Raw genomic sequence first — 144,179 nt, forward strand, 5'->3', positions numbered from 1 at the left:
CATGCCTCCAAAGCCAACTGACAGCAAGGAACAGAGAGATGACAAACTTGACCAGCAGCTGCATCTGCATTTCTCAGAGCCACCCTCTAGCACAAAGATTCTGAGTAACTCTGTTTTAAACTCGGTTTTAAAACTCGGTTTTAGGGGCACCTGTGTGGCTCAGTGCTCTCTGCTCAGCAGGGAAACTGCTTCCTCCTCCTCTCTCTCTCTCTCTCTCTGCCTACCTGTGATCTCTATCTGTCAAACAAATAAATTAATAAAAAAAATCTTTAAAACACAGTTTTAAAACTGGTTTTTTAACTCTGTTTTTAACTCTGCTTTAAACCATTCAAATTCTCCCTCTTACAACGATGTTTCTTTCTTTTTTTTTTTTTAAAGATTTAATTTATTTATTTGACAGACAGAGATCACAAGTAGGCAGAGAGGCAGGCAGAGAGAGGAAGGGAAACAGGCTCAGCAGAGAGCCCGATGTGGGGCTCGATCCCAGAACCCTGGGATCATGACCTGAGCCAAAGGCAGAGGCTTAACCCACTGAGCCACCCAGGCACCCCTACAACCATGTTTCTGATTAGAAGCACAAACCTCATCCTCATTCCTCCTCCAGACCTTCTCCCAATGTAAAGCCCAGTAAAGGGGCACTTTCTCCAACAAACATTTCATTTTTTTTTTTCAATTACAGTTCCACTATCATTAAGATAGAACACTCTAGCTCTCCATTCTGGTGGTAACATTAATCCCAATCATTCTATAGTTCTATTTTGTTACAATTTCTTTCCACAAAGATATATACAACTTCTTCCTGAATTTACCATAATTTAGCTCAGATTCACTTTTGCTAAGCTTCAAGTTCTTCCTTTGTCGATAATGTCAGTTAGATAAATACTTTCCACTCAAAAGGAATGAGAGAAATATTATTTAATTTTCATTTGATAAATAATGTTCTTTCTAATCAAAAGAAAAATAATGCAGTATGGTAAAAATAAAGGTAGAAGTCTCCCCCTTCCCCAATAAAAAAGAATGTGTTAAAATCTCCTATTAACTGCTGGGCTCACTGGATAACTGAAAACACCCCCCCACACACATTTTAGGCATAGATCTGCCTGACATATGCACATCCTCTGAAGCAGGGGGACCCAGACTCACTCATCATTTCAACCTGATTGCAATTAGAGTTCGGAAGTCAGACTGGCACACTTTATTCTCTGGGTATGCAGTAATGGATATCTAGAGAGAAGGTAAGAATATGCATGAACAGCTGAAGACAAAAATACTCCACTTCTGTTTTCCCTCTGAAGAACTATTCTGAAACATCAGGGGGTATTTTTTCTTGTACTAATGAGAAGTCACATTATTAGGAAGTGCTCAAAGAATGTGCTCTCTAGTGAAGTTCTCATAGAATAAGCTCTTTTCTTCATTCAGCCAATATTCTCTGGAGTCCTTTTTGTGTTAGGCACTATTCTAGGCTCTGAGAGTATCATGATGAACAAGGCAAAAATAGTGTTCCCATGAAGCTTTAATTTAGTCTGGGGGAATAAATAATAATAATGTAAATCGAAGAGATACATAAATGAACAAGAACTATACGCAGTAGTGATAACTGCCACTCTGAATTCAATAGAGTGATTAAATAAAAGAAAAATGGAGAAGGATGGGTTCTTATCTGATAAGATTGGTGGCCTTATATGAAGAGAAAGAAAGAGGGCGCCTGGGTGGCTCAGTTGGTTGGACGACTGCCTTCAGCTCAGGTCATGATCCTGGAGTCCCGGGATCGAGTCCCGCATCAGGCTCCCAGCTCCATGGGGAGTCTGCTTCTCTCTCTGACCTTCTCCTCGTTCATGCTCTCTCTCACTGTCTCTCTCTCAAGTAAATAAATAAAATCTTAAAAAAAAAAAAAAAGAGAGAGAGAGAAAGAAAGGTCTCTGTGTCTTCATTATCTATCTCCCATATCCACAAACTGAGGAAAAGCTCTATAGCCATGAGCTTGATCTTGGACTTCTAGCTTCCAGAGCAGAAAAATATTTAAGCCTCCTAAACTATGTTTTTTTTTCCCTAGTTTTATCAAAATATAATTGACATATAATACTGTGTAAGTTTCAGGTGCAGAATGTGCTGATTTGCTACACTTAGACATTGGGAAATGATGACCACCACAGTGTTAGCAAACAACTTCATCAAGTCCTATAATTACCATTTCTCTTTTGTGGGGAAAATATCAAAGATCTCTTCTTTAACAACTTTCAAGTGTGTAAATACAGTATTATTAGTTATAATCACTAAGCTGTACATTATATCCCCAGAACTTCTATATCTTTGTTACTTTTAAGTTTTTACCCTTTGACAAATATTCCCCATTTCTGACCTCCACCCCTGTGTCTGACCTCCACCATTCTACACTATTCTGTTTTTGCTTTTGTTTTTTCAGTTCAGCTTTATATGATGCAGCCTGTATTATTTTATCACAGCACCTCAAGAAGACTGAGGCAGGAGAAAAGCTCACACAATTTTAAGAATCTTTAGAAAATGTATTTTACATTTCCCCCTAACTTGGATAAAAAGATAGTAACTATTGAGGCTTGACAATTATTTTTACCATGAATTTCCAATTTTTAAATTGCTTTTTCTCCTGGCCCCTCACATGGGCACCAGGAGAGAATGAAATTTTGAATTCCTTATTTCTTCTCACTCCTGACCTAGAAATTTAATGTGGAAGCTACATGTCTGTACAGTGATGTACATATTCCCTGTTCATGTACACATTCCCAGTTCACGGTTCTGGTCTTTTCTGCTTCTTCTTACAGCATCTCTTCCCAACTCCCTCTGTCTCTCCCCCTGCCCGCCATCTCCAGGAAACCCCACAATGGATTCTGAAAAATCAACCACCCAGTATTTCTGTTCACTAGCTAGGAAGTTATTTAAACTGTACAAACCTTGGTTCCCTTATCTGTAAATTGGGGGAAGAACGGCTATATCACAGAGCTGTTGGGAAGATTAAATACAAAATAATACAAATCTAAGTGTCTTGTCCATGAAAAAAATGAGTGCTATTTACTTATATTTTCCTTTCCTTCTCTTAGTGGGATCCTTCTTGGAACTACTCACAACACAAGCAAAAAAATTCTAAGCTATTTCATGATGTTTTGGTGGTGTTTCTTTCCCTGGAATGTTCCATGATCTCCTCCATTCCTTAATTCCTCTTCCTGGTTAATTTTTCTTCTTCTTTGTGGTTTTTCAAATCTCACTTGACTCCTGGTTTTATGTTTTCTTTGTTTCTTTCTTTTTTAAAGATTTTATTTATTTGACAGTCCAAGATCACAAGTAGGCAGAGAGGCAGGCAGAGAGAATGGAGGAAGCAGGCTCCCTGCTGAGCAGAGATCCTGATGGGGCTCGATCCCAGGACCCTGAGATCATGACCTGAGCCGAAGGCAGAGGCTTTAACCCACTGAGCCACCCAGGCGCTCCCTGGTTTTATGTTTTCATAGCATCATGCATCCCTCACGTTTAAAACATTTCACAATTGTGTCTTTACACCCATTTGTATGATTGTTTGGTATCTTCCATACAATAGACCTCTAGAAGAGCAGGAATTGTATTTGTTTTGTTCTGCATTTTATCCCTACCAGCTGTCATAGTTCTTAGTGTAGAAAAGTTATGCAAATAATCTTAATAATTTTTCAACTTTCATTTTTAATCACTTCATTTGTTAGCAATTCCACTTAAAACATCCACAGCCTTCTCTACTTTACAATTTTCTGAGTCACCCCATCTATTTGTTTCAATAATTCCTACTGCTTTACCTCTAATAGTTGTCCACTTGTCCCCAATAGTTAAAGAACAGTGTGTTTCTTAATATTAGTTTGAGAGGCTAAACCTCTTCCTAACCACAGAGAGAACAAAGCAAGGAGGATCAATGCTAATTCTCCTGTACAATTTCAGATGTAAACTTCTCCCAGTTGGTGTGCTTGACCTCATTCAGGCTTCATTTCTAGGGACACAGTGTCCTCCCCCCACCCCAGATAAAACATCGTATACGCTTGACCACTTTTAAAAATAGGTCAGTCATCAAAGCCTAAAATTCAGATCTACTAAAACCGCCCCTATACTTATCTAAGTAAAAGAAAGTCATTTTAGAGGCCCACTTCATGTTCGGGACAGAATTGAAGAGCCTGAAGTAGAGTCTGTAAGAGCTGTTCTAAAAGGAATACAGATAGGAGAACAGCAGTGCAAATTCACTGATGCTCACACAAAAATGCAAGCAAAAAGTCAGGAGCACTGCCAGAACCCTGTTCAAATGGGTGTAGTTATAGGCTTTAGCGCTTTCCCTGAATGAGTCTTCCCTTTGCACTCGATTCTGAAAGCTCTCTCACAGCTACAATACCCAGTGACTCAATGCTGAATGCCATCTTTGAAAGGGAACAGACGCTGAGGTCCCTTCAAAGTTGTAATTAGGTTGTTTCCCTTATGAAATGACTGGAGGAAAGGCTTGTAAGCCAACTCTCTCTTCTTAGATAAAAATTACCTTTGAAGAGTCTTCAGGCAGCCAAGTGTGCTAGAACTATTAAACAGCATGTCACACCCAATGCCATGATTTAATGCTCTGGGACACCTCCATGTAACCTGGGTGCAATAGAAAATTCCTTTCTCCTTACAATGGCCACTGATTTTGATACACACTCCATGGCACCTTTATCTCACTTAGAAAGGTCTAAGAGTTACATCGAATACAGTAAGAGGAGAGGGAAGAGAAGGAAGCATTAGACTTTCACTTAGGAGTGTAACTTTTTTGAGCTAGAGACCTCTTAGTGATCGCCAGGTTATTTTTCCTGTTAGGTTCATTGGGAATAAGGAGGGTAGTGGGGCGCCTGGGTGGCTCGGTGGGTTAAGACTCTACCTTTGGCTCAAGTCGTGGTCTCAGGGTCCTGGGATCGAGTCCCGCATCGGGCTCTCTGCTCAACGGGGAGCTGCTTCCCCCTCTCTCTCTGCCTGCCTCTCTGCCTACTTGTGATTTCTCTCTGTCTGTCAAATAAATAAATAAAATCTTAAAAAAAAAAAAAGGAATAAGAAGGGTAGTGAGTAGTACAGAATGCAACATGGGCCTATTAGTTTCTGGCAATGTCTCAAAGGATGAAAATTGGTTAAGTGTTAAGCATCATTCTGAACTCTTTGTTGGATTTTCCCATTTAATAGATCAACCCTTTGAAGTAAATATTTTACCCATATTTTGGAGATGAGGACGCTAAGTCACAGCAAAATATAAAATGTGTGGAGGCTCACACTTGAAGATGAGCCTCAAAGCCATCCAGATCCATCTGAGATTTAAGTCTGTGCTCTGTCCTCTACTACAGGCTATTTTAAAATGGGGGACAAAAGAGGTTTAAGAATATGAATTTCTCTTTACAAGATCTTACTGGAAGTACAAAAATGGCTCTAGGGAACTTTTAACTGACCAGCTCTGTTTAATCCTGTTTGAGGAAGGGAATCATCAGAGTGAATGTTACTAGTTCACAGTAATTGTTCTTCTAATTACTCACTTATTCATATAGTATCTGCTATCCCTTTACTCAAGAAGTTATAATCTACTAGGATGGGGGAGATTGGAAAAAATAATTGTAGCACAATGGACGTAATTTAAAAAGGTAATATGTAAAAGGCTGCCATGTTAGTTGCTTAATGCAGTATACTCACACTTCATTTGTAGACTAGGAAAGAAAGCTGCAATGGAGACAAACAGAAATTTTTAGGAGCACATAAGGAGATGGGTAAATAATTTCTAGAGAAGTCCTTTTACGTGAAGAGGATATTTAAGCCACATCTTACAGGCTAAGTGTTAGTAAGATCAGGCTGATGATTAGAACAGTAACAAGAAATGGGAATGCCAAGAATAAGAATTGAACCTACTTGGGTGTGATGTAGTACATATAACAAAAACCTTAGTGGGTTTTTTTTTTCATCGGAATTGAATTATAAGCATAAATGTTGGTATAAGGAACAGAAAGCAGAGCTTCTAACAGTATAATAGCTCATGAGCTATCCAGTTTTGGGGGTGGCAAGTAGAAGGAACGTGCATATAAGGAATCAGAGAGCTCGACAGTGGGCATGATGATGTGATTTTTGAAAGGCTTAGCAACTGATATGTAATCTTCAAAGAACAATAGGGGGTAAATTCTAATTGCAGTACACCTACACAAGTGTATATACAATTGGTATTACTATAAAAGTTAACTATGTTTAATAAGGACCAATTATTTTGTGCTCATTTTTCTGAAGTCTATTAAAACGTCTCATCAGTTTAAGCCTAACATATGCAGAATACATCTAGCAGAGGACAAAATACAAATATACAGTAAATATAATTTAAGATAAAAATGGTCCTTAACATCTGGGATGTTAATTACAGAATAATTATCTTCTATTTAGTGACCTAAGGCAAAAAAAAAAAAAAAAAATCAGAAGTCTGTCACATTTTATATGGATCTTGAAGTGACATATTTATGGTGATGGTTCTAGAATTAATTATATAATTTGCCCTTGGTCCTTTAATTTTTACCATCCTGAGCACAAGAAAATCTCAGTTAAAACATTCTACCTTGGAAATAAAGTGAAAAGTAGCGGTTTTTTATTTGTTTGTTTTTGTTTTTAAGGAGGTTTCTTTCTTTTCTATACTAAGGGAAGAACACACCTTGAATACATTCTGTCAAAATCTGTGTCTTGAGGGGTGCCTGGGTGGCTCAGTGGGTTGGGCTGCTGCCTTCAGCTCGGGTCATGATCTCAGGGTCCTGGGATCGAGACCCACATCAGGCTCTTTGCTCAGCGGGGAGCCTGCTTCTCTCTCTCTCTTTCTGCCTGCCTCTCTGCCTACTTGTGATCTTTCTCTGTCAAATATATAAATAAAATCTTAAAAAAACCAAACTTAAAAAAAAAAAAAATCTGTGTCTTGAAAGGAACCACAGGTGTGTCAAATGTTTAAGCACTTAGGGCAGAAATCCCAAACACGATGATCCTTGTCAGGGTTCCTAATCTAGGACACAGAATCTTAGAAAGCTAGAATCAGAGGTTGTTGGAGATGAAAATGATGAGGGAGCAGAAGGCTGGCTGAGGACAAAGCAAAAGGCTGATCTCCCGCTCACGCCCACCACTCCTGTGTGGGACAAATGTGACATTCTTTAGGAATCTCCCAACAATCTTGATGTTGGCTTGCTGAAAGGGAAAGACAACCTTGATCTAGCCTCAAGACCTCAGGTATCCTGGCACCTTGTAGGCCCTCGTTAGCATATGAAAGCTCCGTTGAAACCTCCCTTTCCCTCACCTTCCCCCAGCTGCATGGTACCTAACCTGCCATCCCTCACGACCCCAGGCAGCAGCTCTTTCTACCCACCCGTCCTGTCCCCATGCTTTAATAAACCACCATTTTGCACCAAAGATGTCTCAAGAATTCTTTCTTGGTCATCGGCTCCGGACCTCACCCCACCAAACCTCACCTATGTTCTAGAACTTCATCAAAGAGGTAAGAAAACTTCTTTTTATGGATGAGAAAATAATAACAAAAGCTCACTCAGGTAGTTAGCAGAGATTGACTTAGCATCCACTTGTCCTTATTCCTGTAAGGACCTATTTAGCCAGAGCTTCCATCCAGGTTAAACAATAACCTTGTTCTTTAACCCTTAAACTGTCCCTGCCCACCTTCCCCCAGGGGACTTATTTAAAAACAAGTTGAGGAAACCAGTCCCAGGTAACAAATACAGGGGTGGGTCAGGCCAGGTGGAGACATCTGATGGGGGGGGTGGTGCATACTTTCTCCCTAGTTACCAAAGAGTACAAGCCCCACTTTTTGGGAGCTTTTTGAGCGCCAATTCTGACCAAGGTGGTAGGCTAATTCAAATATCTACTAGGGTAAATTATAATTCAATTGGTCACTTATGTATGACCTAACATGACTGTGCAGCTTTCTCTGTGTGTCACAATTTCATTGGGCACCCGTGCAAGGCCAGGCTCAACCACATGGCCTTTGCCCTTAAAAGCTAGTCTGTGAAACAGAGAGAGGTCGTCCTCTCTGTAAGAGGTGCGGCCCTGAACATTCAGTTTGATTCTTGATGCTTGGCATGAAATAAACCTTTGCTTGAGCTTCACTTTGCATCAGTCTTGCTCCTTTAATCACAAACCCATTATTGGGGGACCCTAACAATTCCCACTGTGGTTCCTTTCCCCTAATATTATTCTATGTCACTCAGTGCTCTAAGTCAACCCTTTGAATGCCAGAAACATATTTAGGCCACCTTGGTATACCCATAAGTCTCATACTTTGTACACATTAAGGTCTTATAAATCATTTATTGACTGAACAAATTTGAATTCCTAGGAATTCCTAGGAATGAATCGAATTCTTATGGGATAAAAAGGATTAATTAAAAATCCTACTGGATAGTCTCAGTTCCCAGTTTACTATCAGTTAGTCCACGTGGACCTATCTTGGAATTCCATTGTGCAGATATTAGCAAATGTCTGTATAAAATGTAGTTTTGTGTTGGCTCGGGTAATTAGAGAATCATGTTGAAAGTGGTTTAGAGGTTCAAGCTATACTCAAGTTGGTTCACATTAAAGATTCTTTTCATCTATGATCTACCATCACTAGTTGGTTTCATTCTCAAGAAAGAAAACTAGAAGGAATTTGACAGTTTCAGTGAAAAATATATCACTTCTTTACTAAAAAAACAAAACACACACTAAATTGTGGTATTTAGTCATAATTAGTTAAAGACATAGGTTCTGGAACTAGACTGCTTGCAACTGAATCATATGTAACCTTGTGTGGGTTCATATAATCTAAGTCTCTATTTCTTCATTTTAAAAATAATCATTATAATACATATACAATTCATATATTTATTCATATATAACTCATAATACATATATAATATCATCATCATAACACATATATAATTCAGGGATGCCTTAGGTGGCTCAGTTGGTTAAGCGTCTACTTTCAGCTTAGGTCATGATCCCAGTTCCTGGGATAGAGTCCTGCATCAGGGTTCTTTCTCAGCTGGGAGCCTGCTTCTCCCTCTGCCTGCCACTGTCCCTGCTTGTGCTCGCCCTCTCTCTCTCTGACAAATAAATAAAATCTTGGAAAAATACAGGAACAGTTCACAGAAATGGGCTAACTTAATAAAGTGATGATTAAATAAGGTATCTAAATAGAGTAGCATTGTGGCTACTCAATGAATTGTAACTTATTAATTACATCATATCTTGTGTTTGGTATCAAATTCTTCCTTTTGGGAAGATTTGTTATTTCCCCTGTGGATTTATTAATTTAAAGGACTGTTGATGTGTAGTCTCTTTTTGGCAAACATTATGCGAAACTTGATTAATTAAAAGTCTAAAATATATTTATCAATAGGTCTTTAGTAAAATTCAGAACCAATCGGCTCTATTATTTTTAGCTTTAGAAATATGGGTAAATGCACTGTTGGGAAAAAAAGAAAAATCCCTCAGGATCTCTAGTCAACTCTGCAACAATCGAACCTCAATTCACTAATTTCATGGGTCAGACCACAGGATAAAATGCTGTATTTTCTTTCTTCCCATGTACATATTGTGGGGAAGGTGGGGAAAAAAAAAATTGCATCTTCATTTTGAAAGCTCTGAGCTATACTTAACTTGCAGTTGGGAGTGGCTTCTTAAAAGGTAATGTGGCAACTTAGCAAGTAAATTTTCCCTAAAACAAACTGGAAAGAAATAGGATTGATGCAAATGGAAGTAAGGAGGGAACTGAATAGACTATAAAAGCCTAGGCTGCTATCCCCAACACAAAAAGATGTGGAAAACCAATCTAAGGTAATTTAGTTCATCACAAAAACACATTGTCCAATTGGAGGTACTGTGAATAATACCTTAGCGCCTGTCACAATAGATGGGGACAGTCTTTTTTTTATTCTTTTATTCTGAGGCAATCTCTTTGTGGAACTTTATTTGTATAGCTAACAATCTGAATGAGGGAGCTCTTGTGAAGACTTGTGCACTGCTATTGTTGCCAGGGAAACTGGGTCTTAATTTCTAGTGGCTGAATGCCAAAGAAAACAAGCCATGGTAGGGAAGTGGTGAGGAGGGGGGGGATAGTTGGTAGCACAGAATTTGTTGGAGATTTTCAATGTTAAAGGGTCTTCTTCTGGGGCCCACAATTTAAAGTTGAACTAGGAGTCTCCCTCCTGCTCTTCACTCTACTGGATGCAAGTGCTCTACCAAACAGCAGTTTGATTTTCAGTTAATGCAGCAATATAAGGATGATCATTTATAGCAATCCAAGATTCAAAATTTAAAAAATAATAGTGAGTATAGATCCTTGTTCAATTCCAATGAAAACAACACATAATAATCCTTCTGACTGCTCACACTAGCTTATGGGGAAAAGCCTACTGTTTCCATTTACAAGGTTCTTCTTGCCCAGACCAGACAGCTTTACGTATGTGCTTCTGTGATGTACTGTTTAATGGCTCACAATAGTTAGTATTTCACATGAAATATAAGATAATGTAAGAAACAAACCTGCCTGGATTAAAAAAAAAAAGAAGAAGAAGGAAGAAAGGAAGGAAAGAAAGAAGAAAAGAAAGAAAGACCCTGATACTATCCTACTCAAAAAGATCTGTTCTACATTGATTTACTTAGAATCTCTCTCACTTGGACATTTTATTTCTCTCAAAATTATATTTTAGATACATTGAGGATTTTTGGGCTTCCTGGCCAAAATAAAACCTGGACTAAATTCCTGAGGGGAAAAAAAATCCTGTAAAACCAGAAAGAACAAAGAATGAAAGGAAAGGAAAAGTGGAGAAGAATGATCCGAAGAAAGGGTGTATACACTACCTTTCAGTACAGAGGTACCAGCGTGTCTTTTTTGGCAGCATCCAGAATCTTTGATAAATTTACTTACCTGGAATAAAAGTCAAAGTAGCTTTTAAATACTGGGAAATGTTTCGGGTTTTATCTCACTTAGATAATGGGGCATAACCCAGACATGCTCTTTTAAGACTTTTTTCCCCCCTGCTCGGAAAAAGGAGTTTAGCCTCCTCGAATTTTCTATCCTTTGTCTTTCATTATCCTTATTTCCTTTTGCGTTCTTTTTTTCTTTTTTTGGTTGTACTTGGTAGTACTCCCATGAAACCTCCAGGAAAACAAAAGGACCTCTTCCTTTTTGTGCTTGGAGCTACTGCAGCCTGTAGATAGGCAATCTAAATGAAATCAGCTGGGTCTCTTGGCAGAAAGCCACAAAAGACAATAGGACAATAGAATCTAAAATGTGTCCCTTACAAGAATGTTCCTCAGAGAAATACTCAAAGACTTATAAAATCTATCTTTGAGAAGATTGTTTTATTTAAGGAGGGGAGGGAAGCTCTTCTAAAGACTAGTGAATAAAGAAAAACTGGGCACTTAAGAAATCCAATTTCTTATCATTACTCCACTAGAATATGAATCAGTGAAAATAAGCACAAAAACCCCAGAACTAAACTCTGTCTCTCTCTCTCACTCTCAATCTCCCTTTCTTTCTCTCTATCTCTATATATATACAGCAATTGTGCTATTAAAACTAAGTATCTTGTAAAAATATAATTTTAATGCTCCTTTAAATTCCTAAAAATTGAAAAAGTCCCAACACTGCCAAAAATAAATGCCATCATCTTCATTTTATATATGCAAAAGGATCCGCTAACAAATGAATTGGCTTATCTGAAAAAAATCAGAGCCAAGAGAAAACCTAATTCCTGCCCTGCGTGAAACTAGCAAATAACAATTGTCTTGACTTTATTTCCTAACCCCAAGATCTTCAAGTATTTGGAGATAGTATGTAAGGAAGTTGAAGACAAAACACACAGCAGCATATGTTTTTGCAGTGTCTAGCTTTTGGAATAAATAGCTTGAAAAGCCAATGAAAGTAGCTTTTGGAAATACAAACACAATCTGTATGATATTAAAATGTATTAGGAATTTGTAATGTAACAGAACTATATGTTCAAACACAGGAATTAGGAGAAGGAAAATAACTAGTGTTTGGTGTCCACTCTGTGCTTGACAAATACAAAATTTCACCAAAACCCACATATTGTGGTATTGATTTTAGATTATTTTATATATGAGAATGGAGAATTGGCAAGTTTTTCTAACCTGTCCAGAGTGACACAGGCCCAGATCCATTTAGAAAAGATATGTTTGGTTCCTAAAACTTATTTTCCCATGATACTACAGAAGGTAGCTCTCTGGGTTTCAGTGTGGACACTGTGCAAATATTTCTCCTTCTGCACTTCTCCCTGGGACTCAAAAGCAAGCCATCCCCAAATTATGCTGACTTAGCCTTTTCCATTCCAAACATCATGGCATTAGCAAAACCACATTGTTTTGTAATTTATGTATCTTGTTTCATGTACTTTTCAGTGTTCTAGTATACTTCTAGCTATTGTAATTCTTCTATGAAATTTGTTTGGAAGCAAGCATATAGAATGTATGCTCACCGGTACCTCTTTTCTGATGCTAGGATTAGAAATAATCAATTTGTCAGAATGTATGTATGGCATGTAAAGAATTTCTCTTATGTTCATTTTTTTAAATCTTTGGGCCAACCCCCCCCCCCACTTCTTTCATGAGGATACAAACGTTTTCCTGTTTTTCCCTTCTTTTCTTTTAAATTTAAATTCAGGTTAGTTAACATATAATGCTATTAGTTTCAGGGTAGAGTTTAGTGATTCATTTGGTCAAATTCTTAACATTTGAAAAATACTTGGTTACTTGTCGCTTTTTCTCTTTATGCTCTTTTACTTTTTGTTGGAACCCAAGTTGAACTAACTCATTGAAGAGGCTTTAATAATGTCAAATAGAGCAAAAGGACCACTTCACAATTCTTGTTTTTTCTTTTTTTTTTTTAAAGCTGAAACTAAGAATAGTAATGAATAGTAATAGTAAAAGTAATAGTTCTCCAAGTTTCAAGGAGGAAATCATCTCCAAGAATCACATTCAGGTTTCCACAAGGAAATCAATCTATACAGCAAAGTATGGAGAAGAAAACACCTTAGGGAAAAAAAATAAGGACCATAAACTTGGATTGGTTGATTGATGAGGGAGAGTGAGGAAGAAAGAGAGCACAAGCAGGGGGAAGAGCAGAAGGAGAGGGACAAGCCAATTCCAAGCTGAGCGTGAAGTCAGATGAGGGGCTTGATCTTATTGTGACCTGAGTTGAAATGAAGAGTTGGGCACTCAATGCAATCAGCCACCGAGGTATCCTATCATCTTAAATGTATATTGAAGCATTATTCACAGTAGCTGAGATATAGAAATAACCTAAGTGTCTATCAGTGGGTGAATGGATAAAGAAAATGTGGAACAGAATGGAATATTCTTTATAATGGAATATTATTCAGCCACTTAAAGAAGGAAATCCTGCCCTTATATGTATAATTGAAAAAAAAATGTAAAAGTCAGAGAAACAATAGACAAGTGATTGCCAGGGGTTGGGGGTGGACGAAATAAGGAAATGTTGGCCAAAGGGTAGAGATGTTCACATGTAAGATGAGTAAGGCCAGAGGCCTGAATGTAAAATATCATGATTATAGTTGACAGCATTGTTAAACAATACAGGGCTAAATGGTCTTACCAAGAAAAAATAAAGATAAATATGTGAGGTGATGGTTGTATTAACTAGACAGGGAGATCCTTTCATGATGTTTAAGTATGCCAAATCACCATGATATATACTTTAAACATCCTACAACTTTATTTTTTAATTGATCTCAAGGAAGCTGAAAACAAAACCAAAAATAAACCACCTTGATTTACTTGGCTATGTGAATGCACAGATAATCTGGATTTTAATGCCAGCACTGGTTCTGCTAATCTACCTGATCCTCAACGTCTACTTCCTCCTCTCTCTTTTCTCAGCTGTAGGTAGGTCCTTCCCAAAGCTGCATTCTCAGGAATTAAGGAGGCTTTTCCAAACAGAAGGAACATAACTTCATTCGAGACTACATTTCCCTAATGTAGTCCTCATGACAGAGTATGGTGTCTAGCACATACCTGGCACTCAAGTCACTTCTTTAATGGACCTTCTGGCAAACGAAACCAGAGCCCTTTTATAAAAGAGGGACAATTAACCATTGTTTCTCCAAAATTGACATTAGAATAAATCTAGTTGTTGGCATAGAGAAAGCACAATAATCTTTTGGGTTATCTTATGGGATAGACCTTGTCTTGGTCTATTTTGGAATAGAAATACAATTCCCACTATGATGGAGATGTTGTTTCTAGTGTGGAGTCTTTCAAGGTATGACTTTAAGGACAAGTGGCTTATTCATTAAAGCATTTTTTGTTAATCGTCTTGATGATCCCATATGGCTTAGCAGCCATTAATCTCGGTCACAATTGACAGTTCTAACCCCAACTGGATTCCAGAAATCTCATTCCATCCTTTTACTTTAAAAATTATGTTCAAATTAAACTGTTAACGTTATACACTAGGTATAACACCCAGTGTTCCTCATAGCACGTGCCCTTCTCAATACCCATCACCCTTATACTTAACTCATGAATCATTGAACACTACATCAAAAGCTAATTATGTACGATACAGTGGCTAACTGAACATAATAAAAAAATAAAATTATACACTAAAGTGTTTTTTTTTAAAGATTTTATTTATTTATTTGTCAGAGAGAGGGAGAGCGAGAAAGCGAGCACAGGCAGGCAGAGGCAGAGGGAGAAGCAGGCTCCCTGCTGAGCAAGGAGCCCCATGTGGGACTCGATCCCAGGACAATGGGATCATGACCTGAGCCGAAGGCAGCTGCTTAACCAACTGAGCCACCCAGGCGTCCCTACACTAAAGTTTAAGAACAAGATCTGGGTAGTACTTTGGGAGAACTAGTTTACTTCTTTTTATAAGCATAGAAGATTACACTTCAATTGTTTATCATCACTGGTAATCTCAAAAATCAAACTGTTGCAAAGAGAGGAAGATTTTCTTGAGCACAGACATATTACATTTATAATGCTGCTTATCATACCATCTGCACACTCCTATTAAGAGACAACAAGAAAGGACCTCAGGGAAAACCTGTATTTATCTTTTTCTTTCCTTCCTTTTTGAATAGTTTTCCACATATGGTCTAGATATGATTTTTTATTTACTTCTGGGTAAAGCAAAATCAAACTTCTTTCCCTGAGTGAGTGAAAATACCAGCCTCATTGGTAATACCCCCTGGGCTATCTGAGAAATGGGAGAACTAGTGAGGGAGCTGCTAATTCTCACTAACAATGTGCTGGAATAGCAAGCAGCTATTAGAAGGAGGCCCAGCAAATGCAGGGTAAGAAACAGGTATCTTTCTTCTATGGTACTCACCCGGGCTTTTCATTCAAGTCAAGCAGTTTATAGTGAATTAATATAAGTAATACCAGAAATACTATGAAGGATGACTGCTCAAAAGATGAGGGTGTCTTGTATCATAAGACAGAGGACTTGTGTATCATTCACACTAAATATATAGGAAGAGCTAGATAAATAAAATGAAAGTTGGCAGCTGGCAGTCTCCTGAGTGCCATTTCAAATCTTTAAGTGTTAGAAAGAGTTGTGCTTCTGGTAGAACATGACAACTTTGGACTCAGAAAATACAGTTATGTACATATATATTTTAAGCAAAAACCATTGGAGGAAGGATAAAGAGGAAGAAAAAGGTGTGTGGGCATGGGCTATTCGGCTATTCGAGCTTGTCAATACTAGAGAGAAGGTGAGGTAATACATTTCTTAGATCTTTCAAAAGCTTGGGAAACAAGACAATCCATTGGTTTAAAGGGAAATAAGGGGCATGCAGTTTATGAGAAAACCAAAAATAACTCTTGATTTGAGACATTCCTTCGTTTCAGCATTTCCTATTTACAAATGTGTTTCAGAGGGTACCATAGACAGAAAAGCTTAAATGCTAACATATACAAGAGCTTTTGGGATGACTGGGTAGCTCAGTTTGGGTCATGATCCCAGGGCCTTGGAACCGAGTCCTACATCAGGCTTCCTGTTCAGAGGGAAGTCAGTTTCTCCCTCTGCCTGCTCTGCCTACTGCTCCCCTGCCTGTGCTCTCTCTCTGACAAATAAATAAAATCTTAAATAAATAATAAATAAGTAAATAAATAAAGTAAATAAATACATAAGTAAATAAGTAAATAAATAAGTAAGTAAATAAGTAAATAAAATCTTAAAAAAAAAAAGGAACTTCTGTTCGCACATTTACTTGTTGAATGTTTTAGTGGTGCTCTGGAAACAATGTGGTACAGTGTCTGCCCAAATGCTGATAGTAGGTTATTACTGTTACTATTACTACTTTCTCATTGTCTCATCCCTGGGTTTCAGTTCCAGATCATTAAGGAGCACTTAGATTTTCAAGGAAATCTAAGAACTTGGGTGAAGTTAAGTCAAGAAATCAAGGGGAAGAAATCAAGTGACCTCTTTTGTGGAAACAAAGCGTGTGGTTTGAATCCCTGAAACTAAACGGTGACATTAATGAAAGACTATAATACTGCCTAAAGCTGGTCCATCCCGGAGAACAGAGCAGTTACTTCTAAATCTAATTCCAGAGGTTCAGATTTTACATTCTCCAAACGTCTCTAATTGGCAGCATACTTATACCACCATTTGTGATAAACACCCTTTAGTGAAAATTGAGTATGCACCAAACTGCCCCTGGACGCCATACTAATAGGATCTCAAATTCACGTCATTGAAGTTCACCGTAGCATGACCGACTGACAGGAAAAGGCTTAAATATTAGGCAGCTCTGTGGTGGCACAAAGAAAGTCGCCCTCCTCTTTAATGGTCGGTAGTGTTAATTCTTCCATGTCATTTTGTAGCCAAAGTATGTGACATTATCATATTGTGTTTTATTTTAGTAAAGCCTATTAAAATAAAAATTCATTTCTAAAGGTTCAAAAATACCAGAAACCTATATTTTATGGGCTATGGCCACCACAGAATAATGAAACCTAGAATAACTACTGAATAATCTCATCTGTCAGGGTATTTGGAAGAGGTTCAGTCAGAAGAATATAGCCAAAAATGAGAGCGCAAAGAATGAAAAATCATTCTAACTGTTCACTGGGACTGACAACGCATTAAGATCGGTTTATAGAACTCTACCATCTTATAGGAAATCTCTGTCCCTTTATTACCACACCCACGTGAAACCTCCTGCATGGTATTACCAAATAGGAATTACGTGTTTGAAATGGTTTAGGTTAAATTACAGGCTAGTTGTTAGCGATTAAGTTCACTTTGGGGTACTCTTCAGGCTCCTCCAAGAGGCAGTCACACAACAGTAGTGGCTTGTGAATCTGTTAGCAGAGACTGGCCATAGGCATTAACAAGCCATAGAACAAGCAAGCATCAGTTTTAAATTTAAGTGACCAACTCACGGTAGTGACACTATTTTCAAGTGTTGAATTTATTGGTTCAGGGCGCCTGGGTGGCTCAGTCGGTTAAGCATCTGGATCTTGGGATCCAGCCTGGTCTTGGGCTCCCCTGCACCCTGGCTCATGCGCTCTGTCTCTCTCGCTCTCTCAAATAAATAAATAAATAAATAAATAAAATCTTTTTAAAAATGTATTTGTTAATAGCTCTTCAACTGGACACTTACTCATGATAACAAGTATGATATTACCCTTCTTTATAGGAAAAAAAAAAACAGATTTATTCTTCAGGAGGCATTAAAGGAAAAGAAAAGTAAGTATATACTTAGCATTTTTTATGTATGAAGCATTATGTTGGACATTTACATGCATCTTTTATAGTGATCCCCATGGTCTTAAAATGAGCTCTTACATAATGAGGAAATTGGGACTCATAGAAGTCCCTTAGATATTTTTTTAAAAAATATTTTGTTTATTTGACAGAGCATAAGCAGGGGGAACAGGAGGTAGAGGGAGAAGCAGGCTCCCTGCTCAGCAGAGAGCCCGACATGGGCTCCATCCCAGGACCCTGGGATCATGACCCGAGCCAAAGGCAGCGGCTTAACCAACTGAGTCACCCAGGCATCCCCAGTTCTGTCTAATTCTGCCCCGCAGATGGCCACTAGCAATTCCTTCCTCCCTGTATGTATATACCACTGTTCCCACGTGGAAGTGGAGATTAATGACCTTTCCTTTGAATGTGGGATGCCTTTGTGAGTTTTGGCCAATAGAGAAAGTGTAAGTGATGTTCTAGAACTGTGGAGCCTGCCTAGGCTTTTACTCTTTGAAGAGAGCAACTGTGTTTTGTACCACTGTGTGCTGTTCCAACCAAGGTCCTGAAAGGTGAGAGCTGGAACCACCTCTAGTCACTTTGCCATAGCCAACACTAAATAAGGCAAAGATGAGCTATTCCCATTAAGTCCTGCCCAAATTGCTGAATTATGGGGAAAAAGCTGGATGGACACTGGTTTTCTAAGCCACTCAGTTTTTTAAGAGTTTATTTCATTTTATTTTTTCAATTAACATATAATGTATTTTAGCCGCAGGGGTATAGGTCTGTGTAAGCCACTCAGTTTTTAAGAGGTTTGTTATTCAACAGTAGGTAACTGAAGAAGATTCCCAAACCCTGGTTTTGTTTGACTGGCTTGCTGACTTCCACTGTTACTTCAACTTCCTTCACTATTAATTTGATGAAGAAACATTTGAGTAAAGGGGTGCTCAGCATGTGTCAGGGGAAAAGAACAATTTTAAATGTTGTTAATTTAAGCAAAAATGTATTGAGTAATTACATAGTTCCTGGAACTGTATTAGGACATTCATCCTCACTACAACCCTGTGAGCTAAGTGCTATTTTTAATCCCTGTTTTACAGGTGAGGAAAGTAAGGAACAGAGATAAGTACTTGGCAGCTAGGGAGTTGTAGATCCGGAATCATAACCATGCAGTCAGATTTCGGAGGCTAACTCTTAATTCCTGAGTTATATTGCCTGGATTTTCTTGTCACTGATATTTGAATCTACCACTTGAAAAAAGTAGCTGTGACAGGAGTCCCACTTTTATAACTGACAACTGCAATGCTTGATTTGCAAGTGCTGCACTGTCTACTACCCTAAAGAACTTGCCTTGGAGAGTCCATGTAAATAGGGCACAAAAGATTCTCTCCTGGTTTGAATGGCACAAATACAGTTAGAAGACAGGCACTTCATGTAGGATCAGAAAAGACTACCCAGACTAGAGAATGCAAAGTCTGGCTTAGAAGAGTCCTCTCTCTATGGTGAGCTGTCCCCAGGTTCTTTGCCAAATGTGAGAGCAATTACTTGGCATGGAAATAAAGCTAGCATCTACATATTTAATGCCACTTTTGCCGTGATTTTTCTACTTCAGTGCAGGGTTTGGTGTTGGCAAGACCTAGGTTGGAGTAGTGGCTGACCAGCGACTAACTCTGTGACCTTAAAAATTTCCTTTACCCCTCTGGTTTACATCGACAAAATGGGAACAGTGAGGTCTAACCCATGGAATTCTTTTGAAGATCAAGTGGCATTGTATATGAGTGTGTATGTGTGTGTGTGTACGAATACACTACCGTTACTATGTATTGCTCCTGCTGTTGCTACTAGCCACCACCAGGGGTGATAAATTTGGAGGCTAAAAGAACACTATGCTGGAAGAAAGTCAAGAAACCTGTATTAGACAATAAGGTAAAAGGAAATGAAGAAGGTATGATTCTTCAAAAGCCAAAAGAGAAATTTGGTCATCTCGCCTTTTCATTAAGGGTCTCCAGTTAGAAAAGTCTCATCATATTTCTATTACCCCAAATCTCCACAAGTAGAGTTCAATTAGACAGTGTACTAGTAAATGTTCTAGAAAGCTCTGGTCAGATGTCAAGCTTGCATAATAGAGTTGTAGGATGGTAGATGCAAAAACATCTTTGAGATTATCTAGCTCAGCCCCTTTATTTCATAGGAGAAGAAAGCTTCAGGAGGGAAAGTGATTTGTAAGAGGAGATCCCCCTTGTGAGTTACAGAACAGGCACTGGGAATAAGGTTTCCTGACTCCCCAGTGACAGCTCTATCAAAAACAGAAGCTGTTCTTGGATTAAGGAAACAGAACTTGAAAATAGTATTGGTATTGGTGATCACTTCTGTGCCCCATATAAAATTTGTCATAACACCACCAAACAGCTAAATCAAACTCCTTAGCATTCTCTTCCATGTATGGAAGGTAAATAATAACCTCACCAAACTTCTCTGGCCTCTTTTCATCTTAGTTCTCGATTTATTACAGCATATTGTTCTAAGACCAGACCTGACTTAAGAAGAAAGTTTTTATTAAGTCTCAGCCAGATTTGGGCAAGGGCTTTTTTTTTTTTTAATTATTTTATTTTATTTTAATTTTATTTATTTATTTGACAGAGATCATAAGTAGGCAGAGAGGCAGGCAGAGAGAGAGGGGGAAGCAGGCTCCCCGCCGAGCAGAGAGCCTGATGAGGGACTCCATCCCAAGACCCTGAGATCATGACCCGAGCCAAAGGCAGAGGCCCCAACCCACTGACGACCCAGGTGTCCCTGGTCAAGGGCTTTTTAACAGCAATTTATTCTTTCTGAGGTGTGGTGCTCCAGGACAGATTACTGGTCTCTTGGACTTGGCCTCTCCACTCTTAGGACCTGGCCTGAACCAGTGTTGACAAAGAACTCTGGTGAGGTATAGTTCTCTGTATCCACAAAACAAGCCAAATGAGAGTTCCTCTTGTTCCCCGTGTGTGGTCCTTATTCCATTATTTAACTGAGTACCCCTACAGCTCCCAACTATCTTGAAGTTCCTGAATTCTAGCATAATGTCTGGACATACATCACCTAACTAAAGATTCCTACATCCCTCATCACTGGAAAAGCCTATCCAACTACACCTTTTCAATCAGTCTCCACAACAGGCCAGATCCTCCCTAGGTGAATGGCTCTTGGACAATTTCTCTGACTCTTCCCAAATTTACCTCATTTGTCTTCTGTTAGGTAAATGGGTATGAGGACATGAACTATCCGAACTAGAACAATATGGGGAGGGGATCAGTAGTTTTTATTAGTGGTCCGGTGGCAAATTTGGAAATCTTCAGTGATTAGATCTACAATTATGTGGTATACAGATATCTTTGGTGATTGAAAAAATATAATAAAGACTCATGACTGGGTTATGAATTTTATTTTTGGTTTATAAAATTAAAAACATTCATAATATAATACCTGGAATAAAAGAAAAGCAGACAGGAGGAAAACATGCTTTTCTTTTTATAAAATTAGAAATAACTTTAAACAGGTCTTTGATTTGACCCAGGATGCATGAATCTTTGTAATGCAATAACTTATGCTTCAATGGACTTCTATTTTAGTTGGCTTTTTTCCCCCTAAAATATAAGAAACCACACGGTAAACTTTTCAGACTACTTCACAAGTTTCAGGGTCCCAAAAATACATTTATTGATCTTCCAGTAAACTCTAGGGGATTGTGTCAATTCTGACGTTGATTCCCATGTGCAATAGAGGACTTTTCCAGATTTAGAGTTGTGACTTGGTTTTAACCACGAGTGTGAACTCCAGACCCTCTAAAATAGAGCTTAAGACTCCTCATCACATTTTTGAAACCGGCTGCTTATTTTCTGATTCAACTGTATTTGTTCTGCTATGACTGTATTGCTTTTGGATTCAAGGTCAGCTACCAATAAGTCTGATATTCAATCCTCCCTCCAGCTGTTAGACTGTAGAATCTATTTAAACTTTCACGGGAAGGAGGGTATGTTGGGAAGGAGTGCCAGACTTGCTAAACTTTCAACTCTTTTTCTTCCAGATCTAAATTTTAGTCAAGTTTCTGACAATCTCTTATCATGTGCCCACTGACAACTATTTAACCTCAATTAGAAGAACCTGTAAAAATAGAACATATTCTTACCCCTACTAGGTACAGTGCAGCTGGAAAAACAGGCCATGTACACATGCCAATATAAACAATAGCATCAGAAATCACATCATAAAAAGCCTTCATAAATAGAAGAATAGTTTGTGCTACAGTATGGGAGAGTTACCTTAGGGCTAGTTTGGCCAGAATTGGGGATAATAGAACAAAACAAGACATTTTTCTTCGTGGCAGATACGCTTGGCCAAGTGTACAGAGATTTTGAAAAGAGTTTAGGTTTTGTGAAGCAGTCTAGTTTGGCTACAGAGCAAAGTTTATGCATACCTATTTTCAATGCAGCCATTCAGGGCCTCCCACAGGAGAGCTGCATGTCTGAGGTTCAGTTCTCTGTCTCCACATGTAGGCAATAGCCCCAACCTGATCTACGGGGATATCCCCAAACATGTCTATTCTTCCCTACTGCTGCTTTTGCTCATGTTTCTTCATCTTCTATCCTATCATCGGCACCCACTGTCCCCACAATAGGTTCTGATAATGAAGTTTGAAAATCAAGTTTGTTCTGTGGTCCACTCTGATAAACTGACAGGGTTTTTTGGGGGATAATATGTGGGAAAAGATTTTAAAGTCACTCTTAGCTTCGGGAAGAACAACAAAATGAGACCCTCCATAAATCATTAGTAATGTCAATCAACGTATGAATTTGGGAGTAGTAGAACAGAAGTCATGTATTTTGCCTGTACTGCTCAGGGCCTAGACAAAGTACCCTCATAGATCATAAAGTTTTGGGAACCGTCTTCATCAGATGGACATTTTTGTCCTTGAACGTCCACTGCATTTTCTATTTATTTTATGTCACTTAACTTATTCCAGTTTATATGCTCGTACTTGGCTTATCGCTGGCAATAGACTTAAGCTCCTTAGAAGTAAAGACTATCTAAATTATCTTTTTTATCTCCCCCAAATCCCTAGCATAGTAAGTATATACTTAATAAATATTTCATGAAGTGAATATAATGTGGGAAAGGAGGAAGATCTAGGGCTGAAAAAGTAAAATGTAGATGGATTATGGAAGCATAAATAATGGAGTTCAGCTGGTGATTGTTCTAAATGGTTTCATGTATATCATTTTCATCCCCATAATAATTAGATGCTGGAGGGCAAGGCCCTTATTACATTCTTCCTCACACATTCCAACAAGAGAGGTTGCTGACCCACCATCTATGGGTTGAGTCTTTCAGTCAGAAACAATCAAAGGCAACAAAATTTGTCTATACATTATACCTCCGAGGGGCTTTCAGGGAAATTTTCATATTGGAAGAAAAGGTGGGTTGAACAAAGAATGAAAGGTATACGTAGAATGAAAACCTGAGTTTAAAAACGGGTGGAACCTCCTCAGTACACTGTGATAGAGCATAGATTTAGGAGATTTAGTCTTAAAATCCAAGATCTGATCTTAGCTCTACTGCTTCACCATTGTGCCCTGGAGCATATTAAGTTACTTCTCTGAACCCAAAACCCTTCCATTGTGAAAGAAGTGTAATTCTACGGAGTGCCAAAGAAGTTCAGTTAAATATCTAGCATAATGTTAGTAACTTACTTTAGGAAATTCATTGGCATGTATAGCTTGCCTATGCACATATGATCTTTTTCCACATTATACCTCTCAGCCACAGACCCTGATTTTCTTTTACAGTTGAGTATATTGACTGAATTACTGAAAGCCACCTCTACATATTTACAGATCTAGATGGCCCATAGAAATATACATTGTATAATATATATAAAAATATAATATATTAAAATATATGTAAATATAAACTGTATAATAGATACAAATTATTTATAGAATAAAATTAAACAATGTCTTGAAAAAAACCTTTCACATAGCTTAATAAATGTGATTTCCCCCAATCACATTCTATCTTCCCATCGAAACCATGATAAAGAGAGTTTCTAAGGCAAGAAGGGAGATGCCAAGACGTCAGAGTTATAACCATTTCAGGTACTTCAAACTTGACAACTTTCATTTCGCTGGCCAGTACTGGATTTCCTGAGGTTACACGGTTTGGCAGAAAAATTTAAGTACAACTTAAAATAAGATTTTTAGTTAAGTTTGTACCTTTTTACTCATTTATGTCAAAGCCCATCATTTTAATAAATCTAGTTTTTCTCATGTAATGAAACTACAGATGCTTTTGGTTTTCATATCTCGATTCCTTGAAAAGACTGAATGTAACTCTGTTGCTCCATAAAGTGAAAGTACTTTGTGTCACTAAGGTCTCAGAGCTTTTCATGCCCTTCTTTTCAAGGAGAAAACAAAGCTGACCTTGACCTGTTTGCTTTCACTGAACACTTATGTGAATAGCAACAGCTGACTCTTGTTCCAAACTGGGACACTGCATCAATTTGAGCAGAAACTCCTATCTATCAAAAGATAATCTCCACATTTATGAAGAAAACACAGTGTACTGTGGGCAAGGCTTTCAGTCCATACATTTATATATACCACAAATACCCTAAGAATAAGCAACTTAAATGTCACAAAAGACAGAGAAAGGCAGAATTAGGTGTCTGCCTCATTATATCAAACCACACAGCAGTTGACACTTATTAAGAGGATTATTTGAATAAAACTGCTCAAGTAACCTTTGTAGAGATTATAAAGATAAACAGAAAGGATATAAAAGACTGCATTATGTTGAATTTTGAATATGTATATTAAGGAAGTACCAGATATGTTAATCATACACTATATATTTATTTTATAACTATGATATATCCTGCATTTACATTTGGGAAGGGACCTAGGTTGGTCATAAAATACTAAAAAATAATTACCTATTTTTAATATTATAAGTATGCTCTATTTTTATAATTATGGAAATATATGTTTGAAATCTATTACCCATTTCAGCAGGACTGTCAATTAGAAGGATGATATATGAGCTCTGAGAAAAGATCTGGACTAGATAAACGAAATTGAAATCAACAGCTTACAGATAGTTTTTACAATTAAATCAAAGATATTAGAAATATTACTAGCTAGGTAAACCTACACAGTAAATGATTTTTTGAAGTATTAATTATTTTGGATCACTGAGCTGAAGAGCAGTTTGTTCAGGGACAAGCTGAGGGAGAACTGATAGACAGCTTGGAGGCATGGGTCATAGAACTCAGATTCCTTTTAAGTGAACTATGGTTGTCTGTCCACCTAATGCCTCTCCTCTTCAATCTCCTTTGCCCGATGCTCTGCTTTCCTTTATTTTTAATGTTGGTGTTTTTTAAGGTTTAATATTGGGTCCTTTATATTCATTACTCTCTCCATCAAATTCCATATTTTAAATGCCATCTGTAATTCACTGATATGCAAATTTAAATCTCTAGTCCAGGACCATCACATTAGTTCCAGATTTGACATTTCTTTTCAGATGTATTATGATATCATCAACATATTAAATGGCATGTCTGAAAAGAACTCTAATATAAAGCATCACCATCCATCCTGTTCTACAAAATCCAAGTAGATCAGGCTCTTCCTCGATTACTTTTTCTCCCTTGCCAACACTTCCCACAAACAGGACTAAAGGAGACTGTCATCAGAGAACAGATGCCAAGATGATGTATCTAATAGCAGCAAAGAAATGCCACCCAAAACTCAGAGGATACATATAGAAAGGAAATAGTCTAAATCTAGGGAGAAGAAGGCAGAGCTCTTGAACTGTAGTCTGGAAGACCACCATACCACCAGCAGGAAACCTCCTGCAAATAGCTGATTCAGTGAAATCTTACCTATTCAAGCAGAAATAATACAGCAGTACTGAACATGGCATTGTTATAAAAATCCTTTGAAAAAGGTGGTAAGAAGCAGCAAAATATATCAATGGATGAAAAACAACTAAAAAAATCATGATAGAATATAAAAATGTAATCAAACATTTCACTATAGACTTAAATAAATATATGAAATGATTGCCATTAAAGATGGCCCTAAGGACAAGACATAAGAACTCAAGGAAGAAATGTTGGGACAATTAGAAACACCAGGTGATGGAATGCAAGAGAGCATTCAAGAAATTTTTCAAGATACAATTTTTCAAAATATAAAATCATTAAAGAAAGAAGATTCAAGGGAGCATGTAAGAGAACAATGGAAATGGACTCAGAAGACAGTAATAAGGAAAAGCAACAGTACAAAACCTTGTTCTATTGTTTTATTTATGAACTCTGTGACTGTATCATCTACTCAAAAATAAAATTCACAACAAAATGAAGGAAATCTTGTCAGGTCTCGACCATTCTTCAAACCCTCCAATGGCACTGATGGATCTTAGAATGAAATCTAAACTCTGTGTCATGATTGGTCTTAATTACTGGCACCCGCTCTCTTAGCAATCTCAAGTCTTACTCCTTTCTCATCAGCCACATTGATCTTGGTTGCTCCCTCAACTTCATACATGTTTCCCTAGACTTCCCACAGGTGAGGCTCAACATATTGTCCTAAGAAAGTCTTTCCTTTAGCCCTTCACTGACCTCTAAAATATTTATTAGTGACTCTCTCTTCCATCATCCTATTTCTTTCTTTGACCGCCCTTATCATAACCATAATAATCTCACTAATTATATTGTTCACTTAGATATTGTTGTTCTCCCTTTATAGAAATGTAAGGGTCCCAAGAACAGAGGTTTGTATAGTCCAGCATCTAGCAGACTGTCAGCACTTGATAAAGTTTGATGGTTAGAGAAAGGATAGATAACTTCTTTTTAGGACTTCCTCTAGTTCTAATGTGCTAGTGATAAGGGAGAAGAAGGCAAGCAGAAGACAAAGCATAAGCTGACATCCTCAACCTTGTTACGCCCCGCCCCAATCCAGGGTTGGATAGGTGTTACATCTTCCAGGAAACACTCTCCGTGTCTTAATGCTAATTCTTAATAATATTCTAAAGAGAAAAGCAACCTTAGCCTGACAATAGCAGGGCCCCCTGTATCCTGGGGGCCTTCTTTAGCATGTGAAGGTCTTTTTGGACCTTCCCCATTTCCTTACCTCCCCCAACTCTCAAGCGTATTATTAGCCATTCCTCATAGCCCCAGTGCAGCAGCTCTTTCTGCCCACAGGTCCGGTGCTTTAATAAAATCATATTTTTTGCACCAAAGACAGCTCAAGAATTCTGGCCCAGTGTGAATTCTTGACCACTGGCTCAGGACCTTGCTAACATTCATAAACTAGATCACTAGTACTTACATACACTACTTCACTTTCTAGAGGCTGACCAACCCTATCGAACTAATAATCACTAATTTCTTTTATCTGTGTATTTACCTATCCTATTGGTTCTGGTTATCTGGAAAGTTATGATGAAATAGATTTTGATTAGAGTGGTTCTAGAGGAACAGAATGTTAAAGATGAGTTTTTTGAATTGGTTTTTGGGTGCCTGGAATTGGCTCCCTAATCTGATTAAAGATGCTACTAGCTATTTATAGTAGTAACTGGAATTGTCATAATCCATGGCATGATCTGGAAATGGGGGTATACCAAATATTTTCACTTAATATTCCTAATCATATAAGAAGGGAGAAGATGAGTTGCTACATATATGATACTTCCGAACAGTTTTAGAAAATAAACAAATATAGGAACCAGATAAGTTAGTTGCACCTAGTATCACTTAAGATAAGTGGTTAAAAAAAAAAAAATCAGTTATTGCAACTTCCAGCTTAAGCACTGCATAAATGACCTGACATCCTTTGTGCCCTGAAGGAGACCCATATTCCTTGTAGCCATAGGATCTTAAAACTGGTTGAATTACAAAGCAACTTGAACTTTTTAATAGTAGACAGGGTATCTACTATTAAAATAAAGCATTGTCTGAAAAAGATGTGATTCTGTAAATTAGAGGGCATATGTGATGTAGCCCCTCATCAATCTTCCTTGTCAAAGAGGGCTGACTACCCCCATTGGAAGTAGGCTCCTCAACCCCAGGGGTAGCAATCTCTCCACTCCCATCTAATGTGATTAACTCTGAATTGCCTAAAGAAGCCATATTGGCATTCCTTAAGGCAGCTGCCATGCAGCACAATGCTGATTCCCCTCAAGACCCACATCAACCACCCAGTTTTGAATCTAGACTTATAACTAGATTCAAGTCTCATCAGGATTTTAAAGCTGATGTACATAGTGTGATTTATGAGTAGGTGCTTTATGCTCCAAAAGAACTATTAAGTTTTCCAATTAACTAAGACTAAAATCTGCGGAACATACATGGGAATGGATATTAAGACTGTGGGATAATGGTGGAAGGAACATGAAGTTGGATCAAACATAACTTACTGATTTGTGTTCATTAAGCAGAGATTCTGCATTTTATGTTGAAGCTCAAGGAATTAGGAAGGGCTCTTAATTTGATTAGTTAGCTAAAACAAGGACCAAAAAGGTGGCCCATGGTGAGCAAATTAGAAATGCAACAACTGCTTTGGTTTAATGTAGGGAAAGGCATTTAAAGGCTTAAGGAGAATGGAATGCTACAGTGTCTTTGTCATGAAGGAGTTACTCATCCCCACTGGGAAGGCCTAGAGGCCTACCTTTCACCACTACTTTGAGATACAATTTTTTTGAGTAGAGCCTTAACATTTTTCTTTATTAGTTTCAGAGGCAGAATTTATTGATTCATCAGTTGCATATAACATCCAGTGGTTATGACATCAAATGCCCTCCTTAATGCCCATCACCAATTATCCCTTCCCCCTACCCACCACCCTTCACCAACTCTGTTTGTTTTCTATTGATAGGAGTCTCTTATCATTTGCCTCCCTCTCAATTTTCATCTTATTTTATTTTTCCCTCCCTTCCCCTGTGTTCATTTGTTTAAGTTCCTCATGTAAGTGAAACGATATGGTATTTGTTTTTCTCGAACTTATTTCACTTAGCATGATACCCTCTAGTCCCATGTTGTTGCAAGTGGCAAGACTTCATTCTTTTTGATGGCTGAGCAATATTCCATTTTATATAAATACCACATCTTCTTTATCCATCTGTTGATGGACATCTGGGCCCTGTCCATATATTAGCTATTGTGGATATTGCTGCTATAAACATTGAGGTTCCGATACCCCCTTTGAATCACTATGTTTGTATCCTTTGCGTCCTGACATTTTTGAAGAGCTCTGTGATTGCTATTCTCTGTAGACCAAGTGAGAATACTGTGGGATTGGGAGGGAGACAAACCATAAGTGACTCTCAATCTTACAAAACAAACTGAGGGTTGCTGGGGGAAGGGTGTTTGGGAGAGGGGGTGGAGTTATGGACATTGGGGAGGGTATGTGCTATGGTGAGTGCTGTGAAGTGTGTAAACCTGGCGAATCACAGAGCTGTACCCCTGGGGATAAAAATACATTATATGTTTATTAAAAAAAATACTGAAAAGTCATCTACAGTGGAAACTATAGTCACTGATTTGGAAAATTTAAATGCAATGGTGGTAATTGGATCTGGGGAGGTAGAGGCCAAGTGATAGCACTCAACTACCCCAAACAAGGTGCAAATGACACTGCAGACAAAAGGCTGATATCCAAGATCTATAAAGAACTCCTGAAAGTCAACACACACAAAACAGATAATCACGTCAAAAAATGGGCAGAACACATGAACAGACACTCCTCCAATGAAGACATACAAATGACTAACAGATACATGAAAAAATGTTCATCATCATTAGCCATCAGGGAGAGTCAAATCAAAACCACATTGAGATACCACCTTATACCAGTTAGAATGGCCAAAATTAACAAGACAGTAAACAACAAGTGTTGGAGAGGATCTGGAGAAAGGGGAGCCCTCTTACACTGTTGGTGGGAATGCAAGCTGGTGCAGCCACTTTGGAAAACAGTGTGGAGATTCCTTAAGAGATTAAAAATAGAGCTTCCCTATGACCCTGCATTTGCACAACTGGGTATTTACCCCAAAGATACAGATGTAGTGAAAAGAAGGGCCTTCTGTACCCTGATGTTCATAGCAGCAATGGCCACAGTCACCAGACTGTGGAAAAACCAAGATGCCCTTCAACAGATGAATGGATGAAGATGATGTGGTCCATATATACAATGGAGTATTATACCTGCATCACAAAGGATGAATACCCAACTTTTTTATCAACATGGACAGGACTGAAGGAGATCATGCTGAGAGAAATAAGTCAAGCAGATAGAGTCAAGTATTATAAGGTTTTGCTTACTTGCAGAGCATAAGGAATAACATGGAGGACACTGGGAGATGGAGAGGAGAAGTGAGATGGGGGAAATCAGAAGAGGAGACAAACCATGAGAGACTACGGACTCAGAAACAGAGTTTTGGAGGTGAGGAAGCTGGGGGGGTTGGGTGATCCTGGTGGTGGGTATTATGGGGGGCACATATTGCATGGAGCACTGCGTGTGGTGCATGAACAATGAATTTTGGAACACTGAAAAGAAATAAAATTAAATTAAATTAAAAAAAAAAAAAGAATTACCTCTTCCTAGAAAAATGGTCAACTAAAATCAACATTGTACTTCCTGAAGGATTTCAGAGATCAATGCCACCATTAGGGATTTAAGGGATACAGGGGTGGTGATTTCTACTACATCCCCATTCAACTCTATTTGGTTTGTATAAAAGAGAGATGGATCTTTCAGAATGATAGTGGATTATTATAAATTTAACTGGGTGGTAATTAAAATTGCAGCTCTCAAAACCAAAAAACTGTAGCTCTGCTGTAACAGAAATGGTTTCACTGCTTGAGCAAATTAATATATGACCTAATACCTGGTATATAGCTATTGATCTGGAAAATGCTTTTCTCTTCATACTTGTCAATAGGGTCCATCAGAGGCAGTTTGGTTTCAGTTGGCAAGGCCAGCAATACAACTTTACATCACGTATATATCAACTCTTCAGGCCCAAGTCATAATTTAGCTTACAGTGATGGCTTCTATGAGGTATCATAGTGGTCCATTACATTGATGACATGCAGACAGGATCTAGTGAGTAAGTAGTAAGATACAAAGAGGGCAGAAATAAAGTTGAAAATTTCTAGAGGTCCACTGGTGTGAGGACATATTAAGATATCCCTTTTAAGCTGAAGAATAACTTATTGCATCTGGCTCTTCCAACAACACCCCTGATACAATGCCTGGTAGACCTCTTTGGATTTTGGAGCCCTAGTGGATGTCATACTCTGGCTCATTAAGCAAGTAACCCAAAAAACTGCTAGTTTTAAGCGGGCCTAGAATAAGACATAGCTCTGCAGCAGGTCCAGACTGCTGTGCAAACTGCTCTGCCACTTGGGCCATTTGACCCAGCCGATCCAATGGCACTTGAAGTAATATTGCCAGATGTGCATACTTTAGAGTCTTGACAGGTCCCTATAGGTAAATTACAGTTCAGGCCCTTAGCATTTTAGAACAAAGCCCTGATAATCTTTGCAGAAAATTATTCTCCTTTTGAGACATAGCTCTTGGACTGCTACTGGGCCATAATAGAAACTGATCACTTAACCACAGGCCACCAAGTTACCATGCAACCTGAGCTGCCCATCATGAACTGGGTGTTATCTCACCCACCAAGCCATGAGGTTGGACATTCATAAAAATGTTTCATCAAATGGAAATGGTATATACAAGTTAGGCCAAGAAAACCCTGAAGACACAAGTAAGTTACCTGAAGAAGTGGCCCACATGTCCATGATTCCCCCTTTTGCTATGTACTAGCAAAAGTATTTTTCTTTCTGCTAGCCTGTACCTATGGGCTCATGGTAAGTTTAAGATTGGCTGACAGAAGAACAGTTTTGGGCCTGGTTTATAGATGGCTCTACAGAATATAAAGGCATTCACCCCAAAGTGGACAGCTGAAGCATTATAGCCCCTTTCTGCAACATCCTCGAAGGGCACCGGTGAAGAGAAATCCTGCTAGTGAGCAGAACTCTGAGCCCTGACTGTTCATTTTGTTTGGAAGAAGAAATGGCAAGTTGAGCAATTATATACGGATTCATGGGCTGTGGCCCAGGCTTGGCTGGATGGTCAGGGATTTGAAAGGGACTTGGTTGAAAAAATGGTGACAATAGAATTTGGGGGAAAGGTATGGAAAGGCCACTCAATAAATGGGCACAAAACATGAAGATATTTGTGTCCCACATGTTTAAAGGTGAGTTCAGCAGAGGAACATTTTAATAGTCAAGTGGATAAGGCGACCTGTTCAGTTAATACCAGTCAGCCCCTTCCCTCAGCCATTACGGTCATTGCCCAAGTGGTCTCATAGACAATATGGCCACAGTGACAAAGATGCAGGTTATCAGCAGGCCTGACAACATGGGCTTCCACTCACAAAGGCTGACTTGGCTAAAGCTACTGCCGAGTGTTCAATCTACCAGCAGCAGAGACCAACAGTAAGTCTCCAGTATGGCACCATTTCCTGGGGGTAACCATCCAACTACCTGGTGGCAGGTTAATTACCACTTCACCATGAAAGAGTTAGTGTTTTGTTCATACTGGAATAGATACTGTGGATCAAATTTGCCTTCCCTGCACGCTATGTTTCTGCCAAAATTACCATCTGTAAGCATTAGAGAATGCCTTATCCACTATCATAATATTCCACATAGCATTGCTTCTGGTCAATGAATTTACTTTAAAGCAAAAGGAATGTAGCAACGTGATGGACTACATGGACTTCACTGGCCTTATAAAACTGACATTTTCTCCTTTACATAAAAAAAAATACATATATATATATGTATATGTATGTATGTCCTGGTGCATCTTGAGTTCCATGAAGTAAGAGAAAGGGTTTCTAGAAAAATTATGTAAAGTAAATCACTCAAACCTGGGTAATTAGACAAACTCAACAGAAGAAACTCACCATGAGACTACGTTTCTATTCATTTCATGTACTACCCACCTTAGGTGGGTAGTACATGAAAATAGGTATCTTAGAGGAATTTTATATTTACCATTAGCTACTGAATGACCAACTCTTTGTTGCTAAATGCTTTATATACATTATCAATTTATCCTTATAAGAACCCTGGAAAGTAGGTATCATCCTCATTTCATAGCAGAAAAAATAAGCCTCAGAAAAGTTAAGGTTGCTTGAGATCACTTGACACATAAAATCAAAGTAACCAGTGACCAAGGTCTGATCCCAGCCTCACCCGACTCAAGACCCTTGGTCTTTGCCATTTGACTTCTATCACTTTCCCCCAAGACCAAAGGCAAACCAATTATTGGTTAACATAGACCACTCCTCAGTATCTCTCCCTGAACTGTGAATTTTTCTTTTGCTTTTATTTCAAGAGCGTCTGTATTAAGTTAGAAATTCCTATCTTTATTAATGGACATGGCTGAAGATTATAAAATGTGGTCTATGTATATTCTACAGGAGAGGCAAAGAAAGATGCCTTTCCAATACAATCAGTCAGTGACAGAGCTGAGAATTTTAAAATTCTGTTCTTTTCATCAAATGGCAGAATTGATGCATTTTTTTCCATTAGGCCATTTTTCATATTTGAATCCAAGTTAAATGATGTAGTGAGATACCATAATCTTCTCTCATTGCCCCCAGTCTTTGATTAAAGAATTATAGCCTTGCTTTGAAAAGCAGGCATTTTTCAGTGACTCATTAAAACCATCATGAACTTTATTTCACTTCCTTTTGTAGGGGTACTCATGTCCTTGAGCCTCTTGTAAGATCATATAAAAGGTTAATGATGCTAATATTAACAAGCATATAAAATAAGTGTTATCATTATCAATCCTAAAGAATTTATATAAGCTAATACATTCATGGTCATTTCAATGAATATAAATCAATAAATCTGCAAAAGATTGGCATTCCAAAAGGCAAGATCTTTTCCTTTACTTCGCAAATGAAAAACCCAGGGACCAGAAAGGTGAGAAAGCTATCTCCCCATCTCCAATATGTAAGCACTGTTATTTGTCCAAGAAAAGGATCGGTTATTTCTCTCCTAATGGCCAATTTCACTGAAAGTTTATCCCTTTTCTATCAGTGATCCTTAAAAAGGCCTGGCTTCTAGGAGGGAGTGGTCTGTTCAATCATGCCTGAAGCTATTTTTCAGGTTAGTTAAGTATCAAAACAATTTAGAGCAGCCTTGCCAAGTGCATCATTTTCTACCACTGCAGAATCAGAGTCACACCTGTGCAACTCGGCAATACCGGGGCTGGACCTTATCAGTGACTATATTGGCCTCTCAGTTATTACTAAAAAAGTCACTAGAGTCATAACCTTAGCAGTGGCAATTTGCTCCTGGCAAAAGAGCACAGCTTCCAACAGCTTTCTGAAGCTGGTTTAAACACAGGATACATACACCTTTATTTATACAGTGTATATAGTACATATGCCTATGAAGTAAGAAATTCCATGAGTGGAATATATCATTTTAATCTTATTATCTTCTCCTAGTCATCCAATTACACCACAGGACTGGTAGATCAGCTACATTACTGCACATTCACAGGAGTACAAATGTAGAAAGCAAAACTGTTAAGAAAAATGTAGATTTTAATTAAAGGACAGAAAGTGAAGCATTTTCGATTGTTAACAATAGAAACGCTTAGATTCTTTCCTTGGCTCGTTTCATTGAATTCTTTTCTTCCTACTGTGAGATTTAATTTAAAATTTTACTGCAAGAAAGGTTTATAGAAGGGTGCCTGGGTGGCCCCCTCGGTTAAACGACGCACGGTCTTCTGCTCAGGGCAGGATCCCTGTGTCCTAGGACTGAGCCCTATATCCAGCTCCCTGCTCAGCTGGGAGCCTGCTTCTCCTTCTCCCCCTGCTATACTCTCTGGCTCTCTCTATCACTCTGTCAAATAAATAAATAAACAAACAAACAAACAAACAAACAAATAAATAAATGAAGTCTTAGAAACTACTTATAAAATATATTGAGATGTGCATATTGGAAATTAAGAAAGCCATCATTTTTTTTTTTTTAAGGGGAAATACAATGAACACTGAGTATAAACATAGAAAAATCTTTGTTCTTGTTCTTTGGGGGAAAAGGTCATATTGAGTCACTCCTGAGTCATCCCAAAGAACCACTGAACTCACTCATTAATGCCCTTGGGTAACTTTTGGTCCTGCAATTATTAAAAAGATTTATGGCAGTCCATTCAATTCACTTTACCAACACTTTCCTTAAATTTCCTGAGAGGTCTTTCAAGTAAAAATTACTTTTATATGAGATCGATGTGCATGCAGATATTTACAATTCTAAGGTAACCTCGGTGCTTTAAGCAAAACAAAATCGTATTGCTCCATCTAAGAAAATCTAAATCTTAAAGACCTAAAAAGTTAACTAGCCTACCTCACAAGACAAAATGAATAAACAAAAAATCTGGGTTAATGTGAAAAGCTCTTCAGTGTTCTCTGTAGACATTGAGACTAGGGTGGCAGGACAATCTGATCAGGGGCAATCAAAAACATTATTCTCCCTTTCAACTTCACAAAAACTGATAAGCCTAATGTGTAACACAAACTCAGAAGTGTTTACTGAGTCCATCAGAGATGTTCATGCACAGGATAAATGATTTAGGATTTGCAAACCATGTCACTTGTCACTGTCACCTTAAATTCCTCAGACTTCAAGTTTACCCAAGAAGAGAAGCCGTATTTACCATATATTCCCTTGAATCCATAGGGATCACTGAAGTCTCATTGCTTGCTATTTTTTCCCCATCCCATCCTCACTGGACTACTGCTATTTAATACTTCTTTGCCTCTGCTCACATATTTCTCTCTCACTACAAGCTATTTTCCATCTGGCAAACTTCTACTCGTATCTTAAAACCTTGCTCAAATTAATATCTTCTTGGAAGTGCTCATTAACCCTATAGACAGTTACTGTCATTCCCTGAATTTTGCCACAGCATTTTGTACATACATTTTCTGTATAAACCTAGAAAAATGTCTGGTAATTATTTAATAGCCGGCCTTCCATATGAAGTAGGCTCCACAAAAACAGAATGATTCTTACTCATGCCTGTATCTCTAAGGCCTAGGAAAAGAATTTCACACATGGTAGAAAAATTAAGATTAGTTTTTTAAATAAATTAAAAGTGCTCTTTGCTCATTTATTTTATTATGTACTTAATGAAGTCACTAAACATTAACAATATAAATCAGAGTTCATACAAGAAACATCAAATTATCTTGAGTCCAAGCCAGCAATGTTCAAATTACAATAGGTTGAGTATTCTAAAACAGAAAACTGCCTCATTTATTCAACCTGGATGGAAGAATGAAGTTTTCCTTAGCTGATTACAGAAATGTGAACTTATTTTGATCACGGTATTTGCTGGAAATGGAAAAGAGACTCTCATTTACTATTTGAGTTACAGGCGTAGCCTTCATTTCAGAGATTTTAGAAACATACCCTTGACCAAATATACTTCCTTCCAGTGGCTGTCAACGAGGGGCACACCTGTTCAGCACAGGTCGGGTATATGTCAGTGGTTGTCACAAGGTTGGAGATGCCAAGGGACACTGAGGAGCCAGGAGCTAGGGAAGAGCAGTCTGCTATAAGCTTAGGAAAATCACACATAAAAAAGAAGTGTTCACAGAAAACTATAATATTTCATTACGTAACACTTCAAGAGATCCCAGAGTCATTTTGTATTGATTTGTATTACTAGCCTTTGCAGACTTGACACCATGAAATAAAGTCCCAACTCCACATATTAGTATACATGCAATGTTATTTCATGGTCAAGCACAATCTTTAGCTACAATTGTTAACCAGGTAGTAGTCTTATTGGAAAATTCTAAGAGAAAAAATACATATATATTACACTTCAGCATGTTTCTTCATGACAGGAAGAAGAATTTTATGAATGAGTTACTAACAGAAAGTTATTTGTGCACCACTTTCTTCCTTTTCTTGCATATATCACAAAGACCAGTTGTTTTTTTTTTTTTTTTTCTTTTGAGACTGGCAGTTAAAGTTAAACCAGGGCACCATGGCAATTAAAGTTAAAAGCCATGCTTTAATAAAGTCTGGGGCTGATAAGGTGTTTCCAGAATTCCCTAAGACGTTTATCCCCTGTGTGTTAAAACAGCAAGGCCCACAACTGAAATTAAATATAGGTAGTGTTTCCCCTTAAATATTTTAAATAGAGAAAGAAATTTAGTGACAGGTGTTCAAACTGTGTCGCACTGGGTGACTTACTTGTCCTTTTGACCCTACCCTTCTCCAAAGGCCAAATAGGATTTTTTTCATTCATGATTAAAGGGTTTATTAACCTAACATATTTCATACATTTAGCAAGAGATCTAACTCAGTGAATGGCAGCCAAGATGATTAATGTCAAAGAAAACAGTTTACCAAAAGTATTTACGTATCCGAACAATGACTAGCTAATAAAACAGCGACCAGAATCTCAACTTCATCTGTGGCTAGAACGGACACCAGGAGAAGCTTCTCTGATCCTCCCATCCTAAGGATTTTTACTGAACTGATAGAAATATTCCAAATGTTCATGATTCCACTTGATAGGTTGGAGATACTAGCTCTTAAGATCACCAACAATTCCACAGATTTTTTCCCTGTTCACCAAATAAATGACTTCTTTTGCTTTTTCGTTTTGGTTTTCCTAGCTTGAATGAGTATGCTGAATGGAAGATGGAAGCCTTGTGGTTCTACTTGAAGTCTCTACTCTCATTACAGATGGATACCTTTCTATCTGGTTCACATGCAGTTTGGGTACTAAAAATCTATTCCTGTAGCTTTCAGTTGGATCATTCTGCATGTGCTGGCAAAAACTGAATCGCTGCAGCTGCAAAGCTAAAAGGAAGACTCTCAATGAACTGTTTGTCCAGATCCCAGCTGGGGAGGCCCTGAGGAGCAAGTGACTCCTGCTGAGAAATCACCCTCATGTTCTCTGATGATAACAAGCAGTGAATTTGAGAAAATCCCCAAATGGGTATTTCAGTTAGATCTGTTGGTGTTAGGTCAAAGTGGAATATTGAAAGCAACCCAAATTCAAAGTCCTAGGGAGTCAAAGAAAGCAAAACTGGTTGGCCAAATATAGATTCTAATGACTAGAAAATGAAGAGCCAGGCAAATACTTTAGATGGAGAAAGGTTAAGGGCTATATTGAATTTCACATCTTGAAGTAGATAATCCCTTTTGTATGGAAGACTAATAAAATCCATCTCTTCAGTTTCAAGTAGCGAAGGATCATAGCAATAAAATGTGAAATGAATAGGCCAATGAGCAAAAAGGCTTAAAATAGTTAAGGAAATACATGAACTAGTAAATCAAACTGCTCAATATTTTTCAATATAGATTGAGTAATGACCGTGAAGAAAAAAGTTTTCAGGTGAGTTTTACATATAATAGATAACTATCAAAAGAAAAGAGGAGGTATTTAACATAGACAAAAAAAATAGTAAGCCTGGTGATAAAAATGACAAAGCAAGGCTTTACATCAATAGCTATTAAATTTTTCTAATCAAAAGAACCATCTATTAGATTACTCATAAGAAAGGGAAAGACCTCAGATCTCCAAGATCTTTCGATCGTAAGGGAAAAACAGGTGTTCTGAAATTTAATCCTTAAACCTTTATGTTCAAATTAGTTTCTATAAAAATTTAGTTTGGGAATGCCTTAAATTAACAGGGTTCATAGTATATATACAGAAAGTAGATAAACAGATGAGCAGGTAGGTGAATAGGTAGCCAGATTAATGGATGGAGAATGATGTCTAGAAAGACAGATGGATTAGTTTACAGCCTTCTTTAACTGATCTTTGAAGTCCTTCAGTAATTGCATAAATGGTTTTGTGTCATAGAAATATCTGCTCTTTAAGGGGTACCTGGGTGGCTCAGTCAGTAAAGCGTCTGTCTTCTGCTCAGGTCATGATCCCAGGTCCTGGGATTGAGCCCTGCATCAGGCTTCCTACAGAGCTCAGTAGGGAGCCTGCTTCTCCCCCTCCCTTTACCCTTCCCCCTGCTCATGTGTGCTCTCTCTCAAACAAATAAAAACTTTAAAAAAAATCTGCTATTTCTTTTGAGCTTGAAGGTAAATGGTGATTATTTTAAATGAGAAAAATACTCTTTCAAGACTTCCCAGATGTAGGCTTATCTTGCCTTGTTCGGTGTTTCTCTAAATTGGCTCAAGCCAGACTGCCCTGGGATGCTTGCTGAAGATTAAATTGCCAGGCTCTATACCAACCCCTGAAACAGAAACTTCCAGAGGAGGAGTCTGGTAATAGGAAGTTTTAAAAAAGCACTACTGAGAGATCCTTCTGGTTCCAGGATTTAAAAGAAAGACCTCCATAATTGTGGGAATAAGTGTTCAATATGTAAATTATTTCAGAGTCCCTTTCAGTTTTGAGGGAAATTAAGATAATAAAAGGTAGACTTTATCTCTTCAGGTATATATTCAGTTCAGTTTCCCAAGAATGACCTCAAGTTTACTGACTACATTTAGGCCTCTGCTAAGTACTGGAGGATGGAGGTGGGTTAAGGAGGGGTAGTTATTACCAGACAACAGCAACAAGAAAAGATGAAACCCCTGCTCAGAGAGAGATCTTAGTCTGGCTTGGGAAACATGAATAGTAAGATAAACTGAAACTTATGCCAGACAGTATATGATCAAGCATTTAATGACTAAGGACATACAAATGTCAAATGGATTATCAGGTGGGCTTGAGTTGAAGCGGTTAAACCAGATGGATTCCTACAGCCAATTTTATCCAGTGGGAAGGGTATTTTTTCAATAGAAATCTTTGAAAGGTGAGATGTCAATATCCAGGCATACAACCATCTGAGATAAATGAACTCAGCAAGGAACAGAAGCAGGAGGGAAGATAGGGAGCTTTCAGGTCATGAAGAAGACCATCCAAAGAGAACAATTCAGCATCTCCTCTCTTCTTCCCCTAGTCTGTCCTTATATTGTTACAGTAGTCTCTGAACCAGGATTATCAGGATCTAGAAAGAAATGCTCCACTCTTAATGTAGTTTCAAAAAGAAAGGAACGGGAGAAATCAACAAAGTTGATTAGAAGCTGAGGGTTTTAGGAATGGGTGAGGAAGAAGGCAAGGATTGGTTGGGGGAATGCGGTGGAATGCAGTTATCTCTCAGTGATAACTACAGAGTGTTTTTTAATACATTAGATAATTCATAGTTCAAACTATGAGGTATTATGGATTTGCATACATAGGGCATTTTATGCAATTCTCTAATGCTTCAGAGTATGAAGTAGCTTATAGAATAGTAATATGTTTATATAGTATAAGAATATAAAAATGCTTTCTCAAGACTATTACATTATCATCTCTAAGGAGTGAATTTGGATTCATAAGAGTCAGGCCTGGATGTTTGTACTCTATTTCAGTTCTGAGATCTGCCTCTGACCTATTGCTGTGAACACTTGGAAAACATTTACTCTATCTGAGCATACCATTTGTTAGTTTTCTTTCTTCCTCCTTCCACAAAGAATTTCTCTTTTGCCTCACTAATATGCAATTTGAGCCGAGGGTCTTCAAGTTACCATTCTTAGGCATTCTTTAAACATTTTGTGTGCTGTTTAATTTAAAGAACATTTCTTTTATTCATGAATAGCTTTGGCAAAAATGGCAGAAACGACTGTATTTTCTCCCAAGCTCAGTACCCCAAACTTCCTTGATCAGAATTCTTCCCAATAAGGCTTTCTTTCTCCCAGATTATCTGGGTCTGGGGCCCTTTGGCTAATCTGCTCTATGCTAAGTTAGTCTTGATCTCCATGCCTTTGATGAGCAAGCAGATGGGAAGGGACAAATTTGTATGGCACTGTCAAAAATGAGTTAAATAAAGTTCCACTTTTTATTTTTAAATAGCGTTTTGAGAGAAAGTCTTCTCTCAGTCAGCCTTCTGTATGGCTCCAATCATGATAGGACCACATATCCCTTATGGGTTATGAACTAACAGCTCTACCACCATCTTCCCTCTTTAGTTGAACTGCCTACAGGTCAAGAGCAACCAGTCAGTCTTAAACTATCTGGATGGTCAGTGGAGTGGTTGCTATCTCCCACTTTTAGGAGGTACAGAATTGGAAAGGGGATGAGCCAACAACAATCTCTTTATCATCCTCCTACTCTACTACCAGCCAAAGTGATCTCAACGTTCTCTGACGAATGCATCAGTAGTGCTCACTCAGTGGTGAGATCCAACAGGCACTCTTCTAAGCACTTTAACAATACTAACTCCCTACCATTCACTCGATTCCATTACCTTAGAGGAAAGAAACTATCCCCAATTTACAGATGAGGAAACTGGTGTAAGGAGGTTAAGTGATTTGTGCAAGGTCACACAGGAAGACCGCTGGAAAAGAGAAATTAGGTCATCCCCACTAAATGACAGGGATATTTAGGACGTCATGAGAGTAAAAATCTAACATATTGCTGCGGATTCTTTGTGTTCTATGCTTATATTTTATTTACCCTTAAATAAACAAACTGAAAGAAGACAAGTAGGCAGAAGAACTGGTAAGAAGATGGGGTGGGGGACGGACTTCTGAAAGACATCTTTTTGGTGAGGCTGCAGTAGCCAAGAGAATCCTACTACTCTCTAGCAAACTGCCTCTAAAAACAGAGTTTGTACTTTAAAAGAAAGGAATAAAATAAACAGCCACTAGCTAGCTGGATCTAGCAAAGACTAAGAAAGTACAAATACTGATTGTGGTTTGATAAAGGGTTAAGAATCATAGTTATAGAGGAAATTAAATGTTTCAAAGTCTAAATAAAATGATTGATTTTCTAGGAAAACAAACTACCAACACTGACATAAGAAGTGATAAAAATCCTATACAGGTCAATAATCTTGGGAGGATATTAAGAATGTTGTCAAAGAGCCACTTCCTGAAATAGTGCCAAACTTAGTTACAACATTAAATTGCTTATTTTAAAAGGAGCACATCATTCTTTTGATATTTAAAGTATTTCGAAAACAATAAAGAAAGATTTATATTTCTTTTACAAAACTAGAGTAACACTTAGACCAGATCCTGAGAAAGTAAATGTGCTCAAATGAGAAAACCACACTAATTTTGCTTACTATGTTCAATAAAAAAAATTCCTAAATAGAATTCAGCAGTATATTCTGAGAATAATTCATTATGACAAAGTTTGAATCATTCTTGAAAAGCAATATTTCAGTATTACAGTATTAATACCTGTAACTAAATACCAGAATAGGTCCATAGAGAAAGACCATATAATCTCTTTTAACAGATGCTTAAGAGGCATTTGATGAAATTCAACATTCTTCCCTCATAAAAATCTTTAATAAATGATTATATAATTAACTGAATATGAATTTTTACTTATACAGACACACATACAGCCACATATATGCTAAATATCTATCTGTATTGATCTTTGGTATTTCATATAATGTTTAGACTCATGGCAAATAAAATCAAGAGGACTTGAGCATTCCTTTTATCACCATGGATATTCAATATTCCTCTGCATATTTTAACAAACATAGTTAGACAATAGTATTAGTAGGACTATTTAAGTAAATAGTCCTATTTAAATAGGACTATGTAATTATTTGAAATTGTTATTAATACACCTAGAAAATCCAAAACAATAAATTTTATTTAAATAGATTTTTTCATGTTGTAAATAATAACATGTAAGAAAATTTAATGAATACAACCCTACTTACCATGGCAATAAGACCATAAAAATTCTTGAGAATGAACTTAAGAAATGTAGAGTTTATAGAAATTACAAACTAATGCAGAATTGAATGGACAGACATTTTTTTTTCTTGGACTAGATGATGCAATGTTGTAAAGTTATCAATGTTTCCTACATTAATCTAGAAATGAAATGCTACCTTCCCATAAAAATACCTACAAAATTTTAGAATTGAAGAATAAATAATAATGCACAGATAAATCTTAAGTATAAGGAAGGTTAATTAACTCTACCAAAGAAAAGAGCTATCTTAATTAAGAGATTATGGAACTGGTCAAAGAATAGACTAATCAATGGAACTGGAGAGAAGAATCCAAAGTAAATACAAGTATATATGGGAATTTAATGTGTAATAAAAATCACATTTTAAATTAGTAGGAGAATAGCTATTAGGGAAGTGTCAGTAGGCCAAGTGGAAGCTATTGAAACCAGTAAAGCTGGTTTCTTTATTCCTTATTCAAAATTCAGAGTAGATCAAATGTTTAAATGTAAAAAATTTAAACACAGAGTGCTAGGAGAAAATCTAAGTGGATGTAACTTGGGGGTAGGAAATGCTTGAAATCTGACAAAATCTTGAAGTCATAAGAACACTGAAAAAGTTAAATAATACAAATCAAAAGCCACCGATTAGTTTACCTTAATCAATATAACTAGAAGCTAATAGATTAATATCCATAATAGAGAAAATGCCTAAATATCAATGAGAAAAAGATAAATAAGAGGCAATACTCAAAATTAATAAAGTTATAAAAATTTATAAAGAGAATTAACTGTTAACTTATCAGGAAAGCAAAATGTTTGTGTCACAAAATAAGGCATTTATTGTTTATGGGAATATAGATTAGCACAACATTGTAAAGGTAACTTGGCAATTTCTAGCAAAATAATGTTAATAAATTTGACCTACTAATTTCAACTTTGTGAACATTGGCATAAGTGCCAAAATATGTATATAATGAGAATTCCTCGTTACTTTCCTCCCCATAATTTTGAGGCATTAGAAACAGCCTGAATGTCTATTTATGAGGGTTGCATATACACATTAAGACGTATCCAAACATCTGGAAATAAATCTCATTGTGTGGAAGTGGTAAAAATTTTAATACACACACACACTCCCCACGCACACCCTGTTTAGATTATTTATTGCTATAACCCAGGGCCTCGAAAATTACCCATTATTTATTGATGTTCAATCAATGTTTCCATATCCAATGAACAAATATAGGATTATATGCCCAAAGTTAACTGTTAAATTGCATGCAACATAAAAGCATGGATCTAGAAAAAGCACATCTCCTTAAAAGTGGCCCAGTAGTCCTTACTTCACAAAGTATTTTCACTTTCTAATTTGTCAATTTTTATATTCGCATTTTTAATATGTAATTATTTGTGATTAAAATATTGAAATACCAATAGAACATTGCTCTATACTGGTGGTATGCTATTTGCTGTCACCTAAACTTAATTAATAATTAGGAAGTGGGATACTACAGTACACCGTGAGGTTATTATCAGGGGAAAAAAATGGAGAGAGCAGAAGTAAAGAGTTTTCACTGAAGAAAGCAAATATAATGGAAACAAGCAAGGATCCACAATTAGTGATGGGGAATCATGATTTGAATGTGCCTCAATTATTCCATTTTATTGCTAGTGCTATGACCAACATCACTATACAACAGGTCCTTCTGTTTGGAGATATAGTATCTTTTTGTATGGTGATGAACAAAGAGTGGACATGGGGAGTTCGATGGGAAAAATCCAAATTTCCATCTAAAACATGATTGTAGAGCTGGCTATTTATTACCATAATTATTTCTTTACTTGGGATATTTCTTTACTTATAAAGAAAAACTCAGACTTTGGGTCAGACTACTATGACCGTGTTTTTCTACTCAAAACAAAGCTCACTCCCTTCCCAGTGGGGCCAAATTTCAATTTGTAAAGGTTATAAATAAAATATGAACACATGCTGATCCAAATCTAAAGAAATTCCAAGAAAAAAATATGGTCTTCCCAATTCTGTATTGTTTGGTCTGTCTGGACATATGCATGTAGTGGGGTTTTATTTATAAAGACACAGTACAGATTGTATATCATTTTCCTGTTATAGGAGAAATGAGGCTTTATTCACAATGGATTGTATTTCTGGGCATCAAAATTACTTTCTACCTGCATCAAATCCCTGTGTTTCCATGATGAAGAGAAAGCCTTTGTGTGCTAATGAATGACACTGTACAATTTATAATCAAAGTTTATGAATTTCTAGTTTGCAACATTCCCTTTTCAAACACCTACAGACTTTCAATGTGTTTCCAACTGCATTTACAGAGATAACAATCTCATCCTAATAATGCTCTAATATTGGATTACAAGGAAGAACACAATATCAGGTTGGAATGAAAGACAGTTTTTTTCCAGTGAAGCAAATTGAAAACAAAACAAAACAAAAACTGAACTTGTTTCATTTCTTAGTTTTAGAAGTTTTAGAAATAATTTGCTTTATTTTCAATCACTAAATCCCTAAGCTGTTAAAAGGCAGAAGTGAAAAATACCGGTATATGGCAACTGCTTATTGGATTTTAATTCTCCCCTGTGAATTCCAGTCAGAAATTCCCATTATTAGTATTTTATTTATTGGTAGTTTATTTATTTGTAGACATTTTGTCTGAGAGCATTAAGATTCATTAGAGATATAAAAAAATATGTAAGCCATCGACAGATAATGGTTTCCAGCTTTGCGGAAACAGGTTTATCTTGATAATACAATAAATTTACTCTAAGAATTCAATTGCTCTATGCTTGGATTTCCGGCAAATTTAACAACATGGAACACAGCCAGGAATCTACAAGTAATGGGAAACAAGGTCTCTGAGAAGCCACATGCTAAATGAAAGGATCAGTCATGAAAAGTTGTGCCTACAAGAGGGGCCCATATGTTCTCAATGAAACTTTCAGTTTTCTGTTTGCACACAATCCTAACAAGTCCTATTTCCTCCTGTCCACTCTAACTTTCTTCTTCTAATGTAATGGTCAAAGTGGTCCTTTTATAACAGAAAATTGGTAATGCTACACCCTGCTTGAAAATTTCATACAAAGAACATGCCCAATATAGGTTTGTGGAAATCAACTTCTTAAAAATGTGCTCTACTGAAAGGGCAGAATATTAAATTAGATGCAGATGTATAGAACTGCCTACAATTATAAGACAAAAGTATATTCTGGGTTTGTGGAGATAGATGGCTTCAGGTTGTATAACTAGATGACTAATCCTTACTGATTGGAATCCTTTATTTCCAATTATTCACTATGAGAGGAAAAAAAAGGTCTTAACTACAACAAGTATCTAAGAAATTTTGGGGCTTATATCTTTGTTTTTTGGGTATAAAGAGTTTTTCCCTTTTTTTCTTATATAAGTCTTAATTATATACTAAGACACATATCAGACACATTAGCTTCAAAGTATAGAATATTCTTCAGAAACAAAGGATAGGCCAGGATACTACTCCCTTTAGCAGAAACTAACAGGAGTCAATATAATTCAGTGAGGGCAACCACTAGAAGGAATGGTTTTTAAATATGCAGTAACTTCAATTAGCAATTTAAGGATCTGACTACTCATCAGGCCATGTGCTAGGTATCTGAAAAATATATTCCCTCATTCAGTCACAAAATACTCACATGTGTCTTTGTGCAAATGAAGGTCAGAGAGACTCAACTTTTCTTAGTGAAAATAAGATGTCTGTCAAATCTCCGGTACATCAAAATATAATTAGCATAATTTTTCTGTGACATCATAAAGGAAATGAAATGCTAATTTGCATTGACTCTAGGAATATGAAAATCAGTCAGGTATAATTTATGAGTATTTAGCCAGTAATATCCAGAGAAGAGTCACTTCAGTATATACCTACTAAAAATGAACAAATGAACTTCTTGATGGAGCAAGACTTATCTTTAGACTGCTTGAATAAATTTAATACTAATGATAATGACAATGTTAGATGATATTGCAACCTATGGGCACTTTCATGAACATTGGCCATGTTTATATGTACAATCTGATTTAGGATGTTCCACTTTTACTGAAAAGGTATCTGACATTTATTCATGAAAAGACTGAAGCTCAATACCTTCAAATAATTTGTTAGAGGGACAGAAACTCTGGATGAAGTCTACTGTGATTGCAAACTCTTTATTCTTTTCTCTTAGCACTTAACTGGTTCATGACTATTTAACAATACCACATCTGTCCTTGCCATAATCATGCACTCACCCAGCCAACTCCTGATAATACATTTTGTTTCCCACACACTTGGTCAAGATATTGGCCTAGACAATGAACACTCGAGTTCTTTGTAGGTGGTTATCCTCATTGTAGATAAATGCATTGACTTTTTTAGTATACTTTTCTGGAGTAACCTCAATGGCTGACACTCAGTCCCTCAGTCTCACAACTCTGAGAGCAAGTGAAAAAATTAAGCTTCTGAGATTGAAAAGCACAGGAACAGAAAGACCTCACCCATGTGAACTCCCCAAATTCAGGTGTCTCTTATAGTTTATAATCAGTGGTTTTCTGACATTCTGCAGACAATGGAAGGTGTTCTAAGGAATGCCCCATACCTCCGCAAGTTTATCAACAGAAATTTCTCCAGAATAGATCTTTAGATCAGAAGCGCAAGTCTCTGATGTGCCAATGAAGAGTTTTCCGATAGGAGGAAAGAGACTCAAAGAAGGTTAGATTAAGGAGGGTTTGTAAAGTTGGTTGGGGAGTCTGGAAGACAAGAGTAGGAGGCTTCCATTCATTTCCTTCCTCAGCACTCAAAGGTCTTTTCTTTCAGTTTGGCTGTTTCTCTTTCAAAATTGGATTAAAAATACCTCAGAGCTCAACAGAGTGTGTCTAGTAGACAAGGTCATGGCGGTGGGCAGTGACTGTCTGTCTACGTCTTGGGCAGGAGTGGGTCCCCCTTGCACTTGCAATTTCTATTTACAGCTCAGCTGCAGGGGTAGACAGTAACTCCTGAAGAGCAGGATAGGAATCTGTGTAGTCGCCATTCAGCTAAAGAACTGTCCTTCACAAAGTATGCACTGCACTGAAGAGGAAGTGGCTAGTTCAAATTTCCACATCTATGGGCAATATTCATAAAGGACTAGTTTGAGAAACACACCTTTATTTAGATCCTTCTTCATTCCTTTATTTTGCTTCCAACACGTGTGTGTTTGTGTGTGTGTGTGTGTGTGTAATACATCAGTATACAGGTAAAAAAGTTAGAACCAAGAGAAAATAGAATAAAGCAGAACAGAATTAGAAGGTGCATGGACACGCACATGAGGATAGACTTTAATAATCAGTCAATTCTCAGGCAGTTCATCATTTTACTTCTTGATTTAAGGAGATAATGTCTTCATATCTGTATCAAATGATTATATATATAATATATATATATATATTATATATATATTACCTGGATTTTCAACTGGCATATTATCTAAATCATTTCAATTTTGTTCTATGAATTCTTTAAAGAAGTTGACTACACAGTATTTCCACACATTATAAATGAGGTAGATGCACAGAGAATTAAAATGTTGGAACTGTTACAGCAATAGTTTAAAGCTCAAATCCCCTTAGCTAAAAAAAGGTAATAAATTCTTTGTTTCAAACAAGTGTTAATGGGCATATGTGCAGATTTCCTTTTTTCTTAGATAACTGACATACGAGCCACTTTCTGCTACTACACATTGTTGACTTTCTTATCTGAACATTAAAAAAAAAAAAAGATTACTAAAAAACCATGAATGAACTTTTAAGTTTCGTGATAACCTTCTGGGATTTCCAAGGAGGATTTGGAAGTCTGATCAACAAGGACAAAAAATGGCATGTTTCCTGCTTTACTTGATTGCTTAGCTAAATAAAGACAGTAACATTTACTCCAAATAACCTTCAGGTAACTGAGAACATCTGCTAGAATTGAACAGAATTCCTTTGCCCTCTCCTCTAAGGTTACCTATTACTGTATAGGTAGGAGATAACTGAGATTTTTTTTTTTTTTGGTCAGCTATGAAAAGGTAACTGCTGTCTGTTCAACAGAGCTGACTGGAAGCTCCCAACCCAGACTCACTGAATGGGAGATGCTGGTTCATTTGATTGTTGACATGGTATTATGAGTGCTTAACAACTTCTTGGGAATGTGCTGCCTTATAAAAGGCAATCTGCAGCAGTTGTGAAAAGGAATTAGTTACTCTAGAACATTAAGGTTAATAAGATCATTGTCTAATGTTCTAAGAGGCAGGGAAGATCTGCTGAACTGAGCATGTCAGGATACTGTTTGCATTGACTGGAGTCTACTGGAGTCCAAGAGAAATACCTCATGTACCTTGAGAGAGGGCTCTGGCTTGCAGTGATATGCTGTGAAGTGGCCCACTCATTAACAGGAATGATGATCCTTTAGGCCTATTACATGAAAAATCAATTAAAAGGAAGGAAAAAAATAATTTCTGGCTACTAAATTATTTATTGCCTCACCTACGTTCAGTAATATGGAGGAAAATGTCGTCCTAATTATCTGCTACCTTTCTATTCCTTTTTATCAGGCTCTACTCATCAATTCACATGTCCAGCTTACCCCATAAAAGAGAAAAAAAGTCAGAATTTGTCTTTTCTTTTCTGCCACTTCTGCTCTGTCTGATTTGATACTCTACAAATGTGTATAAATTCATTCTTCTATAGCCATCCATTTATTTACTGAATATTTAATGTTAGCTCCTAAAGAGGCACAACCTAGCAATAATTACTGGATAAATTAATGAACTGAAAATTAAGCACCATACTGATTGCTACATTTGGCTCCATATCCCAGCTTATTAGCCTCCCTGATCCACAAGAATTTCACTATCCTTTGTTTCCCTTCCTAGCATTTTAGTCATCCATGTCCCTGAACAGTGTTTGATGTTACTCTATCTTCCAATTTTGATCTCTCCAGTGTTCTCAAAAGGGGACTTAAATCTGGCTCCCAGAATCTCATCCATTTCAGCAATACCTAGATCAATGTTCTCGCCAAAGGTTGAAGAACATGGATTCAGGTAACAAGATTCAGGTAACAAGATAAATGCATTCAGCAAGATTCAGGTAACAAGATAAATGCATCATACTTGTATGGAGTGAAATAATTTCTAACAGGCTTTAAGTTATATAAATACTACTTTGGTCTGTAAGGTTTCTCAAGGAAAGTCAGTTGTGCCCTCGGCTCCCTGGACCACTTGGCAGGGGTGGGGTGCAAAAAGGCACTTGTATATATAGTATGGGAAAAAGGCACTTGTATATATGATATTAAGTATATATTAAGTATATATGGTACTAAGAATATAATTAGGAGCAAAAAAACTGTTGGCAATGACCTTGATTATGGTTTTGCAGAGTTATTTTGCCATTAAAGTACAAAACATTTAAGTGTAACTGTAATGACTTTTCATTGAAAATGAGTCAAAGTACACATTTTAAATGCAAACTCATTAAAAACCATTCAGTACCAGTACTAACTAAAAGATAGTATTAGCCTCATTTGTTGCTGAAAAAGAAAGAGAAAAAATCAAGTAATCCTTCTACAACTAGAAAGGAAGTTAATTATTACAATTTCCCATCCTCATTTATAGTGCAAATCAAGTGAGAATGTTTCATGTATAATAGTCACCAGCTAGCAGAGAGCATAACTTTTTAGGATGCAGAATTCAGACATCAGTTATTTCCTATCTTAACGTAAATTCTGTGAGACTATTATCAAGTGATACTTCAGAACTTCTCACCATTCATTCCATCTCTGTAAAAACTTGCATTTTGTAATTTATTCAGTACTAACAGTCCATTCCTTCCAGTTAATCACTATCAAAAATTTCCCCGAAGTGTCTAAAAAAGTAATCCTCAAAATGTTTCACTAAAAGGTGTTAGAATGGCTATTATCAAAATGACAAAAGAGAACAAGTGTTAGCAACCTTCCTCAAAAGTTAGAAATAGAGCTGCCATATGATTCATCAATCTCACTTCTGGACAAATATCTAAAGGAGAAACTGTCAGTGTCTTGCAGAGATACCTGCACTCCTATATTCACTGTAGCCTCATTGACAACAGCCAAGATATGGACATAATGTCTATCATTGGATGAATGAATAAAAAATTAGTATATTTAGTACATACACATACAAACACACAGTGGAATACTATTCAGCCTTAAAAGAAATCTTGCCATTTGCAACAATATGAATAAAACTGGTGGACATTATGCCAAATGAAATAAGCCAGACACAGAAAGACAATACTGCAGGATCTCACTCACATGCAGAAGCTATAAAAATGTCAAGAACTCCTCAAACTCAACACACACAAAACAGACAAAAAAAATGGGCAGAAGATATGAACAGACGCTTCTCCAATGAAGACATACAAATGGCTATCAGACACATGAAAAAATGTTCATCATCACTAGCCACCAGGGAGATTCAAATTAAAACCACATTGAGAAACCACCTTACACCAGTTAGAATGGCCAAAATTAAACAACAAGTTTTGGAGAGGATGTGCAGAAAGGGGAACCCTCTTCCACTGTTGGTGGGAATGCAAGTTGGTACAGCCTCTTTGGAGAACAGTGTGGAGATTCCTCAAGAAATTAAAAATAGAGCTTCCCTATGACCCTGCAATTGCACTACTGGGTATTTACCCCAAAGATACAGATATAGTGAAAAGAAGGGCCATCTGTACCCCATTGTTTATAGCAACAGTGGCCCCAGTCATCAAACTGTGGAAAGAACCAAGATGCCCTTCAATGGACGAATGGATAAAGAAGATGTGGTCCATATACACTATGGAGCATGATGCCTCCATCAGAAAGGATGAATATCCAACTTTTGCAGCAACATGGATGGGACTGGAAGAGATTATGCTGAGTGAAATAAGTCAAGCAGAGAGAGTCAATTATCATATGGTTTCACTTATTTGTGGAGCAAAACAAATAGCATGGAAAACAAGGGGAGATGGAGAGGAGAAGGGAGTTGAGGGAAATTGGAAGGGGAGGTGAACCACGAGATATGGACTCTGAAAAACAATCTTAGGGTTTTGAAGGGGCAGGGTGTGGGAGGTTGGGGGAACCAGGTGGTGGGTATTAGAGAGGGCATGGATTGCATGGAGCACTGGGTGTGGTGCAAAAGCAATGAATACTGTTACACTGAAAAGAAATAAAAAATTAAAAAAAAATGTTGAACTCATAAAACCAAAGAGTAAAGTGGTGGTCATCAGGGGCTGGGAAGGCAGGGGAAATGAGTAGATATTCGTCAAAGTATACAAATTTCCAGCTGCAAGATGAATAAGCCCTTGGGATCTAATGTACAGTATGGTGATGACAGTGAATAATACTGTATTATATATCTGAAACTTTCTCAGAGAGTTGGTCTTAAGTGTTCTCACCACATATACATGCAAAAGAAACCATAACTACATGAGGTCATAGAGATAGTAATTGGTTTGGCAGCAGTAAAAATTTCACTATATATGTATATCAAAACATCACCTTGTATACCTTAAATACAAACAATTTACTCCTCCAAGGATACCGCAACAAAGCTGTCTAACCCCTCACACTTCATTTCAGCTGAGTTTAATAAAGTTTCAATCTCTTAACCTTGATTACTCCTGTAACTGCTAGGCTCCCTTATCTTTTTTTTTTTTAAAGATTTTTATCTATTTATTTGATAGAGAGAGATCACAAGTAGGCAGAGAGGCAGGCAGAGAGAGAGGGGAAAGCAGGCTCCCCGCTGAGCAGAGAGCCCGATGTGGGGCTCGATCCCAGGACCCTGAGATCATGACCTGAGCCGAAGGCAGTGGCTTAACCCACTGAACCACCCAGGCGCCCCCGCTAGGCTCCCTTATCTCACATCTTCTGTCTTTGGCATAACAAGGTCATCTTTCATACCAGAGTCTGGTTGAAAATTCATAGGAAAAGATTGATTCATGTGGTTTGGGTCACATATACAGTAGATCCACCAACTACAGCTCCTAAGGCAGAAAAATGGTGTAATATGGAAGCACTCTCAGAGCCACATGGCTTCAATCAAGGAGTAAGCCTTCCCCCACTGAAGGAAGAAATACTAGGGAGATCCAACAGCAGTAACAATTCTACTACATGGCTTATTTGAATATGAAATGTAATCATTCCTTTACTACAGACTGCAATCATCATTTGAGGGAGAAGTTTTATATTTCTTTCTCATTATTATTATCTACTTGTATATTACCCTCTACCCTGGAGATGACTGGATAGGGGCAGTCTGAGTGGGGTTCTAGGATCCCAGTGTGTGGCTGTAGAAGCTATTCCTTAAATGGGGGCTAAACTTAGCCATGAGGACGAGGTGGGAGGAGCTGCTTGAGGAAGGCCAAGTGTTGAAACACACTAAGCAACAGGTTGAGATATCTATATTTTATTCTTCTGGCAACAGAAATAATCAGAAACTTTAAAGCTGGAAGTTATATTTCTATTTGTGTTTTAGAAAACAACTCGAGCAAAAATGTGTATGGCTAAACAGAAGGAACAAGAAATCAGAGGCAGAAAATCATTTTAAGAGGTTTACTATAAGCATTCCACACGAAAGGATTAGCTTCTTCTGGATTTGAGAAACACTGAAAAGGAGGCAACAGTAGAATCTGGAGTTAAGTGGTAGCTGGGAAAAAGCACAATAGTGAAAAGCAAGGCAGATTTTGAGCTACTGGGGAGAACATCAGGCTAAGAGGCGGATAATTAGTAGATACTTAATGGTAAGCAGAAATTAATGTTGTAAATGGAAAGTGTTTCTGTCCTTTTAAAATAGACTAGAAAGATATTTAAATAATCCTGTAGTTTAAAAATTTCCAAAGGACAGAATATTCTAAAATGCACTCAAAATAACTTTTTGAATTCAGATGGTAAGATATGGGAGAAGTGAATCACAAGGCCTAAAAGTAACGTGTGATGGTACCATATGCTGCGGCTTTCAGTAACTTCACTTGTTCTTAAAGACAAAAATAAAAATAAAAATAAAAATACATGTTTAAAGATCCACCAACATTATCAAAAGTACAGATCATGGTGCATAGTTACTTTTCCTTGTGGACTACAGAGTCTGCCTAATTCAAAAATCACTACCACACACACTACATACCTACAGCCCAATTTTCTGCCTAAAGGAGCTTCAACGTGCCTATTTACAACTCACTGGACTTCATTAAAACTCTATTAACAATTGTTCAACTGATTGGACCTCTTGGTGTAAGCAACAACGATTCAACAACAGCCCAGAATTAAGATGTGTTTTGGCCCTCACTTGTAACATTGATCAAAATGCAAGCAGGCAGGTCAGCTTGCATTTGTTCAGGAAATGATTCTGCCTGTATTTTTATCTAAGTCAAAAATGTCAAATTAATCAGGAAAGAATCTCTAAATGTTGGGAGTTATTTTTTGTTTAAGCCCAATAAAAAATGAAGTCATATTCCACCGGTGTTATCATAGATAAAACTTATCAAAGAGGATAATTCTAAAGAAGTGGCTGGTGCATATCTAAATTTTTCATTTCCATCTGAAATACAAGTTAAGTCTTTTGACCACTACCAGTGCTTTACAAACTTAGGATTCATGATCTTTTGTTCACATGAATGAAATTCTAGTAAATATGTATTCACAGGATATTTATTAGACCACTGACAGGGTATCAGGCACTATGGAAAAAGATAAGATGATAATAATGAGTATATTAATAAAGCAATTTTTCATGTTACCATTTGCCAGAAAATTCCAAAAATTTCTCACATATTTATTCATTAACTTTCCTTCAAAATGTTATGAACATAAGCCTAAAAAGTGGTGAAACTGAGATTTAGAGCCAGATTCTCTGTTTCTAAATTCATTCCATGGTGAAAAATGAAAAATACTGAATTCCACTGGAGCATTACAAATAAATAGCTTGAGAGTACAAAAGCAAGCACCCTGACATCCAGCAATCTGGAGGTACATATGCAAAGTGTTTGGACTGCTTCATGCCTTGGAGGTGGCTGGGGCACGCCCATAGACATGGCTGACACCATACCAACAGGGTAAATCTCTTGGCAATTGGTCTAGCCCCAAATCTTGAGCAACTGTCTCAACTCTCCTGCCCCAGTTCCAAATCCCTTTTGCTCCCTGCCTCTTGCTTTATATATCCGTGGAGGACTTTCACTCATCATATTGAGTTATTGCAGACTGTTTCTCCTTCACAAACAACTGTGGCTTTTCAACTTGAGTATGACACTCATGGGGCCCTTGGCGAAGCTTTGTCTACAGTCATTTGGGTTCCTTTACAGTGAATCACTGACCTCATCTCTGAACAACTCTTCAGTTGGGACATTCTTCCTCCCAGTTAATCTCTAGGAGAGGAAAGCAGACATAGAGGCCCCTTACTTTCTCCTAGTTAGTTTTTCTAATTTTGACAAAGATATTTGCGCAAACCCAGATTTCTAAAATAAGAGCAAGTGAAGAATCATAAAATTTATAATTTCTCTAAAGAACAATTTTTTAAATATAGTTCATCGTACAACATTTGCTCAAAACAGAAGCAGACCAATAATGTTTTATTGGTCTCTTTCACGCTAAACCTCTGTTAAAGGTACACTAAATCTCGTTACTTTACTGCACTTCACTGCAGAGACCTTAGGACATGTGGTGGAAATCCAGGGTCCAAAGTTTGGGGTGAAGGAGTCTGACTGTGGAGAAAGGTGAAGTACAGAAAGGATGTGTGATAATTCGTGGCTCTCCTACTACTCCAGGTTTTACACAGAAGACGCTTAGTTTTGGTCATTCAAGTCATATAGTAGCTTCACCGAAAAAACTGGCAATCCCAAATTCATTATTACCATGCCACTCCCCATTCATTTTCGACTCTACAGGAAAGAAAAGCAAATGTAATAAAATGAATTCTGAAATAGAATCATTGATCCTGCAAAGCCTGTAGTTTTGCCTCTAATCATTTCCCACTTTTTCCTGATTCCTTTTGAACTGGCATTTTTCCTCTAGAGAAACTGAAGGAGGCTTCCTTTCAACGTCATTAGTTATTTTCCTCTCTCCATATACCAAATCTCACTCTACTAAAGGAATTTCATACTTAATGATTAGAATATTGATCACTAAATTTGCTGGCTCTGAAACCATCATCTATTTTTGTGTCAAAAAGCATATTTTGCTTCAAAAAAGCTAGCACAATGGGAACACAAAGCAAAAGGAAAAGTCTACAAGAAAAAAAATCAAAAGCAATTCAACAGAAGTATTATTTACCAAACACAAAACCAAACACACCAATAATGTGCCCCTTACCCTGTAGGTATCACTTATACCTGGGTGTGAGTCAAAACAGCACCACCTACCAAAACATAATTTTCACTCATGCATGCATTTATTCACTTAACAAATGTCCGCTGATAACCAACTATAAACAAAACACTATGCTAAGCACAGAGCATAGAGAAATGGAGAAGACAAAGTCTTTGTCTACAAGTAGCTTCTAATAAAAAAAAAAAAGAAACCAAGTACTCACAATATAGTGGAACCTTGTTTCATGGAGCCACACTGCTTACTTTCAACTCTTGGTTTTGCTACTTACTAGCTTTCCAAACCTCACCTTCCACACTGGAGGAAAGGATTTAAAAGGGTTCTCGTCACATGCGTTTGTTGTTAAGGTTAAATGAGATAAGGCACACATGTACTTTGTGCAGTAACTCTCTCACAGTCATCAAGACATAATTATTATTGTGAACATCTGCTACTTAATGATACTAAAACTTTCTCACATGTGCTCACAACGGTTCAGAAGTCATGGGACATTCAAACACAATGGTTCAGAGGAGAGATGATCTACTTTTATTTGGTGTTAAAAGGATGCTCAGGAAGAATTTAGGGCATTTGTGACAGACAGTAAAGAAAGAATATGATTATAGTTTACTGAGATGGTGCGGGGCACAGGAAATGGAGTATACAAATTGAATGTAGTTTTTTTTTTTTTAATTTTGAGAATGGAAGAATGGTCACTTTCCAGGACAGTAGAATTTCACACTGCACAAATACGTAATAGGTTTTTCTCTAAGTGATGGTATTATCAACATTTTACTTTTCTTCCCCAATTCTAAAGTTGGGTCCTTGTATCTTGGGGGAAAATAAATGGACTTCTGGCTTCTATCAAGTCCTGCCTAAATTAAGAACAACTGCTATTACTCCTCCCGCTACTAGTCTGTGTTAGTTTACCTACCAACTTGGATGTGGTGCTTTGGGGGTATCTACTGAATGTCAGAGATTATCAATGATTTCTAGTTGACTATTGGTGACAGAAAAGTCTGGTTCTAGCTCACACCATTACGGCTAAAGCAGAAATTGCTCAACTGGAACCTTATGTATTTAAAAGCATCCCAAGTGATTCTAACAGAAAGCCAAGTTTGCAAACAGTCAGGTTAGGCACAGTCGCCGTCTTCTTCCCTCTGCACTGGGAAGCTTCCTCATAGGAGTGAGGAGGTGACTCTGCCAGCCAACATCAGTGATCATATGATTAGCTGGGGCCAAGGGCTAAGGATCTGTGGGACTTAAATTGCACTAAAATAAACCAAGAAGAGCATTTATGCACCATACTTGCAACAATATAAATAATAAACAAAACTGTCCCTTCCATCTGCACAAGTGGGAAGTGTTTTCATAAAGGACGTTAGAATACCCATGTGTGGTTTTGCCACACAGAATTCCTTCAGACATTTTATCTTTGAGACTCACCTTAACCCATTTAAAAGTGAACTACATATCTGTATCCACGAATTTAATTCTTTCAGACTTGTACGACGCAAACACAACAAAATACCCCCTTCTAAGCAAAAACAAAAACCCACAAACTTCTCTGACTAATGTATGCATTAAACATTGTAGCCATTTTTAGAGGCCATTTAAAGAGCTTTATCATTTTCCTTATTTTTAACTGGTATATTTTGAAAATTCAATTCACTCTTCCATACAGTTCAGGCAGCAGCACACAGAACAAAAAAATACCTGATCAGACTGAAGCCATTATCCATACACTGATTTTTTTTTTTTTTGCTAACATTGGAATATTCTTCGAAATAAGTAAATTTGGTGAGAGATGGTAAAGAGCAATGTTTCCTGAAGAAAAGATTCATTTTCACTGTATTTGAAATATAATAGTCCAGAAGCCAAGAGGAGGCTTTCAGAAGTTAAGACTTCATGGAAACAAAATCAGAAGAAAATATATTTAATAATGACATATCAATAAGTATAGGGATTCTAATTCACTGATTATTTCAAAACATGTTATTCATTATTTTATCCATTCAAAAAATGTTAATCACAGGCCTCTGATGTATTCAGACACTATTCTAGATTCTGATGATGGAGTAATGAATAAAATGGAAAAAATCCCGGTCTCTAAGGATCTTGTAATTTACTAGGGGGACAGAAAAGAGGCAAATAAATAAACATATGTAATATATAATCTTGTAATTTACTAGGGGGACAGAAAAGAGGCAAATAAATAAACATATATAAAAAAGGGCATATATAAAAAATGGGAGCCAGAACGGGAAAATGAAATGGTAGCTAGAAAGGAGAGTGAAGCTTAAAAAAAAAAAAAGAGTTCTTTGGTTTATTCACTAAGTGAGAGAAATAACATCATGAACTTTGCTCTGGAATTCTTTCTGTCTGGATTGCCTTTTTTCCCAAATCCAAGTCTAATTCTCTTATATGCTCTGTTCAAATGTCATCTGTTCAATGAGGCCTTCACTGGTCACCTTATTTAAGATTGCATCCCTTTTCCACCCACCAGCGTTCCTTATCTGATCTCTATCTTCCGTATTTTCATTCTTGCTTGTGGTTATTTTCTGCCTCAGACGGCAAGAGCAACTTTCTGTTATGTTTACTGCTAAGTCCCCAGCACCTGGAATAGTATCAGAGACATACCTGTTATTCAATATGTATTTATAAATAAATGTTTGGATGAATTAATGAATAAGTGGGTCAGTAGAAGGTTTGACGTACCGTCGTTGAGGCACAGAAAGGACATTGTTTGGGGTGAACATAACGAACACTATGATGAACAATGAACAATAACTGGTTCCCACCATTAGCACCTACTCTCTAGTGACTGGAAGCAAAGAGACAATTCCATTTCAATATGATGAAAATTCTGGGTACTCTGGAAACACATAGGAGTTTCCTCCTCTGATGTGAAATAAAGGCAGGCTAATCTCGATGGGGTGACAGCTAAGTGGAGACCTGAATATAGGGCTATCCAGGTAAGAACAGAAGAGATAACAGCATGTACAAAGTAACTGGTGATGAGGGAGAGCTTGCCACTTTCTGGGAACTGTAAATATTTGTACAGGTGAAGCTGAACACAAAGGACTTGATGCAGAGTACAAGGAAGAGTCACTGAAGAGCTTTACATAGGAAACCACAAGATCATTATCTGCAATGTTGGAGAGAATGATTGGAATGTGGATACTAGAGACAGTTAACTTAGCATTAGATGATAGTGGACTCAACTTTCATAGTGGCATTCAGGGTGGGAGGAAGCATACGAAGTCTGATGTTAGGGCATGCCCTTCCCCAGGATGCAAGCAAGAATCTATAGTTCAAGAAAGTAAGAATAATGAATCCTTTAATGCCTTCCAGTAGCCAAGTATGTTATCTGCAAATTAAGATTTGCTCCTAGAGAAGTTCCATAGCTGAATCCTTCTCTCTGCTCTCCTTCAAGTACCCATGAGTCAACACTGCTTTTCCAATTATCATTGCCCACGCATGGGATTTCAAAGCTAAATAGAACTGCTGTGCCAACTATCCAAAGCACCAACAGGTGGAAGCATCTTTTGTAGAAACCAGAAAAGATATCAGGTGTTAGTCTAGGAAAGAAATTGTCTAAAAGAATAGAAGACTTTAAAAAGAATAGAAAGAATTTAAATAGAAGACTTCTAAAAGAATAGAAACTTTCTGGAACTTCCTTCTTTATCTCTTCTCTAAAACCCTTGTTTCCTTCTTTGCCTTTGCTTTACCCAAGAGCGTTGTGTTTTTCCCTTAGAATGATGTAAACAGATGCGTGCTCTTTAATCTCTTATGTTAATTCTGCCTCTTTCGTCACTTTTTTCGTTCTTCTTTGCTCATATATATGCATATATATATATATGTATATATATATGTACACACACACACACAGACATACACACAGACACACACACAGACACATACAAACATCCTATATTTTTATGCTGGAAGCTTCACCGTAATTCTTGGGGTCTGCCCTTCCTGATTCTGCACCTCTGTCATGCAACACAAGTTCTGCTCTCAAAAAATGTTGGAATAAATGCAGGTACGTTAGATATGAAATGAAGAACAGTATTTCTTATTTATAGACACACACATTGAAATACCTGGAGTTGGAAACAACAACAACAACAACCCAGAATAACTGTACCAAGATGAAGGAAGGAGATGCCACTGTGGCGTATGTGTCTTAGTCCAGTCAGGTAGCCATAACACAATAGCATGGACTGAGGGACTTAACTGCCAGAAGTTTATTTTCTCACAGTTCTGAATGCTGAGAAGTCCAAGATCAATGTGCAGGTTTATCTGGTTCCTGGTAAGAAGTCTCTTCCTGGTGTGTAGTCAGCTGCCTTTTCACTCTGCCCTCACATGGTGAACAGAGAGAGAGAGAACTCCAGTGTCTCTTCCTCTTCTTCTAAGGGCATAGGCCCTATCAAGTTAGGGTTCAACCCTTATGATCTCACTTAACCTTGATCACCTCCTCACAGGTCCTATCCCTAAAGATAGTCACCTTGGGAGCAGAGCTTCTGCACATGAATTTTAGGGAGACACAATTCAGTTCATAACAATATGCATACTTAATGAATGTCTGACAAACGTTCTCATACTCAGTACTTTTATGTTCCAGTGTTTCCCAGATTTTTCATACCCATTACCACTTTTTATTTTTTTTTTAAAGATTTTATTTATTTATTTGACAGACAGAGATCACAAGTAGGCAGAGAGGCAGGCAGAGAGAGAGAGAGAGAGAGAGGGAAGCAGGCTTCCTGCAGAGCAGGGAGCCCAATGCGGGGCTCGATCTCAGGACCCTGAGATCATGACCCGAGCCGAAGGCAGCAGCCCAAACCACTGAGCCACCCAGGCGCCCCCATTACCACTTTTTAAAATATCACACACTAGAAGTGTGTGCAGTGCTCTGGGACTAGTGGTTTGTTGGCAATGACCTCAGAAGAGGCTTGCTGTTAAGCCAGACGACCGACATTTGAATTCTAGCTTTTACATTCCTGCTTCTGAACAAGTTATTTACATTCTCTGGGACTCCATTCTCATCTATAAGATGGAGATAATACATCCCACCATGTTGCTGTGAAGCCTGAATGAATGATACATGTGGAGATAGCCGAGCTCGGGAAAATGCACAGCAAGTACACAGCCTTCAGACTTCATTCAGTCTAGTCTTTTGTCTCCGTGACCCCCATCAACACTTAATTTCTTACTGGTACTGTTCAGATAACTGGCATTTATTCTGTGCCGGACATTGTTATAAGTAACTGTTCATAGTTGTGACATCTAAATTAATACCCACAAACATGAAGTAGCTAGTACTATTACTCTCAGGAAACAAAGACAGTTTCTACTGACATAGAAGAACCTAGTGACAGTTCCTCAGCCTCCTCAGAGACTGAGAAAAAGCTAGGAAAGGTAAGGCAAGAAGTCCCTAAACTTTGAGACAGGGCTTTTGATTTCTCTGAGGTCCTGAGACGATAGAGGGTGACTGGCATTAACAACCTCTAGCAACTGTCCCTGCTTCTGAAAGGGGTGGCATATTAGCTTCCTGTTGCTACTATAACAAATTACCACCAATTTAGGGGTTTAATACAACCCAAATTTATTCTCTTACAGTTCTGGGTATCAAAAGTCTGAAATGGGTCTCAGGGCTGTGTTCCAAGGTGGTAGGGGTGATTGTGTTTCCCTGACTTTTCCAACTTTGAGCAGATTCCTCCCTTCCTGGACTCATAGCCCTGCATCTCTCCAAACTGCTTTCATCATCAAAACCCCTTCCCTGATGCTGACTCTCCTGCCTTCCTCTTCCCCTAATAAGCACTCTTGTGGTTATACAAATCCAACCTAGGCAATCCAGGGTAATGGTTACATCTGAAGATCATCACGACATCCGCGAAGTCCCTTTTGTTATATGAGGTAACATATTCAGAGACTCTGGGCTTTAGGACAAGGAATTCTTTGGGGAGCCATTTTCCTGCTGACTACAGGTGACTCTGGGCACCATTACTTCCATCCCACAACAGCTTCTGGACAAATAGGTAGATACTCAGTGTAAGGTGGGCCAATCAGCTTTATCTTCCCCCAGTTTTATATTTGCTGATTCAGGCACTGATGTAGGCTGTAAGATATTATGTTGGCAATTCTTATGAAGGCCAGGCCAGGATCACCTCAGTGAACCAAAATCAAGCACAATGTGAAACTGGAGAGAGGGTGGGGCAGAAACTATGAGGAAGCAAACACTAAGTCGACAAGGAAGTGAACGGAACAAATACGCAGAAAGAAGCAGAGTTTCGGGACATCTTTCATTAACAATCTCTATATTCCTTATTAGATCTAGTTTTAAAACTCCTCTCCTTGCAACCTAAACAATTTTCATTAGTGCCATGCTTGAGCAGGGTGGAGGCCATCCTGTAAAGTCCTCTACCTACTCTAAAAACCCATGAAAATGCAGAATGGGGTTGTTGCAGGTATCACAGAGAATGGGAGGTTTGGGGGGCTCCCAGGCATACTGAAAAAATAAAGAGCTCATAGGATGAACAGAAGTCCTAAAATCCAGGATTGCAGGTTTTGCATATCTACCCAAATATGTACGGAGCTTTCCCTACTCAATAATTTGTTGTCATTTTTCTCCCTTCCCAATTCTACATTGTACTGTGACCAAAGATACAGAGCTCTGGTTCCTGAGAAACACTCACAAGCTGAAATACAGCTCAAACAGCATCTACTCCCTTGGCATCAGCTGTATTGTTCTATCTGACAGAATGGGGGACTCACCAAGTACTGTGCTAGGCACTTTCCCTGCATTATCTTACCAAGTCCATCCTACAAAGTAGGAAATGGTCTTATTTCATTTTAAACATTTTAACTGGGGTAAACTTTTTAAAAAGATTTTATTTAGTTATTTGTCAGAGAGCAAGAGAGAGAGCACAAGCAGGGGGAACAGAAGGCAGAGGGAGAAGCAGCTCCCCGCTGAGCAGGGAGCCTGATGCTGGGCTGGATCCCTGGACTCCAGGATTGTGGAAGGCAGATGCTTGACCAGCTGAGCCACCAGCCACAACACTGGGGTAATCTTTTTTTTTTTTTTTTTTTTTTTTAAGATTTTATTTATTTGAGAGAGCAAGATCACAAGTAGGCAGAGGAAGAGGGGGAAGCAGGCTCCCTGCTGAGCAGAAAGTCCAATTCAGGGCTTGATCCCAGGACCCTAGGATCATGACATGAGCCAAAGGCAGAGGCTTAAGCCACCGAGCCACCCAGGCATCCCAGCACTGGGGTAATCTTAACCTACTGTTGAATATTCCCTTATTAAAAATATATTAATCCTGGAAATGTAAATCCATAAACAAACCCATAAATTTATATGTGGAAAAGGAGCTTTGAAGAGAAACTTTCAAGGAAGGATGAGAAAGGGGTTCCAAGTGGTCACAATGATGAGAATGTCTAGTCTGGTTTCAGTTCATTGTCTTTCTTAATTTCATGAATTTCTTAAATTTTTTTTTTCCCCTGAAGCACTTTCTTCTAGCTCCAAGTCCTTTTTTATTTTTTAGTCTTTGACAGAAATCGCTTGCTTTTTCATCTTCTACAACTGATTGATAAGGAAAAGAATACTGGCTGAAACACTGCCTTTTGCCTTTGGCCTATTGTTAACCTGCATTCCCAAACTGCAGAAGCAGAGTTTGGGGGGATGCCCAGTCCTGGAGTCCAGCATGTACCTTTACAAACTTGAAATTCTTCTCTTTGACTGTGGTGATTAGATTCAGCCTCTGGGTATTCATCTGTTTTAAAGTTGTGTAGTCTCTAATTCAGCAGAGGAAGTTTCCTCTTCAAAGTACTCTCTCTTTATTAAACACACACACACACACACACATGCACGCACACACAAACCCATTTATTTATTTATTTGAGAGAGAAAGAGAGAGGGAGAGAGTTGGGGGAAGGGCAGAGGAAGAGAATCTTCAAGAAGAGTGCCCCCTGAGGCTGGAGCCTGACTCGGCTTGATCCCATGACCCATGACATCATGACCTGAGTTGAAACCAAGTTGAAACCAAGAATGGGATCTTGAAATGACTGAGCCACCCAGGTGCCTCTCAAAGTACGCTCTTTGATTGTAGTTTTAAAGACAGTCCAAAGATTTCAAGTGTCTTTTTTATTTACATAAAAATGAGATGCTTTAGAATCACTGGAGCTTCTAAGTGAATTAGAGGTGGAAGATAATCAAGCTTCTCATAACCCTTTACTGAAACCCACATTCTTCACCTTCAGTCCTAAAAGCCTTGGCAGATTGCTCCCCTTAAAATGCATTCATCTCTGCTATTTTCTCGTATAATGTAGGACTTAATACTCTGGAGCCAGTAGCTGAATTCTAGAGGGTGGAAAATTGGGGAGTTAGATTTAACAGGAGAAAAAAATTCAAAACCCCTCTTCTTTTCATTGAGGCTTATCACCAGCTTTCTGGGTTACAATTCATCTACTGTCAGGTAAAAAGAAGGTGTATTTCCAAGGAAAAGGCTGTCACAACGGGGACAGGACCACCACTCACTTGAACTTTCGGAGTATTCTCTGGAAAAAAACCCGTGAACCACCAGTCCAATCTAGAAATGCCATACAATGCAAGTATTCTACCACATGGGCCTTTTAACTACAGAATGATTATTAGAATGTTTTAGTTTTACCATGTGTATAATTAGCGAGGAAATACTTTTCATTTATTTATTTAGTTTAGTATGTATATATTAAGAATCTGCTCTCTACTGTGCCTGGTATGTTTTATCTTGATTAGCCACTGGTAATTTAAATTATTCATTTGAAGCCAGAAAATCTTAACTTCTCTATCCACCTACTTTTTTCAATGGCTAAAATATAGTATGAGAAGTAGCTGGTTTCTGCAAACTGTGCTTAAAGATTTTATTAAAGCTTTGTAGTCTACCAAGCTAAGGGAAATTATATCCAAATTGAAGAAATCTATACTATAAAAAGTTGAGCTCTTTTTGTTTAAAGACAATAAAATAAGCACTTGCTAAGATATCAATGCGGATGAACTAATCAAGGGCTTACCACAGCTAGCCTTTTGTAGGCGAACAGAACAATTAAAAAATGCACATACCATGTTTCTGTTAAGCTATGCCAAAGGCTGTTTGCTTGGTAGAGGATTTGGCTTAATAAGGGTGACAGCTGCTTGGTATGAGCAGCGACATTTCTAAAACGAGAACCCACTCAGAAATATAAGGCTTCATTCCTGCATTAATTGTAAACATGCAACAAAAGAAATGTTCCCTTCTTAAAGACGGAGAAGTAAAGTATGAAGTCGACACATAAGGGGTCATAACAACACTATGTGAAATTACTTGCTTTCAGTTTACAAAATGCCACTTGTGCATGAGACTTTGTACATGCTATTCCTTCTTCTCAAATCTCTCGCTCACTCACTCTGTCACGTGTGCATGACACACACACACTCCCAACTAGTTACTATACAACTCTCACTTTTCAGTTCAGATGTAACCTCATATACGGAGGTGAGTCCAACTCAAGCCTATCATTATAGCTTCTCTCACTGCATCCTCCACTTCCATCACAACACACATCATATTGTAGGTGATTGCCTGAGCACATGTTTGTATCTTTCAGTAGGGCATAAATTCCAAGAGGATAGGAACCACATCTACTACACACCTAGTCCAGTCTCCGCTTCATAGAGGGAACTCAATAAATGCTTATGAAATTTGTGCTTCCATGAAGGAACTTTAAAGAATGGCTTGTAGGCTATAATGAAGTTTCCGTTATGGATGAACATATTTAATGACAAGGTATGTCAGTCCATTGAGGTGAGGGGAGGGGAAGGGAGGCTTATTGATGACAGAAACAGAAAAATGACTGGCAGGAGGCAAACAACCCTTCCAAACTGCCTCTAGGAGAAGGGGAACCCTCAGCAAAGCTTCATCCTTCTTGCTGTGCCAGTAGATGTGTGTTCATCATTGAAATTAGTGAGTTGGACTTACTAAGCCTGGTATCACTGGACATTTGAATCTTAAAACAAACTCTTTGGGATCTGGTTCCAGGTGCTCCAAAGCAAATTTAAGATTATAAATTAACTATTGGGTGTTATGATGAGAGACTATTCTACATATGACAGAGAGAGAGAGAACCCCTATGCTCTAGACACTTATGAATCATATTCCTGGGCCTGCAAAATAGAAAGTAAGACCCTAGACTATGGCATTTCATCAAATTAATGCCTAGAATGGTCTGTCCATCTGCATGGCCAACTGGGAATTGTGACAAAGCAATCCTGTCTTCTCATGTCTTTCAAACTTCCATCAACCACTAAGCAAAGAAGAAACCTTCTAAATAGTAGCTTTTGAAATAGAAAACCAAACAGAAACCTATGAATTTGCCAATTTCTCTGTATTTCCTGTTATTGTTAGCAATTTAAAAGATTTTGTTGTGCATACAGTATGCCCAATTCCTAATTATGCCACAAGGTATATAGATAATGTATTAAGTAATGTTTTTCAAATTCAGGATTTAATGAAAAAATTGTCATGCAATCTGAGCTAACTTAAATTATATCAATTTATACTATTACTTGGCCAGATGGAATTATTAATGCTTAAAGCCCTTACACAACTTTAAAACAAAAATACATTTAAAAATTGAATGCAAATAAGACAAAATCCAATAAATTTTAAATTAACAAAACAAATATAATCAATGATAATGTTTTTTTGAAAGCAAAACTACCATTCCATAAAATATGAAAGTCATTGCTAAGAAATTTTTTTTTCTTTTTTGACATGCACATATTTTTATGTTTCTGTAATGAAAGCTCAGGGTGAAAGAGAGATACTGAGAATAAGAGAGAAGGGGAGAAGAAGGAGAGAGAGATACCTTGTCTATTTTGTGAATTGTTCTATCCTTGATGTAAGATGCCTGCACATGGTAAGTGTTTGATTAAAGACTTGTATGATTAATAAATACATTTCCTGACTGCTTTTCACCATTTAAAATTCTTTGCAACCATTGTTGAGGCAGTGACATCATTTACTTTGTTTAATGCTTTATTTTCCTATCCATTAACTTTCTGTCCTTTATTCATTAGTCCGGGGCAATAAAATTGTTACTTGGCATTATTGTAAATTCAAACATGGTCATCAAAACCAAGCAGCAATACTTTATTATAATGTGGTCATCAAGAGGATCCAAGGCATAGGTATATTCTTGTTTTCAAACCATGAACGGCAAAAACATAATTCTGGATTTGATGTTGGAACAGAAAAGAGCATTAATGAAAAAAACCGGTGGAAGACAGGCCAGAGTTTAGTTAATAGTAATGAACCAATATTTGATCTTAGTTTTGGCCATGGTAAGACAAGATGCTAATATTAGGGGACACAAATTGCTTGAGGAGCATCTGGGACATTTCTGTGCTATCTTTGCAACTTTTTGGCTAGTTTACACGTACCCCAACATTTTAAATGTTATTTTTAAAAATAAAGACAGAATTAAAAAAATATCTTTGGTATTCTCCAGTGTCCTCAGAGTCTTATGTAAATCATGGCTCTTCCACAGAGGAGTCTATAATCCAGTTAAGACAAAGTAGACACAAACCAACCTGAGAACAATTAAGTGATATTGAACATAGATACAGTAAAATACCAGAGAAAAAGGGATGTGAATATAAACTATGATCATCACTTAAGAGATCATGGACCTCTTGAGGCAGAAATTGATTTTGTTGATACATCGATGTTTCAGGTGGGTGTGGGGCAGAGAGGATTTTAGGGGACCATGATGAGGGAGACTATTGAAGCCGATGTAAGGATAGTGAACGAAAGGACTAGAATTGGACAGGGAGTGAGGGGGACTGTAAAAAAGTGGGATGTGAGATTGGATAAGGTAGTTGGGGGTTTGACAGTTGTGGGTGCCAAAGCTAAATGACTGATTAGCCTTGAAGAGGAGTAAATTACATTTGACTGGTCTTTGAGTTCCATGAAGGCAGCAAACGAGTATATTCATCTCTTTGTCTCCAGAGACTATCACAGCACGGAACCCAAGAGTATTCCATTTTTTATCCATCTGTATATTTGAGGGGTTGGGGGAAGCGGGGGGAGGCAGAAGGACAAGCAGATTCTTCTCTGAACTCAGAACCCACTCAGGGCTGGATCCCAGGACCCTGAGATCATGACTTAAGCTGAAATCAAGAGTTGGATACTTAACTGACTGAGCCAACCAGGTGCTCTACAATGAGTATTTCTTAATGTGGAGGAAATAACTTTGCACATACATCTTTACACACATTCCTAGAAGTAGAATTTCTTTGATATATATCATCTCTGACATATACTGGCAGATGGTTTCCCACTAGCCAAGTATTATGTAAGGTGATTGGCCACACCCTGTACAGTGAGTGTATTGAGAACAATTCAATTCGTTCTATGCATTCTATTTATAGCAGGTTTTAACATAGGGACCCAGAGGCTTACGTAATAATTGGAAGGACTTACAGAGAAAATTTGACTGTCACCCAAAATCTCAGCCTGCAGCAACAAAGTCTGTGGTTCTCAGTAGTTCACCTAGAAGCTACTATGAGCCTCAAAAACCTCTGAAGATACCCACCAACTATTTCAATCTGCAGTCAAATGCAGATGATCAAGATGCTCACCCTGAAGTCACTTCAAACTCTAGACCCGCCCTGTATCTAACTGCAACTGCCTCTAGAGAAAATTGGCCCCTCTTTCTCTTCTTCCTTCCAAAGCTCTTACAAATTCCTTTCATTGGCAGATATTGACATGGAACCACAGGAGAGGGAGGTTCTGAGAAAGTAGTTTTACTCTCTCTATGATTGAGACAAGCTCATACATCTTCAGTGAAACCCTGGTAACCTCATTACTGTAGGAATTTTATTATCATTCATGTAATATAAATGATATGCCAAATCTGACATAGAGCTCTGTTCTATAATATAATCAGTACGAGACATGATCCTTGTTCAGGGACAGTCTAAGTGGGACTCTGGTCCGGAAATACTTCTGGACCATGTGTTAAGTCATTAGGTCAAACACTGAGTTAGTTATACTTAGTCTAAAAGATAAGGAGGATTCCAGGACTAGTTAACTCTTATTAAGATGTTTATTTAGATCCTTTCTGCCTTAGATCTTTGATCTGTAGATGACTTGTATTGGCTTCGATAACTCCTCAGTAAGTCCAAACTATCCTGGTTGAAGCTCCTGCTTTAGTCTCAACCTAGGTTCTGCTCCTGATGGTGAGGGTTAAGGAGCCAACATGGCTGTGTATATATCGATAGGACCTCCTCAGTCCAAAGACAGACAGACAGAAAGAAAGAAAGAAGAAAGAAAGAAAGAAGGAAAGAAAGAAAAGGGAAAAGAAAAAAGGAAAAAAAAAAGAATCTATGTATCACACTTTCTGGCTGCAAATATTTTTCCACAGAATCTCCCAGTATTAGAGATCAAGTGCTGACTCTTCAGGATTAAAGTCTTCACACACAGCCTTCAAATCTGTCTTTTAAACTCATCTCCTACTAATTCCTCATGCATCTTCCACAGTCCGACTAGTCATGGAGACTAGTTTGTTGTGCTTCCACCTACGATGCTCTTTCCTGGAAGGTTTTCTCCATAAACTTCCATCACAGCTTTCAGAGAAATCTCATTATACCACTCTTACCTGAACCTTTTCCAGAAAAAACCTCTTTTCCCTGAATTAATTGTAACCCTTATTTCTACAGCACCAGAACGCTTTGTCTCTATATCTGTGGTAGCAGTTTTCACACCAAATTTTAATTGTTTAGATAAGATGCCTATCTTCTCTATTAGATAGCTATATCCTTAAGGGGAAAATAACCTACATTTTACTCTTAGGATTGCTATCACCAAGCAGATTATGCTCAATAAAGTTTTAATTGCCTGAATTTAATACAATAGCTGACATTCATATAATACTTTAGAGTTTACAAAATGCTTTCACATGCATTCTTCCACTTAATCCTTACAACAATCCAATGAGGCAGATATTTTTATTATTTCTATATCGCAGATGAGGAAATTAAAGCTCAAGAATATTTAGGATCCACTCTGCACACCAAAAACTCACCATAAGTGCTTCCAGATTGATGGCTTGATGTAGACAATTGCTCACTGCTCTCTGTGCTTTTATAAAAAACAAAAACACGCTATCTTGCTGATCTTTCCTTTAAAATTAGCATCATAATATCCACCTTCCAAATCTCCCGAATTCTGATTTGATTGAGGCAGCATTTACAAAGTCCTAAGGATCCTTTAAAATTTCAGGGTCATATAAATGCAAATGTTATTTTGGAAAGATGGAGACGGAGTTGTAGAATGTACATTTCTCATTTCAACATGAAAGTCTCCTTCTGTTATCTTCTGATAATATTTTCCTACTGTGCTATGTATTTAGGTATAATTAGAGACAACCTTTGTAAGGATGGAGACTTTGAGTAAAACATGAATAGGAACAGAAAACTTTGAATATAACTAGCTCACTGAAATGGGGCTTACGAAAAATGTTCTGATTTAGAACTGGCCAAATTTCTAAGAGATTTTTCACTCTGCAGCCCAGCCACTCCCAGGACTCCTAGGAAATTAATTTATGCCTTCTGGTTTCCTAAAGTCAGATGCTTCAGAAACCTTTGGGTTAACAGATTTGTGCCCAGATTTCCAATCCATTGCTAACTTCTTTATTTTTGAAGGTTTTATCTATTTGTGTGTGTGTGAGAGAGAGAGAGAGAGAGAGTGAGAGAGCCAGAGGAGGAGCAAAGGGAGAGGGACAAGCAGACTGACTCTGTGCTGAGCAGGGAGCTGAGGCAGGGCTTGATCTCAGAACCCTGAGATCATGATCTGAGCCAAAACCAAGAGTCAGATGCTTAACCAACTTAGCCATCCAGGTGCCCCCATTGCTAGCTTCCAAGCACCTCTCTGAGCCCCAGCATCTCTCTGTTAAGTGGAAATAAAAGAAGTAGGTACCTACCTCATAGGACATTGTGTGTGTGTGTGTGTGTGTGTGTGTATTACATGTGATGATGAATGTGAAGCTTGGCATAATGCCTGAAATATATTAAATGTCCCATAAATATTATGATTTACTGGATGAAATAAAAGAATAGGAGCAATAAAAAGAATGGCTTCAGAACTGTCTAAGGAATCAGGTGCTCTGCTGGGCATTTCAACACATCTTTACAAGAGCTCTATGAAGTAAGTTTCAGTACCATCCTCATTTTAGAGACAAGGAAACTCCAGCCCAAACAGTTGGTGATTTGAAGGTCTCACTCATGCACTATTTCCTATCAAAGGTGACACTGCTGATATAAATGGTCCCTGACTTATGATGGTTCGACTTCATGTTTTGACTTTATGATGGTGTGAAAGCAATAGCATTGAGTAGAGACCATACCTTGAATTTTGAATTTTGATCTTTTCCTAGGCTAGTGATATGCCATAGGATCCTCTCTCACAATGTTGGGCAGTGACAATGAGCCACAGCTCCCAGGCAGCCATGAGATCACGAGGATCAACACCATACACTTACACCCATTCTGTACCCATTCTGTACCCGTTTTTCACTTTCACTACAATATTCAATAAATTCCATGAAATATCCCGTACTTTACTATAAAGTAGGCTTTGTGTTAGATGGTTCTGCCCAACTGTGGGCTATGTTAAGTGTTCTGAGCACTTAAAAGGTAGGTGAGGCTAAACTATGATGTTCAGTAGGTTAGCTGTATTAAATGCATTCTTGACTTGGTATATTTTCAACATATGATGGGTTTATTGGGACATACCCCAGCGTAAGTCAAGGAAGATCTGCTACTCATTATTCTACAGCCAACCACTTTTTGCTTTTTCATTTTTTTCTTTTTTAAAAGGGGTATCTCTTTTAGACTCCCTAATCTCCACCAAGTGTTTTGAAGTCATACAAAATTTAGACAAATGGAGATTTTTCTTCTTTTTACTGCCTTATGGACAGATCCTGAAGTCCTGGGGGCTGTGAAGCCTACTTGTAAATCATCATCAACTATCAGCCTTCCATCACTTTATCTTTGCCTTGCTCCCTGAGCTTTAACAGGCTGAAACTGCTTGGCACAGCGTTGTCTATCTGCCTGACTCTTCAGGGCATAAACCATGGGGTGAAATCAAGCTCCAGACACTAGAAGATCCCGCGGTGTTGTGATAAAACTTAAATTACAACTCAGAGAAGACAGTGTATACGTGATATTAAAATGTCTGAGCTCTTACAAATAGTGAAGGAAACCTGAAACCACAACTTACAGTCTCACTGAACTTGGAGGATGAAATGTTAAATATGAATAGAATATGCACTCACAATACGTAACAAAACTGTCACAGATGCTTCTGCAAAAAAAAAAAAAAATCACTAAATATTAAATACAGATACCTCAGTTAATTTAGACACCAGAGGTGTTTTGGTTTTAAAGTGCTATAAGCATTAATATTCATCACAGACATAAGATTTGATAAGCACTGAAGGACCATACACAAAGCTTTGGTGATAACAGGAAATTGTCTTCTCAATGTTTAGAGAATACTTTGCTCTCCATCTTCACAAGTTAAAGTTGACACTGAAAGTTATGTTCCCTTTAGACTGTGGATTTTCTTATATAAATGTGCTCTTTTCATAGCTGGATTCTTGTGTTTTTATTCTAGTGATGACAATATAATTGATTCTGGTCGAATGTATATCATGGATACTATTATTGATAGCTAGAGGGTTTCCAACCCAAGAAACGTTCCAGTGGGAAAGAGGAGTCAAATGAATAGTCTACTGCAGCAAAATAACTTCTATTAGCTTCTTTCTAAGTTGGAAATGATACACACTCCACTTTCAATTTTTCTGAATCCATGCTCCATTGAGCTATATCAGTTTTCACCTTTAACATCAGCCAAATAGATTTGAAAGGAGATGAATTGAGATTCAAAGGATAATATAGTTTTTGAAGGTATAATAGAGTCAACTAAAATGAATTGAATAGTAGCTTGGAGCAAGTGTTAATTTTTTTTTAAATAAATGGAATTGGTGTCTGCTAGAACCACTTATTTAAAGGTCTTCCCATATTTTATTGGAAACTGATACTTCAAAAAATGTCTAGCATGGCCAATAGATTCTCTTAGGGCTGGACTACTGTGTGAGCAGAATCATTCCATTTTAACACATTTTCTTTTATATCATAGTATTTCCACTTAAATGATTACTTATGGAAATATACAGAATCCCAGGTTTATAATGACTTTGTCATTTTGCTTTATTTCTTATTTCTTTCTTCACTAGAAAAAAATGTGGTTTCTAAGACTGCCTTAGGTATTTGTGGCTAGAACTCTTTTGTATGGTAAATGAGAAAAAATAAAATCAAATAACTGATAAAATTAAATACTTGAAGTGAATCATCTTTTCTCTTTTTAAAATATATTATTATAAGCACATCTTGAGTGATCACAGGCTCAAAAGTCTATAGCAACATTAGCCCCCATATCTGTTCTGATCATTGATCTGCTGCTCATGATATGACCTTGGGTGAGTAGCCGTCTTCTGGTCCTCCAGTGTGGATTAGAGAAGGAAAAACATGTAACTTTTCTATAAACCAAAGACAGCTCTCCAAGGTTGGGTAAGCAGGGGAGAGTCTGTTTTATCAGCTGCTATTGGTTTACCTCCACCCCAGGCACTGACTCTCTTGGGTGAACTGTCTTTCAGTGACTATGTGGCCAGACCTTTGCTGGGGCATCTGTCTGTCCTACTAATTAGTATGAAGTTTTCTATTTTTTAGATTTTTAAAAGAAATTTCCAGGTAACTATTGTGTATGTGTGAATAAAGCTACACGTGTGTGAAAAGCATTTGCAAATTCTCCCCCCTGTTAGTATTAGCATACTTGCCCCTTGGGTTATTCTCAGGCAAGAGGCAGAAAAACCAGTTCCTAAGCATCGCTTCCCTATTCTGTTTCCTTCAGCTCCCTTTACTGTGTTTTCCCTCCCATTTCATCTTCTCTTTAGTTTCACTCAGGTATAAATGATTGCTAATAGCATAAAGGTCAGCTCTTCCTAGACAAAACAACACGGCTCAAAAGGTAGTATTCAAGGAATAGCTAGTGAGTAGATTTTCAGAGGAAACAGGATGGTTGCCAATTTGACTTATTCAATGAATATCATTTTTTTTCTTTCCTCTCCCAAGGAGACCTCCAAGAGGGTCTCTCTCTTTCTTTCTCTCTCTCTCTCTCTCTCTCTTTCTCTCTCTCTCACACACACACACACACACACACATGTGGTCAAACAGGCAGCTATACACCAATGGAGTCTCTTATATATTTTCATGGCAACAAATCCACACAGGAAATTTAGAATGTGTTAATTGTGAGGAAATCTGTTTGGTTTTTGTTAGATTCAGGTAGACTCATTTCCCTAAACTTCTGCAGTAGAGACTAAAATAAGTTGCCAACACAGATGGATGGACCTGGAGAAAGACAGCAAGCATAGGAAGCCTAGGGCTGGCTCTCTTCGGAGCTGTAGCTCTTACCACGAACCAGCACATCCACCAATTTCAGATTATACTTTTTGGCTGTCTGCTATAGGCATCTCAATTCCCAACAGTTTACCAAGCAGAAACATTATATAAGAAATTTTCTATGAGCAAGGTTTGGAGGATTAACTAATTCCATTCACTGTTGCTTGAATAGTGTCTCTCATTCTTGAGCACTTCAGATTTTCTAGGCAAAGGGGATGGCTTAGGTCAGTTGCTCCCAAGTGCAGTCACCAGACCAGCAGCAACCACATCCCTTGGAAAGTTGTTAGTATAAGTTCTCAAGCCCCACTCCAGACCCACTGAATGGTGGGCCAGCCATCTGAGTGTTAGTAAGATCATTCTGATGTACTCTCCAGTTTGAGAACCACAGGTACAGGCAATTATGTGAAGCCCAGGGCAATGTTTTCAAACTCATGGCAAGGAGCAAGCCCTGCTTACAGCTCATTGAAACTCACAGAACACAAGGCCTCTTCAGATTTCTCTGATAATGTCAGCAGCAGGGTCAGTTCTTAGGTCTCAGCATCCAGAATCAGAATCAAAATCACTTAGTGAGGACAGAATGTAGCTTTCACACAGCGGTCAGCAACTCTGATGCACGGGTGAAATCTAGCTCATTGCATATTTTTGTAAATAAAGTTTTATTGAAACACAGCCACACTCATTTATGTACTTAGTATCTATGACTGCATTCACACAGCAATGGCAGAGTTGAGTACTCACAGCAGAGACCTTATAGCAAGGGATGAGTGTTCCCGTACTGTGACTAGAGAAAACTGTTGCAAGGACATAGCATGACCTTCTACCATGAGATCCAGATCCAGCCTGTAAATACGTAGGTGTTCCTGCAGGGAAGTATACAAGGTACCAGCAGCCCAAACTATCTTCCTGGGAATGAGCTTATGTAAAAATATGCTATTTTGGAAGGCCACTGTAAGAGCCCAAGAAGACAGGGGTCATCATAGTAAAATCTGGGAAAGGAAAGGAAAAAGAAGAAAAAGGGTTGGAGTAGGATTGGCAAATTCCTATGTTCCAGCTTCCTTCTCATGCAAAAGACAGACATTACCCACCAGTCATGACACTCTTGTTCTCAGAGCCCTATCTGGACTCATGACCTTTCTCAATACAACCGTCCAGGCAGCCATTATGAATCTTCTGGAGTTGGTGCTGTAGAGGAAACTTATTCACCATCATGTTTCTGAATTAAAGAACAAGGCCAGCAAAGGTTACCATGAAGGGGTTCTCTGCAACCTATGTGGGGAAGTTCTGGAGGGCTCAGGAGGGTAATGAGGAATGAGAGGTTCCCTAAGGAAGTATGAATGAAAAAATCCAGGTACTTCCATATAGGCTGTTTTAATAATCTTCTCTATACCCCCACAAAGTAGATACCACCCTCTTATGGTACCTGTAGCTCTTAATTTACTTGCTGGAGGTAACAGCCTACAAGTGGTCTGATGAGGCACATCTGGTCTGACACCAAAGCCCCTATTTTTCTACTATCGCTTCTACCACTACACTGTTTCACCAAAGGCTGCACTATTCCTAAATCTTAGTTTTGAAATTGAACTTGATGGTATGTTTATCTAAATGGATGACAAAGAGGGAGGGGAGAAGGGGGAGGGACATGAGAAAGGAAGTGGGGGTGGAGACTCAGGTGGATGGAGACACAGAGAAAGGTAGGGAGAGATAGGGTAGAGACAGAACTCAGAAAGGATATGGAGATTTCTTCTAAAAGAAGAAAACACGAAACTTCCGCATCAAACTTTCAAGAAGGAAGCTAAGAGGAAAAGACCTAAAATAACAACCTGTACATATATAGGACCAGAAAACATCTGCTGCTTTGTCTGTCCCAGGAGGCAAATATGTACGTATAAAGTCTTCCTTCTCTGGAGAGCATACTAACGGTGTGATGGCTGATCAAAGACAAGACAAGAGGGATTAAAAAAAATTAAACTCTTTCCAAAACTTTGGAGAGATAAGAGCAGAGCTGGATTTATGGGTAGGTGAAGTAGACGATTAGTCTGAAAACTGTCAGGAAAGCCGATACTATGAACTTGCATCCAGCTTAGGAATATGTTTTCCCCAAAGAGCACTTTTTGAAAATTATTCCTTTGATCTAAGCATTACCCTCTTCTGGATCTCCTTTTAAGGGTAAATAAATTCGGTAACGATAACACATTCAATCAGACAGAGTTCACCAGCGTGCAAAAAACAAAAAGTAAGGGATTAGATCTTGAATGTACGTTTTAGTTTTTTTTCAATGTTAAACACGGTGCAAAATGTTTGAAGCATTCTTACACGAATTTACAATTGTAATAAAAATCTATCTTGTAAATCCCATAACAGGGTGGAAAAGTGTTGCCTATTTTATTCCCTTTATGGTATATCACAATTTGTACAAGTCCTAAGTGGCTCTGAGAAGCCCAACAGTCATGGCCTTTAACCAATTTTTGCCCCAATGTATTTGCCCAAGAGAGTCTTCACTTCCCACTCTTCACTGCTAACATCCATTAGCCATAAGAGAATTTCCAGGACTTTTTTCTATTCACAGGTTTTTTTTTTTATTTTTTTTCTTTTCCTTAGTTATATCTGAAGCTTTGATGACTAAAGACACGCTTATGACTTCATCATCCATAGATAATAAGAATTATCTAAAGGACCTCTAAAAACAGTTTTTAGACATTGTTCTAAATCAGTTATTTTACATAGTGGTCAGGAAATCTGTCCTTGTATATCTTATAGGCTGACAACTTACTGAGGAGTCATTTATAAAAGTATATTTTGAGATAGAAGGGGGATAAAAGAGTATCTTAGGAAGCCTCCGTTTTAATCACTAAATGACCGTATCTATGTGGATTTGACAAAATTAGAGAAGAGTCATAATTATCCTCACAGTTGTTGGATTCCTTGGGACTTGTCCTCACCCACCCATCTTCTTCCATTTCCATTGATCTGGCTAAAACCTCTTTTCATCCTCCAATTCTTTCCACCACCTCATATGATTCTGGATCCAGCTTCACGCCCTTGACTTCCTGACTTTATTGTATGATGAGACCTTTGACCGAAGCACATCGGATACTCCTCTATCCATCCCTCTGGGGCTCACAAACACATCTCTTTCTTTCCAAGAAGTCTCTGGGGACCAGATTCTTTCTCAGGTGCGATCCATGGGGCCCAATACACAAACATGAACAAGTTTGAGTTTCTTCTGTGCCTCTTGCAGAGGGACAGAAGGGATAAAAATGGCATTGCTGCATCCAAGGTGTTGGATCAGAGAATAGGAACTACCCGGAGAGAGTCTGAGAATGCTTCAGTTTATCTGTCTTTCACCCAGTCATTCACATCTCTCAGGTCTTGGCGCTTGCCTTGACCTCATCTAACAGAGGGACTAGAACAGTCTGGTGAGAGGGAGACTCCTCTGTAAGCTAGTATTTCTTAAATAAAAAGAGGCTCCTACGATACGTAGGGCAAGTCCCATAGAGGATCTTATCTTAATGTCTGGCACTGTGAGGTACAACAAGTGAAGCAATGGCTCTGGTGTCTGTGTACGGTAATGTAGTCACAAATGGGAGACATATTGCTTTAAGTATATGTTTGAAGTCCTGCTGGAGGCCACTTATTGCCCTAGGTCTTGGGGATTCAACAATGAAAGAAAGAAGGGGGAAAAAAATCCATGTTCCCATAAAGAACTATCTATGTTCTAGATAGATGAGACAGACAATGAACAAAATAAACAAGAAAAATATATATTAGGTTATATAGAGATAGGTTCTATGGAGAAAAATAAAAATTAAACATGTTGGTGGTAGTGGGGAGGCACAGAACTATAATTTTATTTAGGGTGCTCCAGGAAGATTTAAGTGAGTAAAGAATTGAAAAGGAGCCATGCAGATAATCTGGGGGAAAATAGTCCCAGGTAGAGGACACATAGGTGGAAATGACCTGACAGGGGAGCAGCCATGGCATGTGGGACAAACAGAAAAGGGGCCAGAACGCTGGAGCAGGGGCAAGTGTAATAGCTCATGAGATCAGAGAACCTGAGACAAAATCCCCAGGACTTTCCAGGTTATTGTGATTTGTTTTTTTTAATCTTTTATTTTGGGTGAGATATGAAGTTATTGAAAGTTTAGAACAGAGGTGTGACATGATCTCATATATATATATATATATATATATATATATATATATATATATATATTCAAGGAGATCCCTCTTGCTGCTGGGTTGAGAACAGGTGGAAGGAGTCAGTGGTAGGAACAACAGACCGGTTGGGAGACTACAGCAATCTTCCAGGAAATATAAAGAGGCAACTGAGATCAGGATAGACACAGGGAAGAAAGATGTGGGTATATTTTAAAGAAAGAACCATCAGAATTTCCTGATGGATAGAAAATAGAGAGTTCAGAGATGACTCCAGAGTTCTGGGAAAGTACTATTGGATGAAGAGCATTGCCATTAACCAAAAAGGGAAACACTTGTAGGAGGAGTAAATTTGAGGGTGAAGATGAGAATGATTTCTGACATTTTCAGTTTGCAATGCTTATTTCAAATTCAGAGTTCATAGCAAAGCTCTGGGGCAGGCATGAACTCTTTAAAATTAAAGAGAGAAGGAAGGAGTTACAAATCTTGTGTGTTGGGCAAACACATGCCTATCAACGAACTTAAACAAGGGTGCACAATCGATTACTTCTTAACACATATATGATAGCATGATCTCTAAGGTTTTTCCATGGTCTTGACTTCTGATTTAATTTTATGCTAAAACTAGAAAAAGAATTTAAAGCGCTGAAACTCCTAAGTACTGGGTAATTGCCTTATAATTCCCAACGATGATTTGCTTCTTTATCTTTCTCCCTTATACTAGTCACCTCAGACACTTTCATAGCTTCTGGTCTCAGCTATCCAAGCTTGTAATTAGTTGCTCTTTAGAATAGGTTCATTAATCCCTTTTCATTTTTCTCTGCTATTTGCTTTGGATTCTCAATGTTTCTACTTGGCCCCTCTTTAGGCCAAATCATTTTCTTCTGCTGTCCAAGTTTCAAAACCTTTGTGTGGAACTAAATGGCTGACGGGTTTTTCAAATGAGCTGCCCCCAGGCTAACTCACAGTTAATTTTTTCTTATTCACTCAGGGCTTCTTTTTCTGTGTGGGTGAACATTACATTGCTCTACCTGTTTCTTTACTAGTTCAGGTAATTCCTCTTGATACATAAAATACAGTATTTTTTAAGATTTAATTTTATTTTTTCAGTGTTCCAGAATTCCTCGTTTATGTACCACACCCAGTGCTCCATGCAGTATGTGCCCTGCTTATTACCCACCACCAGGCTCACCCAACCTCCCACCCCTCTCCACTCTAAAACCCTCAATGTGTTTCTCAGAGTCCACAGTCTCTCATGGTTCGTCTCCCCTTCTGATTTCCCCCAATTCCCTTCTCCTCTCCATCTCCCAATGTCCTCCATGTTATTCCTTATGCTCCACAAGTAAGTGGAACCATATGATAACTGACTTTCTCTGCTTGACTTCTTTCACTCAGCATAATCTCCTCCAGTCCCATCCATGTTGATACAAAAGTTGGGTATTTGTCCTTTCTGATGGAGCCATAATATTCCAGTATTTTGTTTTTAAAGCTAAATTGTTTCCTTCTCTCAGGTGCAGCATCTTGATTTGCTGACATTAAATTATAAGCAGCCCCTTATTAATGGCCAGACACTTTTATCATCACCTCCTAAAGTAGAGGTAAGGCAAGGGCAGGGTTGATGGGACCAGAGGGGAGAGATCTGAGTCTATCTTGTCCTGAACTTTGCTAGGAAAGGCTCTGTTTTAGGAAAGGAAAATTTAAGATTATCTTCTCTACAACCAAAACTTGGGATGACTGATTTTCTTTCTACCACTTTTGGGTATAAGAAATAGTCAGAAAGATAAGAGGACACATTCTGAAGGTTTCTAAGGACAATGTTTGCAAAATGGAGATTAGACAAGGAAAATGCAGATATGGTGACGGTGTCTACAGCACATGCTTCCCTGTTCCCAGAATCAAGAAATAATGTTACTCCCACTGTGTCAGGTCAAAGAGGCCTTTAAGGCTGGGATGGCACCACCACAATTTAGGTCTGATTACCACGCCACGCTGTGCTCCAATTTCAAAACAAAGGACTTCTGAATTAATTTTTAGAACACCATCATCCTTAACTGCATATAAGGAGAAAGTAAATACTGAGCAATTGCTTAAGACTGGAAAGGGGGGGGCAAGAAAAGGAAAGAAAAAACAGAAGAGGGTCTAAAAGTTTGTATCAGTTACTAAGAGAATTGTGGCAAAGATTGGAGGCTTTGTGGTGGAAAGTTCACATTCTGAGGTCATTTTCTGCGTTAGGTTCATTTCAGTCTGTCCTGCAGATTCAGAACAAAGATCCTAAAGTAACTCCTAGAGACACCTCAAGCCACTCAGAAATGAAGGATAGCCAAAGCAGTAATCATTTTTCTAATATTAATTAGGAGGGAAAGAAGCAAGATTGAAGAGATGATTACATTTTCAGTGCTTCAACCAGTGCCCAATACTCCGTGGAGAACAGAGAGCTTGAGGCATCTGTGATCAAGACAGCACCGTGTGTGTGTGTGTGTGTGTGTGTGTGTGTGTGCGCATGCGCGCGCACGCGCACACTTCTATGTTTGCAAGCTGGTGAGTAGTATGGAGGACCAGTGAAGAGATGAGGAAAAGGAATGAAGTGACAGCATTTCTACTGGTTAGAACAGGTCTACTTAGAGAGGGTGCAGGTAATTAAGACCGCTTAATCCAGAATCCATGAGCCCCTCTGTTACTCAGATGGCAGCATTTTTTTTTTTTTAAAGATTTTACTTATTTACCTGAAAAGGAGAAAGAGAGACAGAGAGGGAGTGTGCACAGAGGGAGAAGCAAACTCCCAACAAACCGAGGAGCCCAACTTGGGGCTCAATTCCAGGACCCTGGGACCGTGGCCTGAGCGGAAGGCAGACACTTCACTGACTGAGCCATCCATGCACTCTCAGAATGCACTATTATGAAATTTTCAAACCTTTACTAAATGTAGAAATTCTGATTCAGTACGGCCAAGGAAGCCTTATTTTCAACAGTCTCCTCAAGTCCACCCTGATATGGATTGTCTTCTCCACGCCTTCAGAATTTTCTAGGCTGATCTGTTCATAAATGGGGTTGATAAACTCCCCAAACTATACAATTTGGGATGTACCTGCCTTTTTCCTAGGGAGGAAAATATCCATAGCTTATGCAGAGTCTCACAGGGTTCTGTAAGTAGAAGCTGTCCTGTCCCAATATGCTAAAAAACGGAAACAAAACCAAAGAAGGACTGTGTCAGTGGAAGGCAAATTTGCTGGTATCTGAAATTTTTCTATTCATTGGATCGGCAGGTGCAAAGTAAGCTATTCCTCAGGAGTAGGGGCAGGGCACACCACAACCAGACCAGATTAACTGATGACATACACTTGTGCTGAAGAAACACTAAATAAAAATAGAATTACATTAAAGAATGATGAGAATTAACTAATGTAGCAACAGATGTCTGCACTCTTGCGGTTTTGTACGGCAATGGCCAAACGACCCGCACTTGTGTCAGTAAAGTCATCTTGCTCTTTACCAGCCAGGTACCAAGGAGGATTTTGAAGGCACCCTGTCTTAAGCACCAAAGCAGCTGCTCAGTCTCTGTTTCTTAATTTCCTTAAAATAAATGGCCAATCTGAAATCATAGGCCCCTGAACAGAGTTTAAGAGAAAGCATGAAAAAGGTCCACGGCTAAGCTCGCTCTAGGCATGCAAGGCTGGGCTTGCTGCCAAGGAGGCATCTCTGTGTAAAAATGGATACATGAATGAAATAACTCCTGGTCATAGTGGTCAATGGAGGAGGTATTTTACAATCAAGTCTGCGGACTTTCACTTTTTCCTGAATTTTGATTTCATTCCCTAAACAACATCTCACAAAAAGGATGGCAGGTAGGGGATCGAGACCCAGAGAAATTGATTGGAAAGTAGCCAGTGAGTCAGAAAAAATCAGGTCATTGTAATTTTATGAGAGTCTGGGGGAGATAATGTTTCAAAAAAGATGAAGTGGTTAGACCTTCAGATGCTGCTGAGAGGTCCAGGAAGACGAGGATAGAGATGTGAACATTGGATTTATCACTGAGGTTATTGGTAACATTTATTCATACAGTAGTTTTCCTGAGCTTATATCATGTTCCTGACATTGAGCTGCACACAGTCAATGCTCATTAAACATTCGTGGAGAGAAAGGAAGAAAAAAAGGAAGGGAAAGAGGGAACCAAGAAAGGAAGAAGAGAAGGAGGGAAGAAGGAGAAAAAGGAGGAAGGGAAGCCTGGATAGATAACCTAATAATGACAAATTGCATTTTTCCTGCCTGGACAAAAACTGATACTTGCTTTTGTGAGTTACCTTCTCTAGTCCCTTGGATATACAAACTATGTGCTGATGGCTCCTAAGTCGTCATATCCATCCTGAACCTTCCACTGACACTAGAGGGGTATATCTGACTTCTTACTTGATATTTAAATCTCTCATCTTTGATTATGCCCACAATACCTTTGGCCCAGTTCTGGTGGTGTCAAGTCTCTGCTTAGTGTAGATGATTTAATCCAAAGCCAATCTGTTCCTATGTGTTTTTAAATGCTACCACTGCAAAAATTTATGAGTCATCTTTTTTTTTTTTTTAACACTAGGAGTTCATGCTCACTACTGGTTTTATTTTTGATTAATCAGTTTATCAGAGTGGCCAAACTGTGTTCTCTTTTGACTCAGCATAGACACAAATACACAACATCTGATATTTGCTTTAGGCTGCATATTTTTGAAAATACCTTTATCTATGTTAAAATTTTGTCTTTGAAGCTGCTCCTTCCTTCCCAGGGGGCATAAGAAAAAACAATTTTAACAGTACCCAGTGAGTCACATACTAAAAACATTAAAGGCAAGAGATAATTGCGGAGTTGTAGAAGGCTCTAACTAGTATGTCATAATATATACTGCTGAATGGTTCACATTTAATGGTTATTGGCATAGCAGAAATTTAATTTATTCCTAGAGGAATCAAGATGCAAAGATAGATTACCCTGATGCTCTCAAAAATTTATGCTGGGATTTCAAATGTTTTGTGAAATATTTTTCATGCTATGACCAATGGTATTACTATAAATATGGTTTCAACCCCAAGGCTTTTCCTCAGCATAGTTCCATTTATTCTTCAATATAACAACTAAACTCACATTTATCAAGGCTGCCTTCCATTTACTGTGCTATTTTAATGCAAGATATGATTAATTAGGAATTTGTGTTTCAATCTCACGTGCTGCGCTTTAATTTTCTTAAATAATTTGCAATGTATGAAAAATGAAACTAATGTCTCCTATGATTTCTTAAATATTAAATACATATGGAGATAAAAGATAAGATTGCTTGAATAACAGATACTCAAAATGCATTTTAAAAAGATACTGCTGTGTCATTAATGTTGACTGCTGTCAGCAGAAATATTCTTTTGAAACACTACTGACGGGATCTCTGCTTTTCAACTATTTTCAGCAGCAAGATCATGTATTAAGACATACATACACAGTAAGCAGTTGCTAAAAATCCATGGTTTAGCAAGAAAAGTTTGCTTCATACCCTTGTAAGTGGTATAATTAGGGTCAAGGGATATTCAAAGAAACAGCAAATAAAAATTTAAGGAGTCTGGAAGGTATAAAAGTAAGTTTTTAGTAAAAATATATATTATAATTGGATATAATATATATAAGTATATATTACAATTATAATATGTTATATTACATATATTATAATTCTATATTATATATGAAAAAATATATAATTTGATATATATTATAATTAGTAAAAATCTATTTTAATTGACAAAAGTATATAATTGAAAGGTATAAAAGTGAGTACTTAGTAAGAATATATATTATAATTGGACATATAAATCTGTAATAAAGGGGAAAGTGGAAATATATTAATTACATCAAGACTCATAAGGAGCCAACAGGTAATTTTTCAAAAAATTGAAAATATATAGAAAAGTATTATATAAAGTTAATGATACAAAGGTAACCAGAGGAACCAAAATACAAATTGTTCATTCTGTTCAGCCACTGTCATATAACAAATCTCAAAACTCATTGGCTTACGACAGCAACAAATATTTTACTATCTCTCATCTGATCTGCGGGTGAGGTGTTTGGAAATGAGGTATTTGACTAGAGCTGGAACAGCCAAAAGTCCCAGCAACTAGGAAGCAGCCATCCGGGCATCTCATACCCTCTGCCTCATCTCCATAAACTGGTCTGGTCTTCGTGACAGCAGGGCAGTCTCAGTGCAATCAGATTGCTTATGTGGAAGGTGCTTCTCCCGCAGTGAACAGCCTGAGAAAGTAAAGTGGCAGTGCATGGAATTTTTGTGACATCGGTTTGTAAATCATACACCTTATTTATCTCATGTGCCACTCCAGGTTCCAAGGAAGGAGAAAGACCCCGTCTTTCTAAAAGGGGATTGTCCAAGTCAAATTGCCAGAATATATGGAATGGGAGATATTGCTGGGGTCATTTTTGGAACGTATGATCTGCCAAACCTTCCCTATTACCAGAAGAAACACATAACAAAAGAAACTTAACAAGGACTGTGGATTATGCAATAAAACATAGTAACAGTAGCAAACAGCACACACCAAGTGCTTTTCTAAATCCTTTACAAATAATGACTTAATACTTACAATAATTCTGTGAAAGATACCAGTAGGATTCTCATTTTATACATGAGGAAATTGTGGCAAAAAAAAGTAAAATAAATTGCCAAAGGCTCTGCAGCTAATTGATTGTTGAGCGGGAGTTGGAAGACAGAACTCTGACTCCAGGGTTCATTCCCTCAATTCCTCTGAGCATCCTAACAAAAAGTGGCCAAATTCCTTAGTTAGAAGGAAAAGCCCTTAAATTCAATAAAAATACTCCCAGTGAATGCTACCTGAGAAATATATGTAAAACAAGGTGACACAGAAATTATAGAAAGAAAAGAAGGGGTAAAACATTCCTGACAATGCAAGCAACTACAAAAAGATGAGAAATGCTCAAAATCAGCATGCTGGAATAAACTGACGATACATGTACACAAACCATAGCCAGAGGAAACCATAATCAAAGGAAAAGACTCAATTTAAATGGAAACAAAAATGTGTCATGCTAGGAAAGAGCTTGACAAAAGTAGAAAGAATTTAAATGAATTAAATTCTTAACTTTGACAAGGATACAAAAAAAATTTAAACTTGTGAAATTGTGCCATTTTCTTAGGAAGATTCAACATTATAGGGATGTCAGCTCTCTTAAGCTAATATGAAAAACTGATGAAATATCCCTAGATTTCTCAGGGCACCCTGCTGGCTCAACTGGAAGAGCATATGACTCTTGATCCCTGAGTCATGAGTTCGAGCACTGCACAGGGTACAGAGATTACCAAGAAAATGAATAAAAAAACTAAACTTAAAAAAGTACCCCTAGATTTTTTTTTTCTAAATCTGGACAAGTTAAATCTAAAATTTATATGGAAGAATATAAGCAAGGCTATCTGGGAAAATACATACACAGTAAGCAGTGAGAGACAAGAAATGAAATATAGCTTATAATAGATGTAGTAAGGAAGACATGGCAAATCAATAGGAATAGCATGGATTATTCAATAAAATGCTATTAGTCAATAGTAATCTGGAAAAATAATAGAGTTGGAGTATACCTCATAGTTTTAACAAGATGAACTCTAAATCGATCCTAGATTTTAAAAGCAGTAAAAACTGGAAGGAAACCTGGGTGCCTATTCTTTAGGAATCTCAGATCTGAGAAGGTTTCTCTAAATATTATATAACACTTTGAAACTATTAAAAGAAAGAAATGTATAAATTCAATGTGTAAATTTTCAGGAGAATTTGCATGGCATAAAAATTATCAAGTCAAAAGATAAATAACAAACCAGAAAAAATTGAATTCATATTGAAATTGAAATTCATACCACAAAGGGCTAATTACCTTAAAAAGCTTTCCAAAACCAGTAAGAAATAGATAATTTGCATAAAAGAAAACACAAAAGGCTATTGCTCATCCCCAGTGATTAGAAGAGAATGCAAAATAACACTACAAGTGAGATTTTTTAATGTTTTTTGCCTAACATATTGGGGAAAATGGGATAAGTTTGATAATGCGCCATGCTGATAAAAGTGTTGGTGGACACACTGAATATTTGGTTAAAACTTTAGGATGATAATGTGGTATAAGTATCGAAATCACATGCACATACAATTTGACTCAAGTATTTTACTTCTAGGTATGTAATCCACAGATATATATTTGAGGAATGACATAGAAAAACAGAGTAATACTATCTAAATATCCATCAGTAGTGGTCTTTCAAGGTGAATTAGAATGCCTTATTAAAAATCATGTGATGGGGACGCCTGGGTGGCTCAGTTGGTTAAGCAGCTGCCTTCGGCTCAGGTCATGATCCCAGCGTCCTGGGATCGAGTCCCACATCGGGCTCCTTGCTCAGCAGGGAGCCTGCTTCTCCCTCTGCCTCTGCCTGCCATTCTGTCTGCCTATGCTCGCTCTCTCCCTCTCTCTCTGACAAATAAATAAAATTAAAAAAAATAATAATAATAGGGGCGCCTGGGTGGCTCAGTGGGTTAAGCCGCTGCCTTCGGCTCAGGTCATGATCTCGGGGTCCTGGGATCAAGTCCCGCATCGGGCTCTCTGCTCAGCAGGGAGCCTGCTTCCCTCTCTCTCTCTGCCTGCCTCTCCGACTACTTGTGATTTCTCTCTGTCAAATAAATAAATAAAATCTTTAAAAAAATAATAATAATAATAATAAAAATCATGTGATGGGGCCTGGGTTGCTCAGTGGGTTAAAGCCTCTGCCTTCGGCTCAGGTCATGATCTCAGGGTCCTGGGATCGAGCCCCACATCCGGCTCTTTGCTCAGCAGGGAGCCTGCTTCCTCCCTCTCTTTCTCTCTGACTGCCTCTCTGCCTGTCACATAAATAAATAAAATCTTTAAAAAAAATCATTTGAGTTCTATTTGCACAAATATGAAAGGATTGCTGAAAGCATGTTACAGATTGGAATGCATAGAACTTTGTATTATGTGTAAATGTGCATATATTTACTTATACTACATGCTCAAGTATACATAAATTATCTTTGCATGGGTACATACAAGAAACATCAGAGGTTGCTTCTAGGCAGAGGGGGAATGAAGACAGAGGTGAATTTATTTTATATCAACCACGTATGTTTGCTTTTCAAAGCAAATTATTAATATGCATACCTATGCAAAAAGAGTAAAATTTTGCCATTTGTTCCTTTACTTTTTTAATATGTTAAAAGTGTTTATAAGATGCAACTGTCTTGAGGAGCTTCCTGCTGCTGAGAGGTCTTAACTACCATTAAAAATCATCATTATTGAGGCGCCTGGGTGGCTCAGTGGGTTAAAGCCTCTGCCTTCAGCTCAGGTCATGATCCCAGTACCCTGGGATCAAGACCTGCATTGGGCTCTCTGCTCAGCGGGGAGCCTGCTTCCTCTTTCCCCGCCTCTCTGCCTACTTGTGATCTCTGTCTGTTGGATAAATAAATAAAATCGTTAAAGAAAAAAATCATGATTATTAAAAAAATAATCATCATTATTTTTTCCCCCTTATACTCTTATACTCTTTTTTTCTTTTTTTCTTAGGAAAACTGTCAAGGAGACACTATAACAGTGGCTGAGAGAAAGATGTACATTTCCACCATCTAGTTTGGTAAATTTCAGGAGAAGTGTACCATTATTTCCATATACAATCTCATGGAATCATAGGATCTCAGAGTCAAAATTGACTTTAAATGTCCCATCTATGTTTTTGCTATGTTTCTAATCATTTCCTGACAAGGACTCTAGCTCAATCTCTGTTGAAAGATGCCAATGTTTGACAATTCCCATCACTGTAATAAAGTAAAAACTTAAAAAAGATTTATTTACTTATGAGAGAGAGAAACTGTGCATAAGCAGGTGAGGGGCAGAGATAGCCAAGCGGACTCCCACTGAGCATGGAGCCTGATCTGGGGTTCGATCTCATGATCCATGAGATCAGGATCTGAGCAGAAACCAGAAATTGGATGCTTAACCAACTGAGCCAACCAGGTACCTCATTAAAGTAAAAAACTTTATTGAAATATTTGCTCAGAATATTACGAAGTTTTCCTAGATAATTTCTTTTCCATGTATTTTTTTAAGAAGTCACCACCTACAATCCTGTTTTTCTGTGAAGCCCTGTTTTTTCAGAACACTAGCCTTGTGCCTACATATATCATAGTCTTATTACACAGCACTGCAGCCTTTTACTTATTTACCACACTTTCCTCTGGTTTGTTACTTACCTTTATTACCACTGCCTACTTAGCACATTGCTTGGCACATTATAAATAATCAATAAATGCTTTGTAATGAAGACATGGCTTTCATTAAATCCCAGGCTTATTTTTTTCCAATACCCTCCATAGTTTGGAAGAATTGGGGCTACCTTCTTCATTGAGGTAATTCAGCTTGATTCTTACATTTCAAATGAATGTGTCTCTCTCAGTCAATATCTGTTTCTGCTAATCTGAATTGACAAATGCCTAATAAGTTTCCTATCTTCAGACTGACATTATACCAATAATAGAGAGATATATGGTATGTCATCCCACTGAATCCAATCCCAGAAAATACATGAAAATATAAGTTCCCCCAAATGATTAGCATAAGATAATCATAACAGTAATCATAATAATTTGAAGTATTACTTCAGGACTCCAAAACCACAAGTCATAAAGATAACCAAATAAAGACCTTCATGGTTACTTTGTCTGAGCCAAAATTCAATTTCAAATATCAGTTAAACTTAATTTAGGAAGAAAGGAGAACTTCCTGTGTAAAATGAAGTCTGATTAGAGAACAAACAAGCAAACACGCAAAACAAAAACAACAAAACCCTCTCTACAACAGGGAATCTTTAAAAGGAGAAAGGAGTTCTATGGTCAGAAGAAATCCAGTGCGATAAGCATTTAAGTTAGTATAGTTCCTGCTACTAGGATGATACACTAAAAAATTATGACTAAGATTGTCAACTTTCCCTTTGGGGTTATTTTAAGCAAAAAGAATGGTGTCTAGGTTTGAGTTGCTTTTAATGACTTCTCAAGCTTCCTTCAAGTGTTACCATTTTATTCCTTTAAGAAATGGAAAAAAAAAAAAGACCTCCATATTTGGGGGAAGAAATAAGACTTCACATTTCTAAGGTGAATCACACAGGCTTTATCTAGTGTAACATTCTCATTGTATAAAAGAGAACTAGGTCATGTAGGTTAGAGCAATAATTTTCCCAAAGCAGAGAGAGTTTTCTTGAGGAAAGACCAAACATTTTCATAGGTCTTCAAAAATACAATTACTTCTAAAATTTCAGTATTTAGTCACAATATACTTTCTCCAAAGGCCTCTTTTGGTGCAAAATGTTCTTGGTAAAAATCTGCATGGAACTTTAGTTGTTAATTGGCATAGATCTGTTTACTTTAGAAAAAAGTGATACAAAAGTAACTACCCTCCAAGCATCTCTTTTGATTATAAATTTCTCTGTGCAGAACAACGTCAGCATTTTAATATTTCTGTGATAAAATGTTAGAAAATAAAATGAAGTTTTTCTTTGGTTTCGATGCATTTAAATACTAAGGTGATTCTACAGAAAAATAATTCTTAACATTAAATAAATAAATCACTGCACCAGAAACTTGACCTGGTTACTAGCTTTAGCTACTGGGCTGGAAGATTCAGGGTTTTGTTTGTTTGTTTGTTTGTTTGTTTCCCATTACCTCCTTGATTCTAATTCACATTGCTATCTTTAAGATTCCAATGTCTCTGGGTTTTGGTTTTTTTCCCCTCCATTCCCATGGAAGAGATCCTGTCACTTAAGTCAGATCGCCCTCTGATGCTGAGCTTCTCCTCTGCCTACACTCCTCTTTCCCCTCCTCCCTTCTTCTCATCCTTCTTTTCCTCTTCCTGTTTCTCCTTCTTAAATTCCCCAGCTACCTTTAAATTCTTAAAAGAAATGTTCCACTGTTTGGCACTTGCTGTTCTCCTCTCTATCAAATAAGCTGATTCTAGTTCATTGGTTCACAGACTTGAGCATTTATCAGAATCACCTGGGATACTTGCTTTATAAGGCTCGTTCTCTGATACATTAGTTTGCTAGGCGGACAGTAACAAAGTAGCACCAATGTGAATGACTTAAACAAACTGACATTTATTGTTTAACAGTTTCAGAGGCTAGAAGTCCAAAATCAACGGCGGACGGGGAGAATTTATACTTTGCCTCTCTCTACTTGTGCAGCTTTGCTGGCAATCTGGCATTGCTTGGTTTGTGAGATACCATTTTCAGTGACATTTTCGTATGTGGGGTGTGTGTGTGTGTGTGTGTGGTGTGTTCATGTTTCCCTATTTTATAAGGACACCACCCGTATATTAGATTGGAGACCAACCTTACTCCAGTATGACATCATATTGGCCTGATAATTAAATCTGCAATGACCCTATTTCTAAGTACGATCACATTCTGAGATCCTGGGGACTAGGACCTACAACATAGGACATCTGGAGGGTACCCAACTGAGTATATAACACCCTTTTTGAAAGTTGGAATCAGGGGGTGCCTGGGTGGCTCAGTGGGTTAAAGCCTCTGCCTTCACCTCAGGTCATGATCCCAGGGTTCTGGGATTGAGCCCCACATCCAGTTCTCTGCTCAGCAGGGAGCCTGCTTCCTCTTCTCTTTCTGCCTACTTGTGATCTCTGTCTGTTAAATAAATAAAATCTTCTAAAAAAATTATTAAAAAAAAAAAAGTTGGATCAGCATGTCCAAGATGGCAAACAGTGAACTGTATTTTTAGTGAATACAACTGGCACTTTTGATGCGGAGGTTATCAGCTAATAACTCTTTGAAAACCACTTAAAAAACAGCAAACAAACAAACAAAAAGCCCTGGAAGTGAGAGCTCATTTATTACTTTTTAGAGTGGTGATTCTCTCCTAGAGGTGGCTGCAAAGCTTTTTCTGGCTTTTCCACCAGAAACACTAACATTTCCTTCAGAGTCATATATGCTTAGGAAAAAACAAAACAAAGAAAACAGGGACTTTCAATGCAGAAAACCCTGGTTCAAATCCTGCTCCAGTGATTTCATCTTTCAGTAGTGTATAATCTTGGCCAAGTAACCTAGCTTTGTGAATCTCTATTTTCACAAATGTAAAATAGGAATAATATGAGCTATGAGAAGCATAGGGAAAATGCCTGGGACAATGTAAATGCTCAATAAATAATACTTATATCTCTATCCTAAGCTTGGGTCATGGCACAAAATAATTTTCTTGGAGTGTCTGCAGTAAGGGGTCCTGCTCAGACATACATTCTCTACCTAAATTTATGTAAACAAATAGGGAGTGGGAAAACTCACTACATTTCTTAGCTATTTTTTATTGTGCAAAACAATGAATGTTTATTGTGTACTAGAATGTAAACTCTTTAAGGCAGGGCTTTGTTTTGGTCACTTTGTAACCCTAGTACATATTGCATAACTTGGGACGTAGTAGGTGCTCCATAAATAATTAAACATTAAACAAATTTTCAGATACTTAGAGGAACAAAAAGCAGGGATTAGCCTTCCAGATATAATGACTGCAGCTCTATTTTACACAATGATATGCAGTGAAAAAATTATGTGATATTAAGTATTCCTACAAAAGATGATTTTAAGTGATAGCATAGTATTTCAATCTGTTCATATACCATAATTCATGTAACCATTTTGGAGAGACTTAGTTTATTTCTGAGCCAGGTGAAGAGTGAGGAGCCTATAATGATACATGGAAGGATTCTGAAAATCAAAGTCATCGTTGCATTGGGATAAGCACTGCTTAATTAGTTAATGTCTTGTCAAAGATCTTCGAAAAGAAGGTGAATGGGTCCACAAGAAATATATACTATAAAACAAGACAAAAATAAAATGATGGATAAATAGAGTCAAGAAAAATGCCCTACCATACAAAATGCTAGCACCAATGGAATAAATTAGATAGATCGGCTTCACCAAATGTTATCATTAGCATGCAGCCCTTGTTATAAACTTCCTTAATGCAAATAGCACTGAACTCTGGATGCCGGTGTTCATGATTTCAGGGGTATATAATGGGTATAAAAAGAAGCCAACAAATAAAATGGATTACATGGTCAATATGTTTGGGAAACAATGGGCTAAAAAACACATTTTTCTCCTTGTGGTTCATCAGAGCACTTATTATTCTGGAGTGTACTTTGAGTCTCCAAAAAGGATCACAGAGTGTATACAGCCTTTTCAAAGTTATTTGACACTGAGCACTTTTATTTACTGAATGTTACCAGGGGCTAGTGTTCCATGGAATGCCCTTTAATATTGGTTTTCAGGATATTCAAAGCCAGGTTTACAGTGTCACGGTAGCAACTATTTTCACTTAGTTGTGTCTTTCTTAGACCTCATTCATATCCATATATATATCTCTATAATTATGCCTGCATCTTCAGGCATAATTATATCTCCTACACACACACACACACACACACACACACACACACACACACCATCTTTTTTTTTATTGTGTGTATTCCCTGTGAGTCAGTTTGAACCTTTTGTGGAACTGTTTGTATAAAGGATTAATTGCTGGTTATCTAATTAAGTAATACTTACTACTTTTACGTTTGTTTCATAAGAAGAGGACCTACCCAGACAGACTGTAAAATAGTGATGTTCTTTCCCCAACCCTATTAGTATTCTTTTCCTTTGTTTTGTATCATCCTTTCCACTGTATTTCCACGGTTAATACGCTGGTTATTCTCTTAGTTAGTTGTGAGCTGCACTTATCCTCACATAATCATATGTCAAAGCCACCTCCTGGGCACATATCACATGTGGCTGATTTATGGGAGTAACATTTGAATGGTCATCCCTCAGTTCCAGAACCTGCACTGAGGTTTTCTTCGTCAGAGTGTTGTTGGAAGAGATAATAATTACTTGTTAAATATTTATTTATTTATTTATTTATGAGAGAAAGAGAGAGAGAGAATGCCTGCAAGTAGCAGAGGGAGAGGAAGAGGGAGAGAATCTCAAGCAGACTCCCTGCTGATTGTGGAGCCTCACCCTGGGCAGGGGTGGGGGGGACTTAATCTCACAGCCCTGAGATCATGACCTAAGCTGAGAGCAAGAGTCTGAACATTCAACCGACTGAGCCACCCATATCTCCCAGAAGAGATTACTGATGGGCTATGACCACTGGTTGACCTAAGAGCCAGACTCAGGCAATTAAAAGCTCCTCACTCTCTCTCTTGTTCTTGGAATATATACTCCACCCAATGTTCCCATAGCTGGAGCCACTTCAACCACATAATCTTGCGATAGTAATGTGTTGTTGAGACCACCTGGATGGTAAACACGACTGAGCCCCTGAACCCCAGTAAGGCCTCTATATAAACTTTTAAGAATTAGGTGGGTGGGAGGTGGGGAGCTACTCATTTTGCAGCCAACTAAGACAAGCCTTGTAAGTAAGTTTCCTTGATTATTAAAACTGCCACTCACCAATGCAGAGTGGCCTGCCTCGTTCTTTGGTCTCTCCTTGCTCCCCATTTTCAGGGCCTGATTAGAATTTTATCCTGGGGAACTCCCTAGGTTTCCAACCAAAAAGTCTTATTTAGCTTAAATGGTTATTCAATGTTATTATATATATTTATTATACTATATATAATATTAAAATATAAAATATAAATAAACAATAAATTAAATTAAAATGAAATAAAAATAAAAATATGTTATAAAAATAATATATATATAAATAAATTTAATGTTATTTAGCTTAAAGTGGAAGCCTCCTGAGGAGAATTTTGTATTTTATGGTAACTTTTTAAATATAAATATATAAATGGTCTTAATTGACACCTCTGTAAATGATACAATAAGAACTGCCTGTTTCACCTGAAAACAGAAAAGAAACCAATGAAATTGTGAAAAGGTGGGTCTTTAGAAAGTTTTGAGAACTGTATTAAGGAGAAATGGGCACTGGCTTCCATTAGCTGTCTGACTACTTGGGTTCATTTGAATAATGGGGACTTTCCACCTGAGTTTAAGGAGCATGTATCAGTGTTAGAATCAAAAATCAGTCATGCATAAAATGTGCCCAATAGATTGGCCCCTTGTGTAATTTTGTAAAAGGATTTAAAAAAAAAATTATTCATTTATTGCAGTGAGAGAGAGGAAGAAAGCGTAAGAAGGAAGGGCAAAGAGGGAGGGAGAGAGAATCTTAAGCAAACTCCATGCTAAGCGTGCAACCCAATGTGGGGCTTGATCTCATGACCCTGAGATTACCACTTGCCCTGAAACCAAGGGTCAGATGCTTAACCGACTGTGCCACCCAGGTGCCCCCTTTGTGAAAGGGTACTGCCACTGAATTACAAGGAGTGACTTTGATATGCCACTGTTCGTGTCACTTCAAAAACATGTCTTAAGCTTCAAATCCCAAATCCATAGTAGATTCTGTTCTAGGGACTGGGGGAGACTCTGTCTTTCAGGGATTATACCTGGCTTAACTCATAAACAGGCAGTCAGAAATATCTGTGTTGACATAACTGAATGATCACATTTGGAGAGTCAGGAATGAATGAATATTTCTCACCTGAATGTTTCCTTTTCTGACATGCACCTGTATTTTGTTGTTCCTTTCCTTTGGAATTCCTTTCCCCAGATATTCACATCTGTATCCTCCTATGTTCAAGATCTCAGCCCTAAGGGCACATCTGCAGAGATGTCTTCCCTGCCCTATTGCAATCCATTATTCTTGGTTATATCATCATCATCATCATATTTACTCCTATATAATGCTCATCACTACCTGGTAATTACCCATTACCTCTTTGGTTTTCTGTGCTCTCTAACTACTATGTAAAGACAACAGCCTTGTCTACCTTGGGCATCACATTTTAGGTCACTTAGTTATTGAATTTAATTCTTTTGAATTTAACTCATTGAATTAAACATTTAACTAGTTTTTAAATGAATATTGTTCAACCAGAAGGAAAAGGAAGAGAAAGAGATGGCAGTATTTACCCGTTTTGATCAGGTAGGGAATCATTTATTTTGGTGGAAGAACTATTCTTGTCACTTAGAGAGTCATTCTCTATGATGAAATGTAGATGATTCATTAGTCCTCTTCATTATCCAGAGGAAATAAGCCTTAAACCTATCTCACTTCATTTCCAGTCCAAGCTCAGCAAACAAGTGCAGTCTAAAATGTTAACTTCTCAGATACCCTGATTTCAAGTGAAACAGACACTACAGCTCAGGTCACCAGAAAGCATTTATAAATAAATACATGGAATTTGGTTTAATCATCCATATCTTGTGAATTCGAGCATATCAAGTCAGACTTCTTGCACTGGGTAACCTTTGAACATAACTGCAATTGATTGCTTGATCTATAAAGCTGAAAGTAAGCTATCTAAGAGCAGTGATCACAAAGAAAGAAGTTACTCTAGAAAGCCTTCTCTGAGTAATCAGCAGAATTTTTAGAAAACATATCCAAGAGTGGTATGGGTCCTATAAATTTAATAACATTCAAATAAAACATATTAAGATATAAAAATGGGGAGTGGCTGGTGGCTCAGTCGGTTAAGTGTCTGCCTTTGACTCAGGTCATGGTCCTGGAGTGCCAGGATCGCGGCATTTATCAGGCTTCCCACTTAGTGGGGACTCTGCTTCTCCCTCTGATGCTCCTCCTTCTCTGCTTTCTCTCTCTCACTCTCAAAAAAATAAAATCTTTTAAAAAATATGGAAATGCCTAGTTTGATGCTAAATATAATGCTTTTTTAAAAAAATTATTTATTTGAGATTGAGAGTGAGAGAGAGAATGCATGGCATGCGGTGGGGTGGGGGAAGGGGAAGGGAGAAAGAATCTCAAGCAGACCCCTCACTGAGTGTGGAGCCCAATGTGGGGCTCAATTCCACAACTCTGAGCTCATGACTTGAGCCAAAATCAGGAGTCGGATGCTTAATTGGCTGAACTACCCTAGAGTCCCCTAAATAGAATGCTTTTAAACAGTGCTATTTATTTGATGAAAATGGCTAGTCGTTTTCAGAAACATTTGTTTCTACCATGCAAGTTTTCAAAAGAAATCATTGCTAAAAGCAATTTGTCTGGGGATAAAGATCACCATCTGATATTAATTACTATTTTTTTTTTTTACCTCTTTGGTTTTCTGTAATATCTAATTAGAAAGTTTCTGGAATGCCAAATTGATTTGCATACTTAACCAGCAAGTATATTTCCAGAGATAAGCAAAATAGAATCTCTTCAAAATACTAAGTCACAAGAATTTTGTATTTTGAGAAACTTGAAGTCAAGAACAAACCAGTATTTATAATATGAAATGTTAATACATGAAGACCAGAAGGATGAAATGCACTGTCTTTCATAAATTGCTTACAAGGACTCTTCTATTAACTAGTTTAAATGAATTATTGAAATACCTTATAGATTACTGACCAATTCAATGGCAATTTACTCACTGCTGCCAACTGCTCATGCAAACCCAACTATTTTTGCACACTTTGATGGTTTTTTTTCATGAAAGATCCAACCATGTGATTTTACTTTACACCAGGAATATTAATCAAAGTCAGACACAGTAGGTGTACCTTTTCTGGTGTAGGTAAATAATATTTCTCTATCATATTTTTACTGATAAGATAAGAAACTCTCAAAAGCTACACCATAGAAAATTAAAAGTTAAATCACAGGGTCTGATTTAAGTCCCATGCATTATGTATTTGTCATTACTGAGAACACTTCTATGATAATTTTTTACTCGATATAAACACAGTTCTTTTTAATATGATCACCTGTAAATAATTGCTATTCAAAGAAAGGCGCTTTTAGGTTACTACTGAAATTCATGTCAAATGCAATATAGTTCCCATATCCCACTGTAAACTAGTCGATTGAAATAATCACAGCCTGGTAAAAAGATTAAGACTATTTAATATCATTTAGGATATTTAAAATACCAACTCCTTAATTTTTAGTTACTTTACATAAATTATACAGAATTTATAAAGATCTCAGACAGGCTAATTATTGCCTCTATAAATCTTTCCTCATGTTTTAGTCCTTTGTTAAAGACCTGCATGATTTCTTATGATTAGGAGGCATTTGTCACAAAAATAAAATATAAAACTGACCAATGAATTTCTCATTAGGAGAAAAAAAAACTCCGTTCTCACATCCAACCTAACGTCAAAAAAAGGGTCTCCATTCTAAATTATCATTCTTTTTCTCAATCCTCATCCTGATTCATTAAAAAGCTAAAAGAGATTTGCATATTTTAAGTTTATATATGTATCTCAGCTCTGGAATATGAGCTATAGGGGCCCAAGAGAAAAGCCCATAAACCAATTTTGGAAACTGCTGAATCTGAAGACATGAGCTTTTGGTTCCATGCCTAAAAATAATTATCTATATTTAATTCCAAAAATAGACTTTCAGTGTCTGCCAATATTTAGGAACTGAAGGGGGAACTTGAGGGGTTGTTTTTTTTTTTCCCCAAATGAAACTTGGCTGTTGCTTATGTCCTCACGGGGCCCAGGTAATATTTCTATGCATGTGTGAATAAGTAGATTGTAAATTCAAGGTCTGCTTTTTGGCTTAAGTGGATGTTACCAGTTAGACCTACTTTCTAATTCCATCTCCAAATGCAGCTCCTTCTATACCAATATTGGACCAGCATCCATTATTTTGTGGCCGATTTACCTTTTGTTAAAACTAATGTCAGAATGTTTGCAGTTCTGCTGAAGAAAGTTTCAAGGTTATAAATATGCAATTTAGAGAATTTTATGTTTGGAATTTTCAGTTTTGACTTTAAAAATCACTAAAAGCCTTAGGACCAAAAATAATTGTGCAACCCTTAATATCTTGATATAAATCAGAATATTTTTAAACCCATTTGAAGTATTTTATAGTGATACATCTTGTGGTGGCTTCATTGTACCCATTTCTCTAGAGAATAATTCTCCAGTCTCTGATTTGAGAAGATAGGAGGAGATTGAAATTATAAACCTTATTGCAAAGTTCTGGCAGGGGACTGCCTAAGGGCAACGTGTGGCGGGGGGCAGAGTGGGCTGCAGGGGAGATTCACACTCAGTTCTCAAGATGGTCCCTTCCTTTTGTTGCATCTGGTTTCTTGGACTACAGAATCTTCCTAATTTCATTTCTATAGAGAGTAAAGCTCCTATCACTGTTTCAAATGGGTAAACAGATCTGGGCTTCGATGTACTTTTTTTGTTTGCTTGTTTCAAGTTTTTGTTTAAATTCTACTTAGCTAACATACAGTGTAATACTGGTTTCTGGGGCACCTGGGTGGCTCAGTGGGTTAAGCCGCTGCCTTCGGCTCAGGTCATGATCTCAGGGTCCTGAGATCGAGTCCCACATCAGGCTCTCTGCTCAGCAGGGAGCCTGCTTCCTCCTCTCTCTGTCTGTCTGCCTCTCTGCCTACTTGTGATCTCTCTCTGTCAAATAAATAAATAAAAATCTTTAAAAAAAATACTGGTTTCTGGAGTAGAATTTAGTGATTCATCACTTACATATAATCTAATTACTTTTGTATGGACTTTGAAACAATACTCCATCTTCAATGTCAGCATTCGCCAGCATTCACAGCCACATCAATCTCAGCATTCGCCAGCATTCACAGCCACATGAGGTCTGTAACCTCTGAGCATGTGGGGGATCCGGAGCTTTCACCAGCTCACTTCACACCTGCTTCACTCTCTGTTAGCATTTAGTACTTAGCCCACAATTATTTAATTTTCATTTCCTGTCGTTTTATCAATGCCACTCTTCCACTGTGATCTCTCCTTTCCTGCTTACTGTGTTCTGGGTGTATTCATATATAGCCAAATTAATAAAGTTTTAGGAGGGTGAAGAGATAATGCATGTGTTCCATATGCCATATTTGTTCCTCATTCATTTACCACAGAGAGCAAAGATCTCTGTAATAAGCACATGCAATCTTAAAACAGTTATGAAACTGTGCTTCCTATCTCCCATGCTCCATCCTGACCTTTGGAAAGCACACTCTCATGGATTTTATTGATCTATACATTTCGTGATGATATTGGCTTTAGTTTTTTTTTTTTTTTTTTAAAGATTTTATTTATTTATTTGACAAAGATCACAAGTAGGCAGACAGGCGGGCAGAGAGAAAGAAACGGGAAGCAGGCTCCCTGCTGAGCAGAGAACCGGATGCGGGGCTCCATCCCAGGGCCCTGAGATCATGACCTTAGCCGAAGGCAGGGGCTTTAACCCACTGAGCCACCCAGGCGCCCCTGGCTTTACTTTTAACACATTACAGATTTTCATACATTTAACATATGTTGAACATCTGATGTATGTGATGCCTGGGTTTGGTGGTGGAAAATTCTGTTAGATTCATGGTACATGTCACTTTTTCTGTCTTACTCTATTGGTTGAATTTATCTATCCTGAACACAAAAATTTTAAGGACACTTTCCAATAGCTCCTAGCTTTAGTTTTCTCTGAGAACTTTGTTCACGCTGCAATTGGTCTCATAACTCTTTTGGTATTCTCTGGTTATAGTGGCCATACTTTCTGAAACACAAATCAGGATCTTTTGTCCATTGGTCTTAAAAAGAACTATTTTTCCTGACTTGTGGGTTTATCTTCATAGAAGTATAAAAATCAAATCATCTTTAGTAATAGTTCATTTTAATAAAAACATTTTGAACTATGGGTTAACATTAAACTAGGCTGAAAAGATAAATATATCTCTTAAAGGAAGTTAAAGAGTAAGTATATAGTTAATAAATCTCCCATTTTGAAAGAATGAGTCTATAGGAAATCAGAATTGTTGCAGAAGATCTCAGGAGTGTGGTAAATGAAGTAATTATACAGTGTGGTTAACCAGGAACTGGTAATATTTCAGGAAATGAACACCTTTCTCAGTTTATTTCATATTTTACTTAAACAGATAAGAAAACGGATTCACCCTTCTAGGCTTATAAACATGGGAAGACAAGCTGTGAAACTACTCACACAAAAATAAAATATTCTAACAACTTATCTTCTTAGCTTTAGGGCTAAAAGCATAAAAAATTTAAAAGAACTTCCAGTCTGCTCACTCTAAAGCCATTTTAATGCAAACAAACAAACAAAAATCCTGAATGAATTTCTTTCACCCTTTCAAGACAAAAACCAATCCATATTCTTTATGGCATGAATAAATCACATTGACTTGGTTTAAACTCAGAGCCTAGTTATTTCAATGTTTGCCCAATTTCTAATGGCTGTGAGTTCTTGGTAGTGGCTATAGCTCTAGCTGTTTCTCAGTGACCTAGGGCACTGAATCAGTAGATTTTATTTTATTTACTTTTATTTTTTTTATCTGAGTATAGTTGACACACAATGTTACATTAGTTGCAAGTGTACAACATAGTGAAACAATTTCTCTATATATTATGTATAGAGAATACAAATATATACATATATGTATATGTATATTCTCTCTCTATAGAGAGAGAATACTAGAGAATAGTGAAAAAATTTTTCTCTATATTATGTATGCTCACCATAAGCATATAATGCTATTACAATACCACTGACCATATTCTCTATGCTTAGGCTTTTATTCCCCTGACTTATTCAATCCATAACTGGAAGCCTGTATCTCTCACTCCCTGTCACCCATTTTGTCCATCTTCCCTCCCCCATTTCTCTGGCATCCAGCTTGTTCTCATTTACAGGTTGGATTCTCCTTTTTGTTCATTTGTTTTGTTCTGTTTTTAGATTCCACATATGAGTGAAATAATACGGTATTTGTCTTTCTCAGTCTGACCTATTTCACTTGGCATAATACCTTCTAGGTGTAACCACTTTGTCTCAACCTTTTCATGGCTGCATAATATTCCCGTGTGTGTGTGCACGCATGTAGCATCTTCTTTTCCCATTCATTTTTTGATGGACACTTAGGTTACTTTCTTTTATTTTTTAAGATTTTATTTATTTATTTGACAGAGAGAAATCACAAGTAGATGGAGAGGCAGGCAGAGAGAGAGAGGGAAGCAGGCTCTCCGCTGAGCAGGGAGCCCGATGTGGGACTCGATCCCAGGACTCTGAGATCATGACCCGAGCCGAAGGCAGCGGCTTAACCCACTGAGCCACCCAGGCGCCCTAGGTTACTTTCTTGACTATTGTAAATAATGATAAAATAAACATAGGATGCATGTATCTCTCTGAATTAGGATTATTGTTTTCTTTGGGTAAATGCTCTATTAGGAGTTATTGGAGTATATGGTATTTCTATTTTTATTTTTTTGAGGAACTTCCATACTGTTTTCCACAATGGCTGCATCAATTTACACTCCTACCCACAGTCCACAAAGGTTCCTTTTTCTCCACATCCTCACCAACACTTGTTATTGCTTGTCTTTTTGGTCATAGCCATTCTAACAGGTGTGAGGTGATATCTCATTATGGTTTTGATTTGATGTTTAATGATCTTGAACATCTTTTCATGTGCTTATTGGCAATCTGTATATCTTCTTTAGAATAATTTCTATTCAGGTCCTCTACCAATTTTTAAATAAGACTTGTGTGTGTGTGTGTGTGTTGAGTTGTAGAAGTGCTGTATATGTTTTGGTTATAACACCCTATCAAGTATATCATTTGCAAAATATCATTTGCAAGCATCCTCTCCCATTCAGTAGGTTGCTTTTATGATTCATATATGGTTTCCTTCACTGTCCAAAAGCTTTTTATTCTGATATAATCCCAAAAGTAATCCTAAGAGTTTATTCATACTTTTGCTTCCCTTGCCTAAGAAGACAGATCTAGAAAAACATTGCGGCTAATGTCAGAGAAACTACTGCCTGAGCTCTCTCTTTTAGGATTTTTATTATTTCTCACATTTAGGTCTTTAATCCATTTTTTTTTTTAATGTATGGTGCGATAAAGTGGTCCAATTTCATTCTTTTGCATGTAGCTGTGTAGTTTTTCCAGGACCATTTATTGACAAGATGCTCTTGTCTTCATTGTATATTCTTGTCTCCTTTCTCATAGATTAATTGCCATGTAAATGTGGTTTCACCTCTGGGTTCTCTATTACATTCCACTGATCTATGTATCATTTCTGTGTCAGTACCTGACTGTTTTAACTACCACAGCTTTGTAGTAGAACTTGAAATCTGGAATTTTAATACCTCCAGCTTTGTTCCTTTCTCAAGATTGCTTTGGCTATCTGAGGTCTTTTGTGTTCCCATACAAATTTTAGTATTATCTGTTTTAGTTCTATGAAAAATTCTGATGACATTTTGACAGAGATTGCATTAAATCTGAAGACTGCTTTGGGTAGTATGGACATATCAACATTAATTTTTCCAATCTATGAGCATGAGACATCTTTCCATTTGTGTCATCTTCAATTTCTTTCATTAATATTTTCTAGTTCAGAGTACCTTTCTTTTATTAGATTTTTATAATTAATTAAATTAATTAAATTTAAAATTATTTTTTCATTTAACTTATATCCACTTAGGCAGGAAGTCTAAATGTAAGAGTAAAGATCATAAAACCAAGAAAGGAGCATCATCCCCAGAAAGCTGTCAGGAAGGTCATAATAGTCAAGAACTGAGCTCCACCCCGGAAGTCTACTATTCACACCAAATTATGAATGATGAGGATTCCCTCATGATGCTGTTGTTAGTACTTCTCACATAAGTTAATTGAGAAAATGTATAATTCTGTAACATTCTGAATTCTTGTTTTAGATCCATATCTATTTTCCTAATAAAGCCACATCTCTAAGCTTTTAAAAAATATTCTAACAAATATGTGCAGGATACAAAATATTTATTTCTTCAGTCTTCCAATCATGGACTACACAAATATAGATTTTTCAAGCTCTTGTAATTAATTACTATAGCCCATCAGGGGCCAGTTCTTTATTGGTTAGGGATCATGACATAGGTATCTCAGATTTACCCAGAAAAATGTCAATAGCATCTCTATTTTTTGGAGTTTGGAGGCAACTTTATTTCCTGCAACTGAATTATAACATAAATCACTTTCATCTCTAGAGAGCACCTGTCAAAGGGTTAACCACTCAGGCAGAAGAATATATACAATAATTTTTAAGGTGTATTTTCAAGGTCTTTCTAGCATTGTCAAGTGTAGAAGTGACTTGGTCCATCTTGTAGGCAGACTTTTGTCTCCCTATTCCCATTCCAAGGAAGAAGGAGTTGCTAATTTTTTTTTTTTTTTTTTTTTTTTTTTTTTTAAAGATTTTATTTATTTATTTGACACAGAGAGAACACAAGTAGGCAGAGAGGCAGGCAGAGAGAGAGAGAGGAGGAAGCAGGCTCCCTGCTGAGCAGAGAGCCCGATGCGGGACTCGATCCCAGGACCCTGAGATCATGACCTGAGCCGAAGGCAGCGGCTTAACCACTGAGCCACCCAGGCGCCCAGGAGTTGCTAATTTGATTAGTCTATGCCTGATATATGTATCAGGTGGCAATATATGTATATATTGGTGGCATGGATATAATGGTGGCAATGAAAAGACATGGAAGAGTTGTTGCATTTCCTGCTTGAAAAAGATAAGCAGAGCCAGGCAGGGCTTGAACCCTCAAGACAATTCATGGGTCCATATATGGCCCCATCTCTCTCTTACCCACTTCCTCTTCCTTCTTTCAGAAATGAGCAAGTGTATATTCCTCTAATACAGATTCTGGAAGAGCTACTTTGCTTTTTTTCTTCCTCCTTCCTTCTTCTTTGCTTCCTTCCTCCCTCCCTTCCTTCATTCCTTTTAAAGGTCCAACTTAGGATGCACATGCATAAATATGACTCAAATGTCACCTTCAAAGTGACACACTTGTAGTCGAGAATGAGTAGTTAAGACTTTTAACTGCAAGTCTAATTGGTTCTACCAAAGAGGCAATGTGGCAAGATGAAAAGAAGAGACCTTTAACTAGACTTATTCAAATTTTGGATTGGTTAAGTGATCTTGAAAATAACTTTGAGCTTCAGTTTTCCCACCTGGGAAATGGAGCTAGTATTTTTAACAGATGTAATTTGAGGGTTTTAATGAGCTTGAATGTATGAAGCTCACACCATCATAACCAGGATCCTCATTACTATTATTATTTCTCTGTGTTGAGTGATAAGCCTGTTACACACACAAGTTCATTACTGATAGCCCCAAGTACAACTTAGAAAATAAGGACTCAAAGAAATTAAAATATTTTCTCTCAGGTAACAATGCAAATGAGGATCAGAGGCAGGATTTAAATCTGTCCTATTCTAACGTCTAAGCTCTGAACTAGAATGGTTTTCTATGTGTACCTTTTATTAATAATACTGGTTTCTCTCAAGGAAAGAATCTTATATCCTCTTTTACCTCTGGGTCTCTGAAGATACTCAGCTATATTATACACTGAACAAAATAATGGTTTTTATCATGTCATATTGCATTTATATATCAACTAGATTTATGTTATTCAGTATACTAGCCACCAGTTATGAGTGACTATTTTAATAGAAGTTAATGAGAACTAAAGGAAATCTGAAAATTCAGATCCTTAGTCACACTAACCACATCTGAAGTACTCAAAAGCTATGTGAAGCTGTTACTATATTGATCAGCACAGATATAGAATGCATGAAGTTTTATTAGATAGCCCTGAGCTAAATTACTTTCAATGGGGATGTGAAGAAATTTGCTTATCAAGGAGTTATGTTTATAACAAATCCTTTGTCACATAAGAGAAAGCACCTAATTAGAAAATTCTTGTATTAGATCTTAACACAGACATACACACTTACAAATATGCAAACAAAATACAGAGACCAAACATTCATTCTGTAATATTTTTCCTTTATGGTCACCCTGAATATGACGTTGTATACAAAGCTTTATTCTGCACAATGACATTCTTAAGCAAAGCATAGCAGATATATTGCTATGTTAATACTTATCCACGTCAACAGATTCTAATCTTGGATACTCTGAAATACATGCAGGTCTGTAAAACTGCATAAACATTAGTCATCCTCATTATTTGTAAGTTCCTAGAGAGTTCAATTCGTTGGAGAAGCTTCAATAAAGGAGGAAGGGAGTATAGTTATTTAAGAACCACTGTGTTTTTCTAGAGGAAATTTAACAAGGCAGGAAAGATGGCATTCTGATATATTGAACCAATCTTCAGAAATAGTCCATACAGCCACAAAGATATGGAAAATGAAAAGTCAGAGTGATCAAACAATTTCAGGAAAGTAAACAGATAAGCACAAAAATGAAATGAATCAGCATAGCTTTGTTTTGCCTGGCTTCCCGAGGCTCTACATAGCAACTACTGGTAGAATAGAGACTTCTTTAAGATTTTATTTATTTATTTGACAGGCAGAGATCACAAGTGGGCAGAGAGAGAGGAGGAAGTAGGCTCCCTGCTGATCAGAGAGACTGATGTGGGGCTCGATCCCACGACCCTGGGATCATGACCTGAGCTGAAGGCAGAGGCTTTAACCCACTGAGCCACCCAGGCGCCCCAGAATAGAGACTTATTAAGAAACACATACATTTTTTTTTGTTCTTGAGTCCTGTTTTTTATGTTTTGTTTTGTTTTTGTTTCTACCACCCTCCTTCCCATTTTTTTTTTTAAAGAACTCATGACCCTGAGATCAAGACCTGCATTGAGATCAAGAGACACTTAACCAATTGAGCTAACCATGTGCCCTTGACTTTTTTTTTTTTTTAACTTTTTAAAGGAAACAGAAGCCATTTGAGTAACATTCATTTATCTTCCTGGTTTTTTTTTTCTGTTGGTCAAGAAAGGTAAAATTATTACCTAACTCAGTTTTTAAGTAGTCACTTACAAATACTTAATGAAAATATTATCTATAAGAGTCACTGGACTGTATAAATATTGTCTAGAGTTATACACATATTTTCAATGTTGTATATTACTAGATTCTGGAAAATGGCTTTTAAAACTTACCATCAGAATAGTAGGATAAATTGCTTAACAGGAAAAAAATCTACCCTGAAGCTTACATTTTGCAATTATCAATCACATTCTAAGTATGAATGTGATTCCATGTCCATATTTTGAAAGAATGGACACAAATTTACTATTATGACTATGAGCGGTAGACTATGTTTGACATTTACACTCAGAAGATATAAGGAAATTGAACAAGAGGAAAAATTATCTTTCCTAATTTCAGTAGAACTCTGAGATATCAGACAGGAGGATGCAATTTTAGCATTAGCAAGGGGACAACAAGAGCTAAAGACAGACCTTTTCCAAGTATGTTGGCATCTTTAGTAGTAAATAAAATAAACGCTTTTTGATTAAGGATTCCTTTATATTTGCCTGTATAAAGCCAATGTAACAAAAATTGCTCATGGACTGTGACAATTCCTTTGTCTAAATTAATCTACTCCCCTGACAGCTGACGTTGTTGAAATCTTGCAGGTAAAGTATTCAATCATTTGTGAACACTTATCCAAGAATGCTACATTAATCTGTAGAAGGTTTTGTCTACGCTTGAAAATATTCTAAGGGATTCTGCCACCTCCCTGAAGAAATGCATTTCAGCCCAATTATTGAGTTCCATTTTCTCCAGAGAAAATGTTAGCATGTGTCCCCATGGGGACTTTTCCTACTCTGCCTGAATGACAATGTGAAGGTGGTACCATAGGTGTGCTTGGTTGATTTCTTCATATTCTTTTCATCAGCCCATATTGGGAGCCCACAGGGGGTAGCCCTAAAATAGATCCTTTGGGAACACTAAGAACTTGATGGAAAGTACTAAAATAACTATCAAATATGTAAAATAATCAGACAAGCTGTAGCTCATAATTATCTACATGAAGTGAAAAATTCATTCTCTGAGAGTAGGAGCAATGGTTGTGCATACAGTCCACGCTCTTTTGGTAATCTGATGCTACACGAGAAATAGCACTAATCTCAAAATGGAGAGGAATAAGCTTCTTTCCCCAACTTGTCTGCAAAATGTAATTTAAGTATAATCACACAGTAAGGATACATTCTGAGGCTCTAAAAACCAGAGTTTAAATGTGAGCACCAGAGGGATTTGATGGCATGTTCTACACATCCCTACTGTGCTTTTAATGATATGGAGAATTTTTAAAGCAGACATTCTCTTGCTTCTCCAGGAAGTGCCTTAATTCTCTTCATGGTTGCTTGGCTATAAGCAAGGCAGGGATATCCTAAATGTAGCTGCTACTGCTGCTCTTCCCCCACCAGGATGCTAGCCAATGAAGATACTACCAAAAGCTGAAAGACAATATCAGAGGTGGGTTGTCTGGCTCTAGCATCCAGCATCCTCCTTTAGAATCCATGTACATATTTCTTACAAGAAAATAAGACCCAGAGAGGTCATCATTCCTCTTCACTCCACCACTGCAAGATTTCAAAAAGTCTGTGCTTGAGGAATCAGAACACGGTAGAAGAACAAAGTGCTAGCGACGTTTACCTAATGAATGAGCACAGGAAAATATGGGCAGTCGATGATGAGGATGATGGCCACGAAGCTTTCAAGAGTCAAAAATGAGGAAAAGTCCACAGGCAATAATATTCTGCAAGTAGCAGTCATAAGTTGAAATGTATGCTCATTTGCACATGTAAATTAGAAACTTTAAAGTTATAGCAAAAAACTTTTTCATGGTAATGCTTAAATCACATTTTTGACTTGAGAGAACAAATGAATCTCTTTTTTATGTATCTAATGATATGAACAACTGAGAGTTCAAAGAGCTAAACAATAAATTTAGTATAAAAGAAATGTGAGTCAATGTTTCACATGCCTGCGTGGGTGTGCGTGTGAACTGAATTGATGAAAGTGTCTAATGAATTACATCAATGTGATTATGGCAGCATATAAAATACACAGGACCAGAACCCATCATGGAAACTGTCTTCAAAGTCACGGTATTGATTTCAATTATGATGTCTTTCTTGCTAATGCAATCTGGGCACCTGTTGGTATGCAGAGGAAGCAGGATGAAATCAAACTGATAGCCAGCCATACGTCTCACAAAAAAAGGCTTCATGTAGCCCAAAGGAAAAGGAAAGAAGCAAACGCTGTGAGCTAGGAGAGCCATTCAGAGGAATGTGCTCAATGGCACGGAGTTTAAAATCGCCCATAAAAATGAATATATTATCTACCTTTTTCTCTCTTGGCACTACTGCAGTTGACATTACCACTGTCTGCTGTGTTAAGATTGGGAGAAGTAAGCTGGAAAATGTGATAGCAAATCCTTAACTCAAGCAGCAGTATATGGAACAAGCTGTTAAACTGCCATGTTAGTGGAATGCATAAATGTCAACATTATTTTAGAATGATTTATTATATTCATAACAGTCAAAATAAATAAATGTGGCCCCACAGTCCACAACCCGTTGATGGCTTTTCTAATTCAGGATTTCGCAGACGACATTTTCTATCTGGATGACATTTCAGGCCTTTAAAAACAAAATTTGGAATGTTGCTGGGGATTTCTAAAGTTCTCAGCATTTAATTTCAATTATTCCAGAAGGAGGTATGGTTAGCAGAAAGTGTTATCAAGTATTTAAATGAAAGAAGGGAAAAAAAAGTCTACGTAATATAATACGTTTCGATATGCATCACTACAGAAACTGATTGTCAAGACGATTCTTGGTGAATGTATCTTCAATCTGAATGCTGTGTGGACAACATAAACATCCCTACAGATGAATTTCTGCTGACCAGAAATTGCGGAGTAAGAATATTATGTGGGTTTAGAATGCAAAACAAAAAATTATACCTGTATACCTGTTGAAATATTCACTTTTTTAGCATTTACAGAATAGAGCATATTATCTACTAAAATTTTTAATTTTTAATAAAATATTTATTTATTTGAGAGAGAGAGAGAGAGAGAGAGAGAGTCAAGCAGGTTGCTCTGTCCCAGGACCTGAGATCATGACCTGAGCTGAAGGCAAATGCTTAACTGACTGAGCCACCAGGTGTCCCCTACTAGTAGAAATTTTAAAATAAAACACAATAAGGGGTACTATTGGCAGCAATATTTTTAGAGCTCAATTGGTTCATTTATGATCATTATTGAAGTCACTGAGTTTCACAGTTGCCACCTTTAAAATAAGATGCCATTCATTCTAATAAACGGATTAATCAATGAGAAATTTTCCATAATATGAAAGAACAAAAGATATTTGGAAGTATTCAAATGATATTTTAGACTTTATTTTCTTATGCAAGTAAGACTCCAATGGTTATGCCCACATTCTTTGCATTACATAGAAAATGATATAAAAAATGGTGATACACTTGTTTTAGATCAATGAAAAGAGCCAGAGACATTCATTAAAATAATTACACAAATCAACTGTGCTGATATGTATGGATGTATATGTATGTATACCTATGGATTAGTGGTATATTTTTTATACAATTTTTTTTTAAAACCACAATACCCTATTTAGGGTGGACTTCTGATATAATCCCAGTAAAGCTGACTAGGTAATTTAGCCTTTAGATTAAGAAACACCAAACACGAATAAAATAGTTCCTGTGTCTCTCTGGGGTAATATATTATTAAGACATTTTTTTAAGTTTTTTTTTTTTTTTGAGATTTTATTTATTTATTTGACAGACAGTGAGGGAGGGAACACAAGCAGGGAGCTGATATGGGACTCAATCCCAGGACTCTGAGATCATGACCTGAGCCAAAAGCACACACTTGACTGAGCCACCCAGGCGCCTTTTTAAAAAGTTTTTTAAGTTGAAAAAAGAAAGCTATGTGGAATTAAATGAGGAAAAAAGGGGAAAAGATTTGATAAGTCTGAGCACATTCTGCAAACATGGCAGTTCGATTCACACTCTCACACAAAATACTTCTTGCATTTATATTCTGTATAAGCAGACACCAGCATAGAAAAGTCACTATTTTAGGGATGCCTGGGTGGCTCAGTTGGTTGAGTGTCTGACTTTTGATTTCGGCTCGGTACTGATCTCAGGGTCATGCGATAGAGCCCCACATCCGTCTCCGAGCTGAGGGCAGAGTCCGCTTGCCTCTCTGTCCCTTCCCCTGCTCCTGTGTGCTCTCTCACGAATAAATAAAATCTTAGAAAAATAAAGAGACCTATTGTTTTAATTTAAAATCAATTAAGTACCATATAGAGTGTGAATAGTTTCAGAGGTAGAGTTCAGTGATTCAGAGTTTCAGAGTAGATTCGGTGTTGCATGTGACACCCAGTGCTCATTACATCAAGTACCCTCCTTGATGCTCATCACCGTTACCCCCTCCCCTCACCCCCTCCCCTCCAGCGACCCTCAGCTTGTATCCTACTTAAGAGTCTCTTATGGTCTGTCTCCCTCTCTGATTCATTATTTTATTTTTCCCTCCATTCCCCTATACTCATCTAAGAGTGAAATCATATGATTACTTGGCTTTCTCTGACAGACTTATTTCACTTAGCATAATACCCTCTAGTTTCATCCATGTTGTTGCAAATGTTAAGACCTCATTCTTTTTGATGGCTGAGTAATGTTCCATTACATATACAGAGATCTCTCTATATATATATATATGAAATATGTATATTGTTACATAAATGTGGGTAGAGTCTATTCAAAGAAAAATGAAATTTGTAAGCTGGGTAGTATGCACTTAAAAGCAGACTATATCTTCCAGTAACTCAGTATACCCTCACTCTAACAATCAGGGCCAGTCTACCTGGCCTCTAGAACTTCTGTGTTATTTCACAGCCCAATATCACTCGCCACAACCCTCCCTCCTATAACTGAATTTCTACACCCAACACTGGGTGAGGAATGCAAGATCCTGAAATGCCAAGGTTTCACAGTTCTCCTCCTGGAGGCTAAAATCCTTCTCAAGCCTCCATTCCATCACAGGCAGGCTACCTGTCATTACAGACACAAGGATATAGATTGTTACTTATGTCAAATTTCCCTTGGCCACACCTTGCCCATGAGCTTGGACAACTTAAAGCTCTTCTGCACTGATGATCATCTGCCAAAAGTTCTGGTCAGTTACTCTTTTGGATATCATCTCAACCAGGCAAACATTCAAGTTTCTCAGATATCATCTATAGTTAGATTGTTTTTTCAGAATCTAGGTGACCTGATCCAGTGACAACTGGTATCTTCGTGGCCCCATCCTAGGAACCATCCCTTGATAACCCTCCAAATTTCACAGAAGCAGATAAGAAATATTTCTGAATGCCTTTATGCACGAAGCATCGTAGTAGGCCCTGGGCATATAGAAGGAAACTGGAAAGAAATCATCTCTGCTTTCAAGAAGCTTAACACCCAGAAGTACCAGCTGCTTTACCCACACTTGCTCTTTCTTTAGCCTGTATGAAGAATGGATATTTAACTTGGGGTTTCTTGTTTAGTTACACTCCTTTATATTTCAAAATGATAGATATGCTTGCCTTATTCCTTATTTTAGAGATTCTTTTTTAAGGTCTCATAAATAGGAAAAATAATGCCAAGTAAAATTTCATATTATCGCTGTCAAATTGTCAATATATTTATTTCTCTTGTTGGAAGCCATATGAATACATATTCCTTAAATTATAATTTTCCTACAGAATGCCTGTCACATAGATCTTTTATCAAGATTATATTAAGGTTCTGTTTTGGCAAATCATTTTAACTCCCTTCAAAAAAGTTATCATGAAACATGGTCTAGATATGCAGCTTTTCCTGTAAATTTTTTATTTTTATGCTTCATAGTTACTTAGGCATGTTGTAGACAAGCGTTCTACAAAGTGTGTTCTATACAACACTGGAACTGCTACATGATGTGTGAAAAAAGGTTTTCATAGGGTAATAAAATTGTGAAATCTACTCATTATATTTCCTTCTTAGAGATTCTTTTTTTTTTTTTAAAGATTTTATTTATTTATTTGACAGATCACAAGTAGGCAGAGAGGCAGGCAGAGAGAGGAAGGGAAGCAGGCTCCCTTTTGAGCAGAGAGCCCAATGTGGGGCTCGATCCCAGGATGCTGGGATCATGACCCAAGCCGAAGGTAGAAGCTTTAACCCACTGAGCCACCCAGGCACCCCTCCTTCTTAGAGATTCTTAACGAAGATTAAATATTAGGAATTTTAATCCTCCAAGAGGGGAAAAAAAGATAGTTGAACTTTAACTCAATATTTTCCAAACAAATAACTATGGGATCTTTTTTAAAAAATGTAATACTACTTTTAAGAACCGGTTAACTATTTGAAACCACCTTGATTTTTGGTTGTCTCCTATCCCGCAAAAATAAATTCCATGGAAAAGGACACTCTTTGGCACTGGAAACACATAGTAAATACCCATTGAAATAGGTCCCAAATGAAGGAATAAAATACTGCTGTAGGTATTTAGTAAAGTAGTATTATTTGAAATTATATTCAGAAATGTTTTTGATGAAAGGCTCTGACTATGGCCCAAAAAGACTTTTCAAGTCAACTAGGAAAAGGATCCTTTGACTGTGAATTCACCCATTTGATCTGTTGGTTTTAAGTTCTCTTCCCATGTGCTTTGGTTTAGATCGCTCCATTCTACAAAGTATTTAAATCAGAGTTCTGACCTACAAAACTGGCATAAGACACACTATAAATGCCTACAATTAGTCTCCAGGGAAATGGAGGTGAAGAGGTCACTGATTCCATGCCAAAACTTGTAGCTCCAGGGCAAACCCAACAAGCCAAAGAAACAAGCATACAGCAACCCCCAAGTGGGACAAAGGAAAGAAGGAAAGGAAAACCACAAAACAAACACGAATTCTGTATCAGAACACTTTTGCGTCTCTTAATTGGAGATGGGTGAAGGTATGGGGGGTCAAAACTACTCTCCCCACAGAAATCATGTTATTCTGTGGTTCATCCTCGTGCAAGAAATAATCAGACAATTTAGTGTTTTATTGGTAATAAGGGGAAATATTAAACTTTTCCATTATTGGTCCAAGTTAAAAATAGAGATGATGTGAATTGCAGCTATTTCTGGACAGAAGATGAGGCTAAGATAGTCAATTCTTCCTCTTACAACATAAAAGATGAAGAAATGCTGATCATTATAGATCCCTGATTATTCTTATAAAGTCAGGAGGTTCTTTGAGTATCTCAGCTGTGTTTCACTTTCACTAATGTGCTTAGTTGTCACTATTTTAAGAAGAGTGGTTGTTTCTTTCCTACAGAATATACTAAGACCTTGTTGGGATATCCATCAGAGTGAATAAATAGCTTAGGCATGTCATGTCCACCTCTGAATATTCCAGTTAAATCTATTTTGGAAAAACAGCCCTCACAAAAGTTATCAGAAAATTCTATCTACATTACCTTTTGTAAAATTTTCTATGGGTTTAGTTTTGAGATATGTTCTAAATCCCACTTCAAAAGGAAAAATCCAGGGGCGTGAATATACTTATTTTAAAAATAAGAATGAAATTCACAGAACAATGACAAAAATATATACCTGAACATGTTTTTCATTTGATTAATTATTCAACAGTAATATTTTTGTGGCAGAAATGTTTCCTATTCAATAATTTTTAAATCCAATTCTATTCTGATAAAAAATGTTGCAAATGTAAGGAGGCACTGAATATTACTTTTTAAATATTGCTGTAACTTGGTATACGTGTAATTTAAATAGTGCATGAAAATAAATGGTGTTTTCAGGTATTATATGACATTGTTCCTATAAAATTCCGGTCTAAGTCATAAATCATGGCTTTTGAATCAAATACCTAGGCGCGATGAAGCATTTCTAGCAAATAACTCATTTTAACTATAAAAAACACATTGGCATGCAGGATTTTGTAATCAGAGGTTTTCAGCTGCTCACCTTAAATTAAAACCTGAGTTAGGAACGGGCAAAATGAAGAAATCAACATTATTGCAGGTTTTATTTTAACCAAATCACCTTGTGAATCCAATCAAAATTAGGCATTTGTTTCTTAGTCTGAACCACAGGCAATTCCTGTGATAATTAGGCCTATTAGAATAGGTTTAATAAATATTTAGGAGATTCTAAATGTGCACAAAGCAATGACTAGAACGTGAGATGAGTAAGATCAATTTTTGCAGTTAAGGAGCCAAAAAATCTAGAAATGAAGAACAGTCAAGTATATAAACAGCATTACATTCAAGTCATACCATGTTAAGTTTCTGGAAGGAAGATCGGAGGAGGGAGATAAGACACAGTTTTAAGGAAGTTAGGATTTACTTGACAGAGGTGAGCAAGAAGTTCTCTAGGGAGTAGTTGAGAATGACCAAGTTGGACACAGAAATGAAATTATCAGATATTTCTAGAGAAAATGAATAATTATTTGCAGGATAGTATCATGGCTTAAAGAGAAAACTGACCTGAAAAGCAGAATGATAAGGAAATTGGAGACCTCGCCTTCTCATGTGAGAATTTATACTAATTTAGGCAAGTAGCTACTATGGGCCATTGAGTGGCCCTGAGTAGAAGAGAGACTGAACCAATGTTGTAGCATAGAAACAACAGTAAAATGGTCATTGGACTAAATTGGGAAGGAAAGAAAGATGGAAGCAAGACTGGTTTGAAGACAATTATCCAGACAAGAGTGGAGGAGAATACAAAGTGCGGTAGTGGTATGGACGGAGAGACAAGGGCATGGATGCCAGAAACTTCCTACAATTTAAAGCTTTTGGACCTGGCTATTGATTGTGCACAAAAAGAGGGAGAGAGAGAGAGAGAAAAGAAAAAGCTGGCTTTGATATTTGAATTTAAATGCATATCACAAAAACATTAACCAAAATATGGAATTTAAATGTATGAATTTATCCTTAATATAAAATAATGAGTTGGCTCTAAATATTCTGAGTTTGGGATGCTAATGATACCTGGTAGAGAAGGCTACCGGTAATTATACCCTGGATTAATGGGTAATTTGGAATTCACCTACCTATAGGTGAGACTTATCAATCACTGGGCTAGATGAGATGGCATAATCAGACAGTTTTAGAAACTAAAAGGCAAAAGTTTTTGAATGTCCATTTTCAATGGGGCAGGGAGAGGAGCAGGAAAGGGGGCCGATAAGTGAGAAAGAAAAGAATAAAAAAAAAATAGAAATACCTACAAATTAATAAGAAATGTGTTATATCTAAAATATTATCACTGAAGGTTATAAAGTATCACTGGGGAATATTCAAAACACCATAATTATCATAATTAGGGATATGTCATGTTCCTGGGTGGTGACTGAATATTGAAAGAATATTTACAGATGTTACATTTCCTCAAATTACTGTATATGTTAGGCACGATGCTGATGCAAATATCAACAGTACTTTTCTAGCAACTTGATAAAATGTTATAAAGTTTCTGAGAATAGCTAAAATCTACCTTTCTATACAACACCATGACAATCCAAAGGAAAACAGTGTCAGTTTTAAATGCAGTGAATAAAACAAAACAAACAGCCATAGAAACAGGAGTGCTGGACAAGATTTAACCAAAGTTCTTTAGTGGTGAAAGAATGCTGAATTACTCAGGAACATGACGGTTAGCTCATTGGTAGTTTTCTTCAGAAACAGGCAACATAATCAACATTAGTTAAGTACTAAATCGATTTCCTCTAAAATTTTAGAATAAATTGGGTTTTTTAGATTTATATTGTTTTCAGGTGTATAGGTTTGCTCCTTGGCATGTCCAAGTTCTAATCATAGCATCAGTTGGGGAAGCTCTAACCCACTGGGTTGTTGAGAAGATTCGGTGAAATAACACATGCAAAGTGCTTAGCACAGTGTTTGGCACATAGTAAGCACTTTGAATGTCAATAGATATTATTACAGCTATTGGTATATCCCTCCAATTTTCAGACAAGGGATGTGAAGCTCTGATAATGTACAAAAATCCAGCAGGAGTTGGAAGAACAGGAACTAGAGTCCAGAGGTCCCCTGAGGTCACTAAGCTATTTTTAAATGCTATTAAGCTTTTGGTCATCCTTTACTATGGCCCCCCATCCTGTGTAGGGCAGATAGAGTAGAACCCCAAAAAGGCAAAAAATAGAAGTTCAACATCTCGTTGTTATTTTCCTCTAGGTTTCTTTCATGCCATCTGGTCCAATTATAATTTATGTCATATTTAAAAGTGATAATCGTGCATTGCACATTTAGCTACAGTTTTCTAAAATGGAAATTCAGAATCTATATTCCTGTTCTATTCTTCCCTTCGATACGGTTGGTATATGTTCTTTAACAATAAAAGCAAACATTCTTTTTCTACATTAAACATTAAATATTTAGACTACACACCCAAGTAACATTCGAAACTCAGCAATTAAAAAAAAAAAAAAAAAGCATAAAATGGCTCCTAAAAGAACTGTTGAGAATCCCTCTAGTTAACAGTCCCATACTATGTAATGGAGTTACTAACGGATCATCCACCAGAGGGCTTTTGCCTTGGTTACAATTGTTTCAGGGATTCCGGTGTGAGCAATAATGGATACAGAACTTCCCATCATCAGGCAATCAAAAGACAGCTCAGGAAAGATGGCAGCTAAAGGAGCCAAAGCATCTACAGATATACCTGAAATGCAAGATTTCCCTGGCCAACGTAGCAAAAGCCCACAGTACTCTGACAAACGACAAGCTCTTTATTAGTCACTCAAAGTAATGAGGGCTTTACTAGTCTTCATAAATCAATCAATAAATAGATGTTCAATTTATATCAAGACTCATCTAAATGATTCCATCCAAATACAATTTACTGAGCAACATACTGGTCTTGGTGAAAGGGATGAATTTTATTTTTGGAGTCAGGTACTTATCTCTAAAAATTACCTAGGATAAACTCCCTCTACCCAATCTTTTTTTTTTTTTTCTTGTAAAGATTTTATTTATTTATTGGACAGACAGAGATCACAAGCAGGCAGAGAGGCAGGCAGAGAGAGGAGGAAGCAGGCTCCCCGCTGAGCAGGGACTCGATCCCAGGACCCCAGGATCACGACTCAAGCCGAAGGCAGTGGCCTTAACCCATGGAGCCACCCAGGCGCCCCTCTACCCAATATCTTAAGAGAAAGGCACCAATCACATCACTACAGGAATACCTGTACTACATTTTATGACTTTTCAAGGCAGCTCTGCCACTGTCTTTAGAAAGCTGTGTGTTAAAGAGATCAACTTTTTATTCAGCCAACTTTCTATATAGTTTCTACCTTTCAATCTCAGTTTTGCCCCCTGGAATTACACAGACTAACTCCAATCCCTTCTGCACACAACAATATCATGACTTTATCTGACATCTATATTCCTTCTTTTGGTTTAAGTATCTCTAATTCCTCAGGGGAAAATGCTGGGATTTAAAACTTTATACCTAGAAAGTTATTGTTTCTATTAACAGCAATATAGAGATATTCATAGATAAAGTGAAAATTCAAGAAATATCACATCCGTGTACCACTCTTTAAAATACAACCTGAACATATTCAAGTAGATTGAGAATTTAATCCAAACTAAAAGATGGGGAGATTTGTTATAAATTGATCTGTGATGAATATAAAAACTATTTAGTTAAATCTAAAAATAGCTGACAAAGTGTATGGAAGTAAATATGTGTCAAAATTATTCTTAGAATAAGGTTTGAAAACAGTAATTTTTTTGAAAGATTTTATTTATTTATTTGACAGACAGAGATCACAATTAGGCAGAGAAGCAGGCAGAGAGGAGGAATCATGCAGAGAGGAGGAAGCAGGCTCCCTGCTGAGCAGAGACCGGATGTAGGGCTTGATCCCAGAACCCTGGGATCATGACCTGCGCCAAAGGCGGAGGCTTTATTCAACCCACTGAGCCACCCAGGCGCCCGAGGCCTAGTCATCTTAACCTAACATCTTATATTTCAATTCCTATAGCTTTATCATGTAGTTTGATGTTTGGTAGGACTAATCTCCATTTTAGTAATTTAAAATATATTGAATATCACCATCTAGTTTTTTTATTATTAATACAATTTAATTTTACATATTTGAAAACCTCAGTATTTATTGAGATTTTAATTGAATTGTAATAAAACTATAAATTAATCTGAAAATAATTTACATTTATAAAACTCCATCTCCCCATATAGGAAATGGCTTTGTATACCCATCTATTTCCCCCTTCTTGTCTACCCATGAATAATGCTTTTTCTCCATGTCACTCTGCATAGCTCTGTCAGAGTTTATCTTACATATGTTAAGAATGCATTTTTGAGATCAAAATAGTTCTCATGTTTCCTTGCTTATTTTTACTGGTTAAAGTAACAAATCAGAAATAGGACAAACATCTTAACTCTTGTCTATTTACCAAACACTTCTTCCATACCTATCGTATGAGAGTGGTACATGTAACACAGAGATCTCGATACGTAGTTAAACTGTTCAGTGTTGATCAGTGGAAAAGTCGGAGAGTAAAGAAAAATGAGACCAATAGGTTAGCATTGCCGACAGGACAGGATACCACTAAGACCAAAGAACACTGGTACAGATAGGCAGCGATCTCATTGAATTAAAGGGGGAAGGGGAGCGGCGAGTGAAAGGAGCTCACGATACATGCGTAAAGCAGAACACAGAGGAAAAAGGACTTTTCTCTGTTTGGAAGCCATTCATTGATACGCCATTTCTAAGAAATCTGAAATTTTACAAGACTGATATATGCAAATTAGTTTTCAATTGTATTTAAAAATTATAAATACTAAAGGGTTCTAAAATATTAAGAAATTTTAGATTTTTTTTTAATCAAAAGGTAGAGTCAAAATCTGGAACTTAATAATTATTCTAACTTCTAAAATTAAAGAGAAAACAAAATTATGGTATCCAGTCATCTCATACACTTGGAAACCAGGGTAAGATATTATATTAAGTTCTAAGACATTCAACACTCTCTTCTCTAATGAATGGGTTTCAAAGGACATATTCTCACAATTAGTAATATTCTACATTTATATAATTTGAGCAGCTTCTTGAAAAGTCCTATTATCCCTCACCATGTCCCTGTATGATAAGTAAAGGAAAGGGGTAATTACCTCCATTTTACAGATGATACCATCAAGACACTCAGTTTCAATGATGAGCAGAAGATGCTAAACTAAACATCTTATCACGAAAAGACCCAAAATATTCTGATAGCTAGGTATCTCACCAAGAGGATACTTTTCATGCTTTACTTATGACTAGCCCTATTTTACACATATTTCCTTAATATTTTCAATATTAATGTTTAATGTTTACATTTAAAGAAAAGTAAACAAAATAAATGTACTCACACATTCTCCTCCTCATTACATATATACATACATGTACAATATATATTCATTCTGAAATTCAAAACTCATCATAATAGATGATTGTATACAATTATTCCTTTCCTATATGGCATATTTTGCAAGGGACTCAGCATGAACAAACAGCTGAAAGGTAATGTTAGTTGTAAAGAAGTCTGTGCTAGTTCCGCTGCTGTGAATATTAATAACTAGTCATCCATTTCAATGTGAAATACTCTAGGGTCATCCAAACCTGGAATGTCTCTTTAGTCTTTTATGATTCTGTAATCAAGAGAACAAATTAAGAGCTTATGCCTCTCATGAGAGAGGCAGTATGACATGTAAAATATATGTGTGTCAAATCTCCACTGACATAAACAACATATATATTTTCCTAATGTCTTTGTCCTCTGCCCTATCTCTTGCAAAAAATGATAGGTGACCTAATTAATCGAACAAACTGGAGATGCAGTCAGTATGGAAATCTAAACACATCATCTACTTCTTTTTTTTTTTTTAAGATTTTATTTATTTAGTCAGAGAGAGAGAGCGAGAGTGAGCACAGGCAGACAGAGTGGCAGGCAGAGTCAGAGGGAGAAGCAGGCTCCCCGCGGAGCAAGGAGCCCGATGTGGGACTCGATCCCAGGACGCTGGGATCATGACCTGAGCCGAAGGCAGCGGCTTAACCAACTGAGCCACCCAGGCGTCCCACATCATCTACTTCTTATTTGAAATTTTTTGACATTACAAAGTCCATCACAGTCTTAAGTCACATTATCGGAAGTTTAGGTATATTTGGAATGATGTCATTGCCATTAGGGAGATATTTGGGAGCAGAGAAGGATGATCCCAAACACCTAACAAAATCTTAGGGGAAATCATGTAATTTACACACATAAAAAAGCCTGATTTGATTAGGAAGAGAACATAAAATGATATTTGTCACTATAGAATAGGAGTGGGTATGTGTTTGATAGGCTCAGTCATTTATATTGTTTATTAGAAGTTCCTGTGTTGATTCACACACACACACACACACACACACACACATAATCATTTCAGTTCATGTGGCTATTTAAACCATAGGGAAATCTTAAACTTTTACTGAAAACCCTCTAGAGTAATTGAACTGAGAAAGGTACATTTCTTCTGGTGAAAATATACTTCTTATGCTGAAGAGGAAGTTTAATATATTTGATGTGCTCAGGGCAGTAATTGAATTTGGATCAGCATATTAATCTTTATTATTCAAGATTCTAGAATCACCATGGCTAGGCATGTATTTAATGAGCTTATGGCAAGTGAATTGCAACAAGAATTATTTAAAACAAAGAGTAAGAGTTGAAGGAAGGGAAGAAATAAGGACAATTTTTTTTTTTTTCATTTTACAATCATGTGCTTTACAAAGCACGTTCTTTAAATTAATGGCCCATAAGAGATTTTTCTGGATTGAAGTAGGTTGATTGAATAATCAAATTCCACAGCCTAATGGAAATAATAAACCTCCTAAAGTCCAACCTTGCAAAAAAAAAAAAAATCCCACTTGAGTTTTATTGGAGAGAATTTTATATCAATGTGAAATGAGATAGCAAGCATGCATGAATAATTATTTCTACTTACTGTTCTCATTAAAGAAAAAAATGAGTATCATTCTTTTAGTCAGAAGTAAAAATTCTTCCCCTATCATTATCATTAACTTGACTTGTTTTATATTTTTAAAAAAGTGATACTTTTAAATTCTTCCTTGAAGTAACAGAAGGGATAGGCAATTTTCATCAAACAAAAGGGGGCTATCTTTTCTTTGATCCAAGAATTATCTTAAGTTTTCTATGGAAGTATTACAAATACTCTAACGGAAGGGTAACATTTGGGTGCCATGTGCATTATCTTCCACTTCAACATTCATTCTCAGATATGAAAAACCTGATTTTAAAGATATGAAAACCTTTTGTCTGTTCACGAAAACCAAAGGCCTGGAAGCTGCCCCAGAGTGAGTAAAACTCACAGCCCCTGTCCTCACGGATCTTACAATTTAGTGGTTCAGAAAATAGTGGGAAAGCGGTGTTTTGGGATTCTGAATGACTCCTTTTGAGTCCTTATAACACAAATGACCTCCATGTCACTATTTTCAAAATACGCGGAGGGGGCGCCTGGGTGTCTCAGTCAGCTCAGCATCTGCCTTTGGCTCAGGTCAAGATCCCAGGCCCGCATCAGGCTCCCGGCTCAGTGAGGAGCCTTCTTCTCCCTCTGCCTGATCTGCCTGCTGCTCCTCCTGCTTATAAGCTCTCTCTCAAGCTCTCTCTCTCTCTCTCTGGCAAATAAATAAAATCTTAAGGAAAATATGTGGTAAGACTTCTGTTTCTGAAAAGATGGAGTAGATGTACATTTCCCTATTTCTCCCACTAAGTACAAGTAAAAACTCCATAGGGTCTATACAAAACAAACACAATTAGACTGTGAAAGGTGGAGGGCAGGCAGATTGACCAGGGAATTTAACACCACAGTGAATTCCCTGGTTTTTTTTTTTTTTTTTTTTTTTCACCTCATATATCCCACATTCAGAAGAAATCGGCAGAGAACCACCAACACATACTGACCCCCTTCCCCCCAAAAAAGAACACTTCATCAAAGGTCTTGTCTCTACTGAAAAGGCCAGAAAAGGGGCAACTTCATAAGGCAGGAAACTTGTAGAAAGTAACTCCTCTGTTCCAGCCAACACCACAAAAAATTCTATGGTCCCACCTCCACTCATGCCTACAAAGGCTAAAGGGGGAAACAAGACTTCCACCCTTGACAGGCCATAAAAGGATACCATATAGTGATACCCCAAACATCCTCACCAGAGTTATACCAGAAAAGATCAACTAGGAGCTAAGATTTTCATCCTTGTCAGTCAGTCACGGTGCCGGTGGAGGTCATGTGGGGGTCTGCCCTTTTACCCCCACCTGGAAGTAACCAGACATCAGTCGTATACCCCTCTGAGGAGGTGTTGGAAGAGGACTACTGCAGAGTCAGGACTTTCATCATTATCCAGTAGTGACAAGGCCACCCCACCATAGTGTCAGCGGATACCTAGCGGGGAGCAGGAAGTCCCACCTTATGCAGCAGTAAAGAGGAGCTCTCCCCCTCAAGTGTCCAAGGAGGTCCCATGGGGAACTTGGATTTCACTTCCACCTGGCAGTACAGGCATATCTTGTTGGAGTGTGCTTTGCTTCATGGTGTCTCATAGATACTGTGTTTTTCACAAATTGAAGGTTTATGGCAAGTTGCTGCATTGAGCGAGTCTATCAGTGCCATTTTCTACTAGCATTTGCTCACTTCATGTCTCTGTGCCACATTTGGTAATTCTCACCTTTCAGGCTTTTTCATTATTATTATTATATTTGTTATGGTCATCTGTGATCCATGATGACCACAATGACCACGATGTAATAGTAACATCTTTGATGTTACTATTACAATTGTTTTGAGGCACCAAAAGTCATGCTTGTATAAGAAGGCGAATTCAATTGATAAATGTTGTGTGTGTTCTGACTACTCCATCTGGCTGTTTCCACTCTCCTTCTCCTTGGGCATCCCTATTTCCTGAGACAAAACAGAATTGAAATTAGGCCAATTAATAATCCCACAATGGCCTCTAAGTGAAAGAAATAGTAGTATATCTCTCACTTTAAATCAAAAGCTAGAAATTATTAAGCTTAGTGAGGACACCATGTTCCAAGTTGAGACAGGCCAAAATCTAAGCCTCTTATGCCACACAGCTAGCCAAGTTGTGAATTTAAAGGAAAAGTTCTTAAAGAAACTTAAAAGTACTACTCCAGGGAACACACAAATGATAAGAAAGTGAAATAACCTTATTGCTGATACGGAGAAAGTTTCAGTGGTTTGAACAGAAGATCAACCAGCTGCAACACTTCCTTAAGTCAAGACCAATCAGAGCCAGGTCCTAACTCTCTTCAGTTCTCAGAGGGCTGAGGGAGATGAGGAAGCTACAGAAGAAATCTGGAAGCTACCAGGGGTTGCAGCATGAGGTTAAAGAACAAAGCTGTCCCCATAAAAGTGCAAGATAAAGCTGCAGGTGCTGATGTAGAAGCTGCAGCAAGTCACCTAGAAGATCTAGCTAAGATAATTCATGAAGGCGGCTACACTCAACAACAGATTTTCAATGTAGATGAAACATCCTTATATTGGAAGAAGATGCCATCTAGGACTTTCATAGTTAGACAGGAGAAGTCAATGCCTGGCTTCAAAGCTACAAAGAACAGGCTGACTCTCTTGTTAGGGGCTAGTGAAGCTGGTGACTTAAAGTTGAGGCCAGGGTTCATGTATATCTGATAATCCTATGATGTTTAAGAATGTGTTAAATCTACTCTGCCTGTGCTTTGTGAATGGAACAAAGCCTGGATGACAGCACATCTCTTACAACATGGTCTGCTGGATATTTTACACCCACTGATGAGACTGGTTGCTCAGAAAAAGACCCCTTTCAAAACAGTACTGCTCATTGACAATGCACCTGTCACCCTATCACCTGAGAGCTCTGAGGGAGATGAACAATGAGGTCCACGTTGTTTTCACGCCTGCTAACACAACACCCATTCTGCAGCCTAGGGATCAAGGAGTCACTTTAATTTTCAAGTCTTATTATCGAAGAAATAAATTTTGTAAAGCTACAGTTGCCATTGATAGGCATTCCTCTGATGGATCTGGGCAAAAAAGTTGAGACCCATCTAGAAAGGATTTACCATTTTAGATTGAATAAGAACATTTGTGATTCATGGGCAAAGGTCAAAGTATCAACATGAAGAGGAGTTTGGAAGAAGTTAATTTCAAACCCCATGGTTGATTTTGAGGGGTCTGAGACTTCAGAAGGGAAGTAAGTGCAGATGTGGTGGAAATAGCAGGAGAATTAGAAGTGGAGCCTGAAGATGGAACGGATTTGCTGTCATCTCAGCATAAAACTTGAAGAGATGACAAATTGCTCTTTATAGATGAGCAAAAACAGTGTTTTCCTTAAGATGGAATCTACCCCTAGAGAAGATACTGTAAAGATTGTTGAAACGACAACAAAGATTGAGGATATTATAAAAACTAAATCAATAAAGCAGCAACCAAGTTTGAGAAGATTCACTCCAATTTTTAAAGTTCTACTGTGGATAAAGAGCTATCAATCAGTACCCCATGCTGCAAAAAAATTGTTTATGAAAGGATAAAAAAATCAATTCAGTGAACTTCATTATTGTCTTATTTTAGGAACTTGCCACAGTCACCTCAACCTTCAGCAACTACCCCCTCCCCATCGAGGCAAGACCCTCGGTCAATAAGAAGATTATGTCTCACCGAAAGCTCAGATGATGATCAGCATTTCTGGCAATAAAGTATTTTTAATTAAGGCATTTACATTATTTTTAATTTTTTTTAAGTTTTAAAAAAGATTTTATTTATTTATTTGACAAACAGAGATCAGAAGTAGGCAGAGAGGCAGGCAGAGAGAGAGGAGGAAGCAAGCTCCTGGTGAGCAGAGAGCCAGATGCTGGCTTGATCCCAGGACCCTGGGATCATGACCTGAGCTGAAGGTAGAGGCTTTCAACCACTGAGCTACCCAGGCTCCCTACATTAATTTTTTAGACATAAAGTCATTTGCACACTTAAAAGACAACAATAGTATAAACATAACATTTATATGCACTGGGAAACCAAAACATTCATGTGACTCACTTTATTGTGATGGTCTGGAAACAAATCCAAGGTATCCTGTAATAAGGTGCCCTCTCTCTTTCTGTAAGGGTCAATACAAATTTAAAAAAAAGAAAGAAAGAAAAAAAGTGAAATTTCCCTGGTATAAAAAGGGAAAGAGACTTTCCTCAACCCTTCCCTTTTCTTACAGCATTTCCTTAAAAAAAACACACAAAAAAACAAAAAAACAAAACCAAACTTGCAATTGTGATTTCTTTTTCTGACCCTTTCACATGTATGTAAATCTTTTTAAAAGTAAAAAAGTTTCTTGCCAATTTATAACCCAGGAATCTTTTTTCACAAAGATTTGGAAGCCATATCTTTGGGCTATAAATATCAAAGAAGCTAGTGCTCCTACCTCCTAGTTTCTGTGGAAGAGGAGTCTAAATTTCCCAGGGTCGTTGCAAAACTACTTCCTGTAGTTTTGTAGTTCTGAAGAAGCTTCATTTTTATTTTGATGTATATATGATTTCCATATTTATATATATTAATATATTATATGTGTACATATATAATAATATAACATGAACATATATTAGTAATGGGTAAATTTTAGTTAAGAATAAAAAAATCAGAGACAGAGAGGGCCATTATATAAGGGAATAGGGTCAATCCCTCAAGAAGAGATAGCAATCCTAAATGTGCATACCCCAAACAACAGAGCTGCAAAATATGCTAGAGATATGGGCAAGACTGTGTATCTGGAGTTGTTCTCATTGGGGAGCAGAGGAAAGAAATGTTGTAGAGAGCTAGGAGATCTTGATTCCTATTCAAGTTCTGTCACTCAATAGCTATGTAACCTTGGACAATTCACTTAATCTCCTTGTAATTTGGTTTCTCTATTTTCTAGAAAATGTGGAGTTAATAGATGATCTGTAAGTTTTCTTCTACTCTAAAATTCTCTATCTCTCAGCAGTCAGATAGTTTCATATGTTCTGGAATTTGATAATTGTCAGAACAAACACAAATATTATTGATGATAATTTTAAAAATTTATTTTATATTTCTATACAACATTTGAAATGGTTTATACAGAGATAATTATATAGACAAAGTGGAGGTTCTGAAGCTATAGTCAACAAATTTTAAAACAAACCATGTTGCAAATGCCTTACTTCGAAGGGGACATCCACTTTTCAAATATCCTTAAAATATATGCTCATATTCTAAATTGATAATGCAAGTTATTTAAAAAATAGGTACCATAGTTGAGAGAATTTGGCAGAACATATTTCCACTCTAACACAACATTATTCTGACCTTGAATCATGAGTAGTATTTTAAGACAAAAATCCAGTCATCAGAGCAATCAGTGGAAATAATACTATATTTACTATCTACAGTAACATATAGACTATACAAAGTATATAATAGTGTTAGAAAATATTACTCCTTAAAAACCTTGGAAATGATCTCCTTCAACTGCTTCTTTATACCAATGAGGAAATTAGTAACAGAGAATTTGAGTTATATACTGAATAGTAAGAGCATTGGATAAGAGACTCCAAGTCTCCTGGTATTTCATTATGTCTATGGGGAAGCTGTTACGACTACAACCAAACCATAATGTAGAATGGGTATTAATTTTCAGAATAACTTTACTAGATATTCTTAATTTTCCCATATGTAAAATAACTAAACAAAAGAAGCTAAAATGTAAAGAATAAATCTTTTATAAGTTACCTGTTGAAGTGAAAGGTAAGCAACCAGTAAGCATGAGAGCAATTATCAAACCAAACTTCCCCATGCTTCAACGTGCTAAAAAAATACAGGTATTTTTTTCTTCAATAAACAAGGATGAAAAATAAAGCAGAGAAAAACTAATGGATGTTTTCAAGCCATTATAGCACATATATTGATTTTCATGGGGTATTAGAACAGATGCACTTTTTTTTTTTTTAAACAAGAATACACTTTCATTAAATCTGGAAAAGTACACTGTAGGATACTGACAGGAGCCCAATAAGAAAGTTGTTAACAAGCACTTTTTTTGGACCACTTAACTCTGTAGGGTACTGTACCAAACACAATGAGATGTCACAAAAGAAATAGAAGGCATGACCTCTGACATTGTAGAAATTAAAAATAAAAACTGGTGTATACCAATGATTTTAGAATGTATGATAATCTGCCATAGTAGGTGAGCAAGGAAAGTCTTATTTCCTCCACTCAGTTGAGAGGTAAATATATTCCTAAGTATTCTCAGCAGTAAGCTAAATGCCTCTTCTTACTCACACTATATTTTTGTAACTATGATTTAGTAATTTCTCTCAGATTTTAAGTAAACGTAATTTTAAAAAATTTTTTCATTGTGTTACGTCAGTCACCATACAATAAAGTAAATGTTCAATGAAGAAACTCTTTCTCAAGTTCAAATGACAAGGCTGATTAAGATGGTAGGAATTAAAACCCTAGGGTTTGGAAGAAGTCTCACCTGGGGCCAAATGCCATTTCTGCCTCTCTAACCATGTGGCCTCAGGGCCCTAACATGCCGTCCTGGGTCTCAGATCTCAGTGTCTCCAATCTGTTAAACAGGGATAGTAAAAGGCTAACCTCAGAGCATAGTTGTATAAATTAAATTATAATACATTCAAGTGCTTGGCATACTTCCTAGTACATAATAGTTGCTTAGTAGATTTTAGCTATTACTAACATTAATGTTAATAATCCATCATTAATGCTGAAAGTTGTTAGAATATATGAAAGAAAATTTATAGTTGGGTGATATTTTCTCCGTATTATTAGAATATGGCAATAAAATGGCACTTAAAAATAACTAAAATCTGCACAAAGTTCACGCCTATTTTCTCTCAACTATTTCTTAATACACTACATCCAGTTTTTCAGAATAAAGAGACAACCTTTTAAGACATTTGATTTATCCGCCTATATAAAAGATAGATACATACGTATTTATTTCACATCCAGTGCAAGACTATATCATCATGACACTCAATGAAGAAAAATCTTATAGTTTGTAGCAATTGATAGCTTTTAGAGGCACTCTAAATCCCATGAGAGGGTTCTCTTCCATCATTTCTATCCTTTTACTTATTTATAAAGGTGCCAGGAAATTTGTCCTTTTACTGAAAGACAATTTTACTTTTGGCTAGAAGATAAGGTTTCCTGAAGGCTGTCACTCAAACAGTCATTTTACAGTACAGAACACCATATCTAATATATGAATTAATATAAAGCCAAAATGTTCTAGAGTTTCTCATTTACCAGAGACCTTCAATTATTTATCCTGGCAAATGATATTTCTTTTTTCTCAACTTCATGTCAAAATAGTTGTGAAAATAGATTTACGTACAGCCCAGGGGAATTAACTAATTTTTTGGCCTTGTTTTTAGCACTCAAAATTACTTAGCTATTTCTAGAGTTACAGTAACATCTGTACATGTATTAAAGCATCCCCTCACTGGGAATGTCCCTTCCCCTTCTCTACTGATTCAGATCTCCCCCTTTTGGAGAGCAGTACTTTACAATGGTGAAGAAAGATGAGCCAGACTTCTTACTGACTTGAAACTCTGCTCTATGGTTTACTAGCTGAATATCCTGGGGGCAAATTACTGAACTTCTTTAATTTTCACTTTTCCTTTAAATTAGGATTATTGTGAGGATTTTAAAAATACAATGTAAGTAATGCACTCAGGAGAGTACCTAGTACTTTGAATGTACTCGATAAGCATAAACTATTATTTTGTTATGACTATTCTTCAAGATACAGCTCAGACATTATCTTTCCCATGAAAATTTTTTTAATAGATTTTATTCATTTATTTGACAGAGAGAGAGGGGGCACAAGTAGGCAGAGAGGCAAGCAGAGAGAGAGGGGGAAGCAGGCTCCCTCCTGAGCAGAGAGCCCCATGCAGGGCTCCATCCCATGACCCTGGGATCATGACCCGAGCAGAATGCAGAGGCTCAACCCACTGAGCCACCCAGGCGCCCCTCCCATGCAACTTTTATTGACCTGCTGTAGAGGGACAATCATTCATCTCTGACTTTGCTTCACATGCAACTCTATGCTGGTTCTCCAATTTGCCAAGTTCCTTAGCTTTGCAACTCCATTTGCTAGCCTTGAGATAGTAACATGTAGATGTGGTCATGTATGTGATGTCTGTCTTCTGGGAGGCTAAAGTGGAACATTTGCTCTTTTCTTAGATATAAGTTCAACTTCTTGAAGATTTTTAACTCATTGGATCCACAACTTTGTAAGTGGATTTTTGCTAGATAGGACAGAGCAGTAGCTTTTATTGTGTAATTCATGAACAATTAGAATGGTCTGAATCTGCAGAAACTGTCAGTAAAACATCATGTATATCACAAATATGCATGAGTATTTATCTGAGGCGGTGTTTCAGGTTTTCTGTTGGATCTTCAAAGGGGTGTACAATCCAACTCAAGAAGATATAGAACACTGATTTAGAGACAGATTTGTGACCCAACTTTAGCATCTGAATAGGACTTCCTAACATTTGTTTTATGAACTATCCTTACTCTTTGCTTCGTTTTTTAAAAATCGAGTTCTTTTTTAACTTTTAAGTTTAATGCTCACACTCTCCTTTAAAAGTAAGTAGCATTTTGCCCTACTAATTGCCAAAACAGAGTAGGCTTATGTCGAGCCCTTTCTTCTCAATATACCTGACAGTTGTATACATGCATTATAAAGTTTTAATTTTTAAGAGCTCCTTGTTTTATTTAACAGATACGAATTTGGTGATTCCTTTACCCAGATAAGGTTCTAGGACCTGGGGACTTAAAATCTAAGCAAGACAGACAAGTTTCCTCTGTTTCATATATTTGTTTACTAACACAACAGCCAGATGCTAAACACATAATTTGATTAAATAATGGGTTCATGACATCATTTTAGCTAATGCCATGAAGAAAATGAAGCAAGATTATGGGATAAGAAGAATGGTGGCAGGATGCATTCCATTAAGTCATTTGGAAAGTTTCACTGAGGAAATGATGTTTGGCCATAGTCATAAAGTAATCTAAAGCAGCCAGCCATGACGAGAATAGGGAAAGAACATTCCCAGCAGAAGGAACAGCAAGCACCAAAGAACAAACTTGACATCCTTGAGAAGCTAAAATGATTCATTAAAACAATAAAAACAAAGTAAAAATCTTAATTGGCTTAGGCTGATTAAGGTTACATTTTATTTTTATTGCAGAAAATATGAAAGATATAGAAAGTATAAAAACACACATTTCACAAAAAGCCTCTTAAATGTTTTTGGTAGTTTGGTATATATCTTTCTAGAATTTTTAGGTGCACATATAGAAAGCAGGAAGGTATAAAATATCCTGCTGTATATAATTTTTTGTTCTCTCTTTCTCTCTTTTTTCTTTTTCCTTTCCCTACTTGATTTATTGTGGAGTATCTTTCTGGGTCACCAAAATTATTCATGACATAATTGTTAATGACTGCATATTAATGCATCACACAAAAAGTATTATCTATTCTGTAATTAAGCCCTATGTTAGACTTTTAGGTCGTTTTAAAATTTTTTTTGTCTGGAATAAATTCCGCAATCAATATATTTATGGAAATATCTTTGTCATTATCTTTATATAGTTTCTTAGATTGGAAGTATGGAAGTAGAATTCATTTTGATCTTCAATGTGAAAATAGCACAGAGCCTGTCTTAGACTTATTAGTTGATGCAAATTTAATATAAGAATAATCTTTAAAGAGCCTTTTTCACCTACCACTATGTATCAGTCATATATTTTTAAATTCATATGTTCACTGGTCATTTAATAGTATTCCTCAAGATAGAACACCATTCTAGTCTGCAGGAGAGTAGTCTTTAAAGGAGAAAGAAACATTTGTGGTTTAAAAGATGTTTTTAGTAAAATGACCTCCCAGTGGCTCACTAAAATTCTGACTATCAAAAATTTGTGATTCAGAATTTAGAAAAATAAATGGGTTTCTTTACAATTCAGTAACAGAAAGTCATTCCAAAGGTAACATAACACTTTGGGCAATGATGGATCTATTGAAATTTGTAGGTACAACTTTACTTTGAGCTACCTTGATCTCCACTGTGTTTTGGCAACTCTCTAATCCACTTGATTATTTATTGTCTTTCTATCTTATCCTAGAGCTATTTTTGCCCAGCAGAGGAGCAACATCAATAAACTACAAGATTTTATTAGGTTTATCCAACAAATGCCTATCTCTCCTGTTGGGCTTAATTTGCTGGTCTGTTATCATGATTCTTTTAATATATCATTTACTGACCTTTCCTTCTTAATATTGTAGAGCCCATGTAACATTAATCCTTTTATGTACTTACACTGGAAAGTGAATTATTGATGTGCAATGGCCATTCATGATAATTACGGTGTTGCTGATTAATTCATAAAAAGAAGACATGTAGCTAAGCAACTAAATACACTAAAAGCTATAGAACACCAAGTTTTATTCCCTTGTTTTCCATTGACTTGGAAGACCAACTTGAACAGGCAACTTAACCTCTCTCCTAATAAATACACCCGTGTGATGATGCATTGATGCTATCTGTCAAGTGGGAATGATAGTCTGTATTGATTCTTTTCTTGGGTGATAGAGTATGTGTCTAATCAAGCTCATTTTAAAGCCCTTCACAGATACAAAGGCTACAGAAATATTGAATAAGTCCGCTATGTTCACTGGAGTAAAAATACTTCTTGAAAAATATATTTCTAGTTAAGGGTTGTAAGAAAGAGAAAAATATTTGTCCTCAGTTTTAAAAGAGGAACCACGGGGCGCCTGGATGGCTCAGTGGGTTGGGCCTCTGCCTTCGGCTCAGGTCATGATCCCAGGGTCCTGGGATCGAGCCCCGCATCGGGCTCTCTGCTCAGCGAAGCCTGCTTCCCTCTCTGTCTCTGCCTGCCTCTCTGCCTACTTGTGATCTCTGTGTGCCAAATAAATAAATAAAATCTAAAATAATAATAATAATAATAAAATGAAATAAAAGAGGAACCACTCTTATGACTCTTACCTTATTTTTTTCCAAAAGTGAGGACTGAGAACAAAGGGAGAGCTACTAAAATAAATATATCTAAAATTAAATTAGATACCCTATTTTTACCTGAGTATATTAAAAGTCCATTAAAGAAACTGTGTAATTAAAAATTATTGAAGACACACACACACGACCATTAGAATTTGAACCTCTTTAACATTCTGCTCAACTTAGGCTTCTTATGTTTGGCTCGTTAAAAATACTTCTAGGAATTTCTTTTCCCAGTCTGTTGAGATTAACAATTATTTCACCAGAGAGCTTTTTCAGAGAGGTATAGAAATAAATCAGAATTCCACAGCCTAGCGGAAGCTGTGAACTACAACATGGAACATCTTTGACAGTCATTGGGGTATTTTCCCTTCTCATCTGTATGTTCACTGACTTGCCAACCATACCAAAGCTTCTATAATGTGTATAAGTCATATCCAAGAGGAATTACTTTTTTCTTCTGAAGCCTGGAAGCTTAGGCATGCATGGTTTTGACTTTTCAAACAATGCATTGAATATTTCATAAGGTAAGAAATTTAACTTTTAAGGCAAGAAATTCACAGGAGGATTGGTCCCATATCACCTTTATTTGTCTTTGGGTAGATGTGTACAGGTTGTTTTTATTTTATTATTTAACATTTTTACCCTTTCCAAACTTAGTCTGGATGCATGCAATGCATAGCAAGCCCTAATGAGAAAAGGCTTTGTTCAGGTGCTATTCTGTAAGGGGTGCTGCTTACCTGATCCTCCTAGTGTTGGCACCAGAATCCTGATGAATGTGCTTGTCAGAATATACACAATTTTTCTTTTGTAATACGCACAGAGGAACTTACTCAGGATAAAATAAGAATTAGCTAAGATTAGCTTAAACAAAAATATAAGATTGTGGTAGGATCTATCTATCTATCTATCTATCTATTCAGGCTCTTTTGATTGAAAGCCTAATTATTTTTGCTTCTTCTTCTATGTGATCCTGAATGAAGGGCATGGGGATATTTTCCTTCATCTCCTAGAAAGGTATGGAGTTGAATTTGTCTCACTCTTAAAAAAGAAGGAATAATAATTTTGCTTACTAATACTTCGGAATATGAATTTAGGAACCATGACGTCTACTGAGGAAAGAGGAAAAGATTTTTGAGAGAGGAAGAAGAGAAAGAGGGAGGGAGAAGGAGCGGTTTAAGGGGCGAGAGGGAGAGAAAGAAAGAGACACAGGCAGAGAGAGAGCAAATCCGAGCAGCTTACTGAAGGAAACGGAAAAAGCCTTTCCTCCAGCTGAAAGGAGACCAGTAGAGGTAGATGGAGATGGGGTGAGAGAATATAAACTCATCCTCAAAGTACAAGAGGAATTGTTCAAGAAGGGAAAGACAAGTGAGTAAATCTTGAAAAGAACACTGAAAGAGATATTACCTGAAGGTCCAGAGGCCAAATGGTAGCTTAGTCAATATGTAGCAATGGCCAGTCCTGATCAGAGCAAGATTCTCCCCTTCCAAACTCCAAAGCCTTGGCCAGTTGACTCTTCCAACTACACCAGTAACTATTACCTTACAAACTGCAACCACAGCAAATATGGTAACTGCCTTCTATACAAATTTTAGCAGGATATCAGCAATATTGCCTCCCCATTTTTAAGAAGCTAGAAGAGCAAAAATGAGCTGTCATGCCCCAAATTTCTGCCAGAGAAGGGATGGATTTGACCTGAAGAATCTTCAGATTCATAAGCTCAGAAAGTAGATGGTGATAACAACAACAAATATTGATTATGTTAATTGTCTCAGGGCACCTGGGTGGTTCAGGCCATGATCCCAGTGTCCTAGGATCAGGCTCTGTGTCAAACTCCCTGCTCAGCAGGGAGCCTGCTTCTCCCTCTCCCTCTGCCAGTCCCCCTCCTTGGCTTCTCTCATTCTCTCTCTCTCTCTCTTCCCCTCTCTTTAAAAAATAAATAAAATCTTTAAAAAATCATTTCAACGGGCAAATATTGGGATCCTGACCGAAGCCAAAGACCGACACATAACTGACTGAGCCACCCAAGTGCCCCCAAATGATAACTTTAAATATTTTTTTTTCCACTGGGGAACATAGTAATTTCTTTTTTTTTAAGATTTTATTTATTTATATACTTATATAGAGAGAGAACACAAGGAGGGGTAGAGGAGAGAGGGAGAGAATCTCAAGCAGACTCCACGCTGAAGCTGGACTCACTACCCGGAGATCATGGCCCGAGCGGATGCCAAGAGTTGGACACTTAACTGACTGAGCCACCCAGCTGCCCTGGGAACACAGTAATTTCTAAAACAGGAATTATACTTGTTCACAATGGCAAGCATAATAAGTGAGGTCTTCTCTATTATATAAAAATAAAGACTGAAGGAATTTAAAACTACCTGACTTAGAAAGGATTTTAAAATCTTCTAGGCAAAGATAAGTTCCATTTTATTCCTTTTTTCCCCCCAGCCATGCTTAAATCCTACCAGGAATACTGACAACACAAGTTACTAAGAAAGCTCATGGTATTTCCATTGTACTTATGGTAATATTTCAATCATTACCTCTATCCTGAGATATGAATTTAACAGGCCTTTCCTCTGCTACAAAGGAGATTTGTATCCATAGAATCTCACAACAGTAAAATCTGGAGGGAAAAAATCTGGACATAGTCCTTTTTGTGTTCCTAATAATACTCCTTTAGGTTTCAACTTTTTTTTGAAGATTTATTTATTTCACAGAGAGAGAGAGATCACAAGTAGGCAGAGAGGCAGGCAGAGAAAGAGGAAGAAGCAGGCTCCCTGCTGAGCAGAGAGCCCAATACGGGGCTCGATCCCAGGACCCTGAGATCATGACCTGAGCTAAAGGCAGGAACTTAACCCACTGAGCCACCCAGGCACCCCCATTTTTGTTTAAATAAGACTAAAGAGTCTGCCTTTTATTCCCTACAAGGTGAAAAACATACCTAGAGAAAAAAATAATCAGCCTTAAAATCAGATGACAGCATGTTACTCAAGCAAAGAACCATGCAATTGCTAGCAGTGGTAATTATAGAGTGCTATATAAAAATTAGTATTTGCTAAGCAATGGGGGAATTTCATATGTTAAGCTGTCATAACAGTAGGTTTTATTATTAGAAGATGTTGTAGTTTAATGGGCAAACTTTGGACTTAGTATTAAAAGGTCATAAATTAATTTTATAATTGGCAACAACCATCTTGTTTATGGACAAGGTGCTTAATTACTTTGCTCCATCATCTTTTGAAATATGAACACTCAGATTTTTAAAGGACAGTTTAAAATTACACATAAAATAAATCTATTGATGTTAAGATTCCATCATCTGGGGATGATCTTACTTTTAGGATTATTCAATCTTAGGCTTGCTTTTTTTTTTTCCTTTCCCTTAAAATTGAGGCAACAATAGGAATTTACCTCTTTGAGCTGAAATGAAGAGTAACTCACATAAAATAATACTTATAAATCATTTAGCAAAGTACTTGATGACAAATAATGCTTAGTGAATATTACATCTATGATTATTATTTATTATTTAAAATGTGCTACAAAAGATGAAACTTTTTCTAATGTTGAAGATAATTGTCAAGATAAAGCAAAAGTTCTGATTACACTTTTACTGTGAAGTAGAAAAAAAGAAAAAAAATTAAGCCATGAGATAACCCTTGAAATAAAAGTATAAGGCTACAAATAACTCGTTAGAATATATGAAGTTTGCATTTACGTAAGAGTCTTTTACAACTGATTTTGAGCAGCATGGCTTTTCTCCAAAGTCTCATAGTTTTCTCTTTGACCTTCCTAAAGATCTGCCAAATAGTAGCACTAGTTTGAAATGTTATTTTGAAAACTATAAATAATGTGGGCTCCTAGAAAAAATAAAAAGGGTGCAATTACCTGTCTATTCTGATGAGGGGTATTAACTGAATACAAAGCCATCTGTACATAAAAATATTATACTTCAGTAAAAAAAACAATAGCCCTAAAACACATTTTTTGAAAAATACACTATAGAATCATAATGGTAAATAGAATTTGAAAAGCCACACAGCACATGCATTTATTTAAGGCCTGAATCATTTCTGGAACATTCTTGATAGCTAGTCATTCAGCCCACGTTTATATACCATCAGTGATTGAAAACTTACCACTTTCAAATCATTTCATGTTGAAGTTAGGCAATAGGGGTGCCATGGGAGAAGCACAGGTTTTTGGAGTGGGAGACACTAGATTTATATTATGGCTCAGCCAGGCACAATGAGTTTCCTTAGTAAAAATAAACCATGGTGCTAAGTCTCAGACTCATATGTAACATGTGAGTGATGGTCTCTACCTCTGACAGCTTTCTGAGTTAACTTGGCTAGGTCAGTGTTTAATTAATCACGAAGCCAGGTGTTTCTATAAAGGTCTCTTGTAGATGTGGCTAACATCTACCATTAGTTGTCTTTAAAGTAGATGACCCTGCAATTGCATTACTGGGTATTCACACCAAAGATACAGATGTAGTGAAAAGAAGGGCCTTCTGTACCCCAATGTTCATAGCAGCAATGGCTACAGTCACCAAACTGTGGAAAGAACCAAGATGCCCTTCCACAGATGAATGGATAAAGAAGATATGGTCCATATATATAATGGAGTATGATGCCTCCATCGGAAAGGATGAATACCCATCTTCTGTATTAATGTGGACGGGACTGGAGGAGATTATGTTGAGTGAAATAAGTCAAGCAGAGACAGCCAACTATCATATGGTTTCACCTACTTGCAGAGCATAAGGAATAACATGTAGGACATTGGGAGAAGGAAACTATAAGTGAATTGGGGGAAATTGGAGGGGGAGATGAACCACAAGAGACTGTGGACTCTGAGAAACAAACTGAGGGTTTTGGAGGGAGAGGTTTGGGGGAGTTTGGTGGTAGGTATTGTGGAGGGCACGTACTGCATGAAGCACTGTGTGTGATGCATAAACAGTGACTCTTGGAACACCGAAACAATAAAATTAAATTAAAAAAAAAAAAAGTAGATTGTCCTCAGTAATGTGGGTGGGTCTCAACAATGTAGTTGGGAAGCTTTAAGAACAAAACCAGAACTCGAAGAAGAAGAAGAAGAAGAAGCAGCAGCAGCAGCAGCGGTGCCTCAAGATTGCAGCGTTAACTCCTGCTGAGTTTCCAGCCTCACCTACCCTACTGGTTTTGAACTGGTCTGACCTCATCATTTATCATCCTTTTCTCTCTCTCTTTTGTATTCTCTCAATGATAGATAGATGATACATAGATAGATAGGTGTTTTAAAATTTTCTATGCAAAGATAAATTCCATCTTGTTTTTTCCCCCAACAGGAATGACATGACAAGTTTCTAGGAAAGCTCACAGCATTTCTGTTGTGCTCACAACAATATTTAAATCATTACTATCATTACCATTTATAGGAGTATATTATATATTTTACGTAATATATAAATTATAGGTATATAAATATATCAAATGTATACACAGGATATATAATAATATCCTATTGGCTTTGTTTCTCTGGAGGACACTGACTGACACACTACCTCATAGGAATACATCTTTTCAGGATAAAAAGGTACTCAATAAATCTGACTCCTCAGGGCCCCTTTCTGAACATTATCTGAAAACTGTTTTCCCGTAGCCTCTCCTGTTAGTCAAAGTTCTACAAGAGTAAATGCAGTGTATGATCCTATACAGGAACTTGTACTGGTACTACCAACAGTATGACTGGGACCACTGATGAATTCAATGTGGGCTATAAAGTATTATCCCTAATTAACTTACTGTATATATGTAAGAGAATATTCTTGTTTTTAGGAAATATGCACTCAAGTCGTTAAAGGGTACAGGGCCATGCCATACGTAATTTACTCTTAAATGGTTCTGGAACACAATGTAATAACTAGAGAATTATAAAACCAAATTTGGTAAAACATTACAATGTATAACGTTGAAGATAGATAAAATGTTAATTCTGGCTAAAGAAGACAGGTGAACTCTCTGTACCATTCTTGCAACTTTTCTGTGTGTTTAAGTTATTTTTATAAAATAAAAAGTATACAAAAGAGGGGAAAGAACAGGTTAAGTAAAATGACATAAATGGGCCCAAATCAGATTCTTGGTCTTTTTTTTTTTTTTAAGATTTTATGTATTTATTTGAGAGAGCGAGTGTGTGTGAGAGAGCACAAGAAGCCTGAAGGAGCACGAAGCAGGGAGGAAGGGGAGAGAAGGGGGTGGAAGAGTAGAGGGAGAAAGAAAGGGGACCTGAGCCCAGGTGACCTGAGCCAAAGGCAGAAGTTTAACCAGCGAACCAGTCACTCCCAAAGCTTCCACCCCTGAGGAGGGGTCTTCCTAGCGCCTTTCTCAAACACCTGGAACAGTTTGTTGTTGCTGATCGTACCCTTGGTGAAGCTTCAAGGCTTTAGCCTGTCAGACTCATTAATAATCCTGTTCCTTACAAACTGACTGAACCCAGAGTCACATTCAAAGTGGGAAAGGGGGTTCGGCATCTGAGCTGATCAGAACCAAGCTTGAAGATGCCCATTCAGTCCCTCTTCCATCATTGGCTTAAATTTTCATGTGCAACTGATTTTGTAGTAGTTTTAAAACTGGATGTAGTTTAGTAAACTTTAAACTTAATCTGCTTTTTCTTCAACATGCTAATCAATTATCTATCATTTCAAAATGCCTCCCAAGTTTGGGTTTGTTAAACCTTCTTGAGGGAAATGAGGTGCCAAGATGACCCAACAGGCCCCATTTGATAAAACACCCAAAAGGACAATGGACTGTATCATAAGGAGGTTGTCAGCACATTATTTGAAGTAGATTGTTTCATACAGAATGAGCTTTACTTGGAGGGTTACTTCAAAAAAGTTACAATTTCCAGATCAGTTGTCCTGCCATTTTCTCTGATGCAAGTAATCATGACCCACTTAACAGAAAGGAGAGACCATGCAGACCCTGCTGTTTTTCAGAGCGAAACTGGCACCTCCCACATTGCTCTCAAAACTCCGCTTCCTAGAAAATGTACACTTGGTTAGATGCCCTACAATTTCAAGTCCAACTAACATAAAGTTGACAGGGATTTGCCTTTTCTCTTCTCTACCTCAGAGTTCTTGCTGCATGTACATCCTCTGGCTTCTTTCTTCCCTTTTCTTGATATCTGGATGTTTGTGGCCTTTTACGTAGGATGTGGCCATCCAACCAGAAAATCAAAACTCAATCTAGTCCAGCTTCTTGCTCGCTGCCTCTTCAGAAACTATAAAGACTTAGGTAAGAATGTCCACTGACACCTGAGAACTTCCTCCTGACGCAGTCATTCCTGTCCCTTGTACCCTGAGTAAGCACTGATCGTTACTCATGCCCACCTCAAAGCAGCCCACATACCATCATTCCATACCACAGACATCTGAAAATAATGTACTATCCGTGCCCCTCTTCACATTTATCTAAGGCAAACCTATCACCAGAGAACAAAGGGGACGTTAAAGAACTGTGTTACTCATGTCTTCAGAGTGCAGAAAGGAACGGAAGAATGGGTTCTTCCAGATTTCAAGATGACACGAAGTCCTGTTGATGTACAGTGAGCCAGATGTGACCTTCATAACAGTACCTTTTCTGCTACAGCAAAGCTGTGGACTGTTTCAGTTTCTATTTCAGGGTGAAATTGCTTCAGAAGTCTCTGTTCTTTTTTGTTTTTGTTGTTCTTGATGAAGCATTTAAATCCATTAGTGTACCAACCTTTTTCTCCTTCCAAATCTTCCTCATGTTTCATCTAATCAATCCTACATATGGCTGCCTAATTCATCTTCCCTCATTTTACTCCTTTGCTTAAAAAATAAATAAACTCTCAAACCTTCAAGTCCAGAATGAATCTCAGACTCTCTTATCTAGGCTTTAAGCTTCTCTAGAATTTGCTACAACCACCCTTCCAATACTTCACCTCCTGCCTTCTCACACCAGCTTTCCACACCACTCTAGACAAACTGTTCCATGTGTTTTCCTGTACATACATCTCGTGTTCCTCTGCCGGGGGCCTCTGCTGGCAATCTCTAGCCTGTGGTGTCATCGTTTTTTTGTTTTTTTTTTAAATTTATTTGCTTGACAGACAGAGATCACAAGTAGGCAGAGAGAGAGGAAGGGAAATAGGCTCCCTGCTGAGCAGAGAGCTTGATGTGGGGGGCTTGATCCCGGGACCCTGGGATCATGACCTGTGCCTGAGCCAAAGGCAGAGGCTTTCACCCACTGAACCACCCAGGCGTCCCCTGTGGTGTTATCTTAACTCCCACCTGACAAGGCCCAGTTACCATGTTTCCTCTTTTATGAGCCCTTCATGATTACCTCAGACATAAATTCTTCTTATTCTGTATTTCTCAAGTGCTTCCCACATGGCCCCATAAGCCATCCTCCCCCTGTGGACTTCAGGAGGCCCCAGTTTCTTTCCAGGGCATGGAGTTTAGCACAGTGTCCAAGAACCGAGGCTATAGACTCAGAGAACACAAGTTCAACTCTCAACTCCTCCATCTGAGCAAGTTACTTATTAATCTTTCTGCACCTTAGTTTTCTCATTTATAAAATGGGGATTTAAAAAGGTACCCACTTTACAGACAAGGACTAAATGTGTTAACATTATAAAAAGCACTTAGACTGATACAACACAGTATCTACCATATGAGCATCTGCCTATACTAGTGTCAATTTATGCACATCCCCTACACACATACAAATGCAACAGTGCTTTGCATATAGACACTCTAAAAATATTGGCCCAACAAATATCAGACAAATCTAGGCAGCTTTTGAAGACATGCTCTTGATTTTCTATAATAATTTCTCTTATGCCCTAATAAAAACTGATTTTCAAGAGGAGGATGTCTGGTTAAGCACTCCCTTGGCTAAAGATAAATAAAATTTTAAATTAAAGTATTAAAAAAACTGTGAAGTTATCTGAGAAAAGGAATGGAGACTTATAAGATAGATACTCAGAGTCCTGCAGGAAAACTTGGTGACATAACATCCTAGAAGAGAGTTTGCATGATATAGGTAAAGAGAAAATATCACCTTGCAGGTTTGCAGGTTATTACATTTATTTAGCTGTGTGATTTCATAAGAAAGTCAATGTGCAGGAAATCAGGGGTCCTACATTTTATTCCTGATTTACCAATGAGTCCATTTTGAGTATAAGAAGATTCTCCCCGTAGCCTAAAATAAAACCGTGGTGATATTTTTCCAAAGGCATTTTTCTGATTTGTAATATAATGTATATCAAATTGACAAAAGGCTATAAAGTTAAATCATATTATTACATTTTAAATCAATTGCCTTTACCAAAAGAATTACGAACACATCAGGTCGGGACTACATAACCAATGAACTCACAGTTTCCACCTGTCAAAGTGAAATTACAATACACTCTTTAGACATTCTACCTCAATATCTGGAAAATCATTTAGCACTGATTACTATATTCTCTAGTTATATATCATCTACATGGAAGGATAATTTTGAATCTATGGTTTTGTGTACAAGTTCTGAGTGATATTCTCCATTTATCTGTCTCTTATCTCAACTATTCACTTCCTCATCCACAGCCTCATGTAGTGGGCACAGAGAAATACTGGTACTTCCCAGAATGCACCTTGTTCTTCCCAGTCCCTCAAACTCTTTTATCCTCCTATCATGGCTAACTCCCACACACCCTTTAAATTGCAGTTCCACTGTCACCATTTTCTCCTTTCTAGATTTATCTGAGCAGGGCTAAACATGTCCAACTCTCGTGTTTCTGTAGCGCCATGATCACACCTCCATTTTCCTACAATTGTAATTACTAGTTCATGTCTACAACTTGATTTTAACTGTGGAGCCCCAGAGGAGTGGAATGTGGATGAATTCATCCCTTGGTCTATTGTGTCCAGTACAAAGTAGGTCTTCAATAAATACTATTTCAACGAGTGCATGGATGAGATGTTCTCTTTCTCAAATGAACATTAACTTTCTGTCCATGTTAATCTCCTTAAAGATTCAACATATCTTACTTTTACAGAAAACAAATCTTTTTAAATTTTCTTGTAAAATGTCATGTTTGTCAGAGACATCCATTTATACTTTTCAGAAAACTTCCTTCTTTTATCCGAAAGTCTCCCCCAAATTACTTAGGGGTTTTTATGGACAAAGTGAATGCTTTCATGTTTAATATTATGACCTTGCATTTGACAACAAAGTATGTTTCCGAATTTCACAACCATCTTTTTAATCAATAATCCTTCCCCCATCCACCCAATAATCACAAATTATTCGCATACACACACAGTCCACCACACTAGAGTACTTTGTTTCCTGCAATTTCATTAGTGTAGCCATCCATCCATCCAACCATCCACCAATCCATTCATCCATGCAGGTGACAATGACTATTGTGCCCTGAGCTCAGGACTCGAGATCCAAGGATTAAAAGACTTGCCCTCACAGAGCACATAGTCCACAGAAGACAGGCAGGCCAAATAACAACCACCACAACAAAAGAGAACACAATGAGTTAAGTCCTACTAGAGAACAGTATGAAGGACAAAGGATGAAACGATAGTTTGTAAAGAAAGATTTGAAAACTTTAAATGCCATACCTCTAAGGATCTGAAGACACCCTGGTGTCACCCAGGATCATCCTCTCCACTGACTGTAGCAAAGGAACAGGAACAATGTCCTAACCTTTCCACGGAATCACTCAGTTGTTCTCAATTATCGTCAGGAAGCACTTTATCTGAAACCCACAGAGCCCTTTCCCCCTCGGCTAGCCTGTGGGGTGATGAAAACATGGGAGCCGAGCCTATCAGTGCTGGTATCAAGCTGCTGAAAAAGTTGTAGCCCATGAGTCATGGCTCTTTTCATGTGTTTCCAGATCTGTGGGAGGAAAGGCCTTTGGCTGGCAGCACTGGCAATCTAGCACCTATGATCATCACTGGGGGAAAGAAAGATGCTGGAGCCACCAGGAGAGCTTCAAAATCCTCCCACCTCCCTAAAGTGTGCCTATCCCCAATGCCACCACCAGACCATGCCTCAAAATAGCATGAGAGCCCAAACCCACATTTTCAAAAAGAGGGACAAATAAATTAAGCTTCTGCCACCCACCTCCCTTATGTGCAGCTAAGGAAAATCAAATGAAATAAACAAGCAAATTAGCAGCTGGTAGGTGAGCTTCAGATCACGCATATGTTTTGAAGGCTCTGCCAAGGGGTTCTTCCTGAGTTGGGTTTGTTCTGTTGGGAAGATGATAATTAGAACCATACTACTAATATTCACGCCTAGTATCTATAGAAAGCTTACTGCGTACCAGACGCCACGCTCACAATGCATGTGCGTATTCTATTCAATTGTTAGAAACTTCACAAGGTATGATGGGCATCCAGACTTTACAGATGAGGAATTTAAGGCTCCGAAGGGCCTAACCCATTTGCCAAGGTTCAGAAGCGC

This window comes from Mustela putorius, unplaced genomic scaffold (genome assembly GCF_011764305.1).
Source record: "Mustela putorius furo isolate JIRA1106 unplaced genomic scaffold, ASM1176430v1.1 tig00000421_pilon_pilon_pilon, whole genome shotgun sequence".
Classification (NCBI taxonomy): Eukaryota; Metazoa; Chordata; class Mammalia; order Carnivora; family Mustelidae; genus Mustela; species Mustela putorius.